Raw genomic sequence first — 144,179 nt, 5'->3', positions numbered from 1 at the left:
ATACAGTGTAGCGGGCGCCGCCATTTGCCCTCGGGCGCGGATCCTGACGGAAGCATATGACAACCACTATGGTTCAGGAGGAAACTCACATCACCTACAGTAGCGGACGTGCAGTCACAATGTGTCTGCTCCCTATAGGGTCATGGTTCAGCACCCTGGTCCGTCGCGCCGCCCGTCGGGGCGGGATGGGACGTGACCACTTCCTGATCAAGCTAGAACATGGCATCATCAGCGGACAGACGCCTAGCGCGGCCCTATTAAAAATAGTGGACATGCACCCAACATGAAGCTATCCCTGGCACCGTCTACTGTGTTAGCGGGGCTCGCTCAGAGGAAAAGGAAGACCTAGCATCTCGGTAGGACCTCCTTTGCCTCTGGTTTTTCTTCTTTCTCCCATCTATAATCCCTGCTTCCCCTTGGTCTATAAAAGGGAAGGCAGGACACCCCACTAAGGAGAGGGGTCAATGGAACACACCACACATCACATCACACATAGCAGAGCAGCGACCAAGCTCTCAGCACCCATTCGACCTTTCCATCAAAGACTTGGGATCTTTCCCTCTCTCGCCCATTTATAACCCGTACTACGAACTTTTAGTGCAAATAACATGAGCAGTAGCCACGAACTGGATGTATGGATATTCTGCCCAAACCAGTATAAACCTTGTCTTTTTAGCACACCATCTGAGCCAGATGCGCAATAACACAAATTTACTCGTTGGTGTTTACTCGAAACACCAACGGTTGTAACCATTTTTTGAAGTTAGTAAACTCACCGCTCATCTCAATAGTTAAGTCTCTTGATTTGAGAATGAGAAAGGGTTGAAAAGCCCTAAGCCTTAGTGGCTAACCTCAACAACATGGAGGTAGGCAAGTCTTGGTGGTGAGCCAAACCACAGGATAAATTTCTAGTCGATCTATTTGTGCAGTGCCGCCCTTCAGAGCGGCAGTGCCGTTGGGTGAATTTGATAAAAGTTTGAGTGTTTATTTTGACAGGCCTATTCACCCCCCTCTATGCCAACTAGAGATCCTACAAGTGGTATCAGAGAGGGTTACCTCATATACGCTTCACAGCGTGAGGTATGGATCCTAGAGGAGAAACTAGTAGCGTGAAGTGGGTGGATGTTGACACGGACAGCAGTGAGCTGAGCATGTCAACAGCAAGCAACACCATGCTACCACATCTTGAGGCTACTGATGCTGAAGGAGCTCTCAATGAGAATGAGAGAAGAAGGAAAGAGGCAAGAAAGCTAAAAAGAGAAGCAAGAAAGAAGAAGGAGGAGCAGCGGTTAGAGGAGAAGAAGCAAAGGAAAGAAGAAAGAAGGCTCAAGAGAGAAGCAAGAAGAAAAAGAAGAGAAGCTATGAAGAAGAAGAGAAGGCAACAAGTGCATCATCAAGCATATCAAGTAGTTCCGAAGATGGAGACGATGATGAATCATACCAAGTGTCAGAGGGGAACAAGAAGGAGAAGAAAGGAAAGGGCAAGGCCAACAACAACAAATATGTCGCCGTATCCTTTAACTATTCTTCTATTCCTATGACTAACCATGATCGGAGGTCGTTCATTAATGTGCCAGTGGGCAAGTTACCTCATTTCAATGGGACTAACTTTGCCAAGTGGAAGCACTTGATGAGAGCCTATCTTATAGGTCTTCACCCCAGCATTTGGGAGATTGTCTGCAATGGATTTAAGCCACCAGTTGATCCCAAGAACCCAACACTAGAAGAGATAAGAATCATTCACCTCAATGGTCAAGCCACAAGTGTGTTACTTAGTGCCTTGGATGGTGATGAGTACAATAGAGTGATTGGAGTTGATGTTGTCAAGCAAATATGGGACACTTTGCACCTAGCACATGAAGGGGTTGACAAAGTGAGAAAGGCAAGAATTGATTTGTTGATGTCAAAGCTCAACCAGTTTGTAATCTTGGATGGAGAGGGCCCACAAGAGATGTTTGATAGGTTGATGACAATGGTGGGCAAGATTAGAGGCTATGGTTGTGATGAGCTAGATGATCATAAAGTTGTCAAGATTATGTTGGAGGCTTATTCACCAAGAAATGAGACCGTAGTGACTCTAATTAGAGACAAGAAGAAGTTTAAGTACTTCACACCAAATGATGTACTTAGGAGGATCTTGACCTTTGACATGCAAAGAGAAGAAGCAAATGAGAGGAAAAAACTTGGAGAATTGCAAGCAAAGCTAGAGGGCATCAAGATCAAAGATGTAGCTCTCAAGGCCAACAAATCAAGCAAGCAAGGCTCTACAAGCAAGTCCAAGATCAATCAACAAGCTTCAACTAGCAAGACCAAAGAAAGCAAGCAAGTTCAAGAAAGAGTAGAGACCACATCATCTTCAAGTGAAAGTAAAAATGATGATGATCAATATGAGAAAGTTGATGATGTTGCTCTCTTTACGAAGAGGTATCACAAGGGGCTAAAGAAGCAAGGTTACAAGGTAGTGAAGAGAAGCTTTCCAAACAAGAAAAAGAGGGCATGCTACAATTGTGGAAGCACCGATCACTTCATTGCCAAGTGTCCATATGAGATCAAGGACAACAAATACAAGAAGGACAAGAAAGAGGAGAAGACCGACCATAGAAAGAGCAAGAAGTATATGGGAGAGGCTCACATTGTGTCACAGAACCGACCAATTTATAAGAATACAAGTATAATGGCAATCCGCAAGCGGTCGCACTGTCATACTTGAACCCATATAAACCCGGTAGTCCGTCGAGTACCACGACGGGTCTCGATAAACGATTTACAACAACCAAGATCGTACAGGATTCAACATACATGCCACACATTACATAAAGTTCACAGATACTTTTCATCATCAGAGTACGAATAGAAAGTTATTACAAACCGAGTTTGATAATTAAAGCGGAAGCAAATAAGTTCGAAGATAAAGTTTCCAACATAGTTTGATACAGTGCCATGCCAGATCACGATCCACAAAAGCAAAGATAGGAATTACTAAGGAAGCCTGCCCAAGGCTTACTCCTCATCCACAGTGGGATAGAAGCAACTCTTGCAATAACCATGATACACAGTGCCATCTGCAACAATGGGAAAAATAAACCCTGAGTACGAGAAGGTACTCAGCTAGACTTACCCATCATGAACCAGAAATAAAATGACTCCAAGGATTATGCAAGGCTGTATAAGTGGACGTAACTTGACAACATTTTTGCAAAAAGGCAATTAATCTTTGTACACTTGGGATTCCTTTATCAAGTTAATTATAACTATCCATTTCTAGATTAGCAACTATCCTGTGCCAAACATGTGGTATATCATTTAGAAGCATACAATAGTAACCATAGCAGGTATTGTAATTCCATATTCATCTGAACCACCATGTTTCATAATATAGCTGCTACGATGTTGGGACTAGCCAAGTTTCTCACTATCCGGGAGAGACGGCGATTCGAATCGATTTCAACCAGCTGGGAATTTCTTCCTAACACAAACCCAGATCTACCAGCCACGATAGTCTTAGGTCACCTTTGGTACAACTCAGGTACACATTTCGCGGGTTCGTACCGCGCCGCACAATCTGGAACACCAGATGCCAGGATGCTCAGGCCAAACCTGCCCTTGGGCTCAGTCTGATCGTTCCCCAGAAGGAGCGCACAACAGAACGATTCCCGGCCTGAGTTGAATTACTCGGCTTCGCGGTCGGAACGAGTTATCCGGCCAGCTAAGTGAGAGGCATGCGTTCAATCTTGTCAGAAGCGCCAACAACGGTACGGTCCTTAATCGACACAGACGGGGATAAGTCCACACCCAAGACCTCCATGCCTTGTTGCTTCCCTATCGACCTCCCGTCCGGTCTCAATTTACTTTTACCTCATGGTTCTGTTCCACGATAGCAGATATAGCCAACCGTGCTCCGGTATCCACCTATATCTCGCAGGTGACAGGACATCACCCGACTTCTACCGGTCTAAGCATGGCTAAGCATATATATATTCGATCCTGGACCTATACCGATTAAAGGTGTAATATCTGGATAAGGAATGTACATGCATCAAGTGGTTTCATTCAACTCTTATAACCTAATGCATCAATCATAAATACGTAAGTAAACATTTGTAAATTACTGGGAGACTTATAATGCTCCGGGGCTTGCCTCGCAGAAAGGAAGTAGGGCGATGGTCAGGGCACTCCGGAAGCTCTTCAGGGTTCTGCTCCACGCCTTCGGGAGCTGCGGCTTGCGGATCCTCCTGCGGGTTCCCTTCCTCTGCTTCGTCGAATTCCAGCAACGTGATCTCTTCCTCCGATCCTAGATGCATGAGTATGGTATGAGTATTACGAATGCATAATGTTAACAAGTGCATCGCGTTGTTGAGTAGGTGCATATCTCTTCTCGATTACTACTTAACTATTTCTACAATGCATCGACTACACCATAAAATAGCAGCTACTTGTTTCACTCATAACTGGAGTTCTACAAATCCAAAAGTAGTGATCCTGGACTTTCTGGAAAGCTTATCAAATTCTCTATGACTTCGTTATTAACCATTTTTACAGTCTACATTAGTTTCAACATGAAACTCATCATATTCTAGAATCAGTCTGGAAATGATTTAACATGCAATATAAAGTAAGAATACTTCTACTTTATGTAATCCTTCAAAATTTGACAACCTAGAACCTACCAACAGTGTAAGCATACCAAATACAGTTAAGATAATATAATGGTGAAGCCCAAACTATTTATTAAATTGCCTTTATTATTTTATTTAGATATCTAGGTTAAATAATAAATATATATCAGTTGTGCTTAATAAATTCTCAGAAATTTACAGAGCCTTACTAATGCTATCAAAGGACTACTATAAAAATTTCATGTCATTTTACTAAGTAGAACATCCTATACAAAAATGATAAGGAATCAAGGCTTGAAATAGCATAAATGGAAAATCCTATTGAAAAGTGTCAAGCAACAGATTTCTTATTTTTCCTAACATCCATATGGTACTAGTATCATCTCCAATAAATCTCATGAATTTTGGACTTATAATTAATTTATAAAAATTCATGCAAGGATTAACTATTTATAAAAGAAAAATCTATAACTATAGATCTACTCATGCACTGGTTCTCAAATTTTTATCCAAGCTCATGTATGACAAGAATAGCCTACCACAAAAATTTCATAATTTTTGGAGCACAGGAACTCTAGATATAAAATAAACAAATTTGAATGCATTCAAAAGCACATTTCAAATCCTTATTTAAATCTCCAAAAATTTCTACTGTTGAAACCAAGAACATATTTTTCTTAAATACTACACTTCCTAAGGAACACTTACAAATTTATTTCACAATTTTATGAGCTACCAAACTAAAGATACAAAAATAACAAAACAAATCAAAAACTGGAATATTTGAACTAGCCTACAACACTGCTGTCGCTGACCGGTGGGACCCAGTGGTCAGGGGACCCCACACGTCAGTGACACGAAGCAGAGCAGCGGCGCTGCTGGGCACTGCGCGGCTGCGGCTCGTCGACGGCGAGCTTCGCCGGCGGTGAGGTCATCACGGTATGACCTACACGACCTGGCGAACCTACTGAACCGCAGGACCGGACCTATTGCCGACCCTAGAGCTATCGGCGGCGGCCATGGCGGCTCGGCGAGGCGGGATGTCGGCGGGACGCCGGTGAAGGCTACGGCGGCTCAAACAAACGCTACGCCGAGCATCTACAGACTACAAGGAAGCTAGTGTGCGCGCTCTCGTGGCCTGGGGTGGTCTGGTTAGGCCTGGCCACGGCGACGGAGGGTGGTGGCGGAGCTCCGGCGAGCATGTGCGTGCTGCGGAGGCTTACCAAGCGCAATTGACGAGCGCGGGTGGAGGCGGTGAGACGTAGGGTGCTGGTGGAGCAGTTGCTGTGGAGGAGAACCGACGAGGGTGACTGGCGTTGGCTATGGCGACGGCGGCTCTCGGCGCGGAAGAGCTGGGCTGCTGCTGCGAGGAAGGAGGGCCGAGGCGAAGCAAATGGGGTGCGCGGTGGAGTGCGGGCGGGTGCGGGCGACTTGAAGGCGCGCCCAGACGTAGCGTGGCCTACGCGGATAGAGCAACGGCGACGCGCGGCCGTCGCCGGGGACACGCGGCGCGCGAACTCTGCCGGTGTCGGCCACTGACGTCGCGATTCAGTTCGTTCAGTGACCCGATGCAGTGCCTGACGACGGTTTTTCATGGAGCTAGATCTTCTAATCCGTGAATTATTAGTGCTCACAATCTACACAAAAGTTGTAGCCCTAAGTACCATCTGTAATTCGTCTTAAACGATCAAGACCTAATTCGCAACGGTTAAGGAGCAATGTCATCCCAAAGATCGGCTGTCAGGCTGTTAGTGAGCAAACACTTAGAAAAATTTTTGAAGTGTTGAAAACAGTGAAAAGCTGGTTTTTGTGAGTCTAATTCGAACATGTTAGAAGCTAAATCAATCCATGACGTAAAAATAAAAGTTGTTCCTTATGTCAAACACTACAACTTTGCTTTAGTGAACTCCTCCATGCAAGGTCTCTAACACCTAGTTCAACTTTAGTCAAACATGTCACTTTGAAATCAAGATACACATTCAAACTATGGCTAAATGACCAATTTAGCCCTAGCCCCAAATACCAAAGTCGTTCCTAATGATACTCTAAGCATGTTAAAACAATTTGCAAGGTTATTTAAGCATTTCATGTAGTAGTCACACATATAGCTTTTGAAAGTAATCACATGAAATATCACTCAAGTGCTTGGTCATGAAATGCGGACTTCATGAACAAGGTTCCTTTTGTTAACCTAAGTGTAGCTAAGGTGTTTTAGTGACTATCACTACCCACTTGCATTCATTTGCACATGACCACATGCATATGTTACCAGACACACGAGATCACAAGCAATGTTTCATATGTTTCGATCAAATGTTTCATATGTAAATGATGATTTATGAATGCTTGATGCTCATGCTCATGTTATGCAAGTCAAGTTATGCAAGGCTAACACCCGAGGTGTTACAGCCCCTCCCCCTTATAAAAATCTCATCCCGAGATTTGCAAGACCTACCATTCTTGGAAAAAGGCGGGATAAACTTCTTGCAGATAATCTTCTCTTTCCCACGTAGCATCTTGTTCACTATGATTGTTCCACACCACCTTATAGAACTTAATGATCTTACTCCTTGTTACTCTCTCCATCACTTCTAATACTCGAATTGGCTTTTCTTCATAGGTCAGATCCGATTGAAGCTGCACGTTGGTGGGTGCAATAGCTTCTTCCGGTACTCGAAGACATTTCTTTAGCTGAGAAACATGGAACACATCAAAGATTGCACTCATCTCTGGTGGTAGTTGTAGCTTGTACGCAACATTTCCTTTTCGTTCCAAAATTTTGTATGGCCCTACATATCTTGGTGAAAGCTTCTTTTTCATCCCAAATCTCTTCACACCTTTCATGGGTGATACTCTCAAGTACACATAGTCACCTACCTCAAAAGTTAGTGGTCTTCTTCTTCTATCGGCATAACTCTTCTGTCTTGATTGAGCTGCCTTCATGTGTTGTTGGATGATACGTACTTGTTCTTCGGCTTCATTGACAAAATCAATACCAAAATATCTCCTTTCACCGGGCTCAATCCAATTCAATGGAGTTCTGCACTTTCTGCCATACAAGGCTTCAAATGGAGCCATTTTGATACTCGCTTGATAACTGTTGTTATAGGAGAATTCAGCTAAAGGTAACCATTTCTCCCATGAACCTTTTGAAGATATTACACAAGCCCTAAGTAAATCTTCTAGGATTTGGTTCACTCGCTCTGTCTGTCCTGAAGTTTGCGGATGATAAGCTGAACTTCTGATTAGCTTGGTTCCCAAAGCTTGGTGTAAGTGCTCCCAGAAACGAGCTATGAACTGTGGTCCTCTATCTGAGATTATAGTCCTGGGTACTCCATGCAATCTCACGATCTGGGCAACATATATTTCAGCGTATTTCCCAACTATATACCGCGTGTTCACAGGGTATGAAGTGTGCTGACTTGGTGAGACGATCAACAATGACCCAGATTGAATCGTGACCTTGTGGTGTTGTTGGAAGGCCTGTAATAAAGTCCATACTGATCTCTTCCCATTTCCATCCTGGAATAGGCAGTGGCTGAAGTAATCCAGCGGTTTTCATATGGACGGCTTTCACTCTACTGCAGTTATCACACCTTGCAACATAGGCTGCGATCTCCTTCTTCATCTTAGTCCACCAAAAACGGGTTTTCAAATCTTGATACATCTTACTACTACCCGGGTGGATAGACAATTTGGAGGAGTGAGCTTCTTCTAAAATTTGATCCCTTAGCTCACGGTCTTTCGGCACCACTAGTCGGTCCTTCAAACCATAATACACCTCTTTCGTCCAATCTAAAATGTTTGGTCTCTTGCTCTTGCATTTTTCTCTTGATGTGACTTATTCCTACATCAGTCTGCTGTAGCTCTATGATTCTGCCCTCAAGCGAACAACTGATTGTGATATTGTGTAGTACAGCAGGATGTAGCAAGTTGAATCCATCTTCCAATAGCGCTTCCACTGTGTTGCAATGGGACTTTCGACTAAGTGCATCGGCTACTACATTAGCTTTACCCGGATGGTAATGCACTTCCAAATTATAGTCCTTAATCAATTCCAACCATCTACGTTGTCTCATGTTCAGTTCTGGCTGGGTAAAGATATACTTGAGGCTTTTATGGTCAGTATAGATATGACATACATTGCCCAACAAGTAATGTCTCCATATCTTCAATGCATGGACAACGGCTGCAAGTTCCAAATCATGTGTAGGGTAGTTGACTTCATGTTTTCTCAGTTGCCGAGAGGCATATGCAATTACTCTCCCTTCTTGCATAAGTACACATCCCAAACCTATTCCTGATGCATCACAAAATACATCAAAAGGCTTTTCAATGTCTGGTTGTGCTAGCACTGGCGCTGTAGTCAACAAAGTTCTGAGGGTGTGAAAAGCTGTTTCACATTCTGGTGTCCATTTGTACTTCTCATCTTTCTGAAGTAGTCTGGTCATAGGCTTAGCTATCTTTGAGAAGTCTGGAATAAACCGACGATAGTATCCTGCTAACCCTAGAAAACTCCGAACTTCATGCACCGAAGTTGGGGCTTTCCAATCCATGACCTCTTGTACTTTTGATGGGTCTACTGAGATTCCATCCCTAGATAAAATGTGACCTAAGAAAGGTACTTTGCTCATCCAAAATTCACATTTGCTAAACTTGGCATATAGCTTATGCTCCCTCAGCCTGGATAGGACAATCCTCAAATGCTCTTCATGATCTGACTCAGTTTCTGAATAAATCAATATGTCATCGATAAATACGACCACGAACTTATCCAGTTCAGGGCATGAATACCGAGTTCATCAGGTACATGAAAGTAGGCTGGAGCATTTGTTAGTCCGAAAGACATAACCAAGTACTCGTATAAGCCGTACCTAGTAGAGAAAGCAGTTTTGGGTATATCCTCCGATCTGATCTTTATCTGATGGTAACCTGATCTCAAGTCAATTTTGGAGAATACCTTTGCCTTCGCTAGCTGATCGAACAAGATGTCGATGCGGGGTAACGGATATTTGTTCTTGATGGTCACAGCATTGAGTGGTCTGTAATCTACACACATCCTCAGTGACTTATCCTTCTTTTTCACAAACAGTGCTGGACATCCCCACGGAGAGGAGCTAGGTTGGATAAGACCTTTGTCCAATAGATCTTGCAATTGAACCTTAAGTTCTGCTAACTCATTGGGTGGCATTCTATATGGCCTTCTGGATATGGGTGCGGTACCTGGCACTAATTCGATCTTAAATTCCACGTCCCTATCCGGTGGTAGACCTGGTAATTCCTCTGGAAATACATCCGGAAACTCACAAACCACTGGGATATCACATATTGTGGTGGCTTGGATAGCACAGGCTAAATGTTGGGGTTCGAAATCGCGGGAGAGTGGAACTAGAAAAGCATTCCCTCCCGTGGGTTCTCTCAACATGATAGTACGGGTGCTAGTGTCGATAAGAACACCATGATCCTTCATCCAATTCATGCCTAAGATTACACTTATCGACAATCCCGGCAATATTATCAAATCTGTTGTGTACTCCCTCCCTTGTATCAAAATGAGTACATTTTTGACTATCTTTTTGGTAGTAACAGTACCCCCTGCTGAACTTATGTTATAACCCCCTTTACTTACTTCTATTATTTCTTGATCATGTCTAGATGCAAATGCTTGACTCATAAATGAATGAGAAGCTCCCGAATCAAATAAAACAACAGCGGGGTGCTTGTTGACAAGAAACATACCAGCCGTGACAACTTCTCCGGCGGGCACTTCCTCCACAGCAGTATAATGCACTTGTCCCTGACGGGCCCTGGCATTCACCTGCCTCTGATTGTTCTGCGTGGGGTTGCCATTCCTCTTGGGGTGGGGGCACTCCTTGGACCAATGACCCAGTTGGTTGCAGTTGAAACATGGTTGATTACTTCTGAATCCTGTGGAGCTGTCCTGATTGCCATTTCCTTTTGGTAAGGCAATAGTGAACGCCTTACGGAATGGTTTCTGTGGCCTGTTATTCTGAGCTTTCGGTGGTGGAGGCCTGAACTTGGGTGCAGGTGGACGGAATTGTGGCCTAGCTGTGACTAGGCGCTTTTGACTGGAAAGATCCGGATGCACCGGCCTCATAGGCCCTCTTGCGACCTTTAGCAACTGCATGCATGTTGTTGTGGTTTTCTTGGGTCAAGGCATCACTAATAACTCATTGTACGTGGCACATCGAGAATTTGCCATCGTCTTCATTAATTTGGTACCCAGACCCTCGCTTGAAACTCTCAATCTTTTTCTCTTCAGTATCCACGAAACTTGGAGCATATCTTGACAAGTTGTTGAATGCGTGCATATATTCTGTGAGTGACTTGGTTCCCTGAGTGAGCCTCATAAATTCTGCTGCTTTCATGTGCATCAGGCCCGGGGGGAATATGGTGTCCCCTAAAAGCCAACTTGAATTGATCCCAGGTCACTCTCGCATTAGCAGGCAGAGACGACAGAAAGTGCGTCCACCAGATTCCTGCTGGTCCTTGCAATTGATGAGAAGCATATTCTGCTTTCAGGTGTTCTGTGACTCTTAGCAGACGAAATTTCTGCTCGATGGTATTCAGCCACTCATCGGCCTGCAGTGGTTCCTCAGCCACCTTGAAGATGGGCGGCTTCGTGTCCAGAAATTCCTTGAATGAACTGTGCTGATTTGGCTCAGCCCCTGGTGGCTGTGGGTGGCCACGAGCAGTGTTTTGCGCGATAAGGCGCAAAGCTTCTTCCATTGTCCTCTGGCTCCCTAGGAACTGGGCAAAGAATTCCTGAGCAGACGGCGGGGGTGGGGGTGGCAAGTCATCGTGGTTACCATCCTGGCTGCTACTAGCTCCTGCATGGGTGCGCGTCATCTGCGAAGTTGCAACAATAAGTGATTATTGGTTGATGCCAAGAGATTGCAGATGAATTAGATACTCATGCCAAACTGAAATTACTGGAGAAAATTCTCAAAATCACAATAAAAACAGAGGCATAATAATTCTTTCTCGCAACATGACATCACCAATTTGACCACTTATCGTGCTCATAACGCATGAAATTTTAAAGCGTGATTACCGACAAAGAACGGAAATTGCATTGACGTTCGTCCAAACATGCGATTAACATTACATGATAGTCTGGTTACTAATGCCAACTTCAACTACATGTCCATTACATAAATAGAGGTGATACATTAGTCCTTCCACTAAATGCGAAGCGATCTAATCCTCATCATGGTCACTATCGAGGTCAGACGCAGAATCATTTCCTTCCTCAGGTTCTACTTCCTCTTCAGGTGCCACTTCTTCTTCTTCTTCGTACCCTTCTAGATCCATTTCTGCGGCTCCAGGTGGGACATAAGGGTGGAGCTGATTGTGCAGTAGATGAACCTCTTCATGCAGATTATCGTTGTATTCTTCAGCATTGGCCAGCTGCTGTCCCAGCTCAAACTGTCGAGCCCTCAGGACATCTTCTCGGGACCAAGCTGCATTTCGCTGGTGAGTTAACCTAGTCATCTCTTCAGTGAGCCTCTCAATCTCGGCGTCGTGCTCCCTCTGAAGCTGACGTCGATCCTCACGGGCATGACCAAGAGCACCAGACACACGTCTGAGGCTACCCTCAGCTCCATCTAACACTCTCATCATTGCGAACATGGCGCTCATTGCAGGGTTATCACTGTTCTGCCCTTCTGCTGCACCAATTTCCAAAGATCTTCCTCTTGCCTGCTGCCATGAGTCAGTGGATGGGTTACCTCTTGGAAAGACTCCCACCAATGCGGCTGCCAGCTCTTGAGGAAAACGATCCATGATATCCCTCAAGATCCCAAAGGCTGCCCTGCCAGCTGCTTCTTCAGCAGTCCTACCAGTTGACTCATAACACCAGCCTGTCCACTCAGAATCGTCACCTCGGGGACGAACAACGGCCTCCACAGTAACTAAGAGACCTTCTCCCAACCGCTCATTCGCCCAGAAGTAGCGGGGTTCCATTCCATCAGGATAACCTACATAGCTGAGCACTCTCCACAAAAGTGTAGGCATCCCAAACTCTCCAAGGAACGTGTGACGTTGACGGGTACGTGGAGCAAGCTGACGGCTAGGAGCTCTTCCTCCGGTGGACTTGCGAGCAGTCTGCTTGGTGCGTGCCATCTGTACCATTAACATGTACCCTTGGTGAGACAATGCCATAATGGATAAGAGTTACATAACCGAGTAAGAATTTTATAAGGGGAGGAACAATGTAGTTATGTGAATGGTAATTTAACATGATGCATGCTCGTTCCGTACGTCCTCAGAAACTTAGGAAAAATTTGCTTCTAACGGTAGACACGGTGGCATACACACGTTCTCTCATAAATAGCGTAACTAGTCGAGCTACACGTTTCGTTGTTAGTGTACCTGCATAAAATTTCATTTCAGCCCTAAACCCATAATGAAGTATGCAGAATGGAATTGTAAATACTTTCATATATGCATACCCATACATATACTTCCGTATCAATCTACCCGTTAAGAATTTAAACCCACAATTAAATACGTACCATATACACATGCAAGCATGTATACATAGCCGTACCAAAGCTAACTCTTCCCGACCGCACGCTCACATCTTGCGGTCATACCCTCATCTTACCTTGGCGTAGAGGCATTTGATCCATTCATTACCACTCAAGTGAATGGCATCCATACTATAGCACGCCGTATGGACGACGAAGTAAAAACCCCCATGTTAGTACTTAAATAGCCACCTAATAGTCCTTAATTTGGGCATAAGGAAAGTGATCATTGGCACACTTTAGATTTCAAATACCTATTATATAACTAATAGTTGCTAGAGAAGGGTTTTTGGAAAACAAAAACTTTTGTTTTTAAATACACTTGTGACAATTAACGTTGAATCTTGCTCTGATGCCAGCTGTCGCAGAACCGACCAATTTATAAGAATACAAGTATAATGGCAATCCGCAAGCGGTCGCACTGTCATACTTGAACCCATATAAACCCGGTAGTCCATCGAGTACCACGACGGGTCTCGATAAACGATTTACAACAACCAAGATCGTACAGGATTCAACATACATGCCACACATTACATAAAGTTCACAGATACTTTTCATCATCAGAGTACGAATAGAAAGTTATTACAAACCGAGTTTGATAATTAAAGCGGAAGCAAATAAGTTCGAAGATAAAGTTTCCAACATAGTTTGATACAGTGCCATGCCAGATCACGATCCACAAAAGCAAAGATAGGAATTACTAAGGAAGCCTGCCCAAGGCTTACTCCTCATCCACAGCGGGATAGAAGCAACTCTTGCAATAACCATGATACACAGTGCCATCTGCAACAATGGGAAAATAAACCCTGAGTACGAGAAGGTACTCAGCTAGACTTACCCGTCATGAACCAGAAATAAAATGACTCCAAGGATTATGCAAGGCTGTATAAGTGGACGTAACTTGACAACATTTTTGCAAAAAGGCAATTAATCTTTGTACACTTGGGATTCCTTTATCAAGTTAATTATAACTATCCATTTCTAGATTAGCAACTATCCTGTGCCAAACATGTGGTATATCATTTAGAAGCATACAATAGTAACCATAGCAGGTATTGTAATTCCATATTCATCTGAACCACCATGTTTCATAATATAGCTGCTACGATGTTGGGACTAGCCAAGTTTCTCACTATCCGGGAGAGACGGCGATTCGAATCGATTTCAACCAGCTGGGAATTTCTTCCTAACACAAACCCAGATCTACCAGCCACGATAGTCTTAGGTCACCTTTGGTACAACTCAGGTACACATTTCGCGGGTTCGTACCGCGCCGCACAATCTGGAACACCAGATGCCAGGATGCTCAGGCCAAACCTGCCCTTGGGCTCAGTCTGATCGTTCCCCGGAAGGAGCGCACAACAGAACGATTCCCGGCCTGAGTTGAATTACTCGGCTTCGCGGTCGGAACGAGTTATCCGGCCAGCTAAGTGAGAGGCATGCGTTCAATCTTGTCAGAAGCGCCAACAACTGGTACGGTCCTTAATCGACACAGACGGGGATAAGTCCACACCCAAGACCTCCATGCCTTGTTGCTTCCCTATCGACCTCCCGTCCGGTCTCAATTTACTTTTACCTCATGGTTCTGTTCCACGATAGCAGATATAGCCAACCGTGCTCCGGTATCCACCTATATCTCGCAGGTGACAGGACATCACCCGACTTCTACCGGTCTAAGCATGGCTAAGCATATATATATTCGATCCTGGACCTATACCGGTTAAAGGTGTAATATCTGGACTAAGGAATGTACATGCATCAAGTGGTTTCATTCAACTCTTATAACCTAATGCATCAATCATAAATACGTAAGTAAACATTTGTAAATTACTGGGAGACTTATAATGCTCCGGGGCTTGCCTCGCAGAAAGGAAGTAGGGCGATGGTCAGGGCACTCCGGAAGCTCTTCAGGGTTCTGCTCCACGCCTTCGGGAGCTGCGGCTTGCGGATCCTCCTGCGGGTTCCCTTCCTCTGCTTCGTCGAATTCCAGCAACGTGATCTCTTCCTCCGATCCTAGATGCATGAGTATGGTATGAGTATTACGAATGCATAATGTTAACAAGTGCATCGCGTTGTTGAGTAGGTGCATATCTCTTCTCGATTACTACTTAACTATTTCTACAATGCATCGACTACACCATAAAATAGCAGCTACTTGTTTCACTCATAACTGGAGTTCTACAAATCCAAAAGCAGTGATCCTGGACTTTCTGGAAAGCTTATCAAATTCTCTATGACTTCGTTATTAACCATTTTTACAGTCTACATTAGTTTCAACATGAAACTCATCATATTCTAGAATCAGTCTGGAAATGATTTAACATGCAATATAAAGTAAGAATACTTCTACTTTATGTAATCCTTCAAAATTTGACAACCTAGAACCTACCAACAGTGTAAGCATACCAAATACAGTTAAGATAATATAATGGTGAAGCCCAAACTATTTATTAAATTGCCTTTATTATTTTATTTAGATATCTAGGTTAAATAATAAATATATATCAGATTGTGCTTAATAAATTCTCAGAAATTTACAGAGCCTTACTAATGCTATCAAAGGACTACTATAAAAATTTCATGTCAATTTACTAAGTAGAACATCCTATACAAAAATGATAAGGAAGCAAGGCTTGAAATAGCATAAATGGAAAATCCTATTGAAAAGTGTCAAGCAACAGATTTCTTATTTTTCCTAACATCCATATGGTACTAGTATCATCTCCAATAAATCTCATGAATTTTGGACTTATAATTAATTTATAAAAATTCATGCAAGGATTAACTATTTATAAAAGAAAAATCTATAACTATAGATCTACTCATGCACTGGTTCTCAAATTTTTATCCAAGCTCATGTATGCCAAGAATAGCCTACCACAAAAATTTCATAATTTTTGGAGCACAGGAACTCTAGATATAAAATAAACAAATTTGAATGCATTCAAAAGCACATTTGAAATCCCTATTTAAATCTCCAGAAATTTCTACTGTTGAAACCAAGAACATATTTTTCTTAAATACTACACTTCCTAAGGAACACTTACAAATTTATTTCACAATTTTATGAGCTACCAAACTAAAGATACAAAAATAACAAAACAAATCAAAAACTGGAATATTTGAACTAGCCTACAACACTGCTGTCGCTGACCGGTGGGACCCAGTGGTCAGGGGACCCCACACGTCAGTGACACGAAGCAGAGCAGCGGCGCTGCTGGGCACTGCGCGGCTGCGGCTCGTCGACGGCGAGCTTCGCCGGCGGTGAGGTCATCACGGTATGACCTACACGACCTGGCGAACCTACTGAACCGCAGGACCGGACCTATTGCCGACCCTAGAGCTATCGGCGGCGGCCATGGCGGCTCGGCGAGGCGGGACATCGGCGGGACGCCGGTGAAGGCTACGGCGGCTCAAACAAACGCTACGCCGAGCATCTACAGACTACAAGGAAGCTAGTGCGCGCGCTCTTGTGGCCTGGGGTGGTCTGGTTAGGCCTGGCCACGGCGACGGAGGGTGGTGGCGGAGCTCCGGCGAGCATGTGCGTGCTGCGGAGGCTTACCAAGCGCGATTGACGAGCGCGGGTGGAGGCGGTGAGACGTAGGGGTGCTGGTGGAGCAGTTGCTGTGGAGGAGAACCGACGAGGGTGACTGGCGTTGGCTATGGCGACGGCGGCTCTCGGCGCGGAAGAGCTGGGCTGCTGTTGCGAGGAAGGAGGGCCGAGGCGAAGCAAATGGGGTGCGCGGTGGAGTGCGGGCGGGTGCGGGCGACTTGAAGGTGTGCCCAGACGTGGCGTGGCCTGCGCGGACAGAGCAACGGCGACGCGCGGCCGTCGCCGGGGACACGCGGCGCGCGAACTCTGCCGGTGTCGGCCACTGACGTCGCGATTCAGTTCGTTCAGTGACCCGATGCAGTGCCTGACGACGGTTTTTCATGGAGCTAGATCTTCTAATCCGTGAAGTATTAGTGCTCACAATCTACACAAAAGTTGTAGCCCTAAGTACCATCTGTAATTCGTCTTAAACGATCAAGACCTAATTCGCAACGGTTAAGGAGCAATGTCATCCCAAAGATCGGCTGTCAGGCTGTTAGTGAGCAAACACTTAGAAAAATTTTTGAAGTGTTGAAAACAGTGAAAAGCTGGTTTTTGTGAGTCTAATTCGAACATGTTAGAAGCTAAATCAATCCATGACGTAAAAATAAAAGTTGTTCCTTATGTCAAACACTACAACTTTGCTTTAGTGAACTCCTCCATGCAAGGTCTCTAACACCTAGTTCAACTTTAGTCAAACATGTCACTTTGAAATCAAGATACACATTCAAACTATGGCTAAATGACCAATTTAGCCCTAGCCCCAAATACCAAAGTCGTTCCTAATGATACTCTAAGCATGTTAAAACAATTTGCAAGGTTATTTAAGCATTTCATGTAGTAGTCACACATATAGCTTTTGAAAGTAATCACATGAAATATCACTCAAGTGCTTGGTCATGAAATGCGGACTTCATGAACAAGGTTCCTTTTGTTAACCTAAGTGTAGCTAAGGTGTTTTAGTGACTATCACTACCCACTTGCATTCATTTGCACATGACCACATGCATATGTTACCAGACACACGAGATCACAAGCAATGTTTCATATGTTTCGATCAAATGTTTCATATGTAAATGATGATTTATGAATGCTTGATGCTCATGCTCATGTTATGCAAGTCAAGTTATGCAAGGCTAACACCCGAGGTGTTACACATTGGGCATGAATGGAACTCAACTAAAGAGAGCACAAGTGAAGATGATGAGAAGGTTGCAACTATTGCTATTTGCAAGTCATCCCCTACACCAAGGCTCTTCAATGACATGTCCGATAATGACTACTACTCCCCTCACATTTGTCTTATGGCAAAGCATGAGAAGGTAAAATCCAAATCAAAGGCAAAATCTCCTCCACCTCCTAGTGATATCTCTAGTAGTGATATTAGTGATAGCTCTAGTGATGATGATTCTAATGATGAAGAAATAAACATAATAACTAAAATTTTGGATGGAAAGACCAAATTATTCATCACTAAGCTAATGGAGGATTTAGAGAGTGTCCAAGCTAAGCTAGAATCTAGAGAAGAGGCCCTTATTCAACAAGAGGATCTCTATATTGCTAGCAAAGAAGTTCTTGCATTAGAGAGAAGTGAGGTGGAATCCCTGTGCAAGGCCTTGGCCAAAGAGCAAGAGGACCATGCTATCACAAAGAAAGCAAATAAAGCTCTCAAGAAAAAGTATTGTGACTTGATGAAAAGCACAAAGAACTTGAGATGCAATATAGCATTCTTTGGAATAGCAACTCATATCTCACTAAGGCAAAGGAAACATCTACTCCCTCTACTAGCCAAGGTTGTGGAAAATGTTTTAATCTTGACTTGAATGCTTATTCCACTAACCTTGTAAACATGGAAGCTATGAGAAAGGAGATTGCTAGGCTCAATGAAGTCATTAGAAAAGGGTGGATAAGTATGACCCAATCCAATGACAAGAAGAATGATGAATCAAAAGGGCCACAATTCAAGCAAGGAAGGCATCCCTTAATCAAGCATGGGCTTGGACACACAAAAGGAGCCAAGACAAATGGAAGAAGGATAGTGAATGGCTATGAGTGTGTGCGGTTTGAGAGTAAGGGCTAAATTGGTACAGATCAGCCTACATAGACCGCGATAGTGTAGCGACCTGAGCAGTAGTGCCACGCAGTTGTAGTGCCACGGTGAAGAGCGGCAGTGCTGTGCCCCGCAAAAATGGGAAGGCTACCAATTCTTCTCCTGATCAAACTAAGCCCAAGAAGAAGGTGTACTAGGAGAAACAGGTTTTCTAGAAGCCTAAGTAATCAGTGTGGGCCACCAAGAATAAGTATGCCTATCAATCGAAGACTTATGCACATCGGCAAAGCTTGACATCATGCTTTGTTTTGAGGAACAACAGCAGTGGGAAAGTGATTGCAAAATATGTTGGAAAGGAAACCAACATATATAGGAATACTTCTATTTAGGTTTCTAAGATTCTTGTGACTAACATGCAAGGCCCCAAGTCAAATTGGGGACCTAAATCTAGCAACTAAACTTGTTTTGTAGGCATACTCCTCTGGTGGATCAAGTTGGGTGCTTGATAGTGGATGTACAAATCATATGACTGGAGAAAGGAGTATGTTCTCATCATATTCCCCGATGACGCGCTCAAATGAAAATATTGTCTTTGGAGACAATTCAAAGGGGGATGTGATCGGTCTCAGTAAAGTTGCTATAACCCTTGAGCATTCAATTACAAATGTATTACATGTTAATTCGTTGAGTTACAATTTGTTGTCCATTTCTCAATTATGTGAGATGGGCTACAATTGTCTCTTTTGGATAAGGGTGCGGAAGTCTTTAGAAGGGAGGATTCCTCTATTGTCTTTACGGGTCAATTAAAGAAAAAGCTTTACTTAGTTGATTTCAACAAAAGTAAAGCTAAGCTTGAGACTTGTTTAGTGGCAAAATCTAGCATGGGTTGGCTTTGGCATCACCGACTAGCCCATGTTGGGATGAGGAACTTGGCCAAACTTCTAAAAGATGAACACATCCTTGGACTAACAAATGTTCACTTTGAGAAAGATAGGATTTGTAGCGCTTGTCAAGCCAGAAAGTGTAACACCTCTGGTGTTTTGACCTAACACTAAAACTTGCCATGTCATCATATGCATTGCAAAGCATTCATAAAGTAGAAAATTTTGAATGCATTCACTAAATAAGCTTTATTACATAATGTTGTTATTTCATGTGATGTGATTCAAAACCCTAAATAAAGATCATGACCACAAGGGTCAAATTTCATGTGATCATGTGAGGTCATGTGTCATTTGACTCAAATAACCCTAATGGGCCATGTTACTGGTCAAAAATCAAAGTTAAAGTAAAAGGAAAACAAATCAAATTTGAATTCAAATTCAAATCACAAAAGTCTTTTTTGCCCATTTTGTCTAATTCAAAATCCATTTGGAATTTGGGGTTGAGGCAAAAAGCAAAGTTGAAGATTATTTTATGTGGATCAACTTTGGTATTCAAAGTTTTTCAAGTTTACATATAAAATTTGGAGTAATTTTGAAATGGTTCAAATACTCAAATGCACCCCAAATTCAAATTTCAAAATGGAGGTAGAATTTGAAAATGTTCCTAGAAGAAAAGTTGTAGAGTTTGAAAAATTGAGTAACTTTCTTTTTTGGAGATTTTCAACTTCTTTTGAAAAATTGGGAGTAATTTATAAAATGAACTCAGTGGCAAATCTGTAATTATTTCAAAATTTCAGATAACTACAGGGCGCCACCGCCTCACCGCCGGCGTCCTTTCTCTGGTCTTCCAAGCGCATCTGCAACCGCCCTTGGCTTCACGCTGGTGTAGGGAGCACGCTGCGTGTCGAGTCCATGCGCTCCTGGCCGAGCTATAAGAACCAGACGACGCCGTTCACGTTTCTTCCTCCTCTCTGTTTTCCCGACGCCGCCGTCTCAACTCCGATGAGCTTCTCTCGTCTCCTCAGTGCAAGCAAGCCCCGTAAAAGCCATGTTCTAGTTCTGCCTGCTCCTTGCGCATCCAACCGAGCTGTTGCTACCACCTAATTTCGCCAAGAGCTCACGGTACACGTTCATCTTCCTCGTGGCCGGTGACCTCAACGGAAGCTCCGATTCACCGTGGCCAGCCTCGTCCAGTGAGCCATTGCCCTTGCTGGTTGACTCTATGGATTCGCCTCGATGCTGTAGTGCTCATTCCACTCTTGCCTGCTCGTTTTGCCCACTGCAGTCACCGGAACGCTGTCGTCGACGAGGTCCGCTCCACCGTGATCCCGGTCACCGTCGAAACGTGTCACCGTAGATTCTCCGGTCTCGCCTGTTGCTTCAACACGATCGGGGTGAGCCACTGATGCTTCCTGTACTCTCTGTTTCACCATTACTAGCCTTGTTTCGCTGGCATAACACTGTTGTGCCACCGCGTCCGCCATGGTCGGCGTTAGCTTTGTTCCGTGTCGTAATCAACCTCCGTAGTGCCACAGATCAATGCGCCTAGCTCTTATGAACATGTTGGTACTTTGGCCGTCGCTGTTGGGCTCACCGTCGGCGAGATAATGCCGGTCAGCGCCATCGGAGCCACGGTCAATGCCCGAGGTTGGGGATGACAGGTGGGGGCCGGCTGTCAGTGAGAGCAAGAGAGAGAATAGTGAGTTTTGTTATTTTCTGATTTTGAATAGTGCTGAATCTTTGGAAATTTGTAGGAAAATAATCATAGCTCCAAAAATTCTGAAAATTTGTATGTAGCTTCTGTACATGTTCTAGTATGGTTTAAAATATGAAACTTGAAATTTGAATAAATTTTTAATTTTCAAATATTCAGTCCATTAATTGATAAATGCAATTTCCATAATTTTTGTAGGCCACTATATAATTCCAAAAATTATGAAATTTGTTTTGGTACAATAATTTGTCATGAGGAAGCTTACATAAAATTTTGAGGTCATTTGGAACAAGTTCATTTTTGGGCTTATTTCCAAATTAATTCAAAAATAAATAAAAGCGAACCCTAAGTGTTTGATTAGTGTTTGGTCTTGTTTTGGTCATGTTTTGTGACCAGTAGGGTTCAAGATTAGTGGTCGGAGAATTCGCCGTAGTGGTCGGAGAGTTCACCGTAGTGGTCGGAGAGTTCACCGTAGTGGTCGGAGAGTTCACCGTAGTGGTCGGAGAGTTCGCCGTAGTGGTCGGAGAGTTCACCGAAGTGGTCGGAGAGCTTGCCGAAGTGGTCGGTGCTGGAGTGGTCACATCCGTTACGAATATGGTTTGATTAGTTTGGCTTGCAACTGTACCATGAAGGAAAGTTGTATTCAAGGTGTTGTTATATTTCATGCACCATGAAAGCATCATGTTTACATTATCATCATGTTGAAGCATATGCTATTATTTCGTGTAGAACCCGAGAGTGAAACAATTCTAGTTGAGCAAGTTCTGGAAGAGTCTCTGGTTGTCATGGGATTTGATAATTGTGGTACTGATCGGAACCTGAGATCGTCAACGAAGGCAAGCCCTGGTTTATGCATTAAACCCTTACCTTTCTTACTTTGAAAAGTTTATCACCTATGTTACTTATTGCATTAAGTTGATTAATTCAAATGTTACCTACTTGATGCATTACCTACCTTGATAATTGTTTACCATCCTTGAAGATGTTTCCATTTACAAAGGCGTAGAATGCTTAGTATGCTTTATGGTAGGATTTCAAAGTAAAAGTTTCGATACAATCAAAGATGGCATACTGGCCAAAGAAAGAAAGAAGGTAGAATGAACTAGAGACTAGTCGGGTGACTTATCTTGAATGTTGGGTAATGTTGCCAACTATGTCGCTTAAAGGCCACTCATTGTGGATCTTCTGAACGAGACACTTTGTAGTACTAGTCACATACTCCGGTAAGCCTACTTCGGCTAATCCGATACTAAGACGAATGCCCACGCACTGGGAGTGGAGAGATGGCGGGAGTAGCGTGTACCCTCGTGGCTGGAATGTGGCCGGATTTGAGGTGTGCTATGCTCTCGGGTGGCGTGGAGATGACTTAGTATAGGAGGATCCGATAGTGAGGTTGATATATGCAAGATTAAGTTCTACATATGTCGTGTGATAAGGAATCCCCAGCTGGGACTTGAATCAATTTGAATTGCCGATGCTCCGTGGATATGGAGACTCGATTCATTATAGAAGCAATGCAAGACTGGTGAATTACTAAAATATGAGAAAAGAATGGAATGAGAAGGATGGAATATGGGAAATGTACATTTAGTTGAGATAATGAACTAAAAAAAATTAGGGGTAAAACTTGAAAATAGAATGAAGAATAGTAAGCTTTTGGCAAAGAACTTTAGAATCTTGCTACATCCTTACCTTGCCCCAAACCCCTGCATCTCTAAAGTCTTACACCCCGTTATGTCGGGTTAGTCTTGTTGAGTTCCTTTGTACTCAGGGTTTGTTAACCCTTGTTGCAGGTGAGTCGCATGCGCAGGCTTGTTTTGGTCCCTACTGCATGTCTGTGTTTGAAATCAATGACGATGAGGAGTGATGAATGGCCTTTGGACAAGGCACTAGTTTGTATGATAAATAAAGTTAATGTAATATTATCCCGCTACTATGGTTGTATGATACTTATGGTATTGTAAGTTTAAAAACATCTGGTTTGTAAACTATGTTATCTTAAGACTTCCGTTATCTTTACTCTGATGTATATATTTGAATAAATTGTTGTAATCTGCAATGTCTGTGATTGGGATCCTATTTGAAAAGAGAATCGTGGATGATTTGGGTTTCCCGAGGACACCCGACAGACCTGTTGAGTTGTTGGGAACTCGTGAACGCTATCCGAGGTCTGTTAAGACAATGATAGGTGCACGTGGGCCCGATTCCTTAAGAGGTTCTGCCACAGCTAGTATCAGAGCAGTTCCCATCTAAGAGCATTGTAGGTTACTTTGGAAAACCTTCAAATTGATTTGGATCAAAGAAAGTAAACTTGATATTTTAAAATTCAAATTTCTTTCTTCTTACCTATGATCTAGACTCAATCCTATCTTATTTGAAAGTTTGTGGTGGATAATATGATTAGGTTTGTCCTATGTATTAAAAATCTAGTACTTATGATTATATAAATCTTTTGTACCTAGATTTGTAAGATCGATTGATGCATCATGCTTGAGCACCTTGCATAATAATTCCCCTTAATAGTGGTTGGGTAAGTAATGTCAATCCCATTCTTGCTAACCTCCATTATCCTCAAGCTATTCTTATAGTCCTACCCTAAATTCTATAGGCTATGGCAAAGACCAAGGTAACCGCACGCAAGTCCACCGGACCTCATGGAGTCCCTCGTCACCAGTTGGCACTGCGAAACCATGAGCTTGGTGAAGGAAGTGCCAAGAACCTAGGAGATGAAGGATCTTCAAGCAATTCCGCCAACATCGAGAGCCTTACCAAGGAGCTCAACACTCTTCATTGAGCTCAAGCTAAAGATCAAGAGGAGCTGGCGGAAATGCAAAGAGGCATCACCATGACCATGGAGCTGCGGAATGAAGCCTGGACACGAGAGGATGCGGCCAATGAACGTGTCCATGAGTTGGAGTTCTACGTAGAAGACCTAGAGATGGACAATGCCATTCTTCATGAGAATGTCCATCTGCTGTACGCTCAACTTCATCCTCCTCATGGGGATGGTGAAGTTACAGATGAAGAAATGATTGTAGATCTAGGAGAAGTCGAGAATGAAGAAGAGGAGGATCCTAAGGAGTTAGTGTACTTCTCAGATGAAGATGAGGTTTCGTTCGATATGGGCACGGATGCCAATGACTGAGAGCCCAGAGTAGTAATAGTTCCTTTACTGCTTTCCTAGTAAACCAGGGTTGTCTTGGGGGATACAAGACATGTAATTTAAATAAGTAACCCTTTGTAGCATGGAACCTTTTTAAATGCTTTCAATAAAGAATAATGTAAGTAAACGTGTTTCCCTAATAGATGCCTCGTCCTATCACCTAAACTGGTGCTAGTGGCTCGCATGACGATGATGAGTGCCCAAATCCTCCACCAATGCCTTTGACTATGGTAGATGCCATCGCCACACTTGTCAATGCAACGGCAGAGAATGCTAGATTGTTAAGGGAATTGGTGCAGAACCAACAGGCACCATACCCTAATCATGGTCGTCGTAATAACGGAAATGACGAGTCAACCTATGTTGATTTTACTGACACATGTCCACCGGTGTTCTCTAAGGCAGAAGAACCTTTAGAAGCAGATGATTGGCTTAGGACAATAGAGCAAAAGTTCGAGCTGATTCACTATACCGAGGTTCAGAAACCTAGGTTTGCGGCATAGTAACTCTGAGGAGCTGCTGGTGCCTGGTGGGCAAATTTGGTAGCAGTACAGCCCGCTGGTCACCAAATCAACTGGAGGGAGTTCAAGGATGCCTTCAGGGCATACTATATTCTAGATGGGGTGATGACCATGAAGTTAGAAGAGTTTTTGGCTCTTAAGTAAGGGGAGCACCCAGTGATGCACTATGTTGGGCGCTTCAATCACCTATTGCAGTATGCTATAGAGTATGTAAATACTGACAGGAAGAAGAAGAATCATTTTCTTAGAGGCATGAACACTAAACTTCAGACCATGATGGCAACTTGTGGTAACACAACTTACCATGAGACAATCAACATTGCTGTCGCTTCAGAGGAGAATTACCGCCGACACAAGGAGGCGAAGAAAAAGAAAATATCTGCTTCCGGATCGTCGAGTGGAAAGCGTCAGAAGATAGTCTACCATCCTCAGAATCATGGTCATGCACCATTCCGCCCACAACAAGGCCAAGGCAGGCAGCAAATCTTTATTCGTCCTACAACTAATATGCCTTACCCTCATCAAGCACCGCAGCAGCAAAATAATACAAATAATGCAAACCGCAATGCTACTCCCCAGAATCACAATTATCCATGCTATAATTGTGGTAAACCCGGACACTTTTCCAGAGAATGTCCGTATCCTAGGAAGAATAATCCTGACGCACCCAAAGCCCCGGTTACTCAAGCTCAGAATCAGTACAATGGCAATGCTCAGAATAATTAGAAGGGTCAGGCTGAGAAGAAAACTGGAAGGGTCTTCTATACTCAAGTGGAATCTATTCCAGAAGGAGAACCAGTAATGATGCGTATGTTTCCCATTGCTAAGCATCCTACAATTACCTTATTTGATTCTGGTGCATCCCATACATTCATCAATCATACATTTGTTGTGAAGCATGGGATAGCTATTGGGGAAACAAAAGAACCGTATCATATACAGTCGCCCGAGGGATGAATCTATACAAGGGAGGTAGTTCAACATGTACCTATTGATTTGGGAGGTTATGAGTTCCCTACCAATATGCTGATATTAAAGGATCAAGATATAGATGTGATCCTTGGTATGAACTGGTTAACTCAACATGGGGCTATCATAGATGCCCTACGTAGAACCATAAGGGTAAATGCACCTGATGACAAAACCCAACTTCTCATCCAACTTCCCTTTCCTAAGAGTATAGTGAAAACAGTCTGTGTAACTATTGTTGAAGAAGCCGAGAAAATTTTAGTGGTATGTGATTTTGTGGATGTCTTTCCCGATGATCTGCCTGGTCTGCCACCAGACCGAGACGTGGAGTTCAGAATTGATCTAAAACTAGGAACATCACCAGTGTCCAGAAGAGCATATAGGATGTCATCCAAAGAACTAGTAGAATTAAAAATGCAACTACAAGAGTTGTTAGACAAGGGTTTCATTCAACCCAGTTCATCACCTTGGGGATGCCCTGCTATCTTCGTGAAGAAGAAGGACCAAACCTTAAGGTTATGTGTTGACTATCAGTCGTTAAATGAAGTCACCATAAAGAACAAATACCCCTTACCCCGAATTGATTTGCTTTTTGATCAACTTGCGGGAGCTAAGGTGTTCTCGAAGATAGACTTGAGATCAGGCTATCACTAGATTAAGATCAGATGAGAAGATATGCTGAAGACAGCGTTTACTACCCGATATGGTCTATATGAGTATCTAGTCATGTCTTTTAGGGGCTGACCAATGCCCCGGCTCATTTCATGTACCTAATGAACTCAGTTTTCATGCCCGAGTTGGATAAGTTTGTCGTGGTGTTTATTGATGACATTATTATCTATTCTAAGAGCAAAGAAGAACATGCAGAACATCTCCGCATTGTTCTACAAAGATTAAGAGATCACCAACTATATGCCAAATTCAGTAAATGTGCATTTTGGTTGGAGGAAGTACAATTTTTGGGTCATGTGCTATCTGCTGAAGGTATAGCAATTGATCCGAGCAAGGTAGAAGAAGTCCTTAACTAGAAAGCACCTACAACTGTTCATCAAGTTTGTAGTTTTCTAGGGTTGGCAGGGTATTATCGTCGGTTCATCCCTGACTTCTCTAGAATTGCGAAGCCAATTACTGGATTGCTGAAAAATCAAACTAAGTTTGTATGGTCAACAGAATGTGAGAAGGCCTTTCAGACATTGAAGAAGTTGCTGACAACTGCACCAGTTTTAGCACAACCTGATATCGAGAGGCCATTTGATATCTATTGTGATGCATCTGGAATTGGTATTGGCTGTGTTCTGATGCAAGAAGGCAGAGTCATAGCATACGCTTCCAGACAGCTCAAGAAGCATGAAGAACATTATCCCACCCATGATCTTGAATTATCCACCGTTGTTCATTCACTCAAGATTTGGCGACATTATTTATTGGGCAATATATGTCATATCTATATGGATCACAAAAGTTTGAAATACATCTTTACTCAGTCAGAGTTGAATATGAGGCAAAGGAGATGGTTAGAACTTATCAAAGATTATGACTTAGAAGTGCATTATCATCCGAGCAAGGCTAATGTGGTTGCCGATGCCCTGAGTCGTAAGAGTCATTGTCATTGTTTGATTGTAGAACCTATGCAACGAACATTGTGTCAAGAGATGGAGCATATGAATTTACAAATCATAGAACAAGATTCCCTGTCCAATATTGCAATTGAATCCACTATCAAAGATCAGATCATTGATGCTCAACGGAAAAGTAAGGGCATAGCCCATATCAAGGATAAAGTCAGATCTAGAAGACCAACATGTTTCAAGATTGATGAATTAGATGTCGTATGGTTCAAGGATAGATTGGTAGTACCCAAGAATCCAGAGCTGCGAAAGCAGATTCTTGATGAAGCTCATTCTACAAGATACTCCATTCATCCGGGTAGCAACAAAATGTATCATGATCTAAGAAAGAGATATTGGTGGACCAAAATGAAAATAGAAATAGCTCAATATGTAGCCAAGTGTGATATTTGTCAGAGAGTCAAAGCGGTTCATATGAAGACTGTAGGTCCATTACATTCGTTGCCAGTTCCATCTTGGAAGTGGGAAGATATTTATATGGACTTCATCGTGGGATTGCCTAGGACATCTGCAGGCTACAATTCAATATGGGTTATTGTTGATCGCCTAACCAAGATAGCTCATTTCTTACCAGTCAGAGATAAATATTGAGCGAAACAATATGCCAAGCTTTATCTTGATAGAATTTTCAGTCTGCATGGGGCACCCAAGACCATTGTCTCTAACAGAGGGTCATCGTTCATATCCAAGTTTTGGAAAAGTCTACATGAGTCTTTAGGAACTAAACTTATCCGTAGTTCTGCTTATCATCCGCAAACAGATGGACAGACTAAAAGGGTAAATCAAATTCTTGAAGATATGTTGAGAGCATGTGTCCTTTCCTTTGGTGCTAAATGGGATGAATGCCTTCCCTTAGCTGAATTCTCATATAACAATAGCCATCAAGAGAGCATTAAAATGGCACCATTCGAAGCACTATATGGCCATAGGTGCCAGACACCTTTAAATTGGTCAGAAGCTAGAGAACATTGGTTCTTTGGACCGAATGTGGTCAAGGAAGCTGAAGAGAAAGTTAAACTCATACAAGCCAATATGAAGGTAGCTCAATCCCAACAGAAAAGCTATGCTGATAAGAGGAGACGACCGCTAGAATTCAAAGTGGGAGATTGTGTCTACCTCAAGGTATCACCAATCAAAGGAGTTCATCGTTTTGGGATTTGGGGAAAGTTGGCGCCCCGTTATGTAGGTCCTTTTCAAATCCAACAATGGTGTGGACCTGTCGCCTATCGCGTCAAGCTACCAAACCACATGTCAGCTGTGCATGATATCTTCCATGTATCTCAGTTAAAGAAGTGCCTTCAAGTACCTGACCAAGTGGTCGACTTTGGTGATGTAGAACTAGAACCTAATTTGACTTATGCCGAGTACCCTATTAGAGTCTTAGATCAGAAAGATCGAGTCACTAGAAGACGTACAATCAAGTTTTACAAAGTACAATGGAATCAACACACTGAAGATGAAGTTACTTGGGAGTCTGAGGATTACTTAGAAGAAAACTTTCCTGGCTTCTTCGCTTCTATCTAGTTGCAATACCTTGTCTATATTGTAACTTGTCTCATTTGTCAACAGAATGGAAAACTCCCTCACTAGCCTTTTGAATAAAGTTGTAATGTGTTAGCTTGACACATTTCCTTTTCCATTACTTAGCCTTAAGTTTTAAATCTCAGGACGAGATTTCTTTAAGGGGGAAGGGTTGTAACACCTCTAGTGTTTTGACCTAACACTAAAACTTGCCATGTCATCATATGCATTGCAAAGCATTCATAAAGTAGAAAATTTTGAATGCATTCACTAAATAAGCTTTATTACATAATGTTGTTATTTCATGTGATGTGATTCAAAACCCTAAATAAAGATCATGACCACAAGGGTCAAATTTCATGTGATCATGTGAGGTCATGTGTCATTTGACTCAAATAACCCTAATGGGCCATGTTACTAGTAAAAAATCAAAGTTAAAGTAAAAGGAAAACAAATCAAATTTGAATTCAAATTCAAATCACAAAAGTCCTTTTTGTCCCTTTTGTCTAATTCAAAATCCATTTGGAATTTGGGGTTGAGGCAAAAAGCAAAGTTGAAGATTATTTTAAGTGGATCAACTTTGGTATTCAAAGTTTTTCAAGTTTATATATAAAATTTGGAGTAATTTTGAAATGATTCAAATACTCAAATGCACCCCAAATTCAAATTTCAAAATGGAGGTAGAATTTGAAAATGTTCCTAGAAGCAAAGTTGTAGAGTTTGAAAAATTGAACAACTTTCTTTTTTGGAGATTTTCAACTTCTTTAGAAAAATTGGGAGTAATTTGTAAAATGAACTCAGTGGCAAATCTGTAATTATTTCAAAATTTCAGATAACTACAGGGCGCCACCGCCTCACCATCGGCGTCCTTTCTCCGGTCTTCCAAGCGCGTCTGCGACCGCCCTTGGCTTCACGATGGCACAGGGAGCACGCTGCGTGTCGAGTCCATGCGCTCCTGGCCGAGCTATAAGAACCAGACGACGCCGTTCACTTTTCTTCCTCCTCTCTGTTTTCCCGACGCCGCCGTCTCAACTCCGGCGAGCTTCTCTCGTCTCCTCAGCGCAAGCAAGCCCCATAAAAGTTGTGTTCCAGTTCCGCCTGCTCCTTGCACATCCGACCGAGCTGTTGCTACCACCTAATTTCGCCAAGAGCTCGCGGTACACGTTCATCTTCCTCGCAGCCGGTGACCTCAACGGAAGCTCCGATTCACTGTGGTCAGCCTCATCCGGTGAGTCGTTGCCCTTGCTGGTTGACTCTATGGATTCGCCTCGATGCTGTAGTGCTCATTCCACTCTTGCTTGCTCATTTTGCCCGCTGTAGTCGCCGGAACACTGTCGTCGACGAGGTCCGCTCTGCCGTGATCCCGGTCACCGTCGAAACGCGTCACCGTAGCTTCTCCAGTCTCGCCTGTTGCTTCAACATGATCAGGGTGAGCCACTGATACTTCTTGTACTCTCTGTTTCACCATTACTGGCCTTGTTTCGCTGGCGTAACACTGTCGTGCCACCGCGTCTGCCATGGTCGGCGTTAGCTTTGTTCCGTGTCGTAATCAACCTCCGTAGTGCCACAGATCGATGCGCCTAGCTCTTATGAACATGTTGGTACTTTGGCCGTCGCTGTTGGGCTCACCGTCGGCGAGATAGCGCCGGTCAGCGCCATCGGAGCCACGGTCAATGCCTGAGGTTGGGGATGATAGGTGGGGGCCGGCTGTCAGTGAGAGCAAGAGACAGAATAGTGAGTTTTGTTATTTTCTAATTTTGAATAGTGCTAAATCTTTGGAAATTTGTAGGAAAATAATCATAGCTCCAAAAATTCTGAAAATTTGTGTGTAGCTTCTGTACATGTTCTAGTATGGTTTAAAAATATGAAACTTGAAATTTGAATAAATTTTTAATGTTCAAATATTCAGTCCATTAATTGATAAATGTAATTTCCATAATTTTTGTAGGCCACTGTATAATTCCAAAAATTATGAAATTTGTTTTGGTACACTAATTTGTCATGGGGAAGCTTACATAAAATTTTGAGGTCATTTGGAACAAGTTCATTTTTGGGCTTATTTCCAAATTAATTCAAAAATAAATAAAAGCGAACCCTAAGTGTTTGATTAGTGTTTGGTCTTGTTTTGGTCATGTTTTGTGACCAGTAGGGTTCAAGATTAGTGGTCGGAGAATTCACCGTAGTGGTCGGAGAGTTCACCGTAGTGGTCGGAGAGTTCACCGTAGTGGTCGGAGAGTTCGCCGTAGTGGTCGGAGAGTTCGCCGTAGTGGTCGGAGAGCTTGCCGAAGTGGTCGGTGCTGGAGTGGTCACATCCGTTACGAATATGGTTTGATTAGTTTGGCTTGCAACTGTACCATGAAGGAAAGTTGTATTCAAGGTCTTGTTATATTTCATGCACCATGAAAGCATCATGTTTACATTATCATCATGTTGAAGCATATGCTATTATTTCGTGTAGAACCCGAGTGAAACAATTCTAGTTGAGCAAGTTCTGGAAGAGTCCCCGGTTGTCACGGGATTTGATAATTGTGGTACTGATCGGAACCTGAGATCGTCAACGAAGGCAAGCCTCGGTTTATGCATTGAACCCTTACCTTGCTTACTTTGAAAAGTTTATCACCTATGTTACTTATTGCATTAAGTTGATTAATTCAAATGTTACCTACTTGATGCATTACCTACCTTGATAATTGTTTACCATCCTTGAAGATGTTTCCATTTACAAAGGCATAGAATGCTTAGTATGCTTTATGGTAGGATTTCAAAGTAAAAGTTTTGATACAATCAAAGATGGCATACTGGCCAAAGAAAGAAAGAAGGTAGAATGAACTAGAGACTAGTCGGGTGACTTATCTTGAATGTTGGGTAATGTTGCCGATTATGTCGCTTAATGGCCACTCATTGTGGATCTTCTGAATGAGACACTTTATAGTACTGGTCACATACTCTGGTAAGCCTACTTTGGCTAATCCGATACTAAGACGAATGCCCACGCACTGGGAGTGGAGAGATGGCGGGAGTAGCGTGTACCCTCGTGGCTAGAATGTGGCCGGATTTGAGGTGTGCTGTGCTCTCGGGTGGCATGGAGACAACTTAGTATAGGAGGATCCGATAGCGAGGTTGATATATGCAAGATTAAGTTCTACATATGTCGTGTGATAAGGAATCCCCAGCTGGGACTTGAATCAATTCGAATTGTCGGTGCTCCGCGGATAAGGAGACTCGATTCATTACAGAAGCAATGCAGGACTAGTGAATTACTAAAATATGAGAAAAGAATGGAATGAGAAGGATGGAATATGGGAAATGTACATTTAGTTGAGATAATGAACTAAAATAAATTAGGGGTAAAACCTAAAAATAGAATGAAGAATAGTAAGCTTTTGGCAAAGAAATTTAGAATCTTGCTACATCCTTACCTTGCCCCAAACCCCTGCATCTCTAAAGTCTTACACCCCGTTATGTCGGGTTAGTCTTGTTGAGTACCTTTGTACTCAGGGTTTGCTAACCCTTGTTGCAGGTGAGTCGCATGTGCAGGCTTGTTTTGGTCCCTGCTGCATGTCTGTGTTTGAAATCAATGACGATGAGGAGTAATGAATGGCCTTTGGACAAGGCACTAGTTTGTATGATAAATAAAGTTAATGTAATATTATCCCGCTACTATGGTTGTATGATACTTATGGTATTGTAAGTTTGAAAACATCTGGTTTGTAAACTATGTTATCTTAAGACTTCCGCTATCTTTACTCTGATGTATATATTTGAATAAACTGTTGTAATCTACAATGTCTGTGATTGGGATCCTGTTTGAAAAGAGAATCGTGGATGATTCGGGTTTCCCGAGGACACCCGACAGACCTGTTGAGTTGTTGGGAACTCGTGAACGCTATCCAAGGTCTGTTAAGACAACGATAGGTGCACATGGGCCCGATTCCTTAGGAGGTTCTACCACAGAAAGCAAGTTGGAGCACCTCACCCACCAAAGAGCATCATGATCACCAAGCAACCATTGGAGCTAATACATATGGATTGCTTTAGACCGGTCACCTACCTAAGTATCGGGGGTAACAAATATGGTCTTGTTATTGTTGATGACTATTCCCGTTTCACTTGGGTATTTTTCTTGCATGATAAGTGCCAAGTTCAAGAGAAGGTGAAGATATTTGTTAGAAGAGCTCAAAAGTAGTTCAGTCTTCCCATCAAGAAAGTGAGAAGCGACAATGGAACCAAATTCAAGAATACTCTAGTTGAGGAGTTTCTTGATGAAGAGAGCATCAAGCATGAGTTTTCAACTCCATACACCCCTCAATAAAATGGTGTAGTAGAGAGGAAGAACCGTACATTCATTGACATGGCAAAAACAGTGCTAGATGAGTACAAGACGCTAGACATCTTTTGGTGTGATGCCATCAACACCGCTTGCCATGGCATCAACCGCCTCTACCTACACAAGAAGTTGAAGAAAACTTCATATGAGCTTCTAACCGGTAACAAGTCTAAGGTGTCCTACTCTAGAGTGTTTAGGTGCAAGTGTTTCATACTTAACAAGAAACCCAAAATCTCTAAGTTTGCACCTAAAGTTGATGAAGGTTTTCTTCTTGGTTATGGATCAAATGAGCATGCCTACCGTGTCTTCAACAAAACCTCCGGGAGAGTTGAGATTGCGGTAGACGTGACATTTGATGAATCTAATGGCTCTCAAGTGGAGCAAGTTGATTCAAGTGTTGTAGGAAAGGAGGATCCACCATGTGAAGCAATCAAGCAATTGGTAATTGGTGATATTAGACCACAAGAAGATGAAGCCATTGAAGTGGAGGTTCCTCAAGTTGCAACTGCACCTATTTCCACTGACGTACCTGATGCTACACTGCAGCAAACACCTGCTGCAACTCTAGAGCATGGTAGTGCCACACTTGAGGGTGGCAGTGCCACACCTACACAGTCAGCAGTAGCTGATTCAACTCTAGCTCGTGGACAAAACCTATAACCCATATTTGAGCAAGATGATGATGAAGATCCAGAAGATGAACAAGAGGCCATTGAGCATCCAAGGCTAAGGCAAACCATACAACGGGGTCATCCCATTGATAACATCCTTGGGAGTCTTTGAAAGGGGGTAACAACTCATTCATATTTAGCAAATTTTTATCAATATTACTCATTTGTTTCCTCTTTGGAGCCTCTTAAGGTAGAACAAGCACTTGGAGACCTGGATTGGGTGATGGTCATGCAAGAAGAGCTCAATAACTTTGAAAGAAACCTAGTGTGGACTTTGGTGGAACGACCCAATACCAATGTCAATGGCACCAAGTGGGTCTTCCGCAACAAGCAAGATGAGAATGGAGTGATGACAAGGAACAAGGCAAGGTTGGTTGCTCAAGGTTTCACTCAAGTGGAGAGCTTAGACTTTGAAGAAATATATGCACCGGTGGCAAGGCTTGAAGCAATCCGAATGCTTCTAGCCTATGCCGCTCATCACAACTTCAAGCTATATCAAATGGATGTGAAGAGTGCATTTCTCAATGGCCCCATTCAAGAACTTATCTATGTTGAGCAACCACCGGGCTTTGAAGATCACAAGTTTCCCAACCATGTCTACAAACTTCAAAAGGTGCTCTATGGGCTTAAGCAAGCACCAAGAGCATGGTATGAATGCCTTAAGGAATTCTTGCTTAAATAAGGCTTTGAAATAGGCAAAGCCGATCCTGCCCTTTTCACTCACAAAGTAGGCAAAGATATATTTGTGTGCCAAATATATGTCGATGACATAATATTTGGTAGTACTAATCATTCTTTGTGTGAGGAATTTAGTAGGATCATGACCAAGAGATTTGAGATGTCCATGATGGGTGAATTGAAGTTCTTCCTTGGATTTCAAATCAAGCAAGTGAAGGATGGAACTTTTATTAGCCAAACGAAGTACACCCATGATATGCTCAAGAAGTTTGACATGGTAAATGCCAAGTCTATCAAAACTCCCCTACCAACCAATGGACATCTAGATCTCAATGATGAAGGGACAACCGTGGATACTAAGGTATATCGCTCCATGATCGGCTCTCTACTTTATTTGTGCGCATCTAGGCCCGATATTATGCTTAGTGTGTGCATGTGTGCTAGATTTCAAGCTAAACCAAAAGAGTGTCACTTAGTGGCTATTAAGAGAATCTTGAGACATTTAGTACACACTCCTAACCTTGGCTTGTGGTATCCTAAGGGATCTAGGCTTGATCTACTTGGGTATTCGGATTCCGATTACGCCGGTTGCAAAGTAGATCGAAAAAGCACTTCGGGGATATGTCAATTCCTTGGACGGTCCCTAGTGTCTTGGAGTTCTAAAAAGAAAAATTGTGTAGCCCTTTCCACCACCGAGGCCGAGTATGTTGCAGCCGGTGCATATTGTGCTTAACTACTTTGGATGAGGCAACCCCTTCAAGATTTTGGATGTCACTTCACAAAAATCCCACTCTTGTGTGACAATGAAAGTGCCATAAAGTTAGCCAACAATCACGTATGCCACTCAAGAACTAAACACATAGATATCCGACATCATTTCTTGAGAGACCACAAAGCCAAAGGAGATATCGAAATTCACCATGTGAGCAACGAAAAGCAACTAGCCGATATATTCACTAAGTCTCTTGATGAGTCAAGGTTTTGTGCTTTGCGTAGTGAGCTAAATATACTTGATTCTCATAACGTGGTTTGAACTATAGCACACCTTGATTGATGAACTAGCCTGGATAGGAGAAATGAATTGTAAAAGTATAAATATTGTGCTTAAAATGTTTTATCATAAGAAACAAGTGCATTATGATCATTGTTTGTATTGATTATTTGTTGTTGATCATAGTGTGCTTAAGATATATGTCCATATCCTATATATATAGAGGTATTTAGTTAGTAGCTAAATCTTGCTAGTCTGGGGAGTGCGGCTGTGCCGCGCCTGCCCTACGGTAGAGCTGCACTTTGAATTTCAACTGAAATTTGGCCTGAAAGGGACCGTAACGCCTATGGGGGGGTGAATTAGGCAACTTAAAACTTTAACTCTAAACTATGGCCTCTTTTTCTATCCTTAACAAAACCTATGCAAAAAGATAAACTATCTAAATGTGCAACTACGATTTTGCTAGTGTGTTGCTATCTCTACCGCAAAAGGAGTTATGCAAACAATGTAAATGCGGAAGCTAAGGAGTAAGGTAGAGATATGCAAACTCCCGTCAATGACTCTGTTATTTTTACCGAGGTATCGAGAAGCACGCAAGCTTCCCCCTAGTCCTCATTGGAGCCTCTCACAACGAATCCCTCGCAAGGGCCAAGCTCTCGGTCGAGTAACTCTATGGATAGCCTCGGGCCTTCCCCATGCGCAAGTGGGTCTCCAACATGCCTTACGGCAAGCCTCTCCCGGATGCTCCCTGCCATCTTCACTATCAAGCTTCTGGCCGAACCACCGTGGGCTTTGTTCCCTTCGGTACACGGTGGAGGCCACACCACAAACGTGGTTGGTGTGATCTTATAAGACTACAAGCCCCTCCGATGTACAATAATGGTGCGCGCAAGCACTGAGTGGTAAGAGGTGTGTAAACCTCACTAAACACTAGGCCTAAACCTAGAGCAAGCACATAAGTGGTGGTCTAATCAACCTAAGCACTTCGCAAAGCACCTACGCTAATCACCTAATGAATCAGTAAACACTCTACAAGTGGAGATCACTAAAATGGTGTATAAACACCCTTGGTATGTTTCCTCAACTCTCTACATCTCAAATGGCCGGTTGGGGGTTTATTTATAAGCCCCATGGAGAAAGTAGCCATTGGGGATGAAACCCACGTTTCTGCTACTGACCGGATGCTGCTGTCGTCCTGACCGGATGCGTCCGGTCATCCTGACCGTTGAAGCTAGCGTGTTGATCGAACTCGCGCTGAGTCCAGTCACTAATGCTTAGATGCATCTGGTCACGCTGGCGCTGCTCTGGAACCTCTCTAGACTCGATCGAATGCTATAGTTCCTATGTCTGGTCGATCACCCTCCAGCGTCCGGTCAGTGCTGAGCTGTTGTCGTGACAGTGAACAGTGTCATCATCAAGTCCGGTCACTTGAATCCTCAGCGTCCAGTCGCTGCTGCTGACGCCTGCCATTGCTGAGCATCTTGATCGGACGCGTCCGGTCGCTATAAGGACCGCATCCGATCACCTCTATGAAGCTCGTTTCTTCGTGATCTTGTGTCTGGCTTGGTTGCTATCTTCGTGCTTGGACTTTGCTTAATATCTTGGGTCTTCTTTTGAGCTTCTAGGGTCTTGCATATGGTGTTGATCATGGGATCATCATGTCGCCTTCGTCCAAGTCACGTCTTGCATCCTATTGAACTACAAAATAATTACTTGCAAATTCATTAGTCCAATTTAGTTGTGTTGGTCATCAAACACCAAAATCCAAAGTAAATGGGCCTAGGGTCCATTTTCCTTACAAAATCCCCCTTTTTGGTGATTGATGACAACACGACCAAAACAAGCAAATAATAAAGATTTTGGAATTTAAAAACTATTTACTTGATAGGATGCAATGCAAAGGGCAAGGTTATATGATGCTAAAAGATACCACATGTAAACATCTTTGGAAACTTATCTTGCCCTTACAAATGTCCCCATGTGGCGTTATGGATTTAAGCCTCCCCCTAACTTCATAATCCATTATCCTCCCTTTCTCGGACCATTACCACTTGTAAAATATTATGATCGGGCTTGCTTTTGGTCCTACAAATTCTCCCCCTTTGGAATCAAACATCTAAAAAGGAAGACATTAGTAGTACAAGGGAGGGTCAAACTTTATGAACCTTTGTATGTGGAGTGGAATAGGTCACAAAATTTGACTCTCACATTACATAGACTAAGCTCCCCCCAAATATATGCATACATATGATGGAGAATGTAGTTTATGCATAATTGGCAAATTAATGCTTAAGGGAGTTTAATCTATATAATGTATGGAGAAAGCATGTAAATACCAAAGTGAAATCAACATGATGATATTGGTTTAGAGATACCACATGCGGAAACCAAATTGATTTATACCACTTGCAATAGGTGGTGGATATTTGAAATATGATGGTTAACTCCGAGGACTCCATTTTCTTTGCAATGAGACTGCTACACACATAATAAGCTTAAAAAGGTGTTAGTCTCAAAGCATCCAACTTGTAGAGTAACCTTCCCCTAAATTTGAGCACACAAGTATGGAATACTTGTAGGAAACATGCACATTGATTTTAGAATAAAAAATACCACTTGAAAGATGATATCACATGAATATGAGAATCATTTTTGAAAGTGATATTTGGGAGAAATTATCTACAATTTGGACTTTAGCACATATTAGATGAACAATTGTAAAACAAGCTATGTGTCATGCTCCTAAACAATTTAAACCATGTAGGTTTGCTTCAAGGGTTAAGAGTGAAACCGAGCAAGCCTACCATAAGATATACCTAGTATAAGCAAGATAAAAGATTAAACATGCAAATGCAAACCTAGGCATGAAAAGGAACTAGATTCTAATTGAGATTCCAAGAAATTAAATCTAGTTACCTAACATGGGGAGGGGAATTTGAGTCTATAGTGTTCACTAAACCACTTGGCAATTGACATGATCCAATGTGATGCACCCCATAAAATGCACCCAAAATTATACCAAGTTTCCAAATTCCTCGAAGTCCATTGGACTTCTCACTTCCCTTTCGAGATCCAAACCTTATTAGTGCTCTTCATGTTGAAAATGATCTCCTTTGACACCCAAATGCATTTGGCCCCATTGTTGGCTTTCTTGTTCACCTTGATGGCCACCACCTTGTCATTTTTCTTCTTCTTTAAGAGATAAGGTGTGGAAGCCTTTTTGTTCACCTTGTTGGTGTAGGCGTTGGAGAGCTTGCTTGTTTCCTTTTTGTTTTTCTCTTTCTTCTTAGCTCCTCCCCCATTCTTCACCTTGCACTCATAGAACTTGTGGCCTTCCTTGTGGCATATGTAGCAAACCATGGTTTGTCCTTCATCAAGCTTCTTCACTCCCATGACAGTGTTATCTTGATGAAGTTGGGCTTGCTCCATCTTGCCTTTCACTTGAGTCAAGTCCTTGGTGAGGCGAGCCACTTTTTGCTTGAGTTGCTCATTCTCCATTGCGACTTCTTGTGTGCATCTTTCTACAACAACTTCTCAACACAAACTTGGTTGCACAAGGGTGAGTCTAAACATAGGCCATGTTCACTTGTCTTATAATCTATACTTTTCAGCTTATTTTTTCAGCCGGAACAATATTTTTCTCTCACAACAAATTAGCCGAAACAGTGCTTCGGCTTGTTTTTTCAGCGAAGCGAACAGGGCCATAAATCATTGCAAGAAGTAGAAACATCCTTTTTAGGCATGTCAAAGATAGAACTTTTCTTTTTAGGTGCCTTGGTGAGGGTTGTACCGACGGCTTCAAGATTAGCAACTTTATTAGTTAGCTCATCACAATGTTTGCACATGGTTTCCATTTTAGCAAGCAAACTTTTAGAAGCATCTTGTGAGCTAGCTAACTTTTCTTTTAATTTTTCATTTTTCTTTACAAGTTGCTCATCATTGATTGTGCATGCATTTGTTGTTGCACTAGCCTCAAGTTGCTCAATTTTAGTAGATAGTTCAATATTGAGATTAGCAAATGTCTCATATTGTTCAAGCAAGATTTTATATGCTTCTTGTGAACTATCTAGCTTTTCTTGTAACATTTTAGCTTCTTTTATTGGCCAGTGCAAGCCTTAGCATATTTAAGATTTTCTTGCACAAGTTCATTAAGAGAAGGCATTTCATCATCACTATCATTCTCACTAGAGGATGAGCTTTCGTTACCTCGTGCCATAAGGCACACACAAGAAGAGCTTGATGATGAGTGCTTGTGGCCTCGCCTCTTGTGATGGTCTTCTTCTTCACTTGAAGAATCATCCCATGACCTTATTGATATAAGGGCTTTGTCCTTGCACGCCTTCTTCTTTGTCTTGGGTGTGTGCTTGTTTGGACAAACTTCCACAAAGTGCCCTAACTCGCCGCATCCATAGCATCCTTTCTTTCTTTGCTCATTTCTTTGATTGGTGAAGATAAAATCTTGAATTTCGATGGGCACACCCTTGACATTGAGCCTTTGGGTCATCTTCTCCACCTTGTTGATAAGTTTGATTGATTCTTCATCAAGGTCGAAGGTAGAGGAGGAAGATTGATCATCATCACTTGAATCTTCATCGTCATCATCATCATCTTCTTCTTCTTCATCATCTTCACTTGAGGAGCTTGAGCTTGAGCTTGTCTCAACTTGCTTGCCCTTCATCTTCTTTTTCTCAATACATGCGAGAGCTTTACCTTTGCTTGATGACAAGGCTTCTTCTTGACCCATCTTCTGTGACATTTCAAATGTCACTATCTTGCCAATGACTATGGACGGGGTCATGGTGATCAAGTCCTCCATGTTATGAAGGATGGTGATGATGCTTGCATAATTCTTTTGTGGTAGCACAGAGATGATCTTTCTCACAATGTCTACATCATCTAGCTTCGTTAATCCTATTAAATGGAGCTCATTGATAATTAGATTTAAATGAGAAAACATATCATGAACAAGCTCAACATCATTCATTTTAAAGGAATCATAATTTTGTTTAGCTAGACAATGTTTTTGCTCACGGACACTAGTTGTGCCATCATGGAGCTCTTGGAGTTTTAACCAAATTTCATGTGCCGTATTTAAAGTGAACACTTGGTTAAACACATCCATGCTAAAAGATTCAAACAAGCAATTTTTAGCTCTAGCATTGAAATGAAATTCTTTTTCTTCACTCTATGTGGGTTTATTAGGATTCTTAATGGGTTTCATCCCATCACGAGTGACTCTCCAAACACCCAAATCTACCGCCTCAAGGTGACAAGCCATTCTAGCTTTATAGTAGGGGAAGTTAGTGCCATCAAAGTGTGGAGGCCTAGAGGTATCTATCCCAACCACTCTAAATAGTGTCGGCTCAGCGGTGATGAAGCCAAAGGTCCAAATTGAACCAACCGGCTCTGATACCAATTGAAAGGGACCGTGATGCCTAAGAGGGGGGTGAATTAGGCAACTTAAAACTCTAACTCTAAACTATGGCCTCTTTTTCTATCCTTAGCAAAACCTATGCAAAAAGATAAACTATCTAAATGTGCAACTACAGTTTTGCTAGTGTGTTGCTATCTCTATCGTAAAAGGAGTTATGTAAACAATGTAAATGCGGAAGCTAAGGAGTAAGGTAGAGATATGCAAACTCCCATCGATGACTCTGATATTTTTACCAAGGTATTGAGAAGCGCGCAAGCTTCCCCCTATTCCTTGTTGGAGCCCCTCGCAAGGAATCCCTCGTAAGGGCCAAGCTCCTGGTTGGGTAACTCCATGGATAGCCTTGGGCCTTCTCCATGCACAAGTGGGTCTCTGACGTGCCTTACGGCAAGCCTCTGTTAGATGCTCCCCGCTGTCTTCACTATCAAGCTTCCGACCGAATCGTCGTGGGCCTTGTTCCCTTCGGTACACGGTGGCGGCTACACCACAAATGCGGTTGGTGTGATCTCGCAAGACTACAAGTGATTGTCGATGTTTCACCACCGATAGCCTACCATGGGGGTACCCGGGGCAGTATGTTCGGGCTTCGGCGTATGCTGAAGTCGATGGTTAACGCAAGAGACAGCCGATTTATCCTGGTTCAGGCCCTCGATCGTAGATCGAGTAATAACCTTACGTCCAGTCGGCCTTAGCCTTTGCGTTGGATTGATTATGATATGCTGTGTTTTGTTTTTTCCGACAGGAGCCCTGCCCTCCTTTATATAGTCAGGAGGCCAGAGTCCTAGTCGGTTTACAATGAGATTTCCTAGTAGGATTACTTAATAGTTCTACTACTAAGATTTACATGGGAAGAATCCTAGTTGAACTAGATCTTCTCTCTCCATTGCGGGGTATCCTATGGGTCCCGTATCGACAAGCCCCCGAGCACTTCATGGTTGAGCTCTAAAAGTCTCGCTCTGCCCCTTCAAGTCTTGTTGAGTAGGAACAAGATGTCATTCGAGTGCTTTCTGGAGTGAAACCTTGTAGCGCTTCTTAGGATCTTTGAGTGGTGAGTGCTTTTCTTTTGAGTGGTGAGTGCTTTTCTGAAGAAAAAATACATCCATCTGGTTGTAGCCCCCGAGCCTCTTGCTATTTGGAACAAGGAGCTGGAGGATCTTGTCTTGAAGTTGTTCTGATTGTTCGTTGAAGTTTTATCAAAAAGAACTCAAATTTGGTTCGTTCTGGGTTCTTTTTGTCGTAATGTCTTGAGATGGTCTGCGTTGAAGAAGTCTTTTGGTGACGTGCGCTTTTTCGAAAAAGTGCACTCACTGAGTGTAGCCCCCGAGCCTCTTGCTATTTTGGAACAAAAAGTTGGAGGGTCTTGATCCTTTATGTTGTTTGAAAATTTGTGTTCTGAAGTAGTCCCCAAGACTTGAATTATGTCATCGTCCAAGTAGTTTCGCGGCATCTTTCCAAAGCGGCCCTTTAGTCTTGGATTAAGCCATCATCCGAGTAGTTTTGAAGCGGCCCTTTAGTCTTGAACTTTTTGAAGTAATCGGAGGTCGGGTGTGAGTTCTTCCGAGGCTCCTGCACCAACTTCTCCTGACGCTCTGGTGTCGAGTTCTTTGGTTGCCTCTGTCTCGAGCTCTACTGCTCTTCCGGTGCGGAGTTCTTCCATGGCTCCAGCCCCGGCTTCTTCCGCGGGCCTCCTGTCGGCTATCCCGTGCCCGTCGCCGGGTGGCGGGGACGTCTTCGCCATCGTGGTTCCTCCTACGAGGCCTTCTCTTGGCTTCGCAAAGAAGAAAGTGGTTGGGTGAGTAGATTCTAGCTTTATCTTTTTGGCTTTATCTTCCTTCCTCTGGTTCTTAATGGTGCTTCCTTTTATCATTTTTCAGTGCTTCGTCTTCTCTCATTTCTTCATCGCCTTCTTCTCTGCCTCTCGCCGTGCCCACGAGTTCTGAGCTTCGGGACTCACAACATTCTGTTGATGAAGTCGCCGCGGGGGCTTCTGAGTTACCTGGCGGAGTTGCGAACTTGGCCGCTCCGGAGGTGACTGTGGCCGTCGCGCCGGGTCCTTCTGAGGATTTGGCTCTGGCTTCCCTAGAGGTTGCCTTGGTCATTCCTTCTTCACCCCAGCCGGCCTCTCCTTCCCCTTCTCTTGCTTCCGGCGGCCCCTCGATTTCCGGTGACGTGGTGCAACAGTTCGATGCCACTCATCGGTTATCAGAGCTGACCGCAGCCTGGGGGAGCTTGTCGACCCTCGCGTCTTCTTTTGGTGAAAAGCTCCAGGTAGGTTTTATTGCCACTCCTTTTTGCATGCTTATTTCTCTTCTATTCTTACGTCTTGTTTCTCTTTGCCTCTTTTTGCTCAGTCTTTTTCTCGCGATCATTCTGGCTTCTTTTTCTCATCTGAAAATGAGAGGAAGTTGTCTTCGGAGGTGGACGCTCTGAAAGCCAATCTTGACCTCCTTCGGGCTAAGTTGGAGACGGAGCGTCAAATGCACCAAAAGGAGGAGAAGACCCTTCATGCCCGGGTAGTGGAGACGGAGAAGCAGAGAGATGCTGCGGTGGAGTCTGCGAAGAATGAATGCAAAGGTGCCGTGGGTTCTGCCTGTTTCTTCTTGTATTTTGACTTCTTTTTCCACTGACTTATTCTTGGGTGTCTTGTCTAGCTCTCTGAGTTGAGAAGCAGAAGCTCTCGGAGAGTATCGATGAAATGAAGGCCCTTGTCCGTTCTAGTCATAATAAAGCTGAGGAGGTAATTACTCATGCTGAGGAAGAACTCGCCCTTGCTAAGTTGATTAGGCGTGAAGCTGACAGAGATCTTGTGCAGGCCCAAAAAACTATTGAAGGCTTATCCGGGAAGCTGGCAATGGCTACTGAAAATTGGAACGTTTTGTGGAAATCTTTTCGTTCAGTAGCCGATGTCCTCTGGACTCCAGCGGACGATGGGCAATCTTGGGCGCAGTTCATTCCCCGAATTCCGACTCATTTCCAAGAGTTCACGAAGAAGTGTGCCCAAGTATGTACCAAGAATGTGCTGGCCCAGGTCCGGGTCCTTGCTCCAGAGGCGCCTCTGTCCAAGATAGCAGAGGAAGCTAAAAGCCAAGAATACCTTGACGCCGTTGAGAGGATGGAGTCTGAGGTCGAAGGTCTAGCCAGTAGGGTTGTAGATAGTCTAAATATTGACATTTCCCTTCCTGATGACAACGCCTGACTCGATTGAGCATCCCCTTGTAATATTACACTCCTTTTTAAATGAAGATTCTTTATTTTTGTTGATGTATTCTTTGTCTGGGTGCGGTTGAAGTTACTTGACTTGCTGAGTACTTTGTCCCGTTTTTTGTCTCTGCTCCTCAAAAACAACTCTGTGTGTTATCCTGACGAGACCCCTCGATTTGTCGAGTACTTTTCTTTTCTTCCTCTTTTGTGATCCATCGAGTGCTTTGTCCGTGCTATGACTTGTTAGATGTAGATCTCTGCGTTGACAACTTTTCGCCTGCGCTATGTAAAACGACTCGGTATAGAATGTTGCCTTGACAAACTTCGGCATCCGAGTGCTTTCTTGAGTGGCGCTTGTGCTTTTCTGAGGAAAAAGTATTCCTATCTGGATGTAGCCCCTGAGCCTCTTGCTTTTCGGAACGAAGTGCTGGAGGGTCTTTTGAAGTTAAATTTCGGTCGACTGGTTTCGGGTGTTAGCTTTTAGCTACCCACATCGGTGGGCTCAAGCATCTTTTCAGCTATTTTGCTCTCGGCCGGGATGCTCAGGCATGTTTTTGGCTATTTTGCTTTTTGTTTTGGGTGTTAGCTTTTAGCTACCCTCATCGGCGAGCTCAAGCGTCTTTTCAGCTATTTTGCTCTCGACCGGGATGCTCAGGCATGTTTTCAGCCATTTTGCTTTTTGTTTCGGGTGTTAGCTTTTAGCTACCCTCATCGGCGAGCTCAAGCGTCTTTTCAGCTATTTTGCTCTCGGCCGGGATGCTCAGGCATGTTTTCAGCCATTTTGCTTTTTGTTTCGGGTGTTAGCTTTTAGCTACCCTCATCGGCGGGCTCAAGCATCTTTTTAGCTATTTTGCTCTCGGCCGGGATGCTCAGGCATGTTTTCAGCCATTTTGCTTTTTGTTTCGGGTGTTAGCTTTTAGCTACCCTCATCGACGAGCTCAAGTGTCTTTTCAGCTATTTTGCTCTCGGCCGGGATGCTCAGGCATGTTTTCAGCCATTTTGCTTTTTGTTTCGGGTGTTAGCTTTTAGCTACCCTCATCGGCGAGCTCAAGCGTCTTTTCAGCTATTTTGCTCTCGGCCAGGATGCTCAGGCATGTTTTCAGCCATTTTGCTTTTTGTTTCGGGTGTTAGCTTTTAGCTACCCTCATCGGCGAGCTCAAGCGTCTTTTCAGCTATTTTGCTCTCGGCCAGGATGCTCAGGCATGTTTTCAGCCATTTTGCTTTTTGTTTCATGAAAACAACTCGTTGAAAGTCATGACAAGACATGCTGTGGATGAATGTCATCTTTATTGATCATGAGTATAAACTACTACATATGTTGTTGAAGAGTATTACTTTTCGTCGATTGTGAACGTTGGTCCCTTGTGGCTTGCATATCTGTTTTTTCTTGAGTTGTTTTTACGCGTAGAATCTTCTTAGCTGGCTGATGTGCCATGTATTGCTGACTTCTTTTCCATCCTCGGTTATTAACTTGTATGTGCCTGGTCCGGTGACTTTTGTGACAATGAACGGACCTTCCCATGGACTGAGTAGTTTATGTCGTCCGTCAGTCTTCTGTATCCTTCTTAGTACTAAGTCTCCGACTTGTAGTGATCGAGGTTGGGTACTCTTGTTGTAATGCCGTCTTAAACCTTGTAGGTATCTGGCTGATTGGAGGGTAGCGTTTACTCTGACTTCTTCTAAGCTGTCGAGTTCTAATCTTCTTGTGTGTTCTGCTTCTCCTTCATCGTATTGTTCTATCTTTGGGGATGTCCAGATCAAGTCGGCGGGCAGTACGGCCTCTGACCCGTAAACTAGGAAGAAAGGCGAGTAGCCTGTTGCTCTGCTTATTTGAGTTCATAGTCCCCATACTACTTTCGGTAATTCTTCAATCCATTTGGACCCGTAGTCCACTAGCTCTTCGTATAATCTTGGTTTTAATCTGGCTAGTATGAGTCCATTAGCCCTTTCTACTTGTCCGTTGGCCTCTGGATGTGCCACAGACGCATAGTCTATACTGAAACCACAGTCTTGTGCCTAGCTCTTGAACTCTGTAGCTATGAAGGGGGAGCCTAGATCTGTGATGATTTGATTGGGCATGCCGAAGCGGTGCATAATGTCTTGGATGAACTCGACTGCTTTGGTTGCGCTGTACTTCGCGAGTGGTTTGTATTCAATCCACTTGGTGAATTTGTCGATTGCTACGAAGATGTACTTGAAGCCGCCTTTTGCTTTTTTCAGGGGTCCTACTTGATCTAGCCCCCAGCAGGAAAAAGGCCAAGCGGGTGGGATGCAGATAAGATTGTGAGCTGGTACGTGGGCTTGTCTTGAAAACATTTGGCAACCTTTGCATTTTTTGACAAGCTCTTCTGCATCCTTCAAAGCGGTTGGCCAGTAGAATCCGGTGCGAAATGCTTTGCCAACCAGTGTCCTTGAAGCGGCATGATTTCCACAGCAACCTGAGTGTATTTCATCTAGGATTTCTTTGCCTTCTTCAAATGAGACACATTTTAGTAGTACTCCTGATGATGCTGCTCTTCTGTAGAGTTTATCCCCTACTAGAACGTAGTTTTTGCTTCTGCGAACAATTTGGGTGGCCTCTGCTTTATCTGCTGGCAGTTTATTTTCTTTGATATAGTCAATGAAAACTTGGGTCCATGAAGTGTTGATTACCAAGATCTGAACGCCTTTAGCCTAAATTTCATGTGTTGTTTCACCGGGTTGTTTGATAGAGGGAATTGATAGCTCTTCTATGAATACGCCGGGTGGAACCTTTGCTCTGTCTAATCCGAGCTTGGCAAGGACATCTGCTGCAATGTTGGAATCACGTAGGACGTGTAAAATTTCTAATCCTTGGAAATGTTTTTCAAGTTTCCGTATTTCTGCACAATAAGCACCCATGTTTTCTTTGGTGCAATCCCAATCTTTGTTGACTTGGTTGATGACCACTGCTGAATCGCCGTATACGAGTAATCTTTTCATTCTGAGGGTAATCGCCACTCGTAGCCCGTGGATGAGGGCTTCATATTCTGCTTCGTTATTCGTAGCTTGCCATAATATCTGAAGGACGTACTTGAGTTGCTTTCCTTCTGGAGAAATGAGGAGAACGCCTGCACCGGCCCTGCCTAGTTTGAGTGATCCGTCAAAGTACATCTTCCAGTGGTCAAGGATTGTATCTGATAGAGGCTGTTGAATCTCTGTCCATTCAGCCACGAAATCGGCGAGGGCTTGAGATTTGATTGCTTTCCGTGGGGTGAAATTGATGTCAAGAGCTCCAATTTCAACTGCCCACTTGGATATGCGTCCCGTGGCATCTTTATTGTGTAGGATGTCTCCGAGTGGAAAATCCGTCACCACGGTAATCTTGTGGCTTTTGAAATAGTGGCGAAGCTTCCGTGAGGTGATGAGTAGAGCATAGAGTAGTTTTTGTACATGCGGGTACCGGATTTTGGATTCTAACAGTACTTCGCTGATGTAGTATATGGGACGTTGCACTTTATACACGTGCCCTTGTTCTTCTCTTTCTATGACTATTGCTGTGCTGATTACGGTAGGAGTTGCCACAATATATAGCATCATATCTTCATCTTTCTTTGGAGGTGTTAGGATAGGCAACGAAGTGAGGTATTCTTTAAGTTTTTTGAAAGCTTCGTCGGCCTCTATTGTCCACTCGAACTTGTCTGTCTTCTTCAGTAGTTTAAAGAAAGGTAACCCCTTTTCGCCGAGTCTTGATATGAAACGGTTGAGGGCCGCCATGCATCCTGTTAGTTTCTGCACATCTTTGACACTTCTAGGTGGGCCCATTTCTGTTATAGCTCGAATTTGCTTGGTGCTGGCTTCGATCCCGCGCTGACTGACCAAAAATCCAAGTAGTTGTCCTGAGGGAACTCCAAATACACATTTATTTGGGTTCAATTTCCATCTCCATTTCTTCAAGTTTTCGAAGGTTTGCTTTAAATCTTCAATTAGAGTGTCTGGGTTCTTTGTTTTCACCACCACATCGTCCACGTATGCCTCCACATTTTCACCGATTTGATTCCCAAGGCAAGTCTGGATAGCTCTTTGGTATGTGGCTCCAGCGTTCTTTAGTCCAAACGACATGGTCTTGTAGCAATAGGCACCGAACAGGGTGATGAAAGATGTCTTGCTCTGGTCTTCTTCTTTTAGTGCGATCTGGTGATATCCTGAATAGTAATCGAGAAAAGATAATAGCACAGATCCTGCTGTCGAGTCAACTATCTGGTCAATGCGTGGTAGTCCGAACGGATCTTTTGGGCAATGTTTGTTGAGATCTGTGTAATCGACGCACATACGCCACTCGCCCGTGTTTTTCTTCTGCACAAGGACCGGGTTTGCTAGCCAATCTGGATGAAGGATTTCCTTGATGAATCCGGCTGCCATCAGTTTTGTTATTTCCTTTTTGATTGCTACCTTCTTGTCGGGTGAGAATCGTCGTAGCCGTTGTTTTACAGGCTTGGAGCTTTTGTTAACATCAATTATGTGCTCAGCCAACTCCCTTGGGACTCCTGGCATGTCGGCCGGCTTCCAAGCGAAGATATCTTTATTGTCCCGAAGAAAGTTGGTGAGCACGAGTTCCTATTTTGCCAAGAGGTGAGCACTGATAGTTGCTGTCTTGGAGGTATCGCCTGTGCCTAAGTCGATTTGCTTGACGTCGGCTTCTTTTGGTGGTGCAATGATGCTGGGCTTTTTAGCCGGTATTTCTAATTCTTCTTGGCTTGTCTCTGCAGCGATTGCGGCTATTTCTTTTCTTCCATTGTCGGCTTGCGCTTTAGCTGCAATTTGGATCGCCTGAACGTCGCAGTCAAAAGCGCGCTTTAAATCGCTTCGAAGAGAAAGGATACCATTGGGTCCTGGCATCTTAAGCAGTAAGTACGGATAATGTGGTATTGCCATGAATTTGGCCAGTGCTGGATGTCCGAGGATTGCATGATATGACGAATCGAAGTCGGCGACTTCAAATTTGATAAACTCTGTTCGGTAGTTTGAAGGAGTTCCAAAGGTAATAGGTAAAGTAATTTGTCCGAGTGGCATGGCTGCTTTGCCGGGTACTATTCCATAAAAAGGTGTGCTTGTTGGCGTAATCATCCCGGCGAGTTGTAGTCCCATTTTCCTTAGAGTTTCTGAAAAGATGATGTTGAGTCTAGCTCCTCCATCGATTAGTACTTTGGTGACGGTCATACCAGCAATAGTTGGATCTAGAACCAGTGGATAATGGCCTGTGTTTCCCACGCTAGTCCATTGGTCTTCTCTAGTAAATTGGATAGGATACTATGACCAATTGAGGTATCTTGGTGTAGCCGGTTCTGCTGTCATAATGGTCCGCAGTGCTAGTTTTTCTTGATGCTTACTTCTGCAATCCGGAGCCCCTGAGAAAATCACTGCTACTGTTCCCCTGGGTTTTTGGAATCCTTTGTCCTCGTGGTTGTCTTCTTCTATTTTCTGATTGTCCTCTTTGGTGTTTTCCTTACTATCTTTTCTTGTGTATCGATCATTGAAAGTGTAGCAATTTCCGATGGTGTGCCTCCCACTAGGGTGCAATGGGCAATGTATGTTTTCAATGTCATCATACCTTCTGGGTTTGGAAAACTTCTTTGATTTGTCGGCCATTGCCACAGTATTGTCTGGTCTACGCTTTCTTTCTTGATGTCTGCTATTTCGGTGATTTTGCTTGTCCGAGTTGTCCTGGTTGCTTCTGTCCGGGAACCTCTCTCGTGTTTTTTTCTTCTGCAGTAATCATCTTTTCTACTGTACGTCTGAATTCTTCATTGTTTCTCGGATTTTCTTTGCAGAAGTCTTGAAATTGCCATCTAGCCATGATTCTGTGGGAGAAAGCTTCAATTACTTCTCGTTCAATTATGTCATGCACTTGAGCTCGTAGTTCGCCGAATCATCAATAGTAATTTCTAAGACTTTCACCTCCCTTTTGCTTGAGTCCTTTTAGTTCTGCATGAGTGATCGAGTGTGTAATGATTCCTGCGAAATTCTCACAAAAAGCTCTTTGCAAATCCTCCCAATTTCTAATAGATCCTGGGTTCAGTTTGTCGAACCATTGAAGGGGCATGGCCTCCAGTGCCATGGGAAAGAAAAGGGTTTTGATATCGTCATCTCCTCCGGCTAGTTCAATTGATTGTGAATATATTCTGAGCCATTGCCTTGGTTCGGTCTTGCCATCATACTTGGAGTGGTTAGACGGTTTGAATTTGTGAGGTAATCGTACCAATGCAAGCCTGTTCACGAAACAGGGGAACCTGTCGTGTGCCTTGGTTTCTTTGAATTCAGATTCGGCACCTTCTTCTGGCCAACTGTTGTTCTGATGGGAACAATCTTGCGAGGTTGTCCATGTAGGTGCCCTGCTCCTAGTCTTCCTTAGTTGTTCAAATCGGTGGCTTTGATTATGTTCCTTCTTACTTTCTCCGTTATGGCTTCCACCCGGCCCAAGTCTTTCGAAAGCGGATTTCCTTTGATTTTGATCTTGCCGGTGGGTTGTTGATCTGGCGGGTAGTCTTGATCGAGCTTTCTCTTCATGCATTCTCGGGATCGTCGATCGGAGCAAGTCCTAGAGCTATTCATACTTCTCACCTGGATGTGAAGTTGCTCCGAGTTCTTCTAATGCTTCTCGAATCTTATCGTAAGGCGTATTCGCCATGCGTCTTCCTTCGACTTCTCGTTGCGATTTTCTTTTGTCGTACTCAGCCAATTCTGACTCGTACCTGATCCAGGCTTCCCTGCGCTGCCTAGCACGGTGTTGGCGCCCTTGCTTCAACTTGTTTTTTCTTTCTCTAGCTTGTTTCTGACTATCGGTTTCTCCGTCGTAGCCCTAGGCAAAGGGTGATATGTTGGATTCTGATTCATCTGATGATCTGACATCGGGTGCTTCCGGGGGATTTAATGGTGACCGCGGACGTCGAACCATGAGCACTTCTCATGCATGAGTTGTTCTGTTATTGGCGTTAGTTTTCATGCTGTCGGAGTCATTGATAACTTCAGTGGATGCCTCGGTGCCGTAGATCAAGTCTCCTTCTTGGTAAGGTAAAATAGCTGTTGTTGTTGTGCCGACTAGTTGGGTTCCGCTACCCTTAGGAATGGAACCCGACTAGTGGATGATACAGTCCTGTGATGTTATCGTTAGCACGAGACCCTCCTGAGCTCCTATCAGTGGTATCCCGAATCTTGGATTGAAAGATCTTTCGACCTGTCCCTGATAGGATTTTGCCATGTTGTCAAGCACAAATGGAAAAGAACTCGACTTCTTGAGAGAACTCTGGGGGTAATCCGAGTTGTTTTGGGTTGTGCTCTGGAATCTTGCCTAAAAAGAACTCGGTTTCTTGAAAGCACTCGGATAAAACTTCGCCTTGGAGCTTGAATTCGAATCGGATATGAGTGGTCGTGAAATCCGATTTGAATCAGATACTATGAGCTGCGCGAATCTTCTGGTGAGATGATCCGTTGCAGTTGTTGAAATAGGAACTTCTTTAAGATGATCTGGATCTTTGAGGAGATGGCTTTGAAGCTTGCCGTTGTTGTCTGCCTCGCAGATCCATGAGCCGAAGATGAAAGTTGATCCTGTTGGGAAGATTATGTTGTCGAGGTCCATCGAGCTCTTAGATGCAAAGTCGCCGAAATCCCCTACCTGGCGCGCCAGCTGTCGATGTTTCACCACCGATAGCCTACCACAGGGGTACCCGGGGCAGTATGTTCGGGCTTCGGCGTATGCTGAAGTCGATGGTTAACGCAAGAGATAGCCGATTTATCCTGGTTCAGGCTCTCGATCGTAGATCGAGTAATAACCTTACGTCCAGTCGGCCTTAGCCTTTGCGTTGGATTGATTATGATATGCCGTGTTCTATTTTTTCCGACAGGAGCCCTGCCCTCCTTTATATAGTCAGAAGGCCAGAGTCCTAGTCGGTTTACAATGAGATTTCCTAGTAGGATTACTTACTAGTTCTACTACTAAGATTTACATGGGAAGAATCCTAGTTGAACTAGATCTTCTCTCTCCCTTGCGGGGTATCCTGTAGGTCCTGTATCGATAGTGATGTAGACTAGGCCTGATCTTCCGAAAGGTATGATAGCGTCGATTGGTGGAGACTCGACGTTCACAATCTAGGCTTCGAACCAAGACTGATTCGGACCCCTACAACCATTACACCACTGCTCCATTGGTTATCAATCACGCGAACATGATTGACCTCGTCGAGAAGGCTTTCCTACAAGCGAATCGAGAACACAAGCAAGAATGAGATAAACGCAATCTAAAATTGCAAATAAATATGAGGCTTATGATAATGAGAAAGAGTTCAAGTCTTTATTCGAAAGGACTAATCGCCACAGGCAAACAAGATCAAGAACTAGGGCCCTGGTTCACAGCAAGCGGCCTTGGCGGCGACAGTTGCAGCAAAACGACGTCTATTTTATGAGGAAATCAAGAACTAAACAAAACCCAAACCCTAAGGAGAGCGACGGCTACTATTTATAGAGTCTTGGGTGTCACCCCCCTGGACGCGCCCCCTAATAGGCCCAAACACGATACACGGTCCAACGGACCAAAAGACGGTGTCGCAGCACCCTGATAGATTCTGGACGTTGACTTGTTTTGATGATTTCCATTGATTACGAAGGGATTTTGATGTGAAACCAATTGGGTTGGCTTCCTTATCCAATTAGCTTTCCATCCATATATGGATCATCGAAAACAAAGTCCGGATGCATCCTAGGTGACCAGTTTAAGGCAGACTGGTCCTGGAGACCGAGACAGACTCGAACTTGAGTTGCTTTGGGCCTCCACCTCGGGGACTCGAACCGAATTAGCCTCGGACCTACTTCTTGACTTGGACACCCTTGCTGGCCTCCTACCCCTCTATACCATATGCCAAACATGGTCATATGCATGGGTGTCATGTCCTCATCATCCTCCCCTTCTTGATGAAAAGTCGTCCTCAGCGTCGATTGTGCTTGAAACTAATCCTGCACAACATAAAGGAGAACGGGGTTGCGAAAGCAAAGGGAACTAAAATAATTATGAGAAGGAATGTGACCATGTTTCCAAGTTTCTAGCGTGACATCTCGCATAAAAATTTTAGCAAGCATGTAGACTCTTTGATCCGAATGCACACGATGTATGTCAACACTATCCTACAAAAGATTAGAACTAACCAAAGATAATACAGGAATAGATGGTCTAGCAGACATAGGTAACAACCAACAATGCTCCCCTTCTTAGAAGTGAACTTGTTTCTTTTAGGAACATAAGAAAATATTTGTATTATTATAGTTGCCCTCTAAACGATCATAATCTTGTACAACAAAAGCAGAATTCATATTACTATAAATGTATACTCAATGTATCATATATTGTTCTTTATTGTTATATTTGCCAATAACATGATATGTATGTTTAGAAAACCAAGGCAAATCAGCATATTTAAATAGGCTCTCCTCCAAGCAATCTAGGATACACAAAACATCAAATTCAATATGGCCCAAAGTATGTAAAGAAGATAACAGTTTGAGCTCATCAATTTTAGTAGCAATATGAATAACATTTTCAGCACAAGTGGTTGATTCCAAAACATGTAAAACTAAACCATCATCAACCAATTTATCTTTATCACAAGAAACATCAAGCAAATCATCTTATGACAAAGGTAAATCAAGCGAAGGCTCCACTAAAATTTGCTCTATCATAGCATGATTGGTGGAAAAATTCAGAACATCAAGAGAACTCTCACCTTCCGTGAGTTTAGCATCGTGGGTTTTACCTTTGCTCTCATGTTCAGCAGGAGTAATAGTTGATGGTTCTAAATTATCACATGAGACTGTGAGCATCTCATTTTCTATCATGTCATCCTCTCTCTTTTGTATATTGTCCTGCAAAAGGTTAGGCATAGCAGGAGGAATAACAAGAGATTGATCTAGTTGATGCACCTCATCATTTGAATTAATTACAAGAGATGGATTAATAATTTTTTCTCTCATAAGATCTTTCATATCATTCCAAGTTTGAGGTTTATCAGAAAGATCTAAAGACTCCCACCAAGATAAAGCAGAATGTCGCAAAACACTAGATGCATTTTTTACCTTCCTCCTTGGACACATAAAGCGAGAAGAAAATATGTTATCTATGGCAATTTCCCACTCCATGTACTCATCGGCGCCTATACCATCATAAGTCGGTGGATACGAACAACCTGTCATTGTTAGAAGATAGCAAAAGACAACACAAAAGTATTATCCCTATCAACTACTATAGGATGTGGACAAGGAAAAACAAGTCACTCAACTCTCAAGCGTCTTACCACGGTCTTACAAGTGTTCTTACCAAAGCAACAGGCGGTGCAATCAGTCGGTGACTATGATACCATTGTAGCTTGAGTGTAATAGTTGCAAGGCGAACCTGTACTTGATTAGAAGAAAGTGGAGTTTAGACAGGCATAATATAGTAGCAAGGAATAGCAATAATTTAACTCAAAAATTGCAAGATTGAAAAGTAGTCCCAAGCTAGTCTATGTCGCTAGCCTAAACTCGTCCTGAACCTAGTTCAAGCAAGCAATACAATACAACTCAGCACAAGGACTCAAAAGGATGCAAGCGCTTCTGAACTTTTTTTTTAATTTCAGTTTCTTTTTCTTTCCTTCTTTATTTTTTCTCTTTTTTTAGGTGCAGTTTTTTCCCTTCTTTTGGTTTTTGCACCTCTTTGCCTTTTTCTTTGTTTTACACTTTTTTTATCTCACAAAAGTGCCGCACATAAGAGATTAGACTTTAGATATTTCCACCGTAGAAGAAAAATACTTAGCCGAGGAAGCCATAGAAGGAATTGCTAGACAAAACAAACTCAATCACGCAACCCACTCCGTGACTATTTCAGATCCAAAGAAAAACTAGAGATCAATCTAATGTAAGCCACACTAGGAAACAAGACTTGACACTAGACCAAGAACAAGATCAGAACACAACGAACACTAAGACGCGCGCGAGGGACGACAGTTCAATAAAGCAAACTGAAATTAAAAAATTGCAAAGGCACAGCGGGGCTATAGGACTAGAGATATGTGATAGTGTATATTTTTTTGCTTTTTGTGGACTATAGGTAATGCAAAAATAGTAACAATCTAAAGAGGAAAACAAAGTTATACCTAACGGGCAACAAGGGCTCTGATACCACTTGATGTAGACTAGGCCCGATCTTCTGAAAGGTATGATAGCGTCGATTAGTGGAGACTCGACGTTCACGATCTAGGCTTTGAACCAAGACTAATTTGGACCCCCACAACCGTTACACCACTGCTCCGTTGGTTATCAACCATGCGAACGCGATTGACCTCGCCGAGAAGGCTTTCCTGCAAGCGAATCGAGAACACAAGCAAGAACGAGATAAACGCAATCTGAAATTGCAAATAAATATGAGGCTTGTGATAATGAGAAAGAGTTCAAGTCTTTATTCGAAAGGACTAATCGCCACAGGCAAACAAGATCAAGAACTGGGGCCCTAGTTCACAGCAAGCGGCCTTGGTGGCGACAGTTGCAGCAAAACGACGTCTATTTCATGAGGAAATCAAGAACTAAAAAAACCCAAACCCTAATGAGAGCGACGGCTGCTATTTATAGAGTCTTGGGTGTCACCCCCCCTGGATGCGCCCCCTAATGGGCCCAAACACGATACACGGTCCAACGGACCAAAAGACGGTGTCGCAGCACCCTGACATATTCTGGATGCTAACTTGTTTCGACGATTCCTGCTGATTACGAAGGGATTTTGATGTGAAACCAATTGGGTTGGTTTCCTTATCCAATTAGCTTTCCATCCATATATGGATCATCGAAAACGGAGTCCGGATGTGTCCTAGGTGACCAGTTTAAGGCAGACTGGTCCTAGAGACCGAGACAGACTCAAACTTGAGTTGCTTTGGGCCTCCACCTCGGGGACTCGAATCGAATTAGCCTCGGACCTACTTCTTGACTTGGACACCCTTGCTGGCCTCCTACCCCTCCATACCATGTGCCAAATATGGTCATATGCATGGGTTTCATGTCCTCATCAACAAGCCCCTCCGATGTACAACAATGGTGCACGCAAACACCGAGTGATAAGAGGTCTACAAACCTCACTAAACACTAGGTCTAAACCTAGAGCAAGTGCATAAGCAGTGGTCTAATCAACCTAAGCACTTCGCAAAGCACCTACGCTAAGCACCTAATGAATCACTAAGTACTATGCAAGTGGATATCACTAAAATGGTGTATCAACACCCCTGGTATGTTTCCACAACTCTCCACATCTCAAATTACCGGTTGGGGTTTATTTATAAGCCCCATGGAGAAAGTAGCCGTTGGAGACGAAACCCACCTTTCTGCTACTGATCAGACACTGCTGTCGTCCTGATCATTGAAGCTAGCGCGTTGATCGGACTTGGCGCTGAGTCCGGTCACTGATGATCGGACGCGTCTGGTCACGCGGCGCCGTTCTGGAACCTCTTTGGACTTGATCGGATGTTGCAGTTCCTATGTCCGGTCGATCACCCTCCAGCGTCCGGTCAGTGCTGAGCTGTTGTCATGATATTGAACAGTGTCATCGTTGCGTCTAGTCACTTGAATCCTCAACATCCGATCACTGCTGCTGACGCCTGCCATTGTCGAGCATCTTGATCGAACACGTCCGGTCGCTATAAGGATCACGTTCGGTCACCTCTATGAAGCTCCTTTCTTCGTGATTTTGTGTCCGGCTTGGTTCCTATCTTCGTACTTGGACTTTGCATGATATCTTAGGTCTTCTTTTGAGCTTCTAGGGTCTTGCTTATGGTGTTGATCGTGGGATCATCATGTCACCTTTGTCCAAGTCACGTCTTGCACCCTATTGAACTACAAAACAATTACATGCAAATTCATTAGTCCAATTTGGTTGTGTTGGTCATCAAACACAAAAAATCAAAAGTAAATGGGCCTAGGGTCCATTTTCCTTACATGGCCCACGACAATAGTTACCATGGGGGCCCATCTTACCTCTTATTTCTATTAGCCCCCAGGGTAACTCTTTCCCTTATCTCGTCAGCAGCTGCCGCCTCTCTCTCTCTCCTTTCTCTCCCTCTTGCGCATAGCACCACCACACCGATGCCCTGCACCGACGCCACCTCCTGCTGTGTCGTGCCATGCTACTGGTCTTCCACATCATCATCATCAGTGGCCCTAGCTCATGGATGGAGCCGATTCATCTCTTTCCTCCTCAATCCATGTGAACCAAGATGGCCTCCGGAGGTGATGATGACCGGAGGGGGAAGAGGAAGATGATAGAGCCTCAAGATAAGCAAATGCCTCATCAAAGTCGTGGCAGGACCACAGGGGGCAGCAGTAGTGCAATAGGTAGAGATGTTGCTAGAGACAAGGGTAGGAGAGATCAGATGATCTAGGATGAGGAGAACCTTGAGAGGGCTGGCCGCATCATTCCTCCAGGTGCTTGCCCAGTTACTCCACCTCATCTTGAGGAGTATGATAGGAGCTACATTAGGGAGTATTCTGAGGATGTGGTTATGAGGCATCCTATTGACACACGTGCTCATCCCATGCTTAACTATACGGGAAAGCTGAAGATGGTGGAGGAAACATGTGAGAACAATCCCTATGAGCAGCCAAAGGATTTGGAGATAGACTATAGGTTTTGGAATGAGTTTCATTCCAACTTCTATGCATCTGTGAACTTCCACTCCAAGAAATCCAAAGTTGTCAAGATGCAGTATGTTGATTGGGAGGAGATGAAGGCAAAGAATGAGCCAAAATTCAATAAGGTGATCAAGGCCTATGAGTTGTTTGGCCTCACTAATATTATGAGTCTCAGATATAATTGAAATGAGGAAGTGCTAGCCCAGTTCCATGCCACTTTCTTCTATAGTATCTACACAGATGAGATTCACTGGATGATTGAGGGACGGCATTATAGAGTTGATTTTGTGACTTTTAGCTAGATCCTTAGTTTTGGAGAAGAGGAGTGGGGCTTCACTTATATTCATGATGAGGCTAGAGCTAAGATCCGTGATATTCCATATATGTGGATTGACAAGAAAAGTGCATATGGGAAGGTCAGTGGCCTGAAGAGCTATTATTATATTCTAAACAATTTAATCAGGCACACTATCAATCCCAAGGATGGAGCAGCTTTTGATCTTAATGGATATGTGAGAAATGTGCTTGCTAGATTTGCTCCTGAAGGTGACAGGTTTAATGTCCCTCGCTTCATGTGACGTGAGCTAAGGAATGTCATGGAGAATGGGAGAAAGGGGATACCCTATGCCCCCTATCTCATGTTTATGATTGAGAGGGTCTCTGGCTACAGATTTGAGAAAGATGGTCTTCACACCATCTACAAGATTAAGAAGACTCGAGGGGCAAGTGCTAGCAGGGTAGTGAGACACTCTCCATTAGTTGAGGATATGCCTGAGTCGTCCCGCTTTAGGCCTCGCAAGGAAAAGAAGATGGAGAAATTTGGGAAGTGGATCAAGGCCATCTTCACCACATGCACCTATGCAGCGAGGACTGCATATCAAGACCTGTTGGAGAACCATGAAGCTAACCAGGAGGCTAGAGAGCATGCAGGGCTGCCACCTCTTTCTCCAGTTTAGTCACCGTCGAGGTTTGATGACCTCCCTAGTCTTTCTGAGATAGATTCAAAGGATGTGGAGGAGGAGGAGCAGGAGCAAAAGCAGCTAGAGCTTGATCCACACACTAGTTTGAGATCCACCTTGCAGTCCATGAGGAGGAGCACCAGGCATGAGCACCACATTTCGACCACTCAACGCCAAGGAAGGGCGGTGTTGTCTTCTTCTTCCTCCTCCTCCAACGACGATGATGATGGTGGAGGGGAGGACATCGCAGATGCTAGTGGAGCTGTTGGTGGCGATGATGTTGATTGGAACATGATCCAAGAGGATGAGGAGTGAGTGTTAGTCTTTCTTCTTTTCTTCTCTTTTTGGTGTTTTATGCCAAAGAGGGAGAAAATTAGAGGGGTCAACAACTTCTTCGACGCCATGGAGGTTGCTGCAACTAGAGTCATGTTCATATCCGTTTAGAGTAGTCTTCATTAGGTGAGAGTTTGAGAGTCCATTAGAAACTCTATTTATGTAATAATGCTACTTAAGTACTTTATATATGTGTGGGATATGGACATATATTAATCTATGCTGTCATTTGTGATCAATTGTGCTAGAATGTACATCTTTATATGTATCACATGCTATGTGGTGTCTGTTCTGATCTATGCTATTACAGAAAGTGTGCCAGTACCGCACTCTGGTGCAGCAGTGCCGCACCCAACTGTAATAGCAAACCATGTTGTGCATAAACTGTCATTTGCATCACGTTTTACATACCTAACATAGTATGCAACACCCCGCAGAAGCATGGATGTAGGGGGGCCCTATCATTTTCACTAAAATATGAATCTTGGCTTGTTGTGCAGCATCCCACAGGAGGCATGGAAGTAGGGGGAGCCCCAGCACCTTAACTAAAAATGTGAATTTTGGCCTCTAAATGCCAAAATGGGAATTCAAATCCTCATTCACATATTTAGGGGGAAGCTCTACACCCATGACTCAAAAATCTTAGTATTTATTTCATATCTTTTGTAAGCTCTAATTGGGTTGTCATCAATCACTAAAAAGGGGAAGATTGAAGTGCAATCAAGCCCTAATTTGTGGGTTTTTGTGATAATGACCACGCAATTAGAGAACTAATGAGATTTATTGAGATGATAAGTAGGGAATTTATATTCAAGGATGCTACATGAAACGGAGGAGCCCCCAATTATAAATGTAGATGGCTTCAAACTCAAAGGAGGTTTAAATTTTTTTATATTTTGAATTTGAGTATAGGGAAAAGTCGTACTATAAAGGGGGACACAATGCTTAAGTCAATATATGCTACCAAGTGTTCAAATAACCACATGCATCATCAGATTCGCAGCCAAGACAGTCTACACTTCACTATTACACTTGCTGCCTTACGTGGTGCGACACTGTCGCACTTGAAGAGAGGCACTGCCGCACTTGAATCGTGGCATAAGGAAGTTAGCGCCCACGCTGACTTCCTCGGATGGCTCGAGACGTATTAAAAGATCTTGCCCGACCCCAAGGTCGCGGGCTCCGTCTCGCCCGACCCCAAGGTCATAGGCTCTGTCTCCCCCGACCCTAAGGCCACGGGCTCTGTCTCGCCTGACCCCTTGGGTGCGGTGACCGTTGGGGGCTGGGGGTATATATACCTTTCCCTTTCCTCTCCAATGGCTATCTGCCTCTTCTTCCTCACTTCAGCACGCCCAAAATAGAGCTCTCTCTCTCTCTCTCTCCCTCTATTGTTGACCTCAAGCCCCCAAGCAAATCCATTAATTTCTCCATCAATCCTTGGGGGAAAAGGGTCCAAAACTCAATTAGAGAGTAGCTCAATTGATTCCTAAACTTTAAAGAGCACTTGGTTCACGTTTTAGCCGGTGGTTGTGTTTGTTACTCTTGGAGCTTGGCTCCTAGCCGGCTAGAGCGTCGCCCATGGAGCTTGTCAACTTGTGTGGCAGCCCCGGAAAGTTTGTAACCATCTTTTGAAGTTAGTAAACTCACCGCTCATCTCAACAGTTAAGTCTCTTGATTTGAGAACGAGGAAGGGTTGGAAAGCCCTAAGGTTTAGTGGCTAACCTCAATAACGTGAAGGTAGGCAAGCCTTGGTGGCGAGCCGAACCACGAGATAAATCACTGTATCACTTATGCTTGATTTACATTACTTGCATGATATATTGTGGTTGAGGTGGTTTCTAGGATTTCTAGTCGATCTACTTGTGTGTGGTGTTCTTACCACTTCTAGCTCTTGATCAGTGATTGTCATACTTGTAGTAAGCTAGGAAATTTCTTCAATTTAAGTTTTCATCCATAGATTTTGAACTGTGATTCAAAGTTGTCTGCAGGTGCGGCAGTGCCGCTGTTCTGGCCCGACAGTGTCATAGTCCGACAGTGTCGCCCTCCAGAGCAGCAGTGCCGCTGGGTGAATTTAATAAAAGTTTGAGTGTTTGTTTTGATAGGCCTATTCATCCCCCATCTAGGCCAACCAGAGATGCTACATCATGACCTAAAGACTACAGGTTCAATCATGTCCCCGCCTAGATACTTGTACGAGTTCTAATCACTAGGGTCAATGTACTGGACAAGCTCTAGGGGAATAATCTCCTTCACTTGTTTTATATGTTTCCTTAGCTAAAACCAAACTTATAAGGTAAATCTAGATTTTAGGATTTTTAGTTACATCTTTTCTAGAAAAAATTAATTTTGAGAGTTTCTTCTGCAACACTTTTTTTTACTTTACAAACTACACTCATGTCCTCTGTGTCTCGTATGTGACTTGGATTTATGAACCATACTCATATGAGTTATAACAAATCACGTCCAGTGATGATGGATTCGGAGTCCGATTTCAATATGTATTTGATCACACCCTACGTATCTCGTATGTGACCTGGACTCATGGTCCGCGCTTATATGAGTTAGAACAATTCACATCTATCGATGATATAGATTCTGATTCCTATATGTATTAGGTTCCGTTGTAATGTACAAACACATTTGCTAGTAACATATAAAAAGAGCATATACTACCTCCTTTGTTTTAAATTATAAGACGTTTTGGCATTCCTAGATTTATAGCTTTTAATATGTATTTAGACATAGCATACATCTAGGTGTGTAGCAAAAGTAATGAATTTAGAAAAGCTAAAACGTCTTATAATTTAGAAGGAGGGAGTAGCAAATAAATATTAGAAATTATCATTAAAAGATTCAAATAATTCAAGCTAGGCACCATAACATAGCATGATTTTAAGAAAAGATTAAAAACTTGTTTTATATTTTTCGTGAGCTAAAACAAAATTTCTAAAATTAGTTCAGATTTTAGGATTTTAGTTATATATTTTCTAAAAATATGTTTGGATATCTTTTAGAAGAATTCTTTGTATAACTTTAAAACAAGTCTAATTGACCTCAAATGTAATTAGATTTACCTTTCTCGTTTCTGATATGGCATCCTCGTGTAAATTAGAACCGCTTTCAAAACCGTTTAAGAAAAATATTCAGATGGGTCTAAGGTGAAAAATCCGTTTTGATTTAGGATAAATTAAACTTGCTTGTTTGGATCTTTGGAATTGAATTCATTCTAATAATTATAATTTAGATATAGATTAATTAAGCTAATATAGTTAGATATGAAATATATTTGCATATTTATTGTTAGACATACAAGGGACATATTTATGTTGCATTTCTATTATAGAGAAGTGAGTTAAAGCGTGTACTATAAATTGGAGAATAAAATTATAGCATAGTGATCTATAGAATCTATTTCCATTTTCCACCCTATGAATTTGAGATATGCTTATTTATGAGCTTGAGAATGTTATGGATTATCAAATTCCAAGCCAAATAGTCTAATTCATTATGTAGATTTTAATTTCTCTAAAATAAAGGGATCGAAACGGCCCTTGAGGCTGTTAAATTCAATTTTTCCACGTGTCCAAATAATGCCATTCGGTCATCATATACGGGCCTCTCTCGGGCTCCGTTTATGGCCATGGGCCACATTCGGCCTTGGGCTGCCCGGCCTACGCCGACGCTCCTATATAAAGTCCCGAACCCTAGAGGCCAGCTCCCTCCTCCCCACAAGGCCCCGACCTGCCGTCGTCTGCCGCGGTTCTGCGCCTACGCTTTTGCCTCTGGCCTCCGTCTCTTGCTAAGGTTTGATTTCTTCTCGCCTTATCCTCGCTCGCTCGAACTCTGTTCTTGAGCTGCTTGATGCGATAGTGAATGGATCGATGTTGTGCTGTACTCTGTCGCCTCCCCGTGCCTATAGCGATTCGGTTTCGATAGTGAATGGATCGATGTTGTACTCTGCCGCCTCCCCGTGCCTGTAGCGATCCGGTTAAGATAGTGAACGGATCGATGATGTACTCTGTCGCCACCCCGTGCCCCTAGACCTTAGGGTTTGTGGGTTTTTGCCTTCATGTTTCGCTGACCTGATTGTTAAGGATAGTTTCTTCTGAATCCGATGAATTACTTACGTACTGCTGGATGACTTATTGATTGTGCTTGTGGCCGTGTGACCTGGTCTTAATATAAAGTGTCGGATCGAACTTTTTGAGGTCTAGAGCTGCTGTAGTTTCTTTGTTTTGCAGGTACTTTTGCGCTGTATCTGTCTTTGTAGTTCATGTGCAGTAATAGTTGCAGATACTTTTGAGGTCTAGTGTGAGCAAATTTCTGATCTGGTTTACAAAGTTGTTTGAGATTCCAATCTTGAATTCTTACTGGTTCAAAATTCTGTGCGCACACTTATTAGTTTGTTCTTTTTATTTTTCTATGGCTGCTTTGTTTTTTATATTATATATTATTTGCTCTGTTTAATGTTTCTAGTGCTGCTTTATTTTCCCCCCTGCTGATGTATATCAGGCTTTTTTTAAGCTGATTACTGCGGTTGCAACTTTAGATCGAGTTTCTGATCCCATCTAATAAATTGTTTTGTTAGTGGTTTTAGCATTGTGTGATGTTTACCGTGTTTCTAATAATTGATTCTTCTGGTGTAACAGTTTAAGCTTCACCTCCAGCCATGGGTAAGGAGAAGTCCCACATCAACATTGTGGTTATTGGCCACGTCGACTCTGGCAAGTCGACCACCACCGGCCACCTGATCTACAAGCTTGGAGGCATTGACAAGCGTGTGATCGAGAGGTTCGAGAAGGAGGCCGCTGAAATGAACAAGCGGTCCTTCAAATACGCTTGGGTGCTCGACAAGCTCAAGGCTGAGCGTGAGAGAGGTATCACCATTGATATCGCTCTGTGGAAGTTCGAGACCACCAAGTACTACTGCACGGTCATTGATGCCCCTGGACACCGTGACTTCATCAAGAACATGATCACTGGTACCTCCCAGGCTGACTGTGCTGTCCTTATCATTGACTCCACCACTGGTGGTTTTGAGGCTGGTATCTCCAAGGATGGCCAGACCCGTGAGCATGCTCTCCTTGCTTTCACCCTTGGAGTGAAACAGATGATTTGCTGCTGCAACAAGGTATGCTATCAGGAATTTCTGTTTCACTCTTGTTCATTAATCAACTATAGTGTGTGATTCATGTATAGAATACAATGCTAGTATAATATTATGATTTACACAGAATGACATGTGCAATAAGTGGCTAGGGCTTCTATTAAATCACCATATGTTTACATGTTATGATTGATAATAGTTCACCTTCATTAATGTGCTAGTCTGATATGTGCAAACATATTATTTTTTATAGTAGTTCACCTTCATTAATTTGCTAGTCTGATATGTTGCAAAACGATTTCTTGATAAGTTTGATACTTGTTTCCCATTCAACTATTTTGAGTAATTGTTCGGTAGTTATTTGAATCTTGTAATGCATGAAGAATGCATGCACAAGTGTTGCAGCATTAACTGCCTTCGTATGATTAGTAAGGTTTTTTATTTTTGTAGTTTCTTTGTATTTGTTACAGTACCTTACTGAATACATTTGTGATATATGATGATCTACCCATTTATAATTGGTTTGTCACTGCTGAGATGTCACTGTAAAAAAAATCTGGAAGAAGTGACATGTACCAGTTAATTTTGATTGATATCTTCTTACATATGTACATTTTACTTGCTGTTTATGTGATCTGTTCCTTTAAGCTAATAATAATGTTCTGTTCGAAACATATACTGTTTAATAGCTATGGAGAATCAAGCTAATGTTAATTAAATTTTCTGTTGCTGTTGTATTTTTAGATGGATGCGACCACTCCCAAGTACTCCAAGGCCCGTTATGATGAGATTGTGAAGGAAGTCTCATCCTACCTCAAGAAGGTTGGATACAACCCTGACAAGATTGCTTTCGTCCCAATCTCTGGTTTTGAGGGTGACAACATGATTGAGAGGTCCACCAACCTTGACTGGTACAAGGGCCCAACCCTGCTTGACGCTCTTGACCAGATCACCGAGCCCAAGAGGCCATCAGACAAGCCTCTGCGTCTGCCCCTCCAGGATGTGTACAAGATTGGTGGTATTGGAACTGTCCCGGTTGGTCGTGTGGAGACTGGTGTCATCAAGCCTGGTATGGTTGTCACCTTCGGTCCAACTGGCCTGACCACTGAGGTGAAGTCTGTAGAGATGCACCACGAGGCTCTCCAGGAGGCCCTTCCTGGTGACAATGTTGGCTTCAACGTGAAGAACGTGGCTGTGAAGGATCTCAAGCGTGGGTTTGTGGCCTCCAACTCCAAGGATGACCCTGCCAAGGAGGCTGCCAGCTTCACCTCCCAGGTCATCATCATGAACCACCCTGGGCAGATCGGCAACGGCTATGCCCCAGTGCTGGACTGCCACACCTCCCACATTGCTGTTAAGTTTGCTGAGCTCATAACCAAGATCGATAGGCGGTCTGGCAAGGAGCTTGAGAAGGAGCCCAAGTTCCTGAAGAACGGTGATGCTGGTATGGTGAAGATGATTCCCACCAAGCCCATGGTGGTCGAGACCTTCTCTGAGTATCCTCCTCTGGGTCGTTTTGCTGTCCGAGACATGAGGCAGACCGTTGCTGTTGGAGTCATCAAGAGCGTGGAGAAGAAGGATCCTACTGGTGCCAAGGTGACCAAGGCTGCAGCAAAGAAGAAATGATGTGCCCTCGTTAATCCTGTGGTGTTGCCTAGGTGTTTTTCATTATCATTGAAGTTTTGTACTCGGTCATTGCTCTTATACTATGAACTGTTAAGATCTACTGGCTGTCTGTCTGCCCTGTGTCTGTTGTTTGGGCACCTATACTGTTATTTCAGCTATGGCTGATTTGCATTGCATGATCATCTGGATTGGGTCCTCATTTCTGAATCATTTTTGTCTAGATCTGAAAATGCAGCTGTTATGTATTGTTTTAGTTGTGGAGTAGCCCCAATGTTGAAGATGTGCTTTGAATTGTTGATATCATCTGAAGTTCCGTCTACCACAAGATGATGTCCCATGATGAAGTCTCGATTGAGTTATTGTTTTAGTTGTGGGGTGCTGGACAGGACGCCTGACCACACCGTGTCCTTTGTACCGGTTGATGAACGTGAACGTTGCTGCCTCCCCCTCTGCAAGAAACGCGAACCATTCAGCTTAGTTACCCACCATGCTCAGCTTGGGCTCACCGACTGGATTGCGCACAACAGCTCGGCCGGCGAGGGATGCAGAGCTCGACGAGGGCGCCGGGGTAGGCATCTGAGGAGGAGACATCGCTTCCTGCACCGATGAGTTAGGGTTGTACCTGCACGTGAGGATGGGTGGTAAGTCTCGGCTCAAGGTGTGCATTTTCTCGTTGGAATCACTTAGCGCCATCAGATGTGGAATGGACGCAGGAGATGATGGGAAAGTTACAGCATGACGTAGCGGCACCGCTGGACGTAGATGAGGAGGTATGATCTTGTTCCTTGTACTTCATCCTTAAATATATCAATTTAAATTAATATAAATCAATTTATAGTAGTCTTATAAAGTTAGACTTTTGTAGCCTCATCGACTTTTGTAGAAAAAAGACCAACAATTGTAACAAATAAGTATAGACCAACAATTGTAACATAAATAAGTATACTTAGATATCAGTTAGAAATACAGTAGATGTTAGTAGTCGTGCATTCCCTCCGTTTTAAATTATAAGCCGCTTTGAATTTTTCGGTACATTCAGTTTACCATGTATCTAGGCATGATGTGTGTCTAGATATATAGCAAATTAGATGTACTAAAAAAAATCAAAGCAATTTGAAAAATTTAGATTTATAGTAACTCTAGAAGTTGATTTATTCCGAGGTATAAGGAGTAGCTTTTAATTGGGACATGGCTGTGTTTCGCGTCTTGGAATGAAACGTGGTACCTTTTAAATTGAAGATGCCATGAAGAGAAAGCGCACCCGCTCGCAACAATGCAGCTTCATTATCCTCACCACACATCTCGATTCTAGGCTATGGATGCATCGCTAGCCTGTATAACTTCTACTCACATAGGAGTAACCAATGTATTTGTTTAGCTTCTGCTCACATGGAACGAGTTGATGTATGGTGTGTTTGGTTCGAGGAATAAACTTATTTTAAATGGAGTGATGCATCATGAGTCTATTCCTCAAATTTGATGGAATGACCACATTCCTCGTACTAGTAATATTAATTAGCTTTGTGAGGAATAGGGTGGTCAGGAATCAACTCATTCTATTCCACAAATCAAACAAAAAAAAACTAGAGAGTGAGATGGTGATGGACCACATCATTCCACCAACTAAACACCCCAGTATAGTTTGTATAACTTCTTGGTGGAAGCTAAATGAAAAATGAATTCTAATGGGATGAAATGGATCAGGTTTCTACGGCTTTGTCTCAATTACTAAAATGGAGCACGCTCTTGGTTTCGAGGACCAAATTATAATATATGCATGTTCTTTCTCTTAAACAAATAATCCAAATACATATATCTTCTTCTCCATCTATACATTGCTATTTGCTAAATGAGCTCTCCGGCACCGCAATGCCTGAGCCTGATAAAGAGATTCTATGACAGAAAGGTTGGACCGCTGCAGGCCTTCTACCAGGCGCCCAGGTCCTTCTCCAGTGCACTTTTTTCTTTATTTATTGGTCCATTAATTAAGCTGCTTTGTAATTATTAGTATTATAAGAGTGGATTTGGAGCCCCTAGTTTTGGCAGCTGTTTTTTTTAAGGAACCGCATTTCCATTATAGCATAACGGAAATACATGAGTTTGATTGGAATCAAGATAAGAGCAGAACCAGAAAACGCAACAAACCACCCAACCTACTAACTTTAAAGTTCTGCCTCATAACTTAGCCTTACCCTTACAGCTGAAACCGAAACCAGCGGACTGTTCCCAACACAGATAGTTCCAAGAGATTGACATATCTGCCAAACATAACAAAACGCCCAAAACAGAAGACAAACAACTAATTGAACTTTACAGAAGCGCGCATTCATCCATGACACTTCACCACCAGCAACCAACATGTTTCATCCTTCACGAAGCATTGTTATCGACATCAGCTTGGTCATCATCCTTGAGCCTCTTCCTTGCTCCAGCAACAGCATGCTAAGCTGCCAGGATCCCTTCTGCCACGCACAGCATGTTAACACCTTCGATGAATTGGTCTTGGCCCTTTTCTGCATAAAGACATGTCCAGCAGCGCATAAGAGCACACATATGACAAACAATTTCAAGTGGACTTTTGATGATCTTCTTTTCAAAGTATGCTTTGTTTCTACTCTTCCAAATGGCCCGACATATAGCTGCTACCTCCCAAACATAATAATTCTTACCAAAAGGTAGCCACAATTCACATCCAACATTGTTGCAAGTTTCTGGGAATATTAGTTTCTCCAAAGCACTTCACAACCACATTCCAAATAAGTTTTGCAACCGGACACTGCAAAAACAAATGAGAGACGGACTCGGCACTATTACAAAAATTACATGTAGGATCACCTTTCTAACTCCTCTTGATCAAATAGTCTTTGGTTAAAATGGCCTCATTGGTCATTAACCACATAAAATTTTTAATTTGAGCTAGAATCTTTCCTTTCTAAGGCCTTGTTCGCTGGGAGGAATCTGTGAGAGAAAATCAGCCATGAACAGTGAATTTCAACCGTGAACAGTTCTTGCTTTAGCACCAGCCGAGCGAGGCCTAAATTCTCTTATGATAAATTCCTGCATCATTGCTAGTTAAGGCATTATACATGGACTTAACAGAAAACTTTTGATTTTTCTCAAGTTTCCATAACACAATATCAGGTTCATTTTTTAGCTGAAAAGATTTAACATCCTTCCAGATTTTGTCCCAACTAGATTTACTCCTCTGGTAGCCATCTTCTAAAAGTGATACAAATATCACCATTTTTTTTACCTTGTCCACATTTACCTCCTTGTATTCACACAAGTGAAACAATAATGATGCAACTATGGACAGGGGGTCTTTGTATAACCATGGGTCTAACCAGAATCTAGTTTGACAACCATTTTTAATCTGAACACCTTTGCCTGGCAGGAAAATTTCAGTCATACCAAACTGGGAAGCCACTTATCTTGTGACTTACATTGTGAATGGATTTATTATTTAAGTATTTGTATCTAACAATGTCTTGCCATAAACCAGTCTCTTTATCTAACTTCCACCACCATTTACACAATAAACTGATATTCATTTTCCTCTTTGAAGAGTCGCTCCTGTTTTATTTAGCATGTAGCAAAGTTCAAATAATAAGGGCCTGTTTGGATCCCCTCCTATAAACTTTAGATCTCTAAAAATTTTAGAGCACTTTAGCACAGTTTTTAGGTTTAAAGCTCTAATATGAGATGAGCTAAAATTTAGAGCTAACTTTAGATCACTTGTTTAGAGATTTAGCTCGTGTAGAGGAGGTTTCAAATAGACCCTAAATAATGTCATTCGTTCATATACGGGCCTCTCTCTGGCTCCGTTTATGGGCCCTAGGCCATCATTTGGGAGTCCATGAATGGGCTGGCCCGGCCTACGCCGTCGCCCTTATATAATGTCCCGAACCCTAGAGGCCACCACATTCTTCCCCGAGTCGCCGTCGTCTGCTCCTTGCTGCGGTTCTGCGCCTCCACAAAGCTTTGGCCTCTATCTCTTGCAAGGTAGCGTTTCTTCTCGGCTTTTCATCCCCCCTCGCGCGACCTCTCTTCTTAGCTGCTTGATGCGATACAGACTGGATCAAGGTTGTACTATGTCGCCTCCCCGTGTCTGTAATTGGTCCTCTGTTTGCGATTGATGATAGCTACTGCGCTTCAATCCCCTTAGGGTTTTGAGGTTTTGCTTGCTCTCTTGTTTCGATGATCTGATTCTTTAGGACAGTTTCTTACGGATCCGTTGAATTACTTACGTGCCGTCGTTGGACGACTTATTGATTGTGCATGTGGTCTTGTTAAGTGGTCTTAATAAAGTGTCGGATAGAATATTTTTTTAGGTGTAGAGCTGCTGTAGTATCCCTATTGCAGATACTTCGCGTTTTTTGTCTTTGTAGTTCATGTGCAGTAATACTTCCAACCTCATAGCATGACCAAATTTGTGATCTGGTTTATCAACAACAACAAAACCTTTTAAGTCCCAAACAAGTTGGGGTAGACCTAGAGTTGAAACCCAGCAGAAGCAATCAAGGTTAAGACACGTGAATAGCTGCTTTCTAAGCACTTCTATCTAAGGCTAAGTCTTTGGGTATATTCCATCTTTTCAAGTCTCCTTTTATTGCCTCTACCCAAGTCAACTTCGGTCTTCCTCTGTCTCTCTTCACGTTACTATCCTGGATTAGGATTTTACTACGCACCGGTGCCTCTGGAGGTCTTTGTTGGATATGTCCAAACCATCTCAACCGATGTTGGACAAGCTTTTCTTCAATTGGTGCTATCCCTAATCTATCAGGTATATCATCGTTCCGAACTCGATCCCTTCTTTTATGACCGCAAATCCAACGTAACATACGCATTTTCGTGACACTTATCTGTTGAACATGTCGCCTTTTCGTAGGCCAACATTTTGCACCATACAATATAGCAGGTCTAATCGTCGTCCTATAAAACTTGCCTTTTAGCTTCTGTGGTATCCTTTTGTAACATAGGACACTAGATGCTTGGCTTCACTTCATCCACCCTGCTTTGATTTTATGGCTAACATCTTCATCAATATCCCCGTTTCTCTGTAGCATTGATCCTAAATATCGAAAAGTATCCTTCCTAGACACTACTTGATCAACCTGGGCATTCGGTTTAAACCGACAATTCGGTTCGGTTTATTCGGTTTCACAAAAGTTCGGTTTTTAAGAATGAGAAGCCGATCGGTTAATTAGAGAATGCAACACCGCCCATTTTGGTTTCGGTTTCTTACTTCGGTTTTTCGGTTTAAACCGAGAAAGTCGAGCCTACCTCCAGCCCTCGCAGTCGCTCGCATCCGCAACGCGCGGAGCTTCACCTGGAGTAGCAGATGCGCCGCCGGCTCCACCTTCCACTCGTACAGACCGCCGCCGCTTGCTCGCATCCGCGACGCGCCACCGCCGTTGCCTGCTCGCATCCGCGCGACGCGCCACCACCGTCGCCTCCCGTCGCGTCGTGGAGCAGCCGCGCCGCGCAGCCACCTAGCACGCCTTCACCTCGTGCCGCGCCCGTGCCGCCGCAGCTCGTAGTAGTCGCTTGTCCACACCTCGCCTCGCCCGCCGCCGCTTCTGCGCTCGCTAGAATACCTCGCAGTCGCGCCGCCGCTGGCTGGATTTAGGGTTTGGGATGAGGAGTCAGATGGGAGAGGGAGAGAGGCCAGAGGGAGTCAGACGGGTCACGGGAGAGGGGAGACTGCGAGAGGGAGAGGGCTTAAGGCCTCACGGGCCTGCCTAGATAGGTACGTCGTGGGCCTTGGTGGTGGGCTGCATCGGCCATCAAACATTGGGGAAGGGGAGACGGACAGACGGAGATTGTTGTGAGCCTGACTTCGGTTCTGCGGTAGTTTGGTTCTGTTCAGGTCAGAAAGCGACGACTCAACCGAACACCGAAGTTCCTAGGATCCAAAACCGAAACCGAACCGAAAAACCGAACTACCGATTATTCGGTTCGGTTCGGTGCGGTGTTCGGTTTTCGGTGAAAAAGCGCCCAGGGTGACTACTTGACCTTCTAAACTAATATCTTCCTCCTTCCGAGTAGTAGTGCCGAAGTCACATCTCGTATACTCAGTTTTAGTTCTACTGAGTCTAAAATCTTTGGACTCCAAAGTCTCCCGCCATAACTCCAGTTTCTGATTCATTCATGTCTGGTTTTCATCAACTAGCACTACATCGTTCGTGAAAAGCATACACCAAGGGATGTCCTCTTGTATGTCCTTTGCGACCTCGTCCATCACTAAGGCAAACAGATAAGGGCTCAAAGCTGACCCTTGATGTAGTCCTATCCTAATCGGGAAGTCATCCGTGTCTCCATTACTTGTTCGAACACTAGTCACAACATTGTTGTACATGTCCTTAATGAGCCCAACGTTCTTCGTTGGGACTTTATGTTTGTCCAAAGCCCACCACATAACATTCCTTGGTATTTTATCATAAGCCTTCTCCAAGTCAATAAAAATCATGTGTAGGTCCTTCTTCTTCCTATACCGCTCCATAACATGTCTTATTAAGAAAATGGCTTTCATGGTTGATCTTCCGGACATGAAACCAAATTGGTTCATAGAGACCCGCGTTATTGCTCTCAAGCGATGCTCGATAACTCTCTCCCATAGCTTCATAGTATGGCTCATCAACTTAATTCCCTGGTAATTAATACAACTTTCAATATCCCCTTTATTCTTGTAGATTGGTACCAATATACTTCTCCACTCGTCAGGCATCTTGTTCGATCGAAAAGTATAGTTGAATAGCTTGGTTAGCCATACTATATAGTTTCCAATTTTGAATTCGTATCTAAATTATGTGCGCACGCGATAGCGAATGGATCGATGATGTACTCTGTCGCCTCCCCATGCCTGTAGCGATTCGGTTGTGATAGTGAACAGATCAATGATTTACTCTATCGCCTCCCCGTGCCTGTAGACCTTAGGGTTGGATTTTTGCCTATATTTCGCTGACCTGATTGTTAAGGATAGTTTCTTCTGATTCCGATGAATCTGCTGGATGACTTAGTGATTGTGCTTGTGGTCGTTTTACCTGGTCTTAATAAAGTGTCGGATCGAACTTTTTGAGGTCTAGAGTTGCTTTAGTTTTTGTTTTGCAGATACTTTTGCACTGTATTTGTCTTTGTAGTTCATGTGCAGTAATAGTTGCAACCTCATAGTATGAGCAAATTTCTGATCTTGTTTCCGAAGTTGTTTGAGATTCCAATTTAGAAGTCTTACTGTTCAAAATTCTGTGCGCACACTTATTAGTTTGCTCTTTTTATTTTTTCTAGGGATGCTTTGTTTTTTATATTATATTGTCTGCTCTGGTTAATGTTTCTAGTGCTGCTTTATTTCCCCCCTGGTGATGTGTATCAGGTTATTTTTAATCTAATTGCTGCGGTTGCAACTTTAGATGTAGTTTCTGCTCCCATTTGATAAATTGTTTAGTTAGTGGCTAGTATTGTGTTTCTAATCGTTGATTCATCTTGTGTAACAGTTTAAGCTTCACCTCCAGCCATGGGTAAGGAGAAGTCCCACATCAACATTGTGGTTATTGGCCACGTCGACTCTGGCAAGTCGACCACCACGGGCCACCTGATCTACAAGCTTGGAGGCATTGACAAGCGTGTGATCGAGAGGTTCGAGAAGGAGGCCGCTGAAATGAACAAGCGGTCCTTCAAATACGCTTGGGTGCTCGACAAGCTCAAGGCTGAGCGTGAGAGAGGTATCACCATTGATATCGCTCTGTGGAAGTTTGAGACCACCAAGTACTACTGCACTGTCATTGATGCCCCTGGACATCGTGACTTCATCAAGAACATGATCACCGGTACCTCCCAGGCTGACTGTGCCGTCCTTATCATTGACTCCACCACTGGTGGTTTTGAGGCTGGTATCTCCAAGGATGGCCAGACCCGTGAGCATGCTCTCCTTGCTTTCACCCTTGGAGTGAAGCAGATGATTTGCTGCTGCAACAAGGTATGCTATCAGGAATTTCTGTTTCACTATCCATTAGTTAAGACTCTAGCATAATAGTAAGTGAGCTGTATATAGAGTTCGATGCTAATATAATGGTTTTTGAGTTGTATACACAATTTGCCAAGTCAATTAGTGGCTAGAGCTTTCATTAACCTTCTGTTTCTTTCATGTTTAGTAGTTAATTAACTTTATAGCCTTATTTAATTTGCTAGTCTGGTCTGTATCTGAAATGTTTCCTCTATAATTTTCATATGTTCCACATTCAATTGTTTTGAGTTATGTTTTGAAGTTATTGGAACACTTGTAGTGCAAAAGGAATGCATGTACAAGTGTAGCAGCATTTATTTGTCTTCATTTGGTTGGTACGGTTACTAAATTTGCTGCTATTACAGTTTAATAGTAGGATGCATTGGCATATACCTTGTGAGCTCTGTACTTTGGTATGTCATTTCTATTTGTGAAAACCTGTATGTGGTATTTTGGTTACATTTGTGAATTATTGTATGTGGTTATCTTCCTATTTATGTGTTTGTTGTTAGTAGTTGCTGCTGGGATGTAACTGTAAACAAGTTTATTCCTGAAAGAAGTGTCATGTACCATTTAATTTTGATTGGTATCTTCTCGCTTGTATACATTTTGCTTTGCTTTTTATTTCATCTGTACCATTAAGCTTATGATAATGTTCTGTTCCAAGCTTATACCATGCCCATGCTCTGGAGAATCAAGCTAATGTTAATTAAATTTTCTGTTGCTGTTGTATTTTTAGATGGATGCGACCACTCCCAAGTACTCCAAGGCCCGTTATGATGAGATTGTGAAGGAAGTCTCATCCTACCTCAAGAAGGTTGGATACAACCCTGACAAGATTGCTTTCGTCCCAATCTCTGGTTTTGAGGGTGACAACATGATTGAGAGGTCCACCAACCTTGACTGGTACAAGGGCCCAACCCTGCTTGACGCTCTTGACCAGATCACCGAGCCCAAGAGGCCATCAGACAAGCCTCTGCGTCTGCCCCTCCAGGATGTGTACAAGATTGGTGGTATTGGAACTGTCCCGGTTGGTCGTGTGGAGACTGGTGTCATCAAGCCTGGTATGGTTGTCACCTTCGGTCCAACTGGCCTGACCACTGAGGTGAAGTCTGTAGAGATGCACCACGAGGCTCTCCAGGAGGCCCTTCCTGGTGACAATGTTGGCTTCAACGTGAAGAACGTGGCTGTGAAGGATCTCAAGCGTGGGTTTGTGGCCTCCAACTCCAAGGATGACCCTGCCAAGGAGGCTGCCAGCTTCACCTCCCAGGTCATCATCATGAACCACCCTGGGCAGATCGGCAACGGCTATGCCCCAGTGCTGGACTGCCACACCTCCCACATTGCTGTCAAGTTTGCTGAGCTCATTACCAAGATCGACAGGCGGTCTGGCAAGGAGCTTGAGAAGGAGCCCAAGTTCCTGAAGAACGGTGATGCTGGTATGGTGAAGATGATTCCCACCAAGCCCATGGTGGTGGAGACATTCTCCGAGTATCCTCCCCTGGGTAGGTTTGCTGTCCGCGACATGAGGCAGACGGTTGCTGTTGGAGTCATCAAGAGTGTGGAGAAGAAGGACCCGACCGGCGCCAAGGTGACCAAGGCTGCCGCCAAGAAGAAATGATGCGACCTGTCATTAATCCTGCATTTGCTTTTGCAATACCTAGATGACTTACCACTATCATATAAGTTTTGTACGCTGTCGTTGCTCTTATTGTGTGAACTGTTATAGCGTCAACGTCGGGCTCTACTGGCGGTGTGCCTTGTCTCTGTCGTCTGGTACTATCAGTATCGGTAAAACTTAAGACTTGTATGTCCCTTTTGGGCGCAGCTAAATGGAATTTTCGAAAGTCTACCGGTGGCTGTCTTTATGCAACTTGTTGCTTGCCGCCTTGGTTTTGTCTGCTACGCCTGATTTGCGTGTTCTGGTTATTTACAATCGGTCTGTTCGCTGGTTGGGGCTGGTGCTGGTTTGGGCTGGCTGGTGCTGGTTTTTTGTGAGAGGAAAACACTGTTGGCTGGCTGATTTGGGCTGGCTGAAACCAACAAGCGAACAGGCTGAATGTTTGGAACATTTTTTGCACGTCTGATGTGTTTATTACATAGCTTGAATTGCTTGAAGTTGCCATAGCAGCAATATTTGTTCCGTTTGCTTGGTTGATAAGTCATGACTGTTGACTGATTTGTTGTGAGAGAAAAATACTGTTCGTTAGTTTAAAAGAGTACGCCTTATAAGTCGAGCAAACAAGATGATTGTAAATGCGTCGCGATTATCGCTGCTGATACCTCGAAACTGAGCCAGCGCGTGGACTTCTCTCATGACCACGGAAAGTGACCCAACCCAGGAGATCTCTGATGATGGGAGCCCTAACCGCTCCTGACGCGCTGCCACGAGATCTCTGATGATGGGAGCGAGGCGATGAGCTCGCGCGACGCGGTGCGGATCTGTTGGAATACACGCCCTTTCTCCCGATCTGCAACACGGGTCGCTCCGGGAACAAACCTAGAATATGCTGTCTAGTGTTGATCAACAGCTGCCTTTCTCCCAATCTGCAACGTACCCGTTCCGGGAACAAACCTCGAAAATGCAACGGGTCGTTCCGGGAACAAACCTAGAAAATGAAATGAAGCTCTGGCAAAATCACATCACATTAAAAAAGAGATTCTTGTTAGTTTCAAGTAACTACAATTTTGCAATTAAAAAAAGAGATGTATAACCTGAAGTTGCTGCAGTGCATCAAAGTTGCGTTTGCTACTGCTGGCGAGTTGCTGTTCAGCTGCTTCTTGTTGGCCTGCTGCACACGCCGGTAGTTCTGCTGCATGCTGCTTCTGCTTCTGCTTGCAGGTAGCACATCTACAGCATATGAGGTGCATCACTTCACTTGTGTTACGACATTGATATGTTGGCATAGTGTGCAGATAGTCTGTTTCATAGTTTTAGACTCTTATTACAAAAGGCATCATTTCAGGCTTGCATCTCACCACAGCATATGAGCTGGCTGCCCGCCTGCCCGCCTCAAAGCAGGTAGTATTGAGGATTTTATAATTATAATAAATCCCTTTTTGCAACTTTTAGTTTTATAGGTAAATTCTCACTAATGCTGTTGTGAAATGGCACCTTTTTAAGAGATGATCTCATCCATTTACGAAGCTGTTAAGAAATTAGGATTAGACAGCTTCAGAAAAGAAATTAGGATTAGACAGTTAACCATATCTCCAAAGGGACATATCCTTTGGCGTGATGAATGGTTGCTTACTTTCCACTCAACATTGAGTATGCCTATACTCTAAAGAATAAGGACTCTGTATCGTCATCGGTAAGCACAATGGCGAGAATAATTTATCCTCTCGCAACTTTCGTGATCTACTCAACATTCTGCACTGCGTCGATGGAGTTTGCATGACCCCATTGGATAGTGACACATTGTCTTTGAGCGCATCGACCCTCATGGTCGCCACGACAGTGCCCATCGTCGTGGCTTTGGCCCCTTCGGTTACAAGCTCGACACTCTAGGCCATGGTTGCCATGCAACACCAACTCATGGCCACCGGATTCCGTCCCTGTGCATTCTTCTTTTGCATAGCCAACCACTCGCTCCTCGTCTTGACGAGGACGACGTTGGCCCAAGCAACTCTATGCCGCCCACTAAGGAAGCGGCTGCCAATCCTTGCAACACATGCAATGTTAATTGCTCAAGCGACACTAGATGACTGATATATAAATAATTTTGGCCCTCTTAGTGGTACGATCATCTATCCTAAACTCGGTCAAGCTTTTCTGTACTCAATGAACATCCATAGGTGTAGCCAGCCACGCTACCTTTGATCATTGCCCATAGCATGAAGTTTCTCCATCGCTCTTCATTAAGCCACTTGATCATCAACACAAATCAACGATTGGCTTGATCTCTGTTGAATGATATGATTCCCTTCATGTCATTATATGGCTTTATTGGTAGCAACACACCTAGTAAAACCTTAGTTGCATATTCAGATAGGTTATTTTATTGCATAGATTTTGACTACGTGAAAATTAGAGGTCATAGTTTAAGAAGTATATTTTTATGTTATCTGATTCACCTCTCCCTCTTAGACGTCACGGTCTCTTCATGATCCACACGGTCTCTTCATGATCCACAACAGGAGGCATTAGTTAAGTCATTAGTTGTAGGATTGGTGGACATCTAGGTAGGCCCCACAGAGAGCAATTTTTTTACTTTTCTTACGCCATGGTGGATGAGGAGAGAGAGAGAGAAAATATTTCTTTTACCTTTTTTTCGGTGCACTCTAAGCTTGTGGTCGGCCGTAGGAAACTTTTTTTATGGTGCACTCTCACAATGTTTGTGGTCTATTCCAAAAATGCAATCACTGTCTTATAGTCGCCTTCTTTTCTTACAGTGTGCCTGTCCTAAACTTTAAAACCACAACAAAAATCAATTGAGGCATTGCTTTGATTTAATATTCGAGGCATCGAATTTAATGGCACACACTATGGCAGCTATAAGGATCAGGTAGGTATCTAAACACGTGTTTTTTTCACTATATAGGGATTTGGTTAAGGGCTAGCCTAGCCTACTAAGACCCCGTTCGGCTGGCTGAATTTGGCTGAAAATACTGTTTCGACTGAAAATACTGTGAAAGAAAAACACTGTTCCGTGAATAGTGTTGTTTTTAGGTAAGCCGGACGGGGCCTAAATACTCCCTCTGCCCGTTCCTACCCCCCACGCCCCACGCCACCCTCAAAATGCAATTCTTCCATTTCTGAAAAGTTAAACAAAGAGTCTGTCTACTGGACAACCATGTGTTTTATGTAATTCCAACACATGAATTTTTTTGCACCATAAGATTAAGATCCAACATCATCTACCTTTCTTCCACCTCTAGCCTTCTTCTACCTTCAAACAATCACAAGATGACACATCCACAGATCATAGATCACATATCACAGAAAATATTTTTTTTCTATGGAAGGACAAGTTACAGATCGGTCAGGAGCTCGCCATTGACGCCTACAGAGCGGAGGTCAGGTCGACGACGGTGACAGGTCGCGGCCGAACCAGGACGAGATCCGGCTGGGGAGGGGGAACACCAAGGCATTGAACGCCTCAAGCGCGGTGAGCCACCGGAGCTGGTGCTGGTTGACGACGAAGGCCGCGCGTTGGGCGCCCGCGCGGGTGTGGCTGAGCCCAGAGAGGCGGAGCTCTGCGACGCAGCCAGCGCAGCAGGCGATGCCAGACCAGAAGGCGCAGGGGTCGCCCGTGGTTTTTTGTGCTAAAAAAATCATGTGTTTTTTGGTGTTAAAACACATGTGTGTTGTATAGCATTTCTGTAAACAAATTAAACTTTTGGCAACTAATCAAACCGTAGTAACTTTACCTGGAAGGTGAATCAATAGAAAACGCGTAGGAATAACGAAAAGTTGACAGCGCTGATAAGTTTCCGTGTATGACGCTCAATTTCATCGAGAGGCTTTTATATGTGTGCCATTCAAAAAGTTTATAATTACACATAGGCCATTAAAAAAGTTGACCGCACGCATATGTCACCGTTCTGAACTTCTTTGCTCTCCAAGCCATTCCATCCGCATTCCGTTCGTTTTTCACCGTTTGGGAGTCCTGACAAGTGGGTCAGGTCAATCAAAATGTCCATAATACCCCTCTCATCCTTATCCCCCCTCTCTCTCAAACTCGACCTCATCTCTCTTCTCCGCACGCGCCCCCCGCGGAGCTCGCCCACGCCCGTGGCTGGCCGGGGCGGAGCTCGCCCGCGCGCGCCCGCGGCGACTGTCCGGGGCCGAGCTCGCCCGCACGCGCTCGCGGCGGTCGGGGCGGACCTCCTCGCGTCACCTCCACGCACGCTGCGTCAGATCCACAGCGAGGACCGGCTGCGGCAGCTCCACGTGCGCCGCCTCCTGGCTCTCGCCGCCGCCGTTGGAGACGAGGCCGCCTCCCTGCACGCTGGGCCCCTCGACGTCGCTGTCAGGGATCGTGCCACTGCTGCTGCTCCCCCGCCATCTCCTTCTTCTTGGCCGCGGCGGCGCGGGAGGAGCACCTGCACCTCGCCCGAGCACGTGGCTGACAAACGGACCCCACCGTAGGGTAAAATGGTTATTTCACCTGTCTGTTTGACACCGTTAAGTAGAAAAGTGGACGGAATAGCTTGGAGAGCAAAGAAGTTCAGAACGGTAATATGTGTACGGCTAACTTTTTTAATGACCTATATATAATTTCAAACTTTTTTTTAATGGCACAAGTGTAAAGGCCTCTTCGTCTGAGTGAGATCACAAAAGCCGAAAAGGAAGAAGAAAAAACGTCTGGAGGCGAACTCTGTTGGTTGGTTTTTCTCACCTATAAATATATCCGCAACACTGCAGGTCAAATTCAAGTACTCCTGGCTGTTCAGTTCATATAATATCGCTTTGTGCCGTTGCATTAGCCTTAAATCAATTCGTAAGTGGAAACGTTGGAGGAGATCGATCGATCGGGATGGGAGGGTGCTTCTCCTTGGACGGCGACGTGCACGGCGGCATGGAGGCCGTCGGCGGCGGCGGCGCAGCAGGGCGGGCCGAACGACCCGGTCGACTATTTCTTCCAGACGCGCGGCCTCCGCGGCCTCTCTACACGCCCATCGAGGTAAACAAACGCGCGATCCGGATTGCGGTTTAAGTGTGGTGAATAGGGTTTTTGGGTTTGGGAGGGATTGGGATTTTGGTGGCTGTGCGGTTGCGCCTCGTTTCGAAATTAATTTTGGGATTTGGAATCAGGTTCCCCTCTCAAACTGTGGTCTCATGATTTCAGAAATCTACTGCTTCGTTCCTTCGCAAATGCGTTGGTTTAACTTCTGTGTGAGGTGGGGTTTGGGGTTTGTTAATGTGTCCCCATTCAGTTTTTTCGGTGCTCACTTTTAGTAGGCTTTCACCAAAACTGCTCGGACTCAAGCGGGCCACGCGTTTTCGTATGGCCATTTTGTTCTAACTTTGTTCTGGGAAATGCTCTGTACTCCAAATATGAAGAAATTGATCTCGCTGTACTGCAGTTGCGTGTGCCTCAATTAATGCGTCTTACGTTTTTGATCCAGCTATACCTTGGCATGGATAGGCGGACTGCGAAAATGCATATGATTATATTATGAACTGCGATAGTGCACATTAAGTCTACAATTTTGGTTCCTCACGTTGATTGACATCACATTGTGTCTGAAACAAGTGTAACGATTTTGTAAACTTTCATACTGGAGGCATAGGCTGGAATGCTTTTATTCCGTAATCTAAAAAATACTGGAGGCATTTTTCTGCAAGGGGATTAGGCGAGGTCAAATACATTTTAAGTGGAGTGGGTGCTGGAGAAGCTGGGTGGGGGGAGGAGAAGGTCTTTTGTTTTATGACACACACAACCACTATCATTTTAATTTTGTTATGGTTTCTTTTTCTCTTATAAACAATCTAAAATGTCCCAAACAATTTACTTTGCTATTTTCCACTCACATGAAGATATCTGGTCTCATGCATTACCTTTCTTGATTCTACATTCATCATGCAAATCTTGTTACCACATCCCAGCTTCTCCATGATATTTGGATACAATATAACTTACAGCTTTTTATGATTTGTGGGGTGGTTGGATTTAAGTGTTTCTTAGTGATCTTAATTGCCTTAGAAAGATGGTGTACTAACCTATGATTCTGTGTCACCAGTTAGGCCTACCTGGCACAGCTGCCTGATAAGTTATTTTATTCCTCTAATTGCAGCTGTCATTTTCAGCATCGAAGTTGCGGAATTTAGATGCCTTTTCAAAGGTGAAACCTAGCATTCTCAAGTACTTTAATCTTAATATTTCCATCATGGTAGTAGTAGTAGTACATAATACCATTACTTCAAAAAAAAAAATTAAGTTACATCAAGCCTTGGAATGGTTGTCTCTGACTTTTGTGTTGTTGAATATTCTTAGCTACAAATGATTGGTTGTGCTGTGAAAAATGAGCAGACTATAAGTTAATACTGTTTAAAATGGTCCTTGTAATATTAATTTCATATTGGTGTGCCTGTATTTTACCAACAACGTTCACTTATCTTACGCCTTACATAAGATTAATATATCACAGTGTATAATTACTGAAACTGGACATAGATTGCTTAAGTTTGCTTGAGTTACTTTGCTTCTCTACTTTTTTCTTCTAAAGGTGATATATTGTATGTTTGCTCTAGAGTGATCCTATGCTAGTGGTCTACACTAACATAAAAGGAAAACTAGAGGAGATTGGTCGTACTGAAGTGATTTTAAATTCATTGGAGCCCTCATGGATCACAAAGGTTACAATGTCTTACCAATTTGAGATTGTGCAACCACTCATGTAAGTATCTTATGATGGAAATGTAGATATGACTTGCAGAAAACTCCTACTAACTGCTACTGTTTTTCAACTCATGGTAGATTCAGGATATATGATGTTGACACAAAGTACCACAACACCCCAGTGAAGGTATTAATATTGTACCCTTAATTCATTTTTTCTGTGCCTCTTCTCAAATTCATTACTTGATGACGACATATTGGTTTCAATCAGCCTACAATCCTTTCTTATTTGATTACAGTATTCTGTGTATGGCTACATTTGCCAATGTATATCTTTTAACCATTTATTCTATGTATTGCACACGGCAGTAAAGATTTGCTTCAAAGGAGATGGTGATTAGCTGGCAGCACAATTCTCTCAAGTTCTGTTTGTAGGGAAAAAAAATAGCAAATACAAAATAGCTTAGAATAAAAGTTCCATTTTACCTCAACTGTATGCATTAATTTTTGAAAAAAAAAATCATCATGTAACAACGGGAAATAATTCCTGGCTCATATCAGAACTATAGATTTGCTTTGATTTATAGTCATTAATTTTCTATACAACTTACAAAATATGCAGATGTTGAATTTGTCTCAGCAAGATTTTCTGGGGGAAGCGTGCTGCAACTTATCAGAGGTTGTTACAACATCGATTAGATTGATGATTGCAAATATCGTGAATATTTGTTTTGGCATTTTCTGTATTACACAAACTTGTCAAAATATTTGCAAATTTTAACAGTGAAGGAAGAATGCATTGCCTGATTTGTTTTATTTTCCTTTCGCAGATTGTAACAAAATTTAACCACAGCCTGACGTTGAATCTTCGGAGTGATTGTGGACATGGACTTCATGGAACAATCACAGTACACGCTGAGGAAAGTGACTCCTCTAGAATGGCAGTTGAGATGACTCTGCATTGCGTGAACTTGGAAAACAAAGATGTGTTCTCCAAAAGTGTATGGATAAATAAACTTCCTTCGCTAGATTAATGTTATAAGCTGATAATTATAATTCTCATAAGTGTTACTTGATATTAATTACACAGGATCCCTTCTTAAGAATATCTAAAGTGGTAGAGACTGCTGGTCCCATACCTATCTGCAAAACGGAAGTAGTACCTGACAACTTGAACCCTGTTTGGAGGCCAATCACTTTAACATCACAGCAGTATGGAAGCAAGGTAATGTTACGGCGTGGACGGGAACGGTGAGGAGATCGCAGGGGTGAATGAAGAAGAAGACTGGATTGAGAATTGGAGCGCAAGGGATAGCAAGGAAGTGGTGCAGCGGAAGGTTCGCCGGCGGCAGCGGCAGAAGCGCTCACAGCCACTATCGAAGGTAACCCGCCCACCTTGGGAGGTTTATTCCTTCTTCGATAAGATCTCATACAATCTCTAAGTGCCCTTTATATAATAGGTGCACTCCTAACAAACCAAATAGATTTCCTAATTAAAGATTTCCTAAATATCCTCCCTTTCCTCTCCTAACATAATTAGGCGAGCCCCTTAGCCACGGCTGGGCCTGGGCTTGCGCCTATACTGACGCCCTACAAAGGCGTCTATAACACTTCCCTCCTCCCCAACAAACAGCTCGTCCGCGAGCTGGAATGCTGGATAGCGCTCCTTGAAGTCATCAATATCTTCCCAAGTAGAATCAGCCGCCGTTCGCCCTTCCCAATGAACAAGGAGTTGCCAGCGACCCTGGTTCAAGCGAACACGCACCATTGCAGCCGGAGTAGGAATACGCCCATGAAGCGTGGATGGAAGAGGAACAATGGCTTCTGGAGGGTCCCCTTCATACTTTTTCAGCAGCACCACATGAAAGACATCATGGATACGAGCCTTCGGCGGAAGACGCAGACGATAAGCCACGGCGCCCAAGCACTCAACAATCTGATAGGGTCCAAAGAACCACGGCCCTAGCTTGGAGGAGGCCGCCTGAGTAATACCAACAGCTGTGCGGTGATGAAGACGGAGCAGCACCCAATCACCTACAGCAAACTGCACAAACCGACGCTTCTTGTCATGGATCTCTCTCATAGTGTCCTGAGCCAATACCAAACGATCACGAATGTCCAGGAGGAACTCATCACGGTCACGAAGTTGGCGATCGACAGCAGCCACCCGAGCCGACCCAGGAAGATAGGAAACCATCGACGGTGGAGACCGGCCATACACCACCTCAAACGGTGTAGCACGCAGGGCAGACTGGTAGGAAGTATTATAACAGAATTCCGCCCAAGGAAGCCACTACAACCAAGAACGAGGTTGATCCCCCGCTAAACAACGCAGGTACATAACTATGATACGATTAGTGACCTCAGATTGCCCATTTGTCTGTGGATGAAATGCGGAGCTGCGTAGTAAGGTCGCACCAGCCATCTTGAAAAGCTCCTCCCAAAAATTGCTAGTGAAAACAGTATCCCGATCACTCACAATAGAACATGGAAATCCATGCAGCCGTACAATGTTGTCAAAGAAGGCACGAGCGACGGAGCTAGCTGAGTAGGGGTGACTTAGGGCGATGAAATGCGCCATCTTGGAGAAGCGATCAACCACAGTAAGAATCACGGACTTGCCGCCCACACGTGGAAAGCCTTCAACAAAGTCCATGGCGATGTCACTCCACACATGTTCAGGAACAGGAAGTGGCTGAAGAAGACCAGCAGGATGCAAGTGTTCGGTTTTACTACGCTGACAAACTGCGCAGCCTTTGACAAAGTCTCGAACCAGCCTATGCGCGCGTCGGTTGTAGAAGGATGCACGCAGCCTGTGGAGTGTCTTCTGCGAGCCTTCATGACCGGCAGTGTGAGCTTCACGCAATAGCTGCGGCCAGAGCGGCGATTCATCAGGAACGAAGGGACGTCCTTGGTACAACAACAGACCGTCCACCATCGCCCAGCCGTCAGGTGCGGTGCCAGCAATGATCTGCGCCTGGAGTTCCTGGGCCTGAGAGTCTCGCTGAATCTCAGCGCGCAGGACATCACAGATGGCGAACGAAGGCCCGGAGAGTGCACATGCAGCCTGAAAGGTCCTAATGGCTAGAGGGAGGGTGAATAGCCTAATAAAAATTTCTACAACAACACTTAACAAAATGGTTAGACAATTATGAGGCGAAGCAAGTGTTGCGCTAGCCTACTCAAAATACAAGCCACTTACCACAATTCTAGTTTAGATAGTGTCGATTCACACAAGAGCTATGACACTACCCTATGTTAGTGTGCTCTCAAAGGCTAACTAAAGAGCCACACCAACCAAGCATGCAAGCTCTCACAACTAGCTACACTAAAGAGCTTGTCAACTAGTTTGCGATAAAGTAAAGAGAGTGATCAAGAGGGTTATACCGCCGTGTAGATGAAAGAACCAATCAATCACGAAGATGAATAACAATGAAGATCAATCACCTCGGAATCAATGATGAACACAATGATTTTTACCGAGGTTCACTTGCTTGCCGGCAAGCTAGTCCTCGTTATGGCGATTCACTCACTTGGAGGTTCACGCGCTAATTGGCTTCACACGCCAAACCCTCAATAGGGTGCCGCACAACCAATACAAGATGAGGATCACACAAGCCACGAGCAATCCACTAGAGTACCTTTTGGCGCTCCGCCGGGGAAAGGTCAAGAACCTCTCACAATCACCACGATCGGAGCCGGAGACAATCACCACCTCCGCTCAACGATCCTTGCTGCTCCAAGCCGTCTAGGTGGCGGCAACCACCAAGAGTAACAAGCGAAATCCGCAGCGAAACACGAACACCAAGTGCCTCTAGATGCAATCACTCAAGCAATGCACTTGGATCACTCACAATCTCACTATGATGATGAATCAATGATGGAGATGAGTGTGAGGACTTTGGCTAGGCTCACAAGGTTGCTATGTCAATGAAAATGGCCAAAGATGTGAGCCATAGCCGGCCATGAGGCTTAAATAGAAGCCCCCATGAGATAGAGTCGTTGTACCCCTTCACTGGGCACACTGCGCTCTGACCGGACGCACCGATCCAACTGACCGGACCCTGGACTCAGCGTCCAGTCCACTGATGGACGCCATGTGTCACTGACTTCAAACGCTGTTCGTCAGATTTCAACGGCTACTAAGCTAACCGGACGCTCCGGCAAAACTGACCGGACGCTGGAGCCTCAGCGTCCGGTCGAGTACAGTAAGGGTCTAAAACCGGTTTTCCTCGATCGGACGCGTCCGGTCCACCTCGACCGGACACAGCCCAGCGTCCGGTGGTAAACCTTAGCCACTGTACCGCCAAGTCAGCGCGACCGGACGCAGGCAGTCAACGTCCGGTGCTTTTGCATCCAGCGTCCGGTCACTTGACCGAAACGCGTGTCCTCTGCTGCCACTGACCGGACGCTCCGGTCCAACCGAGTCCAGCGTCCGGTCACTCACAGTGACCTTCGTCTTTTCTGTCTAGGGCGCCGGTGGCACCGTCGGACTGTCCGCACTCTACGTGCGGACACTCCACCGGTGGAGTTTCTTACGCTTGCACCCAAACTTCACCACCCTTGATCAAATGTGCCAACCACCAAGTGTATCACCTTGTGCACATGTGTTAGCGTATTTTCACAAACATTTTCAAGGGTGTTAGCACTCCACTAGATCCTAAATGCATATACAATGAGTTAGAGCATCTAGTGGCACTTTGATAACCGTATTCCGATACGAGTTTCACCCCTCTTAATAGTACGGCTATCAAACATAAATGTGATCACACTCTCTAAGTGTCTTGATCACTAAAACAAAATAGCTCCTATGGATTATACCTTTGCCTTGAGTATTTTGTTTTTTTCTTTCTTCTTTTCAAGTTTAAGCCCTTGATCATCGCCATGTCATCACCATTGTCATATTATGATCTTCATTGGCTTCTCCACTTGAAGTGTGCTACCTATCTCATGATCACTTGATAAACTAGGTTAGCACTTAGGGTTTCATCAATTCACCAAAACCAAACTAGAGCTTTCACAGCCACAGTACTGGAGTCCATATCACGGCGTGACAAGGCATCCGCCATCGTGTTCAGCTTCCCTGGTCTGTACTCAACTGAGAGATCATATCCGAATAACTTGGTGACCCAAGTGTGCTGCGGTATCGTCGTTAGGCGCTGGTCGAGAATAAACTTCAGGCTCCAATGATCCGTCCTCACAGTAAAGGCACGGCCCCACAGATAAGGCCGCCAATGACGAACTGCCTTAACGAGACCAATCAACTCCCGCTCATAGGCCGGAAGCTTGGCATGGTGGGGCGCCACAGCCCGGCTGTAGAAGGACACCGCACCATCTCCTTGATGTAGGACTGCACCAAAACCAGCCCCTGACGCGTCACAGTCAACGATGAAGCGCTTGTCGAAGTCAGGCAATTGAAGTAGAGGGGTGGATGTCAACGCCCTCTTGAGCGCCAGGAAGGCCTCCTCTGCTGCCGGTGTCCAAGAAAATGCCTCATGCTTGAGAAGCGTTGTGAGGGGCGCAGCCACACCACCATAGCCTGCGATGAACTTTCGATAATATCCTGTGAGGCCGAGAAACCCGTGGAGGGCGCGAGCTGTCGTCGGCCGCGGCCAAGCTTCCACCGCCTCAACCTTCGCCGGATCCATAGCAACTCCCGCGGCCGAAATGATGTGGCCCAGGTAGCCGACCGAGAGTTCGCCAAAGAAACATTTGGAACGCTTGGCGAAGAGATGGTGCACGCGCATCTGCTGCAGCACAGTCCTCACATGCTGCAAGTGCTCTGCCCATGTCGAACTGAAGATCAAAATGTCATAAAAAAATACAAGCACGAAACGTCGGATATATGACTTCAAAATATCATTCATAAGTGCTTGGAAGGTGGCAGGCGTGTTGGTGAGACCGAAGGGCATGACGAGGAACTCGAAATGATCGCGATGCGTCCGGAACGCGGTCTTGGCAATGTCGTCCGGGTGCATGCGCACCTGGTGATACCCGCTACGAAGATCGATCTTGGTGAAGAAACGAGCACCCTTCAACTCGTCAAGGAGTTCATCAACTACTGGAATAGGAAACTTGTCCTTGACGGTGCTGTCATTAAGAGCGCGAAAGTCGACGCAGAAGCGCCAACTGCCATCTTGCTTGCGAACGAGGAGCGCTGGGGAGGAGAACGGTGAAGTCGACTCCCGGATGATCCCTTGCTGCAACATATCATCGCACTGCCGCTCAATCTTGTCCTTGAGGAGCTGTGGGTAGCGGTAGGGCCGCACAGCCACCGGTGGGGAACCAGGGACGAGGTGAATACGGTGGTCGTGGCGTCGACTTGGAGGCAGTCCGCGCGGCTCCTCGAAGATGTCCGCATAGGACAGCAGCAGCTCCTCCAATATAGTTCGGGGATCGGCGATAGCATGAGCAGCCCACGCCTTGCTGCCCAGCCCGGTCCACCTGTGAGCACGCCCTCGGTACCAAAAGGCCATCGAGAGGGCGTCGAAATCCCAAACGATGGGTCCCAAAGAACGCAGCCACTGAACACCGAGAACCAAGTTAAAGCCGCCCAAGTCGAGGGCGACACAGTCGATGGAGAAGGGTTCTTCGTAGATGAGAACCTCCGTGGCAAGGCATACGCCGGGGCTGCGGACACGATCACCATTCGCGACTAACACGGACAGCCCATCACGTGACGAGACTGGCAAGCCCAGGCGAGCGGCCACCTCCGTATGGATGAAGGTGTGCGTGCTGCCGGTATCAACCAATGCTTTGAGTGGAACACCCGCGATCGTCACCTGTAACATCATAGAGATGGCATGGCCGAGGCCAGTCAATGCGTGCAGGGAGATCTCCAAGTTAGAGATGTCGTCGCCGAGCGGGTCCTGCTCGCCTTCCTCAAGCTCCATGAGGAAGACGCCCTTCGCCGCACACTTGTGATCCTTGGAATACGGTTCCGGGCAGAAGTAGCACTACCCGTTCTGCCTCTTCTCTTGCATCTCGGCCGGGGTCAGACGACGAAAACGAGAACGAGTCCCTTCAGGCTTGCCGTCCTGCAGACCAGCAGCAGAGCCCGTAGCGCTGGTCGAAGCCAAGGCGCGGCGAGTGGATGACTTCATTGGTGCCGAGCTGTTAACTGTGGAGGCCTGCTCTTGCCGCTGTTCATAGGCCCGCGCTAAGCTCATGGCCTGCTGCAGATTGACAGGGTGCCGCATCTCCACATCAGCAGCGAGCGACTGTCCCAAGCCACCGGTGTAGAGATCAATGGTCGTCCACGTGGAGAGGTTGTCGCAGCGCGAGAGCAGTGCGAGGAAGCGCCGTGAGTACTCCTCCACGGTGCCCGTGCGGACCAAGGCCTTGATCTCGCCAACAGAGTTGGTGCGGATGGGTGGCCCGAAGCGAAGGTTGACGAACTCGACGAAGTGTGGCCAAGAGACCATCCCAAAGTCGCGCTCCATCTGATAGTACCACTCAGCAGTGATGCCATCCAGATGCAACGACGCCATCCACACCTTCTCGTCCTCTGGCACGCGATGCCCGCAGAAGTAGTTATCACACTTATTGAGCCAATTCAACGGATCCGCCTCTCCATTGAAGCTGGGAAACGGAATTTTGGGTGGACGATGAGGCTCCCGGCGGCCTTCGACGTTACCTTGATGACGGCCGCCGCGGTCGAAGAATCGGTAGTCGCGGCCTCCGCGATCGAACTCCCAGCCGCCCCTGTCCCAGTCGAAGCCGCGGTCAAACTCCCGGCCGCCTATGTCCCGGTCGAAGCCGCAGAAGTCGCGACCGCGTTCACGGTCGTAGCCGCCACGGTCACGCGCGTAGGGCCCGCGCTCGAAGTCCCTGGCACGGCCGTAGTCGCACCCGTCGCGCCCGTAGTCGCGTCCATAGCCGGCCATAGAGTCGTGATCGACGCGACGACCGAAACGCTCGCGGTCGCGCAGAGTCCGCGCACGGAACTCCTCCCAGGTGCGGTTCGGATCCACGTCGTCATGTGCATCACCGCCGTCGCGGTTGTTGTCTCTGCCGGCGCGGATGTCATCCCCGCCACCCGCAGCATCCTCCGTGGCAGCGCCCTTGCCAGCATCGACCTTGCCGGACTCGATGCGCGCCATCCGCTGATCATGGGAGTTGAGGCGATTGGTGATGGTGGTGAGCTGACCCAAGATGCGATCCAATTTGGCATCCATGGCCGCAGGATTGTAGGTGCCGGACATGGTGATCGATGCACCCGTGAAGGTCTCTGATACCAAATTGTTACGGCGTGGACGGGAACGGTGAGGAGATCGCAGGGGTGAATGAAGAAGAAGACTAAATTGAAGAGGAAGGGATAGCGAGGAAGTGGTGCAGCGGAAGGTTCGCCGGCGGCAGCGGCAGAAGCTCTCGCAGCCACCGTCGAAGGTAACCCGCCCACCTTGGGAGGTTTATTCCTTCTTCGATAAGATCTCATACAATCTCTAAGTGCCCTTTATATAATAGGTGCACTCCTAACAAACCAAATAGATTTCCTAATTAAAGGTTTCCTAAATATCCTCCCTTTCCTCTCCTAACATAATCAAGCGAGCCCCTTAGCCATGGCTGGGCCTGGGCCTGCGCCTATACTGACGCCCTACAAAGGCGTCTATAACAGGTAAGTAAATTTTACAGATACGATGGTATTTCTGTTGGCAGATCTTAGCACATGCATAACTCATTGTTGACCTTGTGATTTCCCTTTTCTTGTGCTATATTTCAGGATAACCCACTTCTAGTTGAGTGTTTTGATTTTAATTCCAGTGGTGACCATGTACTGATAGGGTATGTAAATGACTATTGAATTATTTCTTATCTTTTGCTGTCCATTCTAAGATGAGTTATGCCCTTGATTGTCTTATTACAGGGCCTTCTAGACAACTATTGCTCAGCTTGAAAATCTATATACCTCAAAGTCTGGAGCAAATTTTTACAGCCACAAGGGACACAGAAAGGTTTGAATTTTTCCTATATGATGGGATATACTGAAGAAAAGAGTCACTTAAGCTAACTTCTCTTCTTATGTCTAAACTGGTGTCAGATGAAAGGACAATTGTTTGTGGACAAGTTGCAGGAAACAGTCCAGCATACTTTCTTAGACTTTATTTCCAGTGGATTTGAGCTCAATTTCATGGTGGCTGTAGATTTTACTGGTTAGCTTGATTTGTCAGCTGATGTTATAATATCTGTAACTCTGTCTATATTTAAATTATGTGACTGATTTTTCTGTCTTTTCAGCTTCGAATGGAGACACACGTGTACCACAGTGGCACAGTCCTTGCACTACATTGACCCCTCTGGCAGACCTAATTCGTATCAACAGGTTAGGATCTGTGTTTTTTTGCTGATTTTTTTTGGGCAACATTAGCCTGCTAATTGGATTCAACACCAGGCAATACTTGGGGTTGGCAAAGTTCTGCAGTTTTATGACACTGATAGGCGATTTCCTGCATGGGGTTTTGGAGCAAGGGCTCAGGGTCATGTATCACATTGTTTTAACTTGAATACAGCTACAAATGACTGTGAGGTGAGTTTCATGTCTGCTGAGATATCTTTTGACCACGCTGAATATATTTCTGTGTTATATTCTATTCTCTACCTTCACAACCATATAATCGTATACATTATGTAGATTTATATATAGTAAGTTTGTTAGGCGCAGTTATGGGATTGCCAAATCATGTGTGGCCCTTGCAATTTTGCTGAATATGCGGACAAACTGGGCAACATATGAACTATACTACTGGCAGCATTCACATTGCTTATATTGATGCTATCTTTATTTATTATATCCTAATGATGGTGTTTAAATTTCCCGATCATCATTGATGTTAAGGTTTGATTTATGAACACAGGTGGCTGGAGTTGAAGGCATAATGTCAGCATACACCTCTTCTCTTTACAGTGTTTCCCTTGCTGGACCGACTATGTTTGGGCCTGTGATCAACAAAGCTGCAGAAATTGCAAGCCAGTCCCTTCAATATTCAAACAATAAATATTTTGTCCTCATTATCACGGTACGCAGTCAAATTTCTGCACATAACCTCTGTTGGTTCGAAATGTCATTTATCTGACCATTTCTGCAGGATGGAGTTCTCACTGACATCCAAGAAACAAAAGATTGTATTGTAAGGGCATCAGACCTGCCATTGTCGATTCTCATTGTCGGCGTTGGAAACGCTGATTTCAAACAAATGGAGGTAAAGAGCTGACCTCAGGAATCCCTCTCTTGAGAAATACTCCATCCATTCCAAATTATAAGACGTTTTGACTTTTCTAGATACATACTAGCTTTTGTTGTGCAGTTAGATATACACTGTGTTTAGATACATAGTAAAAGTAATGTATCTAGAAAAGCCAAAATGTCTTATAATTTGAAATGGATGGAGTAGAAAGTAGTCGTCTGAATATTTACCTGCCAGCTCTAGCCCGAATGAACTATGCGCATTTTCACTATGCTGTAAGTGAATTTCTTCCATACACAAAGGAATTGACACCTCACCATGTTTGCTAAATGAAGCTGAGCTGTTGCATGTTGTTCCTGTCCATCTGAGCACTTGATAGTTAAGTCTGGCAGTTCATCGCAGCATAGCTTTGCACTTTTTTAATTGTACCTGTAGTACTCTGCATTCGATGAATCTGCAGGCATGCTTTCACTTGCATCTGCCAGAAAGTTTGTCCACTTAAATTATGATGATGTACTTTATTCTTGTCTGAAACTTAACAAAGGCTCTTAGATTGCAACGTCGTTCCCTTTCTGCTCCACTTAAACAATTGTACATGACAGATCTTAGACGCGGACAACGGTAAGCGACTGGAAAGCTCTACTGGCAGGATCGCGACATGCGACATCGTCCAGTTTGTCCCCATGAGGGAAGTCCAAGGTGAGCAGCAGTCTGCATCATGCCAGCCCCAGCTGTCACACTATAGAAACAGAACTGTTACCATCTCCAATATGATTTCATCGCTGACGATTCCATCTCCAATATGATTTCATCGCTGACGATTCTCTGTCCTCGTGCACAGGTGGGGAGATCTCCGTCGTGCAATCTCTTCTGGAGGAGCTGCCCGGTCAGTTCCTGCAGTACATGCGCACTCGGGGGATCAAGCCACAGCAGCAGCAGGCTCCGGGGCTTGTGTCAGCGCCGGTTTACCCTCCTCAGCAGTGACCAAAAGAAAATGTGCCGCGCTGAACGAGCTGGTCCTTTTGCCTCAACTGTGGATTCCGCTAGCGTCCCATGGTAGCCTAGTGCTCTTGTTCATACAGTCTCTCTCTGGTTAGTGTCAAGGGCAGCAAACCCCTGACTGGCTGGACCGCGGCTACGGAGCTCGTAGCCGTCGGCCGTCTTCTCCGGTGAGGTTATACCCCTTTACCGTAGGCTTACAGAGAATAGAGAGAGATTAGGGATAACTTTATTCCTTGCTTGATCATGACCTCTAGTACAGTTTATATAGGCCCGTGGGCTGCCACACTTGGTAACAATAAAATAGGAAATAACTAATTAGGGATGAATCCCCTAAACTTTAGGCCAATCACTCATCTAATCAAATCAGCCACTTTCCTTAGCCGCACCTTCCTCCTGATCACCCGCGCCTGCTGCCTCAGCGCGTGCTGCGGCCCGCCTGACATCACGGGCCCTCCGCTGACGTGCGTAAGTGCGGCCCCACATGACATCTCTCCCCCCCTCGAGAGTCAGCTCGTCCTCGAGCTGGAAGTCTGGAAACTGCTCGTGGAAGGATTCAGCATCTTCCCATGTGGCCGACTCTGGAGGTTCGCCGCGCCAATGGACGAGCAGCTGACGAACGCCTCGCGCCAAGCGAGCATGCTCAACCCTGCTGGGTTCTGGAGCCACTGTACCATGGTGGATGTGTGGCAGAGCCGGTGGAGCGTCCGGGGGGGGTGCCGGCGAACTTCTTGAGGGTACCGACATGAAACACATCATGTATACGAGCTTGCGGGGGAAGCTCCAGACGCACAGCCACATCGTTGATGATCTCGCAGACGCGGTAGGGCCCGATGTAGCGCGGCTTCAGCTTGCCGGTCTGCGCCTGAGGAAGGGACGCCATGGTGCGCTGTCGAAGGCGCAGCAGCGCCCAATCGCCGACCTGGTAGTGCACCGGGCGATGCTGCTGGTCGTAGTGGCGCTTCTGGACACCCTGTGCTTGCTCCAAGCGGTAGCGAACATCAGCTAGGAAGGCCTCGCGCTCCTCCATGTCGCGCGCCACTGCCGCAACTCGCGTCTCACCAGGCTCGTATGAGCGGATGGTGGGCGGGTCGCGGCCGTACACCACGCGGAACGGCGTCTCCCGAAGCGAGGACTGATAGGCCGTGTTGTACACGTACTCAGCCCATGGAAGCCATCGCAGCCACTGCCGGGGTCGGTCACCTGTAAAACAGCGTAAGTACATGACAATGACCCTGTTGGCCGCCTCCGTTTGGCCGTCGGACTAGGGGTGGAAGGCGGAGGTCATGTGCAGCTTGGTGCCCATGAGGCGCATCAGCTCGCGCCAGAACAGCGAAGTGAACACCGGGTCACGGTCGGACACCATGGACTGCGGCAGGCCATGGAGGCGCACGATATCGGTGAAGAACGCCTGAGCTACTGTCTCAGCAGTGTACGGGTGCGCCAGGGGTATGAAGTGGCCGTACTTGCTGAAGCGGTCGACGACGGAGAGGATCACCGACTTCCCATTCACCCGGGGCAGCGCTTCCACAAAATCGAGGCCAATGTGGGCCCAGACAACTGTGGGGATGGGCAGCGGCAGTAGCAGCCCGGCTGGATGAAGATGCTCTGACTTGTACCTCTAGCAAGTGACGCACTGGCGCACAAAGTCCTGCACACAACGACTCATGTTGGGAAAATGGAAGTCGCGGCGGAGACGGTGCAAGGTGCGCTGGACACCCTCGTGCCCATCATCGTGGACGGCCGCCAGGATCTCTTGCAGTAGTGGCGATGACTGCGGAATGTAGAGGCGTCCACCGTAGGTGACCATGCTGTCGGCCAATCCCCAGGGGGCGGCGCGGGTGCCCGTGCGAAGCTCGTCGTGGATGGCCACCAAGGCGGGGTTGGTTGCCTGGGCCTGGCGTAAACGGCTGATGAAGTCGAAGCGAGAGCCCGAGATCGCCATGAGTGCAACCGCCGGGTCCTCGTCGGTGTCGCGGCACGAGAGGGCATCAGCTACCGTGTTGGTCGCCCCCGACTTGTATTCGACAGAGAAATCGAAGTCAAGTAGCTTCCCGACCCAGTGATGCTGTGGGATCGTCGCGAGGCGCTGGTCGAGGAGGTACTTAAGGCTGTAGTGGTCCGTCTTGACGAAGAAGCGACGTCCCCACAAGTATGGCCGCCAATGCCGCACAGCCATGACAAGGCCAATGAGCTCCCGCTCATATGCCGCAAGGGAGCGGTGTCGTGGCGCCACCGGCCTGCTGAAGAACGCAATCGGATGCGCCTCCTGGATGAGGACCGCCCCGAAGCCGTAGGTAGACGCGTCGCACTCGACGACGAAGGGCTTGCCGAAGTCCGGAAGTGCCAGCACCGGGGCGGACGTCACAGCCGCCTTAAGGGCGGTGAAGGCAGCCGTGGCGTCGTCGTTCCATGTGAACCCCTCCTTCTTCAGGAGCGCGGTGAGAGGCGCGGCGATGGTGCCGTAGTTGTGGACGAACTTCCGGTAGTAGCCCACCAGGCCGAGGAAGCCGCGTACAGCACGCGCGGAGCGAGGCTGTGGCCAGTCGTGTATGGCCAGGACCTTGGCGGGATCCATGGCTACGCCGGCCGCGGAGATGATGTGGCCGAGATAGCTCACGGAGTCGACGCCGAACGAGCACTTCGACCTCTTGACGAAGAGGCGGTGTTGGCGCAGTAGAGTCAAGACGACGCGGAGGTGTCGGAGGTGGTCCGCCCAGCTGGAGCTGTAGATCAAAATATCGTCGAAGAAAACAAGCACAAACCGGCGGAGGTAGGCACGCAACACGTCGTTCATGAGTGCTTGGAATGTTGCCGGGGCATTGCAGAGGCCAAATGGCATCACCAAGAACTCGTACAGGCCGTCGTGGGTGCGGAACGCCGTCTTGTGGATGTCCTCGTGCCGCATCCGCACCTGGTGGTACCCCGACCGGAGGTCGAGCTTGGTGAAGAAGCGTGCCCCGTGCAGCTCGTCCAGCAGCTCATCGACGACGGGGATGGGGAAGGCGTCCTTGATGGTGACGGCGTTCAGGGCGCGGTAGTCGACGCAAAACCGCCACGAACCATCCGCCTTCTTGACGAGGAGGACCGGCGAGGAGAACGCTGAGTCGTTGCGGTGGACGATCCCCTGGGCGATCATGGCGGCGCACTGCCGCTCGAGCTCGTCCTTGTGGGCCGCCGGGTACCGGTAGGGGCGGACGGCCACTGGAGGTGCGCCAGGTTGGAGGACGATGCTGTGGTCGCGGGCGCGTGGCGGTGGCAAGCCCGTGGGCTCGGTGAAGACGTCGCTGAATGTGGCCAGCAGCTCATCGAGGAGGGACGCGCTCGGCGCTTGTGCTGTCGCGCGTAAGGCTGGCACCGAAGGACAGGCCACGCCGGTCCACGCGACGGGGCGCCCGTGGCGCTGGAAGGTCATGCGTCGGCTGCCAAGGTCCCAGACGATGGGCCCCAACTCACCGAGCCACCGGGTACCGAGGACGACGTCGTACCCGGCCAGCGGCATGACGTAGAGATCGGCCGGGAACGCCTCGCCATCGACGAGTAGGGGCGCGTCGCGGATGACCCCGGCGCAGGCGACTCGCTCACCATTGGCGACCAAGGCAGTGAGGCGAGGCTGCTGGTGGAGGGGTAGACCGGAGCGTCGAGCTGCCTCCTCCGAAATGAAGTTGTGCGTGCTTCCGGAGTCCAGCAGGGCGACGAGGGCCGCAGTACCGAGAACCACGGCGATCTGCATAGTGCCCGCCACGGGGACCCCAGCCACTGCCTGTAGGGAAAAACACGGCGCCGTGGCGTCGTGTTCGGCGTCGCCCGCGGCGTTCGGCGCGTCCTCAATCTCCACGCCGTCCACGAAGAAGATGCGCCTGCAGAACCGATTGTGGCCACGTGTGTATTTTTCATTGCAATTGAAACACAGACCCAGACGACGCCGCTCTGCCATCTCGTCCGGGGTGAGGCGCCGGTGATTGCCCTCATGCGGCCCTGCTGGGCGGCCGCTGGTGGAGCCGGGAGCGCTAGTTGCGCCGGGGGCGCCGGAAGTGCTGGTCGTGGCGCGGGCGCAGGCATGATGCCGCGCGGTGGCGCGCGAGCTGGGGCCGGCGCCGGGCGGTCGGCCTCCATCAGCTCCACCTGGCGGGCCAGGCTCATGGCAGCCGCCAACGTCTCCGGGTTGTGGATGCGGACGGCGTGGCTGAGTGGTGGCAGGAGCCCGCCGGTGAAGAGCTGGACGCGCTGTGCCTCCTCCAGACGACCCGCACGTGGCAGGAGGGCCTGGAAGCGATTGGAGTACTCCTCTACTGTACCCATACGCCGGCACTCGGCGAGCTCGAACAACGGAGCCGAACGGAGGGGAGGCCCGAACCGGAGGTTCAGGAGGTCCTTGAAGCGCCCCCATGGTGGCGTACCCTCATCCTCTTGGAGCTGGATGTACCAGAGCTGGGCGACGTCCTCCAGGTTGTACGAGGCCATCCAAACTCGCTCCTCCGCCATGGTACGCTGCTGGCGAAAGTATGATTCGCATTTGTTGATGAAGAACAGCGGATCGGTCTTACCATCGTAACGGGGAAAATCCAATTTCTGGAATTTCGGAGGGCGATCAAGATCGCGCGGCCCGTCCGGGCAGCCGCCGGCGCTGCTGTCCGTTGAGGACGATGCCTTGTCCTTCATGGCCGCCATGTCGGACTTCATCGTTGACAGTTCCGAATTGAGGGCCTTCAGCATCTCCATCACATCGGCCATGGTCGGCTCACTCATGGTGGCTGGGTGCGGCGCGGACGCGGAGGATGATGGTGGTGATGGCGGGCTGTTGGGATGGTGGGCGGCGGCTGTGGTGGATTGGGTGGAGCGGGTGGGCGAGGATCGCTGGGAATGGGAACGCCTGGAGGCTGATACCAGGTTGTCAAGGGCAGCAAACCCCTGACTGGCTGGACCGCGGCTACGGAGCTCGTAGCCGTCGGCCGTCTTCTCCGGTGAGGTTATACCCCTCTACCGTAGGCTTACAGAGAATAGAGAGAGATTAGGGATAACTTTATTCCTTGCTTGATCATGACCTCTAGTACAGTTTATATAGGCCCGTGGGCTGCCACACTTGGCAACAATAAAATAGGAAATAACTAATTAGGGATGAATTCCCTAAACTTTAGGCCAATTACTCATCTAATCAAATCAGCCACTTTCCTGACATCACGGGCGTAAGTGCGGCCCGCCTGACATCACGGGCCCTCCGCTGACGTGCGTAAGTGCGGCCCCACATGACAGTTAGCTTTATCTTGGCCGCAGAATCTAGATCCAGCACAAGTAGACACTGCTTTCCTCTAGGTTAAGCGAGACGAAGTAAATTCGTGCTGCACATTCTGTCAAGTCAAGTATTCAGGTTGTTATTTTTTTTTGAAACAAATATTCAGGTTGTTATGAAACGTCATTATTATCCCCTGCTATTATCCCCTGCTTCCATATTGAGTACTTCGTATTTTAATCTTTGGTGGTGATTATGAGTTGACCGCAGCAAAGCTCCACTCCATGATGGTCCAGGCGTCCAGCGGCTGGCTTCGTTCGAGGCATGTGGTGCTGGCCTGGAAGCCAGCCTAGAGCTCGTGGGCTGCTCACGATTACCGCTCTCTGCCTGGCATCTCTGTCTCTTCTTTCTTTTTTTGGGTCCTCTCGAACAACTCGAATTCGCTGGAGGGCGGCACTTGTTGCCGGCGCGTCCGGCGTCCCGCGTCGCGTTCGTGTGCGCCGACTGAAATGAGCCGTCCGTTCTTAAGAGGAAATGATTTGTCAGTTTGTTATCTGCCGCCTTTTGACGTTATCTGAAAACCTTTTTTTTTTTTTGTTATGAGACTGTTGTCCTTAGTTAAGTTACGGCGCTGTTCGCTTCGCATGAACTTTATAGGAGTGCGAAAGTGTTTTCGTAAATTAGAAAACATGATTTTTTTTTGAGTGAGTTCTCCATGGTCCTCGTTGGGAGGGGCTAACTCATTAGAAAACGTCGTGGGCCCCTCGTTCTCTTAGTACACAGTTGGAGCCACACAATAACCGCGTTGGTGTGATCTCATAAGATTACAAGCCCATCGAAATACAGATTTGGTGCATGCAAGCATTGATAACGAGAAGGTATGTAAACTTCACTAAACACTAGGTCTAAGCCTAGACTAAGAGCTATTTGATAGTCTAAACTAGTGCTAAAGTAGAGCGACACATTAAATTTATATCTTAGCACATGTTCATCATAACTGTTGAGTACTGATTTACACTACTATATTGTGGTAGATGTAATAAAATAATCTAATAACATATTGTCATATTCATTATTGAGAGAATTTCTTATTTGGTCCTGATTGAAACTTGCTTTTCTTTCTGGCCCTGGAACAAATTTTTTTACCTATTTGGCCTCACTTGAACTTTTGATTTCTAATCTGGCCTTACCGTCAGCTGCGGGCTCTAACGGTGTTAAGTGGTACATAAAATGACCAACTTACCCCTCATATATTATGAGGAACCAAAGAGCATTTGTGGGGTTTGGTGCTTGATTGTTCCATGCTAATTTGCCTGCTCAAAGTTGTTTATAGTAGCGTTTGCATCACAATGCCAGCAGCGGTTCCAGGGCCACAGAAAAAAAAGCAACACGCTTTCCTTTCCACAACCATCGCCAAAAAAAACACACGAGCAATACGCTTTCCCTATCCTCTAGGCTGTAGCCTGTAGGCAGTTGAGTAGAACGAAACGCAGTTGAGTAGAACGAAACGCAGACGCACGACAAGAAAAGCGAACCTACGAGCATCAATTTTCGCGGTACACGTACAAGGCTCTGAGAAAGCAATGTAGTATTGCACGTAGCATTAGCAAACATACTCTTCTTTGATAGATCCTAGGTGATAAGATCGCATTTATAAACGAGCCTGCAAAAACGCAGATTAGACGGTCCACCTCATAGTTTTGTATCATAGACGTGAATTTATCACCCATCGTTGGGGTGGCAATCTCAACGGTGAAATCACTTGATATCTGAAGTATGCAGCAGTGAGATTTACATACTTCCATTCATTACCACGGTTAGCTACATACATTTTCTGTTCTACGTTCAGTACACAGATAACAAAAATACAGCGTAGTTCATACAGCGCAGCAGCCACAGATCAATCCCAGTCAGCATCAAAGAACCCAGCATCCTTCATTTCAGAATAGTAGACGTTCTCTAGGAGCATGTCTTCCTCCTACACATATAAAATTACCAGGCAGCCTGTCTCTCCATCTTGAATGATGCATGAAAACAATCAGGCCATAGACTCCAGTAAGCACAAGTTTGTGGAGAATCCATAAGCAACAAGTGAACTAGAGTATTAATCCGCTTTCCACTTGCAACATGATTTAACACATTGAAACAAGGAAAGGTGTGTCAGGTTAGGTTCTCTAATAAATTAACATTATGGACCAGATACACCAGTCAATTAACTTAGAATGTTGCTAAGAAAGCAAATACGACACAGCATCGCAAAAAATTCTAGTTGAATCCCAAAAACTGCAACAACTAAGTAATGAAACCTAACACACATCACTTCTAAGAAAAGTTAGTTACTGTTCGCTATGCCTGAATTTTGGAGTAGATCATACCTTGAGCAATACATCAGCAGCAACTACAGCTCCAGAGATAACAAAGGTTCGTGCCAAAGATTCAAAACCACTGGCATCATTTCCTTGAAGTAGAAAGGCTATGAGACTGACTTCCAAGAATAACATTCCTGATTTTGTAGACAGTGACAGTACATTCCAAGAGAATGCCCTGTCAGGCATACATTTTGGATTCATAAGTCAGGATTGTTCATCTGATTTTCCTTCTGTAGTTCTGTACAGCAGGACCATATCAAATCTAAAAATGGATTAATCCACTTACATTAGTAGCAATACCAAGATGTGCACCACAAATCTAAGCCTAATAACCAGACCAATGCGAAATATTATTTGACATCAACACCCAGCCATCAGGGATTTTAATTTTCCTTAACCCAGCTGAGCTTCCCACCTGTTCATCATTACCAGCTATAACATGACCCTAGGAGCTTGCTATTTCCTTTTTGAAAACCCACCAAGCCTTGCTACTGGCTCAACATTGAGACTCCCTGACGAGTGACCAGCTCCTAGCCTACCCATCCTACCCATAGGATTCGATCACGATGTGGTCTTCAGTTATTTCATTATCGAGTTGAAACATCAAAAGACTACTTGAGTATAGCTAATGTTGACCAAAAGTTCACCTAATTCCCAATTTCCAGTCTTTTACCTACTTATTCTACTCAGCCATTGAACATTAGCAAAACATACAAACATTACTGATTATCATTCAAACCTGAAAATACAATTCAAAAGTGTCATGATCTGGTATAGATTTCTCACAGCTCAGTTTTACCAACAAGTTCATCTCTCATTAGCTCCACTTGCCCCTACTTTTCAAGAAGAAATTCCCCCTGCCTTTCACTAGTCATAACTTAAACTACACGCACAGCAAAAGTACTTTTTTTAATGGAAAGCATTCCCCCTAATGATCATCAAATGACCAAATCAACAACCCAATCAAAGCACGGAGAGTTTCATAACCAGGCACACGGGACTTAGAGATAAGCAACACAGGGAACCAATCCGAACCTGCAGGAAGCACCAGAGGAGGTTGAGTACGGCGACGGCCCAGAGGAGCGCGTAGTACGCGACGATGACGACATGAGAGCGGCCGTAGCTGAGCCTACGGAAGCTCCGCCACGCCTGCCACGCCAGGAACCCCACGAAGGCCAGCGACGGCAGCATCACCGCCAGGCTGTACAACACCCCGTGGCACTCCGACGCCCACCATAACGGCCCCAGCGACACCGCAGCGCCGCCCGACGACTCGTTGGCCTCCGGCACCACCGCCAGCGCCATCCCGCCGTTCGCGAGCAGCGCCCGCATCACCGACACCGGCCCGAACACCGAGGAAAGGGGAAGGGACGTGGGTGCGCGCTAGGGTTTGGGTCGGTGGAGGGATTCGGTTCGGGAGGTGGAATTGCACGGAGATCGATTTGCTCGATTGCCGAAAGATTCCACTGGCTTTGTGGTGGAGACTGGGAAAGCGGAGGCCGCCGAGTGGGTCAAAAGCCAAGGAGGAGGAAGATGGAACGGAGACCGCTCGGCCTGCCGCCCCGCCGCTGCCAAGCCGCCGCTAGGGTTGAGAAGGGAGAGTGGGAGGGAGACGGGATAGATGGAGGAGATGACACGAAGGAGAGACATGCCTGACTCCTTGGGCCCTGTAGTATCCAGGGACATTTTTGTCAGTTTAACGAAAACCTGACAACTCAATCTGGATGAACTTGGACGGAGGTGACGGTAAGGTCAGATTAGAAATCAAAAGTTCAAGTGAGGCCAAATAGATAAGAAAATTTGTTTCAGGGGCCAAGAAAGAAAGGTAAGTTTCAATCAGGGCCAAATAAGAAATTTTCTCTTCATTATTTTATATTTTCTCCTGAATAAATCTGTTGGTCAAATTTGTTTTGCCCTGTTTGCTTGGCTGATAAGCCATGACTAAAAGTACCTGTTGGCTGATTTATTGTGAGAGAAAAATATTGTTCAGTTGGCTAAAAAAGTACGGCTTATAAGCCAAATCATCGCCACTGATTCTTGTCCAAGCAAATAGGAGGGGCCATCATACTATATTACCTAATAAATCTATAGTATATCAAGCAAATTTCTGGCTAATATACTAGTAGTAAATACATTGATTAGATGGATCCGGAGCCAAATGGCATTACCACTTGTCTTAGCTCCCATCGCGACTTGCGAGAGGACTGATAGGGGGAGTTCAAGTTTCTATGTAACATGGCTTGTTGTCCCATGGCTAGGTCTGTTTGGAACAAATGAATGCAAAACAGAGGAAATGTGAAAAAAACACAGGAATATGGTAGAGTAAAAGGTGGAAAACTACAGCATTTCAAAACGCAGGAACATATACTTTGAGCCGTTTGGATTGCAGGAATAGGTTTAGATCATCACATGTCTCTAAGCAACGATTATAGCCATTGATCCATCCTAACCTGGTTTAGGTGCTTTTCAAGTCATTTAGGATATTATTTTTAATTCATCTATAAGCATAGTAGTCTCTTTACTTGACCGTTCTCTCTCCTATATGTTTCTACTTTTTTAATCGTCCCGAGCTCTGACCGTGTGACAGTGTGAACGCAAGCGCGAGTGACCGTGTTGAGCGACCGACCGAGCGAGCGACCAAGCAAGCCATTAGATTTCCATTGAGTTTGAGTGGATGCTTTTTTTCCCTACATTTTGTACAGCATAGGAATCCTTTCCTTTGGAATGAGATGCATCTTTCCTCCATTCCAAACAGCAATCTTCAAAAACTTTCCATAGGAATGCATTCCTTTGAAAATCCTTTGTGATTCTTCCAATCCAAACAGGGCCAGGAAGCCACTTTCATGGTCACCATCACGGTAGGCCACACTAACGAACTGACTTTCCTTTTCTAAAAATCCTATTCATACGTGAGCTAGCCCTTCTATATTATATACTAGTACGTTACGCGCGCCCTCGCGCGCGTCGTACATGGGCCAGCAATAGATAAGTTTCATAGGTGGTATGTGGGCCAGCAATAGATAAGTTTCACTGGGATGTGGTACGTGGACATGTCAAAAGATAAGTTATGAAGCTAGATACATAATACACTATTATATACAACTTTACATACAAGCATGCATGTAGTATTACTGGGATCATAGATTATGTAAGCACAGTGTGGTATAACATAGTGACTTTTTTTTCTGAGTTCTAAGATGCAGGTGTTGGCCTCTTTATTTTTGTCAGTGTTTATGAACTCTTGGCATCCTTCTATGTCAACGATTTGTGCACTTGGTGGAGGAACCTGTAATCATAGATATCTGCTTTATTCTTTCATAATGTAGCATGGACACTAATCATTAGGCCAACCATATCATTTTGCACACAGATTTAACTAAATAGCGAGGAGAACACTAAGTAGGATAGCTTACCGAGGAAAGCCAACCCAGAACACCACATCTGCTTTATTGTCTACATATGTGGGCCCATGAGCATCCAAACCCTGGCATAATATAATAGTAGGATAAGCAGGCATGAAGTCAATAGAAGGAACATATGCTTGATTAGTATTACCATACTCTACTAAGGCAGTGTCCTTGTTATCCATCTTATTCCAGCCTTAGAAATCAGGCACAGATCATTGGCTGAACATCTAGAACCCTTGCATAATATATTTGGGCTAATTGAGCCATGCAACCAACAAAAAGAAGATATGGATGATTATCTACTATTACTTGTTTATCTAGATTACTTCCAGGAGGCAGCGCCATTATTATCCACATTGCTGTAGGATCAGAAGGCAGATACATATCACTACCTAGACCATATTGTAAACTAATGTAGACCGTGGTCAATATGCTCTGTAGCAAAAATCCAAACTAACTAAGCGATAACTTATTTGATTTTGCTAAACATGTAGTGCTACTCCGACAGTAACTGAAAGAATTGAAGAACATGCGGTACCAACACATATTCCAAAGATATTGATTAACACTTTATGGAGCTAGAAACTGAGTGGGGAATGTATTAAAAGATAGGACATGACCATGTTATTTTATTTTCCAACAAAATCATGAAACAGAAGTGACATGAATATCAAAAATTCAATTAAGCAAGTAAATGTCCCTCAAGAAACAGAGAGAATGAGCAGAAATTTAGATAACTGCACCGATCATCAGGGCCAGTAGCGAGAAACATTAGCATAGATCTTTATTGACTAAAACTTCTAGTTTTTGTGGCCTACAATGGCCAGCGCCCAAATTAGGCCGAGAAAGAAGCTTTTTTTCTCTGAAAACCAAGTAGGAGACACCAAAACTAATAAGACAATGCACAACTTCAAATCGATAAGCTCATAATTTTTGTCAACACAAGCTAAGAAATAGTGCTTATGTTGAAACATCGGTAAGAGTCATAATAATCATAATAATCTCTGCCTGTATTTGTCTCAATCAGATAGAAAGAAGGGACACAAATGGTGCTACGTTACCATAGATCTTTATCGACTAAAACATCTATTTTTTTGTCACCTCCAATGCTCAGCGCCCAGATTAGGCCGTGAAAGAAGCCTTTTTTTCTCTGAAAACCAAGTAGGAGACACCAAAACTAACAAGACAATGCACAACCTCAAATCGATAAGCTCATATTTTTCTCAACACAAGCTAAGAAATAGTGCTTATGTTGAAACATGGGTAGGAGTCATAATAATCTTAGGCTGTATTTGTGTGCAATCAGATAGAAAGAAGGAACACAAAGGTGCTTTGATCTGACCAGTCTGTACTGAATCTGGAGGTAATGTTAAAATGTTTGTTCATTTCCAATTTTCGTACGCCTTATAGCTAACACCCCAAAATTGGTAATGTTTTGCACAATGATTATGAGAATAGTGCTGTCCAGATATGCAGCTAATTAGGGGGGTGAATATGGCATTGGAAGAGGTACGTAGTCTGGGGTAGCAAACATTTGACAGCAGCCTACGGAACCATACAGGAAACCAAAGACATTATTCTAGCTGAAAATAATAACGATATGGCTGCTGAAAATAATAACCATGCAACCACGAAACTAACGATGCTCAGATTATTACCTTGCTGCAGGCAGCCTTGAAACTGAAGCAGGATTGACGTGTTTTTTCAGCAAGCATGCTCCGATCATGCAGCCAAAAAAAGAGTGGTTCTGAAGATTAGCTATCTGGAAAAATAATAACCGTAGTGCATCAAACTATGTCGACGAGATTAGTTAAAACATGGATAGATCGATAAGATTGTTTATTGCAGCTAAAAGAACCCTTAAATATTTATGTCGCTTTGAAACGTATAAACTGACTATATATCATCAACGGGGGATGATGTATATGCAGAGCCAAAATGTCTTAAGGTACAGCCGGTGGTACCTTGTCATCAAATCTATGGTACATGAGCCTTATGGTCCTGGCAGGCTGCACCACGTCACAAAAACATATGTACATGTAGACCTTTACAATCACATACTTAAAAAAATTAAGGATGCAATCTATGCAGTAAAAGTATGCACCAGGAATGTTTGGACGCAGGATGATTGTTTGCAGAGATTGGGGATTAACCTAAACATGAGGAAAATTGAAAGGAACCTGCGAACTAACGGTATCATCATGCTGAAAGTATTTGTACCTGTAAAAAATTATACGCCTAAAAAATAGAAGTAACTTCTGACAAATTGTACTTTCTCTGCATCATGAATAGGAGATGGTGCCTATCAGGAGCTACCTCAATTTTAGATGGTGGTGCCTACTGTGTATATTTTAGGTGGCGGTATCCATAAGTTTAATAAATAAATTTATCACCGAAAGGAGATGAGATATGCGCTTATTGTGTAGATTTTAGATGGCAGTTCATATTGCCCAGACCAAAAAATATCTTGTATGATCGGTCTTGGCAACAGTTTAATTCTTTCTACTGTAAAGGTCATATGGCATTTTCAGCAAAGAACAATAAATCATTATATCACCAAAAGGATGAGATGAACTATCTCTGCCTGTGTACATCTCATATGGGAGTTCATATTGGCCAAAGAAATAATATCTTGTAAATTATAGGAGGAAGAATACTGTTCCCATAAATTATAGAAGCAAGAATACTTATCTCTACGGAAAAATGTAAGTAACTGCTAGAACTAAAACAATAATGCAAGAAAAATCATAGCCTTTATGCATGTGGTAACAAAGTTACAGGATGAAGCAGGGAAAGAATAATAACACCAAGTTAGCATTGTTGAGGCATAATACATCAGATGCAGGTATATTACCTGTAGCCTGAATAGCTTCACTCCAAGGATAACAAGGTGTTCAAAGAGAGATTGTGCTAACCCCCTGCACGGTTTTTTTTTGCACATGATGACTGGACCCAGACTGCAACGATCTCCGACAAGGACAACCTACAATTGCAAGAGTATCAATAAAGGATAATAAAATAGAACACTAATCTGAGACAGCAGGAGGTGATAATAATTGCTTGTCGGAAACGGAAGTCTGAAAGACGAGGATCTCCAGCACCAACACAGGTGCAACAAATGACATCGGCACTCTGCAGTATCTGTCTTTCAGTGGCACACCTTAATGCCTTGTACTTCTTCTCATCACTGCCGGACAACTCACCTACAATAGTAGTATAATATGCTTGTAAGAATACTCACTCAATAATAGGACGACGGAGGCGGACGGAGGGGCGCAGAAGGGGACGGATCCGGCCAACCAGGCGACAGATCCGGCCACCCAGCAGGTGGATCTTGTGCAGACGGGGAGGGCTCGCGCTGGATCCGGCTGGTTGGCGCAGATCCACCGCCTCTGTTGGCTTCGCGAGGTCGACGGCGTGCTCCAGGCTCAGATCGGCTGCTGGGAGGGCCCCCGCGAGCGGCCGCTCCAGATCCACCGTCGAGATTTCTGACGTGACCTCCCCGTCGTCATGGACGGCCAGCACGGAGTTTGCTCCGCCGCGAGAGGGCTCTGGCGCGTGAGGGCGTCCGCTGGCTGGCCGCGCGGCCGTGGGGACGACCGGCGACGGAGGGGCGAAACCCTAGGCCGCGCGAGCCGCCGCGTTGCGTCGCGAGGAGGAAGCGGCGTGGCGGTGGTGGAGGAGGAGGAGGGAGGCCGGCGGCGCGCGGAGGGCGGGGCACCGGCGAGGCCGTCCCGCGCCGTCGCATGAGGCGCGCGGCGAGCCGGGAGCGAGGGAGGGAGAGAGAGAGCGAGAGAGAGAGAGAGAGAGAGAGAGAGAGCGAGAGCGGAGAGGTGCGGCCGTGGGGGCCGGGGAGAGCCTCGGAGGCTTCGTAGCGGGTGGTCGCTGCTGTAGCGGAAGGCGGAGCGAACACGGACCGTCGGTCGGATAATCGGACGGGTAGTGGAATTTGGGGCGACGTGGCCACCCTGAGAGGCGGCCAAAGCTCCCTGGATTGATAATAAGAGATAACTTTGAATAAAATAAACTATCATACACACTAGTGTTATATCTGACTTAAAATTATGATGTTCATTTTTTTAATCACAGTAGAATCAAACACAGATACTCACTCGCGTGTATTTATAGTGCCAATGTCCATCTCTAAGCTGAACACGATCCAGCTAAAATATTCTTATTTGTGATTACCTTTCTTCCGTCTCTTATATATGTGGGTATTTTCAGTAAATGACTTCACAGGTGTTATGTTACGGGCTCACGACTATCACATCATAAATTAGTGTGAATATTCCTAGCACTCTCATTATTTGCGATCACTTATGTTCGATCTTTTTAATTAGTGTGAATATTCCCGCGAATGACATGATAACTGATATGAGACCGCTTAATTGTAAATTAGTTTTAATTTAAAAATACATCTATTTTTTAAAAAATAGAATTTTTTTATAGGCAAGGACTAACTTAATAGTACAATACTCCTGCATGCTAAAAAATAAAGTCGTTTTGGACAAAGCTTGGGTCAAATATTGTAAATATAAATCATGAATAACTTTTAAGTTATTGAGTTTGGAAATGTGAAAACTATATGTATAGATTTGTCTTGAAAAATACTTTTATAAAAATTTACATATATCACTTTTTGATAAATATCTTTATAAAAATAAGTAGTCAAAGTTATGCTTTGAAGACCGTGTCATTGTCGATACGACTTCATTTTTTTTTGTATGGATGGAGTATATTTTAACTGATTGCACTTAAAAAGAATAATTGAAAAAATGAGATTGTCAGTGCAGAGGAGAGGCAGCAAAGGGAATCGGTCAAAACCACTCTAATACCGTTTCACATGCAGGCAACAAATTGAGAAGATTCTCCGAGCGTTTCTAGTGAGAATCATTTCAGCGGGTCCCTATTTAACTGTGATTCTAATGTTTCTCATGAGGACAGGAAACATTCCGAGCTCTTAAATGGATTGGAGTATTTGTTTCGTGGAATCAACTCATTCTAGATAAGATGATTCATCCTGAGTTAATTCCTCAAATTTAATGGCATGACCTTATTCCTCGTTCTAGTACCAATTTATTAGCTCGTGAGGAATGATATACCAATGGATCGACAAGAAAGCTAAAGAGTGAGATACTGATGGACTTCTTCCTTGTACAAACAAACACCCTCTTAATGCATAAAGAAGATTGAGGTTTAACTGCGGAGACTCAAAACAGATTTAACCAGACAGTCATTCGTGCATGCCGCCAACGTCGAGACAACCCTGACAAGAGAAGCTGACAAAGATGAGAGAGAGAGAGAGAGAGAGCGCGAGGGCTCAGGGCAATAAAACCGTTGGGACAGAAGGAGAAAGGAAAAATCACATGAAGCAAGCACATCGCACCAGCTTGTCTCCATCACGCTAATAATTTTAATCACCATTTATTTACTCGCTACTATTAGTCCCTCTCCCTCCCTCCCTCCCGACCCCGTCTCCCTCCCCTTCCCTCCCTCCTCCGCCGAGGCGACCAACCCCGTCAACCCGAGCACTCCCACGCAAACCCTAGCCAGCTAGCTAGCCACCCCGGCCGGGTCCAATGGCGGAGGACGGCGGCGACAGGGACCACCAGCAGCAACCGGCCGCCGCGGCGTCAGGTGGCGCCGGGGTGGAGGGGCGCAGCAGGGAGAGCGTCAAGCTCTTCGTGGGGCAGGTGCCCAAGCAGATGTCGGAGGCCGAGCTCGCTGCCTTGTTCCGCGGCGTCGCCCTCGTCGACGAGGTCACCGTCATCCGCGACAGGGCCACCAGGGTCTCGCGAGGTCCGGATCCGTACGCCTCCCTCCCTCCCTCCACCTCTTCGTTTTGCCGAATTCCTTCGCCCTCCCTTCCTGTCTGCAATGCGATGCGGTGCGACGCCCTGCGTGGGGGCGGGGCCAGCGGGTTCTCGGGATCTGGGGCGTGGTTTCTTCGCTTGGGACAGCTGGACAGGCAGGGGAGACGGAGGCGTGCTGCCTCCGCCCGTCCGTCCGCCTCTCGGGAGGGTTTCCTTGCTTTGGAGGGCTCGGCTTTGTGGGCGCTGAGCTTGTTCGGGGGCAATGCCGCTGACGCGGAGCTGGAGCTGCTGTTTTCCTGTTCGTGGGTGTTCCTGCGGGGCCGAAAAGCTAGAGGATCTCGTCATCCGCTGGGAATTTGGCTGATTTACCAGCGATCCCTGTGCAATGGGGTTGGTATGATGCGTTCAGTTGGTGGCACCTCTTGTTCTCTGTGTGCGTTGCAGAGATGCATGCTGTGATGCGACCTCCATATGGTGGAGGAAAGCTTTCAACATCTTACAGTCGTTGATATGTTGGAAGTTGCTTTGTTTGCTTGGAAGACTGCTGGGACTTGAACTCTTTGGCCCTTTTTTGGTACCCAAAGCTGCCGTACATGTTGTAAACTTGCAATGTTCTGTGTGCTTATCTTCAGTTTCCATCCTTCTCTTTTGATGTATCTGCAGGGTTAGTAGATCCAGAGTTTGCTGTTTTGAGAAGTTTTAACTGCTGCCAGTACTTTGGATTTTGCTTCTCATTTGTTTTTGATCCTGTGATGCAAAGTTTTGTGTTGAATGCTTGAGATTTAGTTGGATCTGGGCTTTGATTTGAGCTGGTTGGTTTCAGTTGGCCCCCGAATATAGGCTGCCTGTGTTAGTACAGACCAACTGATAACTGAAGACTCTTCTTTATGTATGATTTGGTTAAAATTTAGGGACAATAGAATTACACACATGTTTGCTGTTTTTGTCTATTTATTTAAGAACTTCATTGGTTCAAGAATTTTATTGGTATACGACCATTCAAAACTCCATTGACCTTGTTTGAGTATGAGTTTGGTTCTTTTCAACACTAGAGGAGAGTCTTCATTGTGACTGGTTTGAATTTTTGTGGAGGAACTGCTTCAGTATGCTTCTGATTTCTAATAGCTGCATTCTCCTCCTGAAGGCCTGATGGAGTCATGTAAACATGTGTTGTTCTTCATGTGCAAATTCAACTGGAATGCCCTTTGCCATTAAATTAGTTTTTTTTTTCGTTTCTCTTAAGAGAATATTTTTTACTTTAGGTTTTTGTTTCCTGTTCCTTTTGTTTAGTTCTTGTTGGACTGTAGTGTAAATACGTATCTACACATGGGTAGGTCCTACGTTTGATTCAATTGTATTGGACCTTTGCAGGCTGCTGCTTCGTGATCTGCCCATCAAGGGAGGAGGCTGACAAGGCTGTGACTGCATACCACAACAAGCGTACACTACCTGGGGTATGTAACCCTGTTTGTATTTTTCCTGGAATCTTGGGTACAGTGTAGTGAGTACTAAGTAGTAACTGATCCCTCTGTAAGTTTCCTCTTTGAGGTCAGGAATTGTAGCACCAATGCACCATTTGGAATGTTGCTTGATAAGTTGAAAAGCTGGCATTTTCTGCATTCAAAGCTGTCTTCAAACTAATTTAGTGCTAACATAATTATCTTAGAATCCTGGACTGAATCCTATCATTCCCATGTATTGTTGGACCTGGCTAGTACTAGCAGATGTTTGTTCATACATGAATTAGCATTCGGACCTAAACCATGGAATACATGAGGGAGTCCATGATAGAAGCCTAATTTTTGGAATGTGGATGAAGCGAAAGGAATCTTGCCTTGTCAGTGACATATATAAGACAATAGTTTCTGACGATGGATAAAATCTGAAATGTTTTGGATAGCAGCCTCATGTACAGTTGCAATCCATCCTCAAGAAATGTTTTTAATATTCCTAAAGCACTTAATATATTTTTTCAAATGTCTTTCTCTGAGACTCTTACTAGCTTTATCATTTTCTCTTTCCTATTTTTCACTGTTTTAAATTAGGCCTCAAGTCCATTGCAAGTAAAATATGCCGATGGGGAGTTGGAAAGATTGGGTATGAGACTCCTCAAAATTGTATCATCATTTATAATGAATTTGCAGGTTGATTTTGGCTCGCTTTTTAGAATTTTCACTGACGTGTAATACTGTTACTTCCAGAGCACAAGCTCTTTGTTGGAATGCTCCCAAAAAATGTAACAGATGCCGAAATGACGGATTTATTTTCAAAATATGGGAATATCAAGGATTTGCAGATTTTGAGAGGTTCTCAGCAAACGAGCAAAGGTAAATTATCTTGTAGGGACTGTTCAGATTTGAATGGAGCATTGCCTTACTCACTTTTATCTTCTTTCTAACTTGCTTATCGACTGTGGATGTTGCAGCTGGCTGTGCCTTTCTAAAATATGAAACAAAAGAGCAAGCTGTGGCTGCTATAGAAGCTCTAAATGGAACGCACAAAATAGAGGTTCGTAGAAATAAAGGATTTCAAAAGAATCTTTTTCTTTACGATGATATTATTTCACTTCTCCTGAAAACATATCACATACCCCTACTACTCTTAACAGGATTATGTAGCTCAGTGATATATGAACTCAATAGCATTGCATTTCAAAAGTTTCAAACAAAATATGTTCAGTATGATTGCAATTTGCAAACACCACCTATCAGCCACACATTGGATGGTACTTCCAATTTACATATCGTTGTGATGGTACTGAGCTATTTTCCACAACATTGTAGCCAGAAATTCTGGAATTCTCTGCTTTCATTAATTGAACATAATCTGATAGATTCATGTGAAGTAAAATCATTAAGAGACAAGACTCCAGTTTTGGTTGCTCACCATTATTTCTTAAATACGAGTAGAAGATATTTCCTTTATGGCATTTTGTCTTATATTTGATGATATCAATGCTTGTAATAGATCATTGATACCTTGACCTTGTATGATATTGATTACTTTAGTTCTTCTGAAATTTCATGACCAGTTACACAAATCTAACATGCCCTGGTCATTTTTGTTAGGGTTCAAGTGTTCCCTTGGTTGTCAAATGGGCTGACACTGAAAAGGAAAGGCAGGCTCGAAAAGCACAAAAAGCTCAATTCCAGTCTTCTAACATGTTGAATGCAAATGCTATGCAGCAGAATTCAGTGTTTGGAGCTTTACAGATAGGATATGTGCCGCAGTACAATGGATTTGGCTACCAGGTATATTATGGTATAAAAAATGAGGTTAGGTTAGGTGTTGGCATACAGCAAACAGCTTTAGACAGTTCTGTGATAACCTTTCATGTGGTACTATCATGCTTGGCAGAAATGTGCTAGCAGTATTTAACCAAGAAAACATAAGGAATGCTATACAAACTTGATTTACTTGGATTTTATAAAGTATGCATTGATCAATAAACTATGTGCAGCATGGCAATGCCGTGGAGTGCCACACTAACAGTACCTGTATTTAACTTGTTTTGCATTGTGGGTAATAATTGTACTTACATTGCTCTATGCAGCCACAAGGAACCTATGGGCTTATGCAATACCCTCCTCTATCTCCTGTGCAAAATCAAGCTGCCTTCCAGAATATGGTTCAGCCTGTTAATCAAGGAAGTTCGATCCGTGGAGCTAATTCTGAACTTTCTCCTAATTCAGTTCCTAGATCATTTAATTCCACACAGTTGGGAAGCCCCTATTCGCCTTTGCCTGGTTTGCAGTATCCTGGAGTGTATCCCGGTGGTCCTATTAATCATCGTCCCTTTTCAAATTCTCACAGTTCAAACAAAGTTCAGAATTCAAATGCTAATTCGCCGTCTTCAAGTCCCAGCAGCAATCCTGGCCCCCAGATAGAGGGTTTGTTTCTATACTCACGAAATTAGTTTTTTATTATCTTTTATGTTAGTTTTGTTTCTAACAAGAAGTCTCAAGTTGTATTTAGAGGCATTATGTTCAAAAAATCTCTCTTAAAAATGACTGTCATGTCTACAGGTCCTCCTGGAGCTAATTTGTTCATATATCACATTCCGCAAGAATTTGGTGACCATGATCTTGCAAATGCATTTCATAGTTTTGGTAGAGTACTGAGCGCTAAAGTTTTTGTAGACAAGGCAACTGGTGTTAGTAAATGCTTTGGTAATGGATTCTTCCTAGTTTCAATTTCGATGACAGGACATCTTACAAACTTAGTTTGCTAACTTATTTTCCTGGATAGGTTTTGTAAGCTACGATTCTCCAGCTTCTGCACAAGCAGCCATTAGTGTGATGAATGGATACCAATTAGGTGGTAAAAAGTTGAAAGTACAACTCAAGAGAGACAACAGCAAGCACAGTAAACCTTTCTGACAAAGCGAATTCGTTGTATGCTCACACGACCAGGAAAATTGGTACATATGTGTCACAATTGATCATTACATTGTTTCATCTGGCCTCCCACCAATGTGTCGCTGGTGGTGGCTCTTGTATCTTTGTTCAATTCACATTCTTGAAAACTGTCACATTGTGTGTTTTCGTCGCAGCATAGTTGTAGCATTTGTACCATCAGATCTTGTACATCAGACATTAATTCATTCAATTGTTCTTTTTAATTTCTCCTCATGAATCATTTTATTGTAAATAATGTTCTAGGAATTTACGGTGACATGTTTCAGTGTTTTGTATCATCCCTGACCAAATTTTACTGGTAGCCGTAACTGAGCGGGTAAGAAAAGAGCAACGTTGTTTTAGGAATAATAATGTTCTGTTGGTAGCATGTTAGTTTCTTTTTTTTTTTGACCTTTTCTTATTACTGGATGTTTACTGACCGTTGTTGGAAATCCCGTTAAAAAGGGCATTTTGATAACTGCATGGTTACTGCGTTTGGTTTGTAGCCCTTCTGGTCAAGCCAGATTTTGCCAAAGCTCGCAAAATATGACCTCCATTGGTTTGAGACCACAATTTGCTGTGCCCTGAAAAATATTCTGCTACAGAATTTTCTGAACCAAAACTTTGCACCTCTATTGGTTCTGAGCTGCCCTAATTCGTGATGCATGAACACCCAATATGTCGCCCTAGTTTTATCGCAGCAGATTTTTTTTTTTGAGAAATGTTTATCGCAGCAGATGTTACTAAAGAGACTGCAAAATGCAAAAGCCCATTTTCAATGTTCTGCATCCTCATGTGGGGCCAATGCAAAAACCTGAGACATGGTATACCGCAGGCAATTCTCAACTCTGCACGCCCTTGCGTAAAAACAGTATAAGCGTCTATACTGGATCCCACCATCTCTGTGTTTTGAGTACTGTTACACAGCAAACACCCCGCAAACACACATTGCAAGGGCCTGCCGCATCTGGCTTTGACAAATATACACACAGATGCATGCCCATCTGCTGCTTTATCCCCAACCCATATTCACACGCTCACCATGTATGTTACACAGCATCACCTGCAGCTAGGGTGTATTATTCTGCGCCTATGACCTTCTGCCTGTTCTGGACTAGAATATATTTTAGCTTAGAAGATGGCTCGCCGATGTCATGGCAGACCCATCAGCATATACATCAGGAGTGCGAGGGCCCAATGGCACGAGTGCCTTCGGGTGGCATATGCTGCAGTGGCAAAACAATAGATGGTCAGTGACACCGAGGATGTGTTAATTGCATAGTACAGATAGCAATGTGAAAACTGAACAAGTTGCATCTGGCCAGGTGATCAGGTTAATGCAGTGAATGAAATAAAATGCCGAGAAACAAAATCAGTTTCAACGCCAAGCATCCATATATGTAAGGTTTGATTAAGACTGGATTGCCCTATTCTAGTTCCATTCAATATGTGATGTAGAAATTGCTGCTAATGGAGTTACTATAGTAAACAGTACAAAAAGTTCATCAACCTTCAAAATTGGAATAGAGCTGCCACCCTACAATTCTCTTCTTCTTCTTTTTATTAAAAAAAAAGGAGGTTACCAACCCCACTACTCATTTAGTTTGGAATCTTAGCACCCGGAATCTTTATGAATGAGTATTGCTTTGAAATAACAGCACCTGTTAGAAGTGGAAGTGTAGATAAGGAATGACCAAGGGAGAAGCAACTCACATGAGTGAGGACCAGGAGCCACAGCTGGCATTTGAGCATGATGATGTCCACGAACGAGAGGTACTCCATGCAAATGGGGCTTCACAAGTGCAGGGGAAGGAGCAGGAGCGCTGTTGTCTGTCCTAGGATTATTAGGAGAGTGATGAACAGAAGGTGATGGGCTAATGGATGGTGGCGGCACTGCATGAGGTATGGTTGCAGGTGAAGCATAACGATGGTTACTAGCTACTGGCTCAGCAGCTGGAGCTACAGGGGCTTTATTCGTTGGCTTAGTGGTATATCCATATGGAGAAGATGGGGATTGAGATCTATATTTGGGCTGTTGGACAGGAGAATGTACAGGAGCAGGAGATGGAGCAAAATGCTTCTTTTCCTCATGACTCTTGTTATGGTGGTGGTGTTCATGGTGATGGTGGTGGTGGTGGTGGTGGTGGTGGTGCTGATGATGATCTTGATAAGGCATAGGTGCTGGACTAGGTGTGTCAGTACCACCCCCACTGTGCAAAGAATGTCTAAGATAAGATGAAAGGCTTATCTGCTTTACTCTGCCAAACACAGTGTGATTCAGTCCCAAGTTTCCTGACGACGAATTAGCAATTGTTAGGGCCAACTGCTTCATCCTTGGAAGGGATGGCTGGTGATTCCCAACTTCAAGAACAATGGAGGCCTGGACAATTGTTGGAGGAGCAACCGTTGAACCTTTTGAATTCGTCAATTTGATGTAGATGTTCTGCAAAGTACAGGAAAGGACTACTCAGTTGAGTAAATATGAACAAAATCTAATAGTGACATTGCTCTGGTATGGCCTTTGCAGAACCATCCCAAATTTCCTAATGTGCAACAAATAAGAGTCATTACTGATTAGTCTTAAGGCAAGTAGCCGATGTGAAAACCAAAAAAAGAACAATGATCTCTCCTCACTAATGCACTACACCACCACCTATTTCTGCCTTGTTAGAACACTTGTAAGTTGTAATACATATAACAATATCTTATTTCATTGTTCTTTTTTAAAGTGCTTGAGGATTTCTTTTTTAAATGGCTACCAGTATCAGTTCAGTCACCAGCATAGTGGTGGCTATATGGATACGGCACAAAAGCATCCTAACCAGCAATTATACGATAATAAATTATTGGCACCCTTTCTTTGTATTTAACATAGCACACTCATTTATAACACCATGTTTAACTTTTGCAGGAGTACAAAGTTAGACAACCATCTTGCAGTCCATATAATCTATTCTTGCATGTTCTCCTGTGATTTTATATATGCACAAGTGCTCCCACATAGACCACAAATTGGCAGTTGTTTCTATTATCAAGGGTACACCCAATTCACGATAGGACAAAATGAGACAAACTGTACTCCATCAATGCCCAGTTACTCATAAGTATAAGGAACAATTCATGCTTGCTTATGACAATTGCATGCTCATCAGGTCATAGAAATTGATTGTATGGTTCATGTAAGATCATGAACCCAATAAAAACATGTAACAGGAAGCAAGCATTGAAACCATTAAGATACAGTCCTATAACAACTTTGGGGGGAAAAAAGACGAATACAATACCAATAATATAATATTGCGATAACCGTAATAATAGTAAAAATGCTAAAACAAAAAATTTAACCTAACTGATACTAACCTCATAGGGATCGAGACGTAGTCCAGACTTCATTTGGTCTTTTAACTCATTTGTTTTCTCCTGTACTTTGTAGATTGGGAAATTCAGAGTGAAGTTGAAAGATGCATAGGGTTTCTGAAGAAGAAATGCAGCCTGTGGAGGGATAATGGTAATTCCTCCAGGGAACTTAAACACCTCAAAATTTGAAGAGGTCCCAAATAGAGACTCTGTCAGGTGTAGTGTCGACTGCTCCACAACCAAGGACATAAAAGAAGACCTAAGAATGCTCAACCAAGTTGATGATATAGTTGAGTGTACTGGGTAAGGTACAATGGCAAAGATCACATATGTCCAGTTCGATGAGCCTAATGGTTGTAGAAAATTTATGGCCACCTGTACAATAATTGGGGATCAGCATGATAGAAAATTGGACACACTGTGTGTGACAAGAAGAATATAAATAGTGTACATCATTGTGCCTTACAGTTGAATTAGGAATACCAACTTCCTCATAGATGTCGAATTCAAGCTTAGATGTACTTTCCCTCAACTCAGAAACTGTCTTCTGTAGCATAAAGCTTGCCACAATATCAGCTGCAAAAAGAGCATGACTTCAACAGTGAAAAAAATGCTATCATTTCTCAACTGATGAAGATACAAGATACGTGTTCTTCAGACAGGTACATCTGGTATCTATATCGATCTAATTTTAGAAGTTATATTCGAGAATAGAGATAGTCCTCCCTGTGGATTAGACACTCGTGTGGTCCCGATGCACGGTTGAATCTCTAAAAGTGCATGGAAAATTCCAACAAAAATGTTATGATGTTGGCACAATGTGCATCTAAGCAGCAACAACAACAACAACAACAACAACAAAGCCTTTAAGTCCCAAACAAGTTGGGGTAGGCTAGAGTTGAAACCCAACAGAAGCAATCAAGGTTCAGGCACGTTAATAGCTGTCTTCCAAGCACTCCTATCTAAGGCAAAAAATTCAAATCAAAACTCAATGTACACATCAAATAACAAAAATGTGAATTCAACATCTAAATAATAATAGATTGCTTATAAGAAGAGTAACGGTTGTCCATTACTATTCACAACTGTTTTATCTTTTTTGTCACTAGGTGCGTAGGTTGAGTTTCAATTTCAACTTTTGCAGAGGAATAGATGCACATCATCACAATGTCATAAAATTTTGGTTGGATTTTTTTAGAGATGCAATTGTGCATCAGGATTGCATGAGTGCATGAACCTCTGGGAGCAGTAGGTATGTTCTTGTCTGTTTTGCATATCGCAGATGCAGCCCACACTAAAGGTGAAACTAGGATGGTATCTTGCACCATGGAACTATCAGAATAAATGCTTGAAAACAATTCATAGCTTTGTATACACGTGGAAGATTGAAGTGTTGTCAACATTGACGATTGTTAGTGGTCATCCAAGCCAAGCATCAAAACCACCACCCTAAGTGTGATTGGTAGTTAATAGTTTGTCGGTGTGACTTAATATAGGCCATGCGCATCTTGCCGAGCAGAAGCAGGAAGGATTCTCAAGAATGTTGTATTACCTCGATGTAATATTCTTTGAATTTTAATAAAATCTCCCTTTATCGGAAAAATAAACATGTAATAAAATAGTAAATATCAGCTTTCCTATTTTATGATCAAGCAATTTTGATGGGTCCCATACATAGGGAAGTAGGCTTTGATTTCCCTGGATCATTGGTTCAACATAAACTCATCCAGACAAACCAATCCAGACTTCAAAGCAAGAAAATGGGATACAAATCATCTATGGTGCCCCATAACTACCCATTCGGTACACTCATTTGCATCCCTAGGGTCTGTTTGGATCCAAGAAGCTAACAATTAGCCTCTATTTTAGATGCCAAATAGGAGGGTTAAACATGGGCCAATTTTCGGCTAATAAGAGCTAATGTGGCTAATTGGTGGTTAACCATTAGCCTATGTTATCACAAGATAGGTTAATTTTTAGCCCTGGAATCCAAACAGGGCCCTACTCATACAACATGCAATATCACAAATAAGAGTAAGGACCCTGTTGTTTATTGACCCTGGGTCTTGGTTTCAATAGTTATAAACTGCAGGGACAATCTAATACAGAAAGATTACTAATATGGTGTTTTTGAAACTGGTAATTTAATGTCATAAGGTAGCTCTATGTAGAATTTGCATATACTTGCACCCTGAACTCATACTCCTCTAAGCATTAGTCATTCCCGAGAGTACATGCCACTTATCATCGTCGGATTATCAGATGGATATGATTTTTCTCTTCCAAACCATTTTTTCAAGAACTTGTAACATCACCATTTGAAGTGCTGTGCTACCCTATCAAGAAAGTACTTATCAGTGTCTTCTAACATCACAATTCCACATGCAATGACTTGTCTATCGTGGCAAATTTTATCAACACCTTCTGACATCATCATTAAACAAAGTATTGTATTGCCTACCACGACAATTTTGTCGGGGCCTTCAAACATCACCATTCAACAAAGTATTGTGTTCTCTATCTCGGCAATTTTTGTCGGGTCTTCTAACACCGCCATTCAATAGAAGTGTTACCTTTTCTATTTTGGAAGTTTTTTCGCCGAAGAATTGCGCGGCAAGTTTTGTCAGGATCTTGTGAGTCCAACATATCCAAAAGAAAATTTAAAGAAGTATACTATTTCCATCAGTGGCACCGATCAAGAAATTGATTTATTTTTCCCGAGCACACAAGAAAAATTGCTCCACTGAGTTCTAGTAGAGGAAAAAAAGAGTAAAATACATTAGAGTCCATTAACTTTTGAGGAGGTGTCATCTAGGTCCATCAACTCTCAAGCTGCATTTTTAGGTCCCTAAAATTTTTAAGTGGTTCACTAGAGGTCCATACCCCGTCGTTTATGTTTGCCTTTGTATTTTGCATAAACCTCTCCCCTTAATTTTTCTTTCACACGCTTACCTCTCTTCATCTCTGAGCGCACGGAAAATTTAATCATTCAGTTTGACGACAGTTAAACCCTTGAAGTTCCTTTTAGTTCACAACAGCCAACCGAAAGCCATACACCAGAAGCACCACTAAGACCACCTGAAAATAGAATGGGTGCCCCAACCCAAACTGGCAATCCACGCAAAAATCTCCAAACAGCACCATGTGAGGAAATGCTAACATGGTAAAACCGAATATGGAAACACAGCATGCATCCAGGGATATCCACTAGCTACAATCATAAGTTGGCCAAGCATTTCCTATCCTGTAAGCTATATATCAAGAACAGCACTTGAACAGCTATACTGCACATAACCTAACAGCACACACCGAATCGAACCACGTGAATGCATTTGAGTTGGAAGCTGAAATATTGAGCCAGAATCTAGCAGGCACGCACTAACTAATAACAGCGTATCTACGAAAGTGACAAAAGAGCACGGGAAGTGGCCAAGTTGCTCCCGAAAGGAAACAGGAGACGCAACTGAAAAATCCGTCGAATTTGGTCAAGTTGCCATCTAAAGAAGCGAACTTTGCAGCTTCGCCAATCTGCAAGAACCACTGAGCTGAAAACTAAGCAAGTCAATCGCTAAGTCACTGCTCGTGGAGTCCGTACGACGAAAGAGATTTTAAAATTACGGCGGAAGGTTGAAGCGAGGCGCGTGAGATCCCGCAATGCGGGCTGACCTGCGAACGCGGCGCCCGGATCCCGCGCCGCCGCGCGGCCGCCGCGCCCCACGAAGGGCGGCAGCAGGAAGAGCGCGGAGAGAGCCACAGCGGCGCCGAGCAGGAACGCGGCCGCGCATTGCGGCCGCACGGCTCCGCTGCACCCACCGCTACACCGCCCTCCTCTTCCTCCTCCGCCGCTTCCCCCTGCCCCTCCCTCCGCCGGCGTCGGCTGCTCCCGCTGCTGCTGCCCCTCGCTCTCCTCCTTCCCCATGCCGCACCCGCACGCACTCACGCATCGCCGCCCGAAGCCATTGCGGCCGGCCACTCTGGTGAGGCTGAGCACAGGCTAGGGTTCTCGCGCTGCTGCTTCTGCTGCCGCCCGCCGCCGACGCGCACGGGTGGGAATGTGGGATGGTGAGATGGTCGAGTTGGGGCAGAGGGCGCTCGCGGCGCGGCTTGCGAGGAGAAAGAAGTGTGCAGCGCACAGCACAGTGATGTCCGCTTCGCTGCGAGCCCGTGAGCAAACGTGTACCTAGTGTAGTGCGGCGTTGGACGTTGGTGGTTTGAAACGTACGTTTGTGTTGCGCTGGGTTTTAACTTTTAAAATTTGGAACACTAAGCGTAACCGCGCGTTCCTACGGGAATTGCCAATGATTTAGAATAAAATTATACTATATATAATTACTTATACGATAGAATAAACTATTATAAATTAATGTCAGTGGATTGCGTGACATGCTCATATAGACAATGAAATGGTTGTGTCTTGCCAGCGTGGACTTCACAATTACATATGCTACTGGATTTTAATTACATATGATAGTGGATCGTTGAGGTGGACGACTTATATGTTGAGAGAAAATCGCTAATAAGGTTTAGCAATATAAGATATAGAGATTCTAATATGCTATATATATTATTATATCGTCAGATTTAACCAATCTGTATATCTATTAGATTTCCTTAAAACCAACGGCGTGGATCTTTTTCTTTCAAGATTTATCTCTTCCATCTTTCTTCTCTCCACAAAGTCCTCTTTATTTTGTCCGGCGTGGCCGGGTGGCGGCATGAAGAAGGACCGACATGATGCTCGGCTCAGGCGAAGTCACTTCACCAAGAAAGAAAGTCGCTGCAAGGAAGGACTATGCCCTTGTTTAGTTACCCCAAATCCAAATTTTGGCACTACGCAAAAAGAAGATTTCTCGTCACATCAAACTTGCGGTATATGTATGGAGTATTAAATGTTGACGAAATCAAAAACTAATTGCACAGTTTGGTTGTACTTTGCGAGACGAACGTTTTGAGCCCAATTAGTCAACGATTGGACAATTATTACCAAATACAAACAAAATGGTACAGTGCGCTACAGTGCCTACATGCTTTCCTGCGGCGCCAACTTTGGGGGCAACTAAACGCGCCCTATGCATATTGTGCTGAGTGGGACTCCGATGATCAAGTGATAGTGAAGATGAGAAGCGGTCATAGTTAGGCCCTGTTTAGTTCCACTTCATTTTGTTAAATTTTTCAAAATTCTCCGTCACATTGAATCTTTGGACGCATGCATGAAGCATTAAATATAAATAAAAAATAAAACTAATTACACAGTTTAGACGAAATCCACGAGACGAATCTTTTAAGCCTAATTAGACTATGATTGGACACTAATTGCTAAATAACAACGAAAAGCGCTACAGTTGCATTTTGCAAAAAATTTCGCATCTAAACTGGGCCTTACTTGCTGGCATTACTATCAACAAGAAGCCTTCTATCAGGGGCAAAGCCGAGTGGAGGTGAAACTGGGCTCCCGCCCCCCTTGGTTGCAGCAATTTTTAAGGGCCCTTGTCCCGTGCGTAAACTTCCAAGCCCATGCTAGCAGCAGTAAAAGTTATTGTTTGGCAGATATCCATGAAGTAGCAATCACAGCAGCCCACTATCGGCCTGTTCGCTGGTTGGTTTCTGGGCTGGTTTGGGCTGGTTTTATGTGAGAGGAAAACACTGTTGGTTGGCTGGTTTGGGCTGGTTGAAACCAACAAGCGAACATGGTGTATATGTCTACTCGCTCAACTAACATGAGCCTCACGGCATTGCTAGCGCGGCTCCTGCACTTCCCACATCCCACAACATGCTAATCCAATAATTATGTTACTCTAGCACCGGTGTACTATTTATTAATAACAATCATTATTAGGCAAATATGCCCCACTACATTTTAGTTCAACCCCCCCCCCCCCGCCCGACACTGCTTCTATCTTTGACACTCTCTCATCATGCTTCATGGGCAAGGGCTCTAAGGCACAATTGTGGGGCCACTCCTGGTCTCTCACGTCCGCTGAGGGTCGCGGAGGGAGGAACCGAGGGTTTCCCACAGGTGGTCAGACGGGGCGTGCCGTGGAAATGAACGGGCGAGGGTAGCGGGAAACAGGACAATGGAAAATGCGGATCAAATGCTCAATAATCTGTCTGGAAGAGAATCTAAAAAATCTCTCCTCTTACATGAGCGCTTCGGGAATTTATAGGTCATACCCGGAAGCAAGGTGGAATTACATCAGGGTTTCTCTCCGGGGGCTACGCGCTGCGATTTCCTAGGGGCATGGCGGTAATCTTCCCCCTTTGGTTGTCGTCTTCTAGACCTCCGTCACCGCGGTGGGACCATCAATGGCCTCGGGACGGATCTCTCCCACGGTGGGCGGTGATCCTCACGTGCTCTTGGCGAGGGTCCACCCCCCTGCCGTTGATCTCGCCGGCTTCCCACCGATCTCTCTCCTGCTTCGTCCGACCTCCAAGCACGTCGCCTGAACAACAAGAGAAAACATTATGAACGAGAAACCGTCGTGACGAGGGTTGGTGCCCATAATGAGGCGAGTCAGCTTGGTTAGCTGTGGGTCAAGGGTTAGGGGAGGAGCGTTGCCGAGGGTGCTTCCCCTAACAGTAGCCCCTCGAGGATCGGGCCCAGCGTGATGGGTCAAAGCAACATAAAAACTTGGGGAAGGGTCAGGCGGAGGAACTTGCTCTACAGCCTGGCCCAGCGATGCCTCGATTTGCGCTCGACCGCTGATGGGCTTTTGCTTTTTTCTATCTAGTTGGGCTTTAGATTGTAGTCTGGTTTTGGTATGCAGATGTCGGGGGTTGTTTTTCGCTATCCTTTTTTGTCTCGGGATGTGGCGCTGCTGCTTGATTCCTGTTTTCTTGGGATTTAGGTTGCCTACTTTCGTTTGGTGTGGGCTGGGTGCCTATAAATAATTGTGGTGGGTTGGGGGTTTTCATTGTTGTGTCCTTTGATTGCTGACCGCCTTGCTGCTACAGAAGTTGCTGAGCGAGGGTAGATTTTTTGCGAGGGTTGGTTTGGTGCGAGGCTTTGCGCGGCTTGCTAGCTTCATCTGCTTCTTCGTGCTCGTTGAGGTACTTGTTGGTTGTTTGTGTTTGGAGTTCTTTTTGGTTTGGTATCCGCTAATGACTTTTCTGGTTTCTTTGTTTTGTAGCTTGATGCCTTGTGTGAAGAAAACTGTGAAGCCTATCGAGAGTTCTGAAGTTGCTGACTCAGCTAAGGATGCTGTAGTGAGCTTCAAGTTTGGTCTGTCGAGGGTTACTTTGAGCGACCTGGATAAGTTCGTGAAGGCTAGTTGGTTTCCCCAAGATCTTGCTAGGCTGTCTAAGGGAGAGGTTGTTCCTGACCCTCATGATGATGAGGTTGTTGTTTATAAGGAGTTCTTCTTGGTTAGGTTGTGGTTTTCGGTGCATCCTCTTGTTGTTGGGGTGTTGAAAAGGTTCAATCTCAAGTTTCACCAATTGAACCCCTCTTGTTTTGTGAAGCTCAGTATCTATGTTTGGGGCTACAAGTCCTAGGGGGTTGAGCCGGATCTTGAGGGATTCGTTCGACTTCACCGGGTCCATCCTCAGCCTCGTAAGATAACTATTGATGGTAAGCCTGTGCATTTGTAGTTTGGGGTTTATACCTTTTGTCTATCGCCATGGTGTGGAGGTTCCTGTTCAAGCTTAGAAGAACAAGTGGGCTTCACCTTTGATAGAAAACTGGTTCTATGTTAGGATGGAAGGCGAGCCTAGTCTTTGTGGGAAGTTGATGAGGCTCGATAGCGTGATAGCGGAGGGTATTATGACTGATGGTTGTGCTACCGTTGTGGATGCGCTCAGGACTTTGTCATGCCATCAGTGTGCACATGACTTGGTCGAAGAGTTTGTTTGTGCGAAGGTTTTCCCTTTGAGGGCTAATCAATCTTAGTTTGTGGTAAAGGATGATGAGAAGTATCGGGCGTGTGGTTTGAAGGATCTTGGCCTGGATGTCAAGCAGGCTTGGTCGAAGGTGCTCCGAAAGAGTAACACCTCGGCTGTTGGGGTTTAGGTCATGTATAAGAAGGTTGTGGAATGCATGGAGGAGCTCATCGGGGCTCTTAGGACCACTGAGAATAAGGCAATAAAGATTGCCTTGGCCGATCGTCATCGTGTTAATCAGTGCTTTGACTTGCTTGGGTTGACTTACCTAGATTGGCCGTCTATGGAGTTGAAAGATGACGAGGGTGGTAAGAATAGAAAGAGGGCCGAGGCGAGTGACAAGCTCATGGGTACGTCTAAGCGAGGTGGACGTGGTCGTGTGTATGCGGGGGGATCTAAGGTTGATCATGTTGCTATGGCAAAGGTTGCTGCTTCGTCGGCTGCCTCACCCATGGCGGTGACGAGGCCGGGGGCTGTAGTTTCGCTGGAGCCACGGACGAGCGTGGTTGAGGGGGCTCTGCCTGGCTATAAAATGCCAAGTATTTCCTGATTGCCTATTCTACAAGTGATCTCAGATGATGATGGTGATGATGATGGAGAGAAAGAGGGGAGCGAGGGCTCTAAGGAGGTGAAGATTGATGGCTCTAGTTCTTCTAGAAGTAGTAGTGAGTCTAGCGCAAGCGGTGATGAAGATGATGAAGGTGATGACAAATCCAGTAACCCTCGGCCTGTTGGGTGTGAGGAGCTTGGGTTTTAGGGTGGCAGAGCTGAGGAGGAGAGGGAGATTGAGTCTCGCCCGACTAGATCTAGGTTGGTGCCTCGCCGTTGCCGCATGCATATCATGCGGGAGAGACACGAGGTTGCTACCGATGAAGATGAGCCTAGGGCTGGTTTGGGGAAGCATGCTCTTGGCGAGGCTAGCCGTAGTGGTTTGAGCCATTTTGCTGTATCCTGTGGCACTAATGAGCCAAAGATTGATCTTTTCACCAGTCCAAACCTCCATGATTGTCATCTTGTGGGGACTAAAGAAGAGCATCGGTTCTTGGCGGGGATGTATCATCGAATTTACATGCCGAAGGTGGAGTTTTTGATATCCCATGAGTCGGTGGATCATTTGACTGAGGATGTCTAGGTGGCTGGTGTTAGAGCCATTATGCTAGCTCGAGCTGCGCGTCGGCGCCATGGTCATATTGAGACTGAGTTGAGGGAGCTGGTGATGTCATTAGAGAAGGATAAGGCTGATCTGAAGGCTGAAAACAAGGAGCTCTCTAGGCAAGTTGAGTCACTTGAGGCCTCGGTTGCGAGGAATAAAGCTTTGGTTGAAGATGCTAAGGCGTGTATGAGTCGTAATGTTGACCTTCGCACGGAGCTAAAGAAGAAAGAGGAGGACTTGCAAAAGTCAGAGGAATCCCATAGAAAGGCAAAGGTAGCTTGAAAGGAGGCTGAGGAGTTGGCGGGGAAGAATGCTAAAAGGTTGGAGGATTCACGTGTCGCCTTGCTTGCTTGTATACAGGAGGCGAAGGTTGCTTTAGATGCCATTTTTGCTAAGGGTAGGGCTGAACATAGCGATGTGTTGCCCGATGCTGATCCAGCGACATTTTTAGCATGGCTTCTAGTAGAGGTTGGCCAGTTTGCTCATTTGCTTGATAACATTTCTGATTTTGGAGCTTATGGGGTAGCCCTCGCTGTCTCATAGATTTTTCAAGCCATCAGGTGCGATCATCTAAAGAAGTTGGGGCATGTTAGTCACAACTTTCCCAGCCTTGACGATGTGCGGGGTGCCTCTGATGACCGGTTGTGTAAGAATGTTGTCTTGCGATTTTTGATGAAGTTTTGGATGGATGGCAGAGGTCGTGCCCTTGCTTTCAATGAGGCAGTGTCAGGCACCCATGAGGTATTTCTGGGACTTTCCTTTAATTGCATTCTCTTCCTTTTTGCTTGTTGATTTTGAACTTGTTACTTATGGCTCTTGCTTACTTTGTCAGCCGACCCAACCTTGGGATCCTATGAGCTCCGTTGTTGGTACCGGCGAGGCGGGCACCTCTTCGATCGGTGTGAGGATAACGACATCTACTATTGGTGAGGTGTCCGCTAGTGAGGCCACAGTCGAGGTGGGTCATGCAGGTGTTAGGGTGGGACCTAGGACCGAGGAAGGACGAGTTGGTGGAGCGTCAGCCACGAAGGCCATGGATGTCGATACTACATGGTAGGTTTGACGCGCATGTGCGTCATAGTTAGGGTGGCGGTGCCTTTTGGAGACAGTTGGTGTGGCCCCTGTTGGGGTCTATTTTTAGTTGATGATTAACGGTCACATTCATTGTGCAGGTTCCTATGGGGCCTACGCGTGAAGTGTTGGATGTTTTGCCTCTGATGTTAAACCATCAGGATACATTTATTTCTAGTGCATCATGGGCGCATGCTAAGTCTAAGTTTCCTTCGTTGTCGTTTGATCGTTTTTGGTGGGCGAAGCTTGGTTTGTATGATAAGAAAAATCAGGAGGCGAGTAGGTTTTGGCAGAACATGGACCTTACGGATCGTCAGTCGGAGCGCTTGCTTTTTGGTTCGGATTCTACTTTGGGGGTGTTGGATGATGTCGACGATGAAGATGCTATAGATTTTATTTTTGGGCGAGGGAGCTTGAGTTTGGATGCCAAGGGAGAGTTGAAGGTGCTGAAGCCAAAGCCGTTGGAGCTTGATGAATGTGACCATCGGCGTATGTACCGCGCGAGGGTTTTGAAGGGTGACTTGCCTTTGGTTCCTGTAGCGCTTGTTCTTTGGGGACCAATTGTTGGGAGTGAAGGCCAAAGGGGGTGAAGGTTTGTAGGTGGTTGTGGATGATGTAGCTGATTTTGTGGGGGATGTGGTGGGTGAACTGGTTGATAGTGTGCTTGAGGACATAGTTATGGAGATGGCGAGGGAGGTGGCGTGTGAGGTGTGTTTTGAAGAGGATGCTCCCGATGTCTAGGAGTTTTGTCATCGTGGGTTGGCTTGAAGCTGGTTTCTTACTGATGTAAAAGTTGTTGTTGTACTTTTTGTGATTGTGACATTGTTGAGAGCCCCATCGAGGGTTTCTATTGTTGTAAACAAAATTTGATATTATTTTTGTTCATTTGGCGAGTCAGGTCGTGAAGCGATTTTCCTTGTCGATTCTCATTTTGTGCTTTGGTACATGAGGATTTCATTTTGGCGCTTGGGTTGCAGTGATGCCCTCCCTCTTTCTTTGGACGAGGCTCACTTGTTTTTTGATTTTAAGACTTAACGTGTAGTGACGCCCCCTTTTCTTTTAGGCGAGGCTCGCTTGTTTTTCGATTTTGAGACTTAACGCGTAGCGACGCTTGTAACACCCTCGGTGTTACACCCTAAATCATTTACTAAGACACATCATGAGCATCATATTTATGTGTTAGTGCATGTGAGGGAGTGCATAGATGAAGCATTGCAATTAAAATGATCAATAAAAGTGTTAAACAAAAAGTTACTCCATAACTCATACAGTTAACAAGTAGGGTTGTAAACCAATTTTTATTGAACAAAAACACTATAGAACACACATGTGACACTTAAATAAAGTTTGAAATATGAACTTTGTAGATGACAGTAAAATACTTGCTGTTGAAAAATGATATTACTAACTTATATTTCTACTAGCCTAGAAATTGCAAATTGAAATCAAGTTTAGCTCAAAAACTTAGAAAAATTTCCAAGTTTGTCAACAGCTAGACATTGCTATGTTTAGCAAATTATTTTGAGAGATTGGGTTAAGGGGTGGTGTAGTGTTATAGCTCAATTTGGTAGCCTCATATACCATCTTGAGTGTAGCTAAGACCGTTTAGGTTTTGTAGCAGCGGTTTAGTCACAGTGGGAGCTTTATAAACCGTGCACAACACGTCCTCGGCCTGTTTCCCCGAGTAGGCGCAGTCATTGTGCCTCAGGAGCATGATGTCGTCGTGTCGGTGTGTCTTGAGTGCGCCCGCATGCTGTCCCTACTCGGCTAGCCTTGCCAGCCATCCGGTTCGTCGAGGGTGCTGCGGTGTGGGGCCATCGCCGCTGTTCGCATGGCCATGCGGTGCTACCCCTATACCATGCGCTGCCGTGCTGCCAACCCATCGTGCGTCGCTACACAGCTGTTGCCATTGCCGTCGCGTCATCCTTGCGCTGCGCCTCTGGCTCGGTTGGATGCCGCGCGCACATGGCCATGCTTGCCGTCGCCATGCCATTGATGGCACTGCAGCGCGTGGGCCACGCCGATCATGAACGCGCGTGCATGCCTGCTAGCGCCTAGACATCGGTCTCCACGGTCATGCCAACCACATCGAGCCAAGGCGCGCACACGCCGAGCCACTGGCCGTACCCCACCGCCCTCTCTCTATTTCTCATCTCTCTACCACCGTCGAGCCACGCCCACGTGCGAGCCAGAGAGCGGTCACCTCTACTCAATTCTGCCCGTCTGCACCTTTGCCCTCCCGTCTTCTCACCGCCTGACCTCGCACAACCATGATGATGCCCCGGCCAAGTGCCAATTTGGCTCCTTTCCACCGGCGTGCTGTTAAAGCCGTGCCTCGGCCATGACCGAGTGCAGACCTCCATTCGTCCACCTGAGCCCAATTACTTGCGCCACTACATTCATCTTGCTCTCCTCTTAGCCCTACACACCCTAGTCCAGTCGCTACCACCTCTACTTCACCGCTGACGTGACCGTGCCATCGCTGTACGATGCTGCACGGTTCGGCCGCACGCGGCCAGCCTCCCTCCATCACTCTCCGCTCCAACCCTCACTGCGGCTTGGCTTATGGTAGTCCCTTGATGCTCTCACGGTAGCTGGTTGGGACCGTAGCAACTCTAGTATGTTGGGCCAGCTGCTCCACCATCGTGGCTAGCCATGCGCCGCCATAGCCATCTCCAGCTCATCACGCAGCCCCGCGTCGCTGCTAGGTGTAGGTAGTGGAACCCTAGATGAGTGTCGACCTGGCCGACGGGCCAAAGTGGACCTCTGGTGGCCAGCGTAGCTTCTCCATGTCGCCGCTCGCTGTGGCGCCATGCACGAGGTCACCGAGGGGTGTGCGTGGGAAAATTTCTGAAATTCTAGGGGGTTAAGCGAGAAGCGTTGTGAGTGATAGGAATAGTGATAGGACTCCGGTGTAGTTTGGGAAGAATCCAGGGTGCTGGCCGCAAAAGTGCCATGCGTGCGGGCTCTCTCTTTGTCGTGGGCTGGCCTACGTTGCGTGGGCTGGGTCAGCGGGCCACATGCGCGCACGCGCTGCAGCACGCGTGTGGGCCGCGAGGAGAGATTCATTTTTCATTTTCATAAGGAATTAGAAATAGTTTTCTAATTTAATTTCTAAACTAATCTTTGGTAATTGATATAAAATCATGTAGGTGTCCAAAAATTGTGAAACAAATTTTATTAGGTTCCTAAAATTGTGCTCTATCTGTTGGTGTATTTAGTTCATGTTTATATGTGTTGACATTAGGGGCTATTAAATCAATCGAGGATGCTTAATAATATTAAGTTAATCATTGTAGGAATTTTTGTGGTAAATTGGTGATAGCTTTAGTCCAAAATTTTTTATAGTAGCTTCATTGTATTATTATGTGCTCACTATAATTTTTGTAGCTTTAGAATAGACTAAGCATTAGGGTAGTTAAATGCTTTTTGTTTCAATATACATTAAATCATCAATAGAAATAAAGATATATCCTTCATTTGTAAAGCTAGCTGTTTGTTAGTTGAACCCAACACTTTGCTTCATAAATATGATAGTTATCTTAGTACCTTGGTCATTAGAGCTATCTTAGTAGCTTAGTATGTGTATTCTTAGTCTAAGAGTTGTTGTTGCCTAAATGCTAAGTGTTGGCGGAGACCATCATCGCATGCATGTAGAGAACGAGTTGGGGGAGATCATTGTAACACCCCAGGTGTTTGGCTTCCACATTTGCACTTGCATCTCATAAACATGAGCATCATTCATCCATTCATGAGCTTTGATTGTTTGGAACATGCTTTTGAAACATTGCAACATAGGTTTATATTCCATGTGTGTTTGTTTTATGAAATGAATAGTGTGCAACACTCAAGTGCAACATGTGGAATTCACTTTTGAAACATGTCACATACTTTAGTGAAACATGGTTAGTTAGTACTATGCAACAAACTCATGAAACATATAAAACATGGCTTTGAAACAAAAATAACATTTCACTTATTCTTCCTTGTTTCAATACATGTGATGCTTGATTTTGGTGTGACCAATGTGTGGTGTGGCTAATTATCCTCTTAAACAACTTAGCTACACTTAAAATGTCATTAGGAACAATGTTCATGTTGACCATAGTGTCTAATTATGCTTTCAAGTAATGGTTTGACTAGTGTTGACCCCTAGAGCTCTTTTGGTTGACTGTTTTTGAAAAGTATAGCTTAGAGGGTTTGCATGTCTGAGTAACCTAAAGCAAAGTTGTAGCAAATTATATGAGGAACAAACTTTGTTTAGAGGCCAAGTCATGAAAATGTGTGGAACAGTCCCAAACATGGCCCATAAGTCAGTTTTGGGTGCTAATTTAACACTTAGAAAAATTTCTAAGTCTTGACTGCATTTACAATTTGGTGAAGCTAACTTTGGCATGATTTTACTCTGCATCGGTTAAGAGTTAGACTTTGATCCTTTAATAGAACTTGTAGCTGGTATGTAGGTGTACAACTTTCATTTAGATTGTTTTACTAATGATCAACGGATTTGGAGAATTTTCATCGCCAAGTATTGCTGTCAGTCGATCGATCGAAGCTCTGAATCGTGCTACAGTAACCAACCTATTTCAGAACTTGAATGCCGCGTGGTGCCGCGCGTCACCGCTGGCCTGACCGGCCAGGCCATGTTAGGCTACTGCAGGCCTTCACACGCCCATGCTCACCCATGATGCCCCTGCGCCCTCAGTTCCTCACTCCGTTTCTCCTTCGCCTCATCGCAGCGCCCGCAATAGCCACCGCCGTTGCCATTGCTCTACCGAGCTCGCCGCTGCACCACAACTAGTGCTAGCCCTCACATGGCCCCTCTAGCACCTCACGGACCTCGTCGATGTCCTTGCTGAGCCATCCAAGCCCTAGGTGAGCGGCACTGCTGACTCCGCGCACCGCCGCGCCATGACCGCCATGGCCGCCACCGGTGACATCACGCAGCCACGCTCGACCGTTTCACCACAGCTAGTAGAGGTAGTGTAGGGAGGTCCGCCATGGTCCTAGGAAGCTGATGCATGCCTTGTCCGGGCACCTAGCGCCGGGGTTCGCCGGAGCACCGTCGTGCGCCATGGCAGACTCATCTTGAGGCCGGTAGCGTTTAGGTTTAGGGGGTCAATCGATGCGGGAGACCTTGGGGAACACGGTGGTACTGGTGCCATCGCCGGAGATGCCGCCATCGGTGAGCTCTACTAGTTTCGTGCCATCCCGAGCCGCCTCCTCTATTTTTGCTTTCGCTGACACGTGGGCCCGGCTGACCTGCGGGTCCCAGCTGTCAGCGATACTGATTTGAAAGCTAGTTCAAATATTTCAGATTTGAATGCTATTTTGTAAAATTTATATCTCTAGTTTGGTAGATCCAAATTGGGTGGTTCCAATTTTGTTAGGATCTTAGTGAAGTGTAGTATTTAGGAAAAATATAACATGAACACTTGTAATAGAGTTTCTGGAAGAATTAAATTGAAACTTGAAATGTGTTTTTAAATGGATGCAAACTTGTTTAAATTATATCTAGAGTTCCTGTGCTCTAAAAATTATGAAATTTGGAGGGTCAGCTCTTCTTGATGAGTAAAAGCTTTGGTAAAAAATTTAGGGTCAGTGCATGAATAGTTTTTGAGTTATAGATTTTCCTTTTATCATTAGATGATCCTTGTGTGAATTTTTATAAATTATCTACGAATCCAATGCTCATGAAATTTATTGGAGGTTGTCCTAGTATCTTAAGGATGTTAAAAATATATATAAAATCTGTTGCTTGACACTTTTCACTAGGGTTTCCTATTTATGTTATTTTAAGCCTTTGCGCCTTGTCATTTCTGTGTAGGATATTATACTAGTTCAAATGATGTGAAATTTTTACAGTAGCCTACTTGGAGCATGTAGTACCTACTGTAATTTTTGTAGATTAAATGTTGCAGTTTTCATATATGTTTACCATTCCTCTTAAATAATTAAATAAATTAAGAAAGGCATTAAAAGAAATGAATTGGTGGTGAACACTTTACTTTCTGGTGTTCTTGTGATATGTGTGATAAGTGAATAAAGTTGGTTTTGTCCATTTATATGTTTACAACATAAGTTAATAAATATTTTCTTGCATTATGTCTTTCTGGATAGTTCTCGGAACTTTACAAAGTTCACCATGATAATTCGGTTTGCTAGGAAAGTAGTGAATACAAAAGTTGTAGATAACTTATGTATCTAGCTCTTGTTAAAATTTGGTGGCATTTGGCCTAGTAGTTTAGGAGTTACAGTCATTCAAAGTTGAATCACAGTTTTGCTTGCTCTCTATCTTGTTGGACCTGATTATGTGGTTCTATAAATTCGACCTAGTAAAGTTTAGAATCATGTCTTGAGGTCTGAAAATGAATTGTAGGAAATTTCTTAAGCTTTCCAAATTGTCTTGTTGCCTATCATTTTGATTTGTGGATCCCTGGTTATGATCAGTTTACTGTACCACTGTATAGTTCCTGTTTTGCTGAAATACGAATGTTTGTGTGTATGCTTTGTTGCAATGTTCTTGTTGATTGTTTAGGTGCTAGCCTAACTTGAGAACATGCTTAGGTGCAGGTTCTAGGTCCTTAACTGAAGATGAGCAATTGTACATTAGGTTGTATAAACTTGGTAAGTTAAAGTGATTTGAATAGAGCTTAAGTCAGAAAATACGGACTACAGTAAACATGTGCATTCCCCGAGCATTCCTAACTTCATTCATGTGCATTCATGATATTTATCTTGCGCATACATGCAATAGGTGTGCCAGAGGGAGTGACGCTTCTGGAGTTCGAGGGAGCGAGCCAGGAGGAGCCCGAGGTTCAGGCAATCGACAAAGCAGCCGCCGAGGAGGAGTTGCCCGAGTACCCTGACCACCACCCATCCTCTTTCCTAAAAGGCAAGCCCCAGAGCATTCTAAGTCTCTCATGTTTTTACAAATATATTGAGTATCTTTTATTGTTGATGATGCATTAAGTATAGGAATTGATTGGAACCAATTGTTGCATTATATATCTATCCTTGTCCATATATCGCACTTGAATCCTATTTAAGTTTAGGAACGGGTTAAATGCTTAGCCATACATAGTGCGGTAGAAGTCGGGTGATTTCCTGTCACCTGCAAGCTTTAGGATGAGGTGGATCACGGTTGGCTATATTTGCTATCGTGGAAAAGAACCATGTTAATAATGAATGAAGACCGAGCGGAGTCTTGTGTAGGGTTGGACATAGTGACTCCGTCTGTGTCGTTTAAGGACCGATACGCTATATGTCCTCATGTCATATTGAACGCAGCCTAACACTTAGCTAGCCAGATAAGTTGTTCTAACCACGAAGCCTAGTAGCCCGACTTAGGCCGGGAATGCGAGTAGTGGCACACATTTTGGAGGTAGTAAGGATATGCGGAGAGCCATTGGCATAAGCCCAAGGTGGGTTAGAGTCCCGATCACCCTTGGTAGAGTGGTTCTCTGAGAATGCCGATCTGTTCGGACTCGTGACTCTTGAATTGTGCCAAAGGTGACTTGATTGCGACCCTGATGGGGGGAGCAGGGTTTGTGTTTAGGAATACCCCTCTAGCTGGATAGGAATCGATTCGAATCACCATCTCTCCCGGATAGTGAGAACTTGACTGAGCTACGGCAACGTAGATTCAATTAATTTAACGATATGGTTAAATGGATGATGATGATGATAATGTTGCCACGATTTATACCTGCTATGGTTAATAATGTTTGCATCTTACTCAAGTGATTGCTTAGTATAGGTGCTAATATAGATGACATGTTAATGGCTAAAAGTCACTGCTAGCTCATGTTAAGAGTTGATCATTATTACTTATGCTTTTCCGCAAAAAGAAAGTGTCAGCTAGATCCACTAAATTAAGCTATGCATGATCCTTGGTGTTAATTATTTTTGGTTTTCGATGGGTAAGTCTAGCTGAGTACATTCTCGTACTCAGGGTTTATTCCCTCTTGTTGCAGATGACCTTCTTTATCAGAGCTTCTGTAAGTATTGTCTCCACCCTGCGGGTGATGAAGACTAGATCACGGGCATGATATCTAGTTATCTTATTCGAATGCTTTTGTGGGATGTGATTAGCAAGCTAGTACTTGTATTTGAACTCGTGTGTGTGAGTTGAACTATTTGCTTCTGCTACTTTACAAGACTTGGTTTGTAATAACTATGACTCTGAGGTGTTGTAATCTATCTACAAACTGTTTTTGAAATGTTGTAACATGTGATGTGTTATGTTGAATTACTATGATCTTGGTTGTATGCAAGTTGGTTTAAAATCCTTCGTGGTTTCAGTTGACTACCAGGTTTATATGGGCTCAAGTGCGAGAATTTGATCATTTTGGCGATTGTTTTTGTACTTGTGCTCTTATAAATTGGTCGGTTCTGCGACAATCATGACCACCGATGATCACGAGTTCAAGGAGATCATCGAGGAGTATGAGGAGGAGATTCTTGTGCAGGAGGAGGTCTTGGAGCCACCACTAACTGACTCAGCTAACACCGCGCCTACCCAAGGCAAGCTCCGATGCATAACGCCTTATTTTTTTATAATCACTGTATATATATGTTATGTGCATTTACGTTACAAGAATTTTATGGAAACCACATGCATAGATATACTTGTCCTAAGAGTCTTACTAGTGCAGGTTTGAGTAGCTGCTATGCTTAGATTTTTGGTAGCGTGAGTAACCTGCCGTTACTCATAATAGGTGATCATTATTATTACTCTCATAATAAAATGATGAAAAGAAAATAGAGACCGAATAGGGATATGGTATGGATATTAGTGGGTGTAACAGGAGTGTCCTGTGGCCAATAGGGCTTAGCTTGGTTACACTATTTTTCCTGTTCGTATCGATTAAGGACCATCCATTGCTGTGGATGGTAGTCAGGTCACAAACTTATTATCCTGAGCACATACTTGCTTATGAAAGCGGGAAGGCTCGTTATGCTCTTGTCGTGGGTTTTGGCTCTTTCCAGACCGACTGATTGGAGGTGGGGAAAGGTGGAGGTCTAAGCACCATGTTGAGACCGGGTCTCAAGTGCGGGGGCTTGGAGTCCAAGTTTGGATGGGGACCTGAACCCCGTGACAGGAGTGGAATGGGTTAGTCTTGCTTGTGTCTGGGGCGCAAGCAGGGCGTTTATTTCAGGGTACCCAACTAGGATACATTGGTTCGTGAATCATCGTTTCTATGAGACGATATGACTTGGCTATGGTCTAGCACTGTAGTAAGAACTGAAAGATGAAAGATAGTGAAATGGTTCTAACTGCTTAACCCTTGCTTGAAAGTAGAAGATGGGCTTACCTAGAATGGTTAGCTAATGAAGTAATCATGTCTGCTAATAAAACTTGACCCTAAGGACGTACTATTAGTAATGTTCTTTCCACAAACAAAAAGAAAACAACAAATCCATATTGCCCATGGTGCGGCCCATGCGAGGTCGGCCTGCAGCGCTAGATGGCCAACGGCGGGGGAATCTCACTCGCGCTGGCGATTTTTCAAAAGAGACCTCACACTTCTTCCGAATTACAACTAAGTCCTAACGCTATTTCCTCTCTCTCAAACCTTCTTAACCCCCTGGCTTTCCTAGAATTTCCCCACGTGCAACCCCTGGCAACACAGTGCACGGCGGCATGGCGAGCGGCGACACTGGGCGCTTACGTCAGCCACCTGGGACCTATGTGGGCCCACCTAATGGGTCGATCACCACTCTGACCCAAGCGGCTATGCTAAGCGATGGTGCAGGGTGACATGGCTGGCTAGGGAAGGCTGTAGAGGCACATAGCCACCGCAATGGCGGTGCCACTATTCCGGTGAGCTAGGGTAGCTACAGGCCTAATTGATTAGCGCGTGAGCATCAGGAGGCTACCATGGACCAGGCCAAGGTGATGGTTGGGGTGGAGGAAGATGCAGGAAGGTTGGCCACGTGCGACCGAGCTATGTGGCGGCACACCACGGTGGCATGGTCGTGTCAGCGATGATGGGAGGCGGTAGCAGTTATGCTGATGTGCGCAAGGTGGAGAGGGAGGCGAGGCAAAGCTGGTGGTGCAAGTGAATTGGTTCAGGAGGGATCCCTCGTCCACGGCCGGACACGGCCTTATCGACACGACGATGAGCAAAACTCCAAATTGGAGCTTGGCCATGCATGGTTCAACATTGGGTAGGGTCAGGCTAGGAGAGGACATGATGTTGAACCCATGGATGCACTGAATTGAATGGAGGTGATCGTTCGCAAGGTAATTTGATGGTGTGGCTCGACGACGGCAGCAAAGGGAGAAAGAGAGAAAAAGAGAGAGATGGGGCATGGCAGGTGGGCTCGGCTCATCCTTGGCTTGGTGGGACATGGTCGACATGATTGTGGAGGCCCACATGTAGGCACTAGTAGACAGGTGTGCACATTCGCGACCAGCATGGCCCACGCGCCGCAGTGCCATTAATGACAAGGCAACGACGAGCCCGACCACGTGCGTTCGGTAGAGGTGGCATCGCACTAGGCCAACAGTGGTGTAGAGATGCAGAGGAAGGCACGAACATGATGGCGAGGTGATGGCACTGGCAGCGGCTGTGGCATGACGCAGGGCAAGTCGCAGTGCAGCAGCGCGGTGTGGCCTGCGGCAGCACGACCCGACTACATAAGCAACAGCAGCAGCTTCGCGCGCTAGGGGCCAGCGGTGGCCAGGCCACAGCTAGGCTAGAGCAGCCATGGTTGGCCACACACCATAGCGCGCGTGTGCGTTGGACAGCCAGCATGGCGACGTCGAACGCCCGAGCATGGTGACCGCGCCCATGCGGCCAACCAGCCCAAAACTGTGTCATGCACGAATTTTAAAGCGCCTTTAAAAACTAAACGGTTGCTTCTAGACCTTAACCACCTTCACTATACTCAAGATGTCATATGAGACTACCAAATCGAGCGATAACACTACACCACCCCTTAACCCAATCTCTCAAAATAATTTGCTAAACATAGCAATGTCTAGTTGTTGACAAACTTGCAATTTTTTCTAAGTTTTGAGCTGAACTTGATTTCAATTTGCAATTTCTAGGCTAGTATAAATATTAGCTAGTAATATTATTTTTTGACAGCAAGTATTTCACTGTCATCTATAAAGTTTGTACTTCAAACTTTATTTAAGTATCACATATATGTTCTATAGTATTTTTGCTTAATAAAAATTGTTTTTAAACCCTACTTGCTATACATGAGCTATTGATTCAATCTTTCATTTAACATTTTTATTAGTCATTTTAGGTTACAAGAAATTGATCGACACACTTTATCACATGCACTAACACATAAACATGATCTCAAGACATGTTTTAGTAAATGATTTAGGGTGTAACACCGAGGGTGTTATAGAAGACCACTGTGCTTGTGAGTGCCCCTAGAACCAGTCTACTCAGTCTTCGTAGTCTTCAGCCAACTCTCGTTTGGTTAAAAGGACTATCATCAGAAAGAAGGTGCCCGTGAGCTGCTCAGAACATGTTAACTTCACTGATGCTAAGGAGATTCCACAGGGAGAGCCCATGATGGCTGGTATGTTCACCATTGATTCCCACCTAGCATATGTGTTATTTGATTCCAGTGCACCACATTCATTCATGAGTATAGGGTTTGCACAAAGGCACAATATGTCTACTATGGCTATTCCTATTGCATATAGAATCAGAACTCCGGGTGCACAGTTGTGTGTTAACACTCGGACGAACACAGTGAGACTAGTGCTAGCAACTCACTCTTATCATCTCCAGTTCATGTTGTTGCCTAGGCAAGGCATAGATATAATTTTGGGAATGAATTGGTTGAGAAATTATGGGGTAGTCCTGAACCTTAGGCAGAGAGTTGTTGAGTTGAAGCTTCCTTCTTCTGAGGATAGAATGTCTCTACTTATGTCTTCAGTTTCCACCCTACCAGTTATTGCTCATACTGAAGCTTCTACTGATCTTGCTGCTATTCCTATGGTTTGTGAGTTTTCGGATGTCTTCCTCGGGGATCTACCTGAGTTACCACCAGATCAGGAGGTTGAGTTTGTAATTGAGTTAGAACCTGGTACTGCTCCTATCTCACGATGTCCCTACTGCATGGCTCTAAAGGAACTAGTAGAAATGAAGAAGTAGCTAGAGGAATTGTTGGAGAAGGGATTCATCCATCCTAGTTCTTCACCATGGGGTTGTCCAGCTATTTTTGTGAAGAAGAAGGATGACACTCTTCGGATGTGTGTGGATTATCACCCTCTCAATGCAGTAACCATTAAGAACAAGTATCATTTACCTTGTATTGATACTTTGTTTGATCAGTTGGCTGGCGCAAAAGTGTTTTCAAAGATTGATCTTCATTCTAGGTATCACCAAATTAAGATCCGGCCACAAGATATACCAAAGACAACTTTCTCTACTAGGTATGGGCTTTATGAATACCTAGCCATGTCTTTTGGCCTCACCAATGCTCCTACATTCTTCATGTACCTCATGAGCTCAGTCTTTATGCTGAAGTTGGACAAGTTTGTAGTGGTGTTCATTGATGATATTTTGATATACTCCAAGAACAATGAAGAGCATGCACAACATCTTCGGATAATACTGACTCAGTTAAGGGAACACAAGCTATATGCCAAATTTAGCAAGTGTGAGTTTTGGTTGGATCGAGTGTAGTTTTTGGGACATGTCCTAACACCTGAAGGCATCTCTATGGATCCTGGCAAGGTGTAGGATGTGTTAAATTGGAAATCTCCAAAGTCAGTGCATTAGATTCATCAGTTCCTTGGTCTTGCTTGTTATTATTGGTGCTTCATCCCTAAGTTCTTTAAAATAGCTCAATCGATGACCAAGTTGCTCCAGAAGGATGTCAAGTTTGTATGGAGTCCGGCTTATGAAGAAGCTTTCCAAGCCCTGAAGAAGTTTCTTACCTCTGCTCCTGTTCTTGTGCAACCAGATATTGATAGGGCGTTTGATGTGTATTATGATGTCTCTAGGATGGGACTAGGATGTGTGCTTATGCAAGGCGGACGTGTGATCGCTTATGCTTCACATCAGCTGAAAAGGCAAGAGTTGAATTATCCCACCCATGATTTAGAGTTGGCTGCAGTGGTGCACACTCTAAAAATTTGGAGACATTACCTGTTGGGAAATAAAGTACACATTTTACGGATCATAAGAGCCTCAAATATATTTTCACTCAATCCAAGTTGAATATGAGGCAACAGAGGTGGCTTGAGTTAATCAAAGATTATAACTTAGAAGTTCTTTATCACCCTAGAAAAGCTAATGTGGTGGCTGATGCCTTAAGTCAGAAGTCGCATCAAGTTGAAGAAGTATCTTTGTCTCTCAACCATTCTGAGGTGTTAGCCCGTATTGCTCGTCTTGGATTTACTTGAGCAAATTATTATAGAGCAAAGGCAAGATGCTTCGAAAATTCCACATATCAAGAAGTTAATTGCCGAAGGGCATGGTCCTCATTTTAGTGTTGATGATCAAGGTGTAGTGAAGTTCAAGAACCGATTGGTGGTTCCCTCAAGCGATGAACTTAGGAGGAAATTTTTGGATGAAGCTCACAACTCCAAATTATCCATTCATCTAGGAAGTAACAAGATATATCATATTTTGCGTCACTTGTATTGGTGGCCAAATATGAAACAGGATATTACCAAATACATCTCATAATGTGACAATTGTGGAAGGGTTAAGGTGGACCATATGCGTACACCTGGATTTCTATAGCCCTTGCCTATCCCTATTTGGAAATGGGAGGATATGTCCATGGACTTTGTTGTGGGTTTGCCCCCACACGGTAAAGGGGTATGACTCTATTTGGGTTATTATGGATCGCCTTACCAAGTCCGCTCATTTCCTCCTAGTGGATACAAGGTATTCAACCAAGAAGTATGCCAAGTTGTATTTTGATCGAGTTGTGACTCTACATGGAGTTCCTCTTACCATTGTTTCCGATAGAAGGTCAGTCTTTGTCTTTTGTTTCTAGGAGCAACTCCAAAAATGCCTTGGTACTCGTCTTAGAAGTTCAGCTTATCATCTACAAACTGACAATCAGACAGAAAGAATCAATCAGGTACTTGAGCATATGTTGAGAGCTTGTGTCATCTCTTTTTCCAAAAAAGTGGGGCAGATGCTTGACTCTAGCTGAGTTTTCTTATAACAATAGCTATCAAGAAAGCATTCATATGGCACCTTTTGAGGCCCTGTATGGCAAGAAATGTAGAACACCTCTTAACTGGGTTGAAGTGGGTGATCGTGGTTATTTTGGACTTGATTTTATCAAAGAAGCTCGAGAGCAAGTTAGTGTTATTTAGAGTCATTTGAAGGTAGCTTAGAATCATCAGCAAACTTATGCAGACAAGCGAAGAAGACCCTTGTTGTTTGAAGTTAGTGACCATGTGTACCTAATGGTATCCCCGATGAGAGGTGTGCATCGGTTCGGAGTCCATGGAAAGTTAGCTCCTTGTTATGTTGGACCTCATAAGATTTTGGAGCGTTGTGGTTCAGTTGCTTATCGTCTCCAACTTCCGTATATTTTATCAGCAATACATAATGCCTTTCATGTGTTCCAATGAAAGAAGTGTTTATGAGTTCCTGAGGAAGTGGTGGAAATTGAAGGACTCCCTCTCCAACCTGATCTTTCTTATATTGAACATCCTATCAAAATCTTGGATAAAAAAGAGAGAGTTACTAGAAACAAAGTGATGAAATTTTGTAAAGTCCAGTGGCAAAACCATTCAGAAGATGAAGCAACTTGGGAATAGGAGAGTTGTATTCTGGAGCATTATCCCCATCTTTTCCCTGGTGTGCCGAGGTAATAGTTTAAGTTAAAAGCTTACTCTTACCCTTTTCCTACACTAGGCACTCACATGAAATCTCTGGATGAGATTTTGTTTAAGGGGGGAGAGTTGTAACACCCTCGGTGTTACACCCTAAATCATTTACTAAGACACGTCATGAGCATCATATTTATGTGTTAGTGCATGTGAGGGAGTGCATAGATGAAGCATTGCAATTATCAATAAAAGTGTTAAACAAAAAGTTACTCCATAACTCATACAATTAACAAGTAGGGTTGTAAACCAATTTTTATTGAACAAAAACACTATAGAACACACATGTGACACTTAAATAAAGTTTGAAATATGAACTTTGTAGATGACAGTGAAATACTTGTTGTTGAAAAATGATATTACTAACTAATATTTCTACTAGCCTAGAAATTGCAAATTGAAATCAAGTTCAGCTCAAAAACTTAGAAAAATTTCCAAGTCTGTCAACAGCTAGACATTGCTATATTTAGCAAATTATTTTGAGAGATTGGGTTAAGGGGTGGTGTAGTGTTATATCTTGATTTGGTAGTCTCATATACCATCTTGAGTGTAGCTAAGACCATTTAGGTTTTGTAGCAGCAGTTTAGTCATGGTGGGAGCTTTAAAAACCATGCACAACATGTCCTCGGCCTATTTCCTCGAGTGGGTGCAGTCATCGTGCCTCAGGGGCATGATGTCATCGTGTTGGTGTGTTTGGAGTGCGCCCATGTGTTGTCCCTACTTTGCTAGCCTTGCCGGCCGTCTGGTCCATCAGGGGCACTGCAGTGTGGGGCCACCGCCACTGCTCGTGTGGCCATGCGGTGCTACCCTTATACCGCACGCTGTCGCGCTGCCAACCCATTGTGCATCACAACGCAGCCACTGCCGCTGTCGTTGCGTCATCCTTGCGCTACGCCTCTAGCCTAGTTGGATGCCGCGCGCATGTGGCCGTGCTTGCCGTCGCAATGCCATTGATGGCACTGTGGTGCGCGGGCCACGCCGGTCGTGAACGCGCACGCCTGCCTGCTAGTGCCT

At 44.6% G+C, this 144,179-nt stretch overlaps 5 protein-coding genes, 1 long non-coding RNA gene and 2 pseudogenes across 9 annotated transcripts; 5 read left to right on the top strand and 3 right to left on the bottom strand.

Annotated features, from left to right (window-relative positions):
• The first annotated feature begins 63,148 nt into the window (after nt 1-63,148).
• On the top strand, nt 63,149-66,397 carry LOC136516568 (elongation factor 1-alpha-like). The gene is made up of 3 exons (XM_066509994.1): nt 63,149-63,258; nt 64,104-64,585; nt 65,306-66,397. Exons 2-3 carry the CDS (start codon nt 64,124-64,126, stop codon nt 66,185-66,187), a joined length of 1,344 nt encoding a protein of 447 aa, XP_066366091.1. The 5' UTR covers nt 63,149-63,258; nt 64,104-64,123; the 3' UTR covers nt 66,188-66,397.
• Nucleotides 66,398-70,109: 3,712 nt separating this feature from the next.
• LOC136516370 (elongation factor 1-alpha-like) lies at nt 70,110-76,038 on the top strand. 3 transcript variants are annotated; one of them, XM_066509754.1, is made up of 4 exons: nt 70,133-70,189; nt 70,861-70,970; nt 73,678-74,159; nt 74,926-76,038. In XM_066509754.1, exons 3-4 carry the CDS (start codon nt 73,698-73,700, stop codon nt 75,805-75,807), a joined length of 1,344 nt encoding a protein of 447 aa, XP_066365851.1. In that variant the 5' UTR covers nt 70,133-70,189; nt 70,861-70,970; nt 73,678-73,697; the 3' UTR covers nt 75,808-76,038. The 3 variants fall into 3 exon arrangements, with proteins under 3 accessions (XP_066365850.1, XP_066365851.1, XP_066365852.1); XM_066509753.1 differs by lacking the exon at nt 70,861-70,970 and having other exon boundaries at nt 70,110-70,189; XM_066509755.1 differs by lacking the exons at nt 70,133-70,189; nt 70,861-70,970 and adding an exon at nt 70,252-70,270.
• A 4,630-nt stretch (nt 76,039-80,668) lies between these two features.
• Nucleotides 80,669-83,946, top strand: LOC136515755 (protein BONZAI 3-like). Its single transcript, XM_066509259.1, has 7 exons — nt 80,669-80,815; nt 81,930-81,997; nt 82,559-82,661; nt 83,097-83,153; nt 83,305-83,475; nt 83,565-83,699; nt 83,935-83,946. The coding sequence occupies exons 1-7, from the start codon at nt 80,669-80,671 to the stop codon at nt 83,944-83,946; spliced, it is 693 nt and encodes a 230-aa protein (XP_066365356.1).
• On the top strand, nt 83,770-93,848 carry LOC136516711 (protein BONZAI 1-like; annotated as a pseudogene).
• Nucleotides 93,849-100,532: 6,684 nt separating this feature from the next.
• Nucleotides 100,533-102,596, bottom strand: LOC136519080 (protein CANDIDATE G-PROTEIN COUPLED RECEPTOR 2-like; annotated as a pseudogene).
• A 1,598-nt stretch (nt 102,597-104,194) lies between these two features.
• Nucleotides 104,195-108,467, bottom strand: LOC136518351 (uncharacterized). Of its 2 annotated transcripts, XR_010774478.1 has the most exons (5): nt 107,905-108,467; nt 107,518-107,646; nt 106,322-106,425; nt 104,670-104,740; nt 104,195-104,542 (listed from the first exon to the last, which is right to left on the bottom strand). It is a non-coding gene; the product is annotated as an uncharacterized lncRNA (long non-coding RNA). The 2 variants fall into 2 exon arrangements; XR_010774477.1 differs by having other exon boundaries at nt 104,195-104,740.
• A 1,664-nt stretch (nt 108,468-110,131) lies between these two features.
• On the top strand, nt 110,132-115,100 carry LOC136516724 (RNA-binding protein BRN1-like). The gene is made up of 9 exons (XM_066510204.1): nt 110,132-110,462; nt 111,848-111,930; nt 112,522-112,573; nt 112,678-112,803; nt 112,902-112,984; nt 113,545-113,727; nt 114,030-114,366; nt 114,502-114,645; nt 114,725-115,100. Exons 1-9 carry the CDS (start codon nt 110,243-110,245, stop codon nt 114,853-114,855), a joined length of 1,359 nt encoding a protein of 452 aa, XP_066366301.1. The 5' UTR covers nt 110,132-110,242; the 3' UTR covers nt 114,856-115,100.
• A 614-nt stretch (nt 115,101-115,714) lies between these two features.
• Nucleotides 115,715-122,365, bottom strand: LOC136518108 (uncharacterized). Its single transcript, XM_066511770.1, has 5 exons — nt 121,897-122,365; nt 118,697-118,806; nt 118,234-118,605; nt 116,587-117,316; nt 115,715-116,099 (listed from the first exon to the last, which is right to left on the bottom strand). Exons 1-5 carry the CDS (start codon nt 122,147-122,149, stop codon nt 116,026-116,028), a joined length of 1,539 nt encoding a protein of 512 aa, XP_066367867.1. The 5' UTR covers nt 122,150-122,365; the 3' UTR covers nt 115,715-116,025.
• Nucleotides 122,366-144,179: the final 21,814 nt, after the last annotated feature.

This window comes from Miscanthus floridulus, chromosome 17 (assembly GCF_019320115.1).
Source record: "Miscanthus floridulus cultivar M001 chromosome 17, ASM1932011v1, whole genome shotgun sequence".
Lineage (NCBI taxonomy): Eukaryota > Viridiplantae > Streptophyta > Magnoliopsida > Poales > Poaceae > Miscanthus > Miscanthus floridulus.
The sequence above is the reverse complement of the archived record's forward strand: the minus strand, read 5'-3'. Positions and strand labels throughout refer to the sequence as shown.

Bases quoted from the DNA above. Each gene is read 5' to 3' on its own strand.
- LOC136515755 (XM_066509259.1), top strand. From the start codon at position 80,669: ATGGGAGGGTGCTTCTCCTTGGACGGCGACGTGCACGGCGGCATGGAG. The intron at 83,154-83,304 runs GTTGTTACAACA...TTCCTTTCGCAG, and splicing joins CGTGCTGCAACTTATCAGAG to ATTGTAACAAAATTTAACCA. The intron at 83,476-83,564 runs GTATGGATAAAT...TTAATTACACAG, and splicing joins AAGATGTGTTCTCCAAAAGT to GATCCCTTCTTAAGAATATC.
- LOC136518108 (XM_066511770.1), bottom strand. From the start codon at position 122,149: ATGGGGAAGGAGGAGAGCGAGGGGCAGCAGCAGCGGGAGCAGCCGACG. The intron at 118,807-121,896 runs GTCAGCCCGCAT...CTCTTTTTGCAG, and splicing joins TCCGGGCGCCGCGTTCGCAG to CTGATATTGTGGCAAGCTTT. The intron at 118,606-118,696 runs GTAAGGCACAAT...ATTATTGTACAG, and splicing joins TTGGTATTCCTAATTCAACT to GTGGCCATAAATTTTCTACA.
- LOC136516724 (XM_066510204.1), top strand. From the start codon at position 110,243: ATGGCGGAGGACGGCGGCGACAGGGACCACCAGCAGCAACCGGCCGCC. The intron at 113,728-114,029 runs GTATATTATGGT...TGCTCTATGCAG, and splicing joins ACAATGGATTTGGCTACCAG to CCACAAGGAACCTATGGGCT. The intron at 114,367-114,501 runs GTTTGTTTCTAT...TCATGTCTACAG, and splicing joins TCCTGGCCCCCAGATAGAGG to GTCCTCCTGGAGCTAATTTG.
- LOC136516370 (XM_066509753.1), top strand. From the start codon at position 73,698: ATGGGTAAGGAGAAGTCCCACATCAACATTGTGGTTATTGGCCACGTC. The intron at 74,160-74,925 runs GTATGCTATCAG...TTGTATTTTTAG, and splicing joins TGATTTGCTGCTGCAACAAG to ATGGATGCGACCACTCCCAA.
- LOC136516568 (XM_066509994.1), top strand. From the start codon at position 64,124: ATGGGTAAGGAGAAGTCCCACATCAACATTGTGGTTATTGGCCACGTC. The intron at 64,586-65,305 runs GTATGCTATCAG...TTGTATTTTTAG, and splicing joins TGATTTGCTGCTGCAACAAG to ATGGATGCGACCACTCCCAA.